Here is a 108,023-nt window from a genome sequence, read left to right on the forward strand (position 1 = left end):
ATGTTGTCCAGTCCATCAACTCAAGTTGGTATTAAATGCAGACAAACTCAACTTAAGTTGGTGTTGAATGCAGACAAACTCAACTTAAGTTGGTATTAAATGCAGACAAACTCAACTTAAGTTGGTGTTGAATGCAGACAAACTCAACTTAAGTTGGTATTAAATGCAGACAAACTCAACTTAAGTTGGTGTTAAATGCAGACAAACTCAACTTAAGTTGGTGTTAAATGCAGACAAACTCAACTTAAGTTGGTGTTAAATGCAGACAAATTCAACTTAATTTGGTGTTGAATGCAGACAAACTCAACTTAAGTTGGTGTTAAATGCAGACAAACTCAACTTAAGTTGGTGTTAAATGCAGACAAACTCAACTTAAGTTGGTGTTAAATGCAGACAAACTCAACTTAAGTTGGTATTAAATGCAGACAAACTCAACTTAAGTTGGTATTAAATGCAGACAAACTCAACTTAAGTTGGTGTTAAATGCAGACAAACTCAACTTAAGTTGGTGTTAAATGCAGACAAACTCAACTTAAGTTGGTGTTAAATCCAGACAAACTCAACTTAATTTGGTATTAAATGCAGACAAACTCAACTTAAGTTGGTGTTAAATGCAGACAAACTCAACTTAAGTTGGTGTTAAATGCAGACAAACTCAACTTAAGTTGGTGTTAAATCCAGACAAACTCAACTTAATTTGGTATTAAATGCAGACAAACTCAACTTAAGCTGGTGTTAAATGCAGACAAACTCAACTTAAGTTGGTGTTAAATGCAGACAAACTCAACTTAAGTTGGTGTTAAATGCAGACAAACTCAACTTAATTTGGTGTTAAATGCAGACAAACTCAACTTAAGTTGGTGTTGAATGCAGACAAACTCAACTTAAGTTGGTGTTAAATGCAGACAAACTCAACTTAAGTTGGTGTTAAATGCAGACAAACTCAACTTAAGTTGGTGTTAAATGCAGACAAACTAAACTTAAGTTGGTGTTGAATGCAGACAAACTCAACTTAAGTTGGTGTTAAATGCAGACAAACTCAACTTAAGTTGGTGTTAAATGCAGACAAACTCAACTTAAGTTGGTGTTGAATGCAGACCAATCCAAAGTCATGCTATTCTCAAATGGCAAACAAGCCATGTAATCTGCCTAAGATCTGAACTACTCAAGGGGTTGAAATTGAAATACACACACAGTTAGGTATTATTGTTGATCTTCTGGGTTCATACATACACAGCATCAGCATCAGCACTGCGCTACATTGTAGCACTGCCACAGCAAGACTGAGTAATTACCAGACAGAACACTTCTACTCATTGTGGTTGCTCGTTTCCCCCTTTTACTGTTGCATTTCTTATTTATTTGTTTTTCTCTTTTTTGTTTATATTGTATGCTTTGTCTGGACTACTATAAATATTTCTTTTAATTTTTGAGTTAGAGACCCAGAATTAGGGTTTCCTGTCTCTACCGGCACATTCTTTTGTTATTTTCCCTCTGTATGTGCAAATAACTAAAATAAACATAAAACTATGGCATCAATTACTGAACATACTAACCAATATACGTGTCGTTCCCACCATTTCATTCAAACACTTTATTCTGCAGTATGTACAGATCATCCTATTAAAACTCTTTATACAGTATGTACAGGTCCAAATAAATCACTTTTTATGTTACAACAGCTGCAATAAGTGGCAAAGATCTGAAGAAAGCACAGACAAAAGACGAGTGATGAGAGGGAAGGAAAAAGAGCAAAAGCAAAAGGAAAAAAATCCCATGAGGCTCCACTTTGCAGCTGGAAGCAGTCTTCCCTTCATTTCAATTCACTGGATCTGTGGCTGTCAATCCCCCATCTGAGTCACTGCCCCATCTACCAGCCATCTGTAAGCGTAAACGTTTTATGGCACACAGTTTAATGGCACCTTTTAGCTATTAGCTCACTACCAGATTAATGTGCCTCTTCATTTGGAAAGACAAAAGTCATTGTCTCACGCTTGAATAGCATCACGATTGATGCCGACTCGTTAGCCAACTATAGCTTAGCTTTGATGTTGCCATGACCATTTTATATTATTAATCAAAAGTAAAATGATGTAAATGATGTAGCAAACAAACCCATCAGGTTTCACATCACATCAGCCAAAGTGGTGATAAATATAATTCCAGAACCGGATACTACTTTGTTTCCAATCATATAATTTATGTTCACTAGAGCTAAATGATGATGAATATGATCCCATTAGTGGATACTTCGTTTACAATATATGTTCACCAAAGCTAGCTAGCAGTTAAATGTCGTGAAACGCGACTCAAATTGGGTTGACTTAGATCGGGCAGCAACAGTCAGATGGGGTAGTGACAGTGCCTTCTGTAACACAGAATATAGTCTGAAGTGTGTGAGACTGACCAAGTTAACGGTGAAGGGAAGCCGACAGTCACCTGACCGCTGAATTAATCCCTGATCAAAGTGCAGGCAAGACGTTGGCAACAGTATAACTAAAAACGCCAATCTAAACACTGTCCATCTCACTGACCAAACAACTTGTATTGGAAATGGCAATTCCTCTTCCACCTGACTAAGCTTACAAATACCTGCAGTATACTTATCGCACTAAAAGAACAAAAGGGGAAAAAAAAATCTTGCTATTGCTTTCCGACAGACCAGTCCGAAAACGGTGAGGGATCACCGCCGTTAACATCTTCCCCTGACAAACTGAGTCGGGCTGGACGCAGTGAGGAACTTGAGCCTGCTGAAGGCTAAAGCGCCATGGGGAAGAGAGGCAAAGAAGAACCCAAACGAAAAAACCTATTGCCTGATTAGCCATCGCCATAGTTCCGTTGGTCCGGAGCGATATGTGTGAGCAGGGCAGACGTGGGTCAGTTGTCGGGCGGGGGCGGCGAAGACGAAGACGTCTCCAGCTTGCGGAGGCGGCGACGCCTCAGCTCGGCGGCGTTGGGCTCTCCGACCTCCTCCGCCCCGCCTTCCTCCGCCCCCTCTTCCCTCTCCGTCTCCGTCTCCGGGGAGGCAGGGCTGGTGGAGTCAGCCGGCTGGGAGAAACCTGATGCTCCACTCGCTGTCTCGGCTGGACGAAGAGAAGAGAGTGAGAGACAAATTATCAAATCGGGTTCCAAAATTGCCGCCCGCTATGAGCCGGATGATGGTATTTGCATACCTGCCAACACTGCTGATTTTCGCGGGAGCCTCCGTATTCTTTACCCTTTCTCCTGCTGTGCTCCCGATTGGCAATTTCTCCCATTAATCTCCCGATTTCAATCAAATAGCTGTAGCGGGCTCAGTTTCAAAGTCAGAGTTTAGTATCTGCTATCACATGAAACTAGATGACCTCAGGCATCCATTGGTCCCACCCATGTCATGCTACATGGCTTGTCGGCAAGAAGGCTAAATAATGCTCCAAGTTTACACCACATTTTGGCCAGTGAAAGACTATTTTCAATGGGGTCCCTTGATCTCTCACCTCACGATATCCGAATGAAAATGGGTTCTCCAATTTACAGTTAGGGTAGCACATTTGACGATAGCCCAGAAAATCTCCCTCTTTTCAACAGCCTAATGTTGGCAGGTATGTATTTGGCAGTTAAATTAATTAGCATCACTCCACTGGCCAGTGACATTTTTCCATTAACGTTTATTATATAAATGAGCATGTCAATTAAATCTCTAAATCTGCCTTTGTCTTGTTAGTGAATGGACTGATGATAAATCATCGGTAGGGTGGTATATTTCTTGGGGGGGGGGGGGGGGGATAATTTTGGCTCATAGATCTTTTTTTTAAGAAATGCTTTTCAGATGGACAGGGTGGATGCGAGTTGTCGGTCACGTACAGCTGTGTGCGTCGTCCTGGCTACTGCCAGCCTGAGGGGAGGAATCAGAGCGGGACGTCCCATCGGCCTCTCCACCGCTGGCCTCGACCCGAGGAGGACTGTGGAGGAGACGAGAGAGAAGAACAGGGACAATGTAGAGTTTAACGGCACAGAATGGAATGGATACATATAAGCTAGCTTAAAGTCCTTATCCATGTCACACTGAGTGTAATCAGGGCTCGTTGCAAATACAGTCTTGGACCGAGTACGCTCCGATTTAGATACATACGTTCTGTGCGGCTATAAAGTGAACTGGAAAAGTACATGTGATTGTAAAAGGTAGAGAGGGCTGGCTTACGTGAGTGTGGCGACAGTGCTGAGGTAGTGGTGGATGTTGAGCATGGCAGCATCCAGCAGGGTGTGGATGTTGTGGAGACACTGCAGCCGCGCCTCCAGGCCCCGACGGCCCTCCGCCTCCATCTCCCTCAGCTCCTCCTCTGACAGCCTGGACAGAGAGGGAGGAGGGGGGGGCATCGACGACACTGAGGAGAGGAGGCAACACAGAATGATACAGGTGAGAAAAGCCTAGGTTATGCCTAATTCACATTAAGCGCACTGAGCCCTCTGCGAGCAATTTCTGAGCTCAGCGACACCCCCCCGCCCCCCCAGATCAGAGGCAAATCATGTTGGCTCGTTGCTCGCAAATCAGCGCTCGCTTGTTAAGTGTGAACTGTCCACAGGCACGAGCAGAGAGCTGTCTGCCCGCTGTCTCACAACCAAAACACAAATGTAAAAAGCATTTAAGTAGCTAGCTATGCAAATCTTAGATGTTTACTAAGATCATTCTATTATCGATTGAAACCCAAAATAATATTTGAGATAGCAGTAGGCTAAACTTAATAACTCTGACTTAGTAAATATGACTTTGAAACAATTGTGTTGAATGACTCATCAGTGTTGCCAGGTGTACGATAATTATCGTACTTGTACGATCATTTCACCCACTGTACCAAAATCCCCATAATGTACGATAATTTGATCATTTTGTGACACTTAGTTTGTTGTAATCAATCTACTAATGTGGATCCTACGTCTGTCTGTTTATACATGTCTTCTCTCTCACAACTTCTTTGTAGCCAATCTTGCTTCATGCATTCATCTCCCCTAGGACAAAGTCATTTTAGTTGGATAGACTGCTGGAATTTCCTACTCAGGTAGTATTATTTTGGTATTCATTTACCTCAATGGAAGTAAAGTACTGGTGTAAAATGCAGCTACTTTAGTCAAAGTAAAAAGCACCTAATTTCAAATGTAAAGTTATGAAAGTTACAGAGTTACTCTTTAAACTTCAAGAGAATGTTGTCTTGTGATTTTAAAATAAGTTTTAATTGGATAAACCTCATAAACAAAGTGAATCCCCCCCCCCCGTCGAGACGTCTGTTGCTCGCGTGTGATTATTTCCCTCCAGAAACAATAACTTTGACCCCCGTCTGGTACGATAATTCAACATTGCCCACCTGGCAACACTGAGACTCACATATGCTGTGCGAGCGTGTGTTTAGAAAGAATCAAACTGTAGTGGGACTGTTTGTGGACTCATCGGGGACATCTGGGATTCTCCTGGTGACATATCTTGAGGTTGAGGTTTATTCCTCCAAATAAAACTGTATAAGAAGTTATCAAGAGTGGAGATGGGAATCCTAATGATGTGAACTATGACTATCTATGGTTGTGTTGATGGACAACCAGTCCAGACCGAGTTGACACAATAAATACAAAATAAAAAAAAACTGTTTGGGAGTCAACGAGGTCTTGAGTCTTCAAATTGATGATATTATTATTTTGGTATTTGGAAAAAGTGCTGGTGCTTACCGAATGGAGGCGGCGGTGGCATAGGCAGCCATGGTGCTGTGGGGAAGGGGGGAGGGGGGAAGGAGAAGGGGAAGCCTGGGATGGCTGCCCCTGGAGCAGCAGCTCCTGTAGTGCCCTCTGCAGCAGACGAGCTGGGCTGGCTGCCACCTGCTGGACAGACAGACACTAGACTGTGAGTTCAGGCCTGCACAAACTCATTGTAATAGGCTATGCTGAGCAGTAGGCTTAGCTTTATAGGCCTTGTTATTCTATATGAATATCCGGATGAATTCAATATGAATGTTTCCAGACTGACCACATCATGTCCAAGTTAAACCTGCGCACGCGTGTGTGTCTATCTAAGGGGGATATTTTGCTCTTTGGGTTCAGTGATATGTACTGTGGAATGCCACATATGATATTTTACACTCTTGGATTCTGAAAAGTCTTGAAATCATTTTGGTCTGCACATATGTTTGTTTTTCACTGGGGAAACCTGGGATGACTAATTTGTTACAGGAGAGAATGAGATTGTCCTTACTAGCTCCCGGCACAGCCTCTGTGTTGGTCTGTGGAGCATCAGCAGCACCAGGGGCTGCTGCAGCCGCTCCTCCAGGAGGGAGCACTCCAGGGAAGGGACCCCAGAAGGGGAACATGCCAGGGGGGAAGCCAGGCAACATGCCCGGGGCCACTGGAGAGGACACAGAGCAAAATAAATCCCGTTTCAACTTGAACATTTATATGCTCTGCACAGATGTGAACAACAGGAGTGCTTGATTGCTACTGCCAGAAAACATTTCACCTTTATGACCTATGACTCTGCAGCAGGGTTTTCATTATCCGGTAATTGCCAGTCTTTTACCAGTAAAATCACTTAATTTTTTCAGGATAATCTTCACGAACGTGAATCACTTTTATGACTTTTGAAGCGTTTTCTAAAAATCACGTTTAAAAGAAACCCATTTACGTTTCAAAAGTCATAAAAGTGATTCACGTTTCTTAAGATTATCCTGCTGAACCCAAATTACCGCTCCCATAGAATTTTGTTAACCACAGACCTTATTTTATGCATTTAAGTGAAATCCCCATTTTAAAACCCCATTGACTTTTCCCCGTAGGATCCAGGAAGTCCGGGACTTCCGCCTTCCATGCTACTTCTGGACTCATTCCTGGGGTGTTCTATTGATTAGAGCCACAGGATTGGAACACCTAAATAGGTCCAGTCCCACGGCTCTAATCAATGTCTTGCTTGCATGTGTTTTAGTTCCTGCCTTTAGACACAAAATGGCTGATTTTGGGTGGCATGTGAAATAGGCATATACTTTCTATAATGGCAACTTTTTAATGTTGTGTCGTACAGTTGTGGAAACTCAGACACTGACAGGATGCGGTTCTCCATTCGTCTTTGTACATCCACACCTGCATCACATAAAGGTTTCAAGGGCCAAATGTCAACTAGGTCAAGTTTAAATCATTTAAACTTTGTTCAATGCAACTGTGGAAACAAACAGTTTGTGAGTTTTGGCGGTGATCGTGATTGCTGGCCTTGACTCTCACCGTTGGCGGGCGGGGCTGCGGGGGCGTTGGGCGGGGCTGCTGGGGCAGGGGGCGGAGCCTGGGCTGGGGCTGGAGTCTGATTGGCATTGGAAGCTCTGAGGACGTCCATCCGACAGGTGGGACATGTCTGCTGCCGCTGGAACCAGGACCGCAGGCAGCTATCGGGGGGAGGAAATGAACACAACATTATGGGGTATACTGCTAGAACAAACAAATGGCAACAAATGAAGCAAGCCACAATACAATATATCATTGTTTAATGTTGCTTTTCATATCAAATTGACTTGTGTTTGCAGTGTGGAAGCCTGTGGAGGCTGTATTGAGTCAGACTAGTGCACCACAGGACCTACCTGGAGTGGAAAATGTGATTACAGGGCAGTTTCTTGGCTCCAGTGACCATTTCCTCACGACAGATGATGCAGACGTTGTCAGAGGCCTGGAGATCTTCAGGAGTAGCATCAGGGTATCTAGATGAAGCAGAAGTGAAAAGAGGAATGAATACCTGGCTATTCCACCCACAGAACATATTAAATGTGTTTATATGGACAGTTTTCCAGATAAAATAATCCAAATCACAGCTAAGTCTTACTTGGGATTATTTAATTATTTGTAAATTATGTGTAGCTTGTCATAGCCTGCTTATAGATTATTCTGAATATTGTCATGAAAACTGAGTTTTTGACACACAAAAAACAAACATTAGCAAAGACAGGTTTATACACATTTCCCAGTTAATGGTATGGCAGGCAACTTACACAGGTTTCTTATAACCTGAATAAAAACGTATCCAGGCTACAGTGTTTTCATTTTTATTTGTTTTTGCATGTACTAATGACATCGAATAATAATTAAAATCCCAGTGTCTAACCAAATATTGAGTATACCAATAAAGGGACAATGGTTTCGCATTATAAAATAGTGCAAAGAGGGAATGCACAGGATCACTCACAGTGTATTCATGTTGCGGATGGCCCTTCGGGACATTATAGCGTCTGTTACAGCTTTCTTGAACTGCCTGAGAGGAAAAGGACCAAATACAACACTCAAAACAGCATCACATTACTGTTCTGAAACAAGTTATTCAGTCAAATTAAACAATAAATAATAATAAATGAAATGGAAAGACTGAAATTACGTATTTTACATCTTTTTTCTAACATTTGGTCCTACATCTGTATCTCACTATATAAAACAGTGGGCATGCGCTCCGCAGCACAATTGCAATTTACAGTTGAGCATGCGAGTGCACGAAGCACACTAGAAATGAGTGTGCAAAACGTGTCTTAGTAAACATAAATAAAAATTCAACTCAGTCCAATAATTAAAAGTTAAAAACACAATTTAAATATAGTATTATACTGTATTATAATGTCAAAGTGCAAATATCAGGTTTCACTTTCAAGATTATATACTATAACTTAATTATATACCTTAATTTATTGATTTGATTTAAACTAAAGATTCTAATGTTCGATTTGTGTGTACGGTATGTATTTTGCCTACTCACTGCAATATCACTCTATAGATTACGATGGGTTTTTCACATAAACAAATGTAAAACTAGAACGACCGCAACGCGGACTTATGCCTCCGCCATTAGTTCATTCTTGAGTCCAAGTGGATGTTGGAGCCAAATAGGAAGAAATTGCATCAAGGCGTTTCTGTGCAGAATTGGATATTTGAGCCAAATGTGAAGAAATTTAGTCAATGTGTTACTGAGATATGGCGTTACCGAGCTTGAAAATGGCATTTGTTAGGTCACTGTGACCTTGACCTTTGACCTTTGATAACCAAAATGGAATCAGTTCATCCTTGAGCCTAAGTGAATGTTTAAGGCGAATGTGATGAAATTCCGTCCAGGCGTTCCTCAGATATCGCGTTAACAAGCTTGAAAATGGCGTTCGAGAGGTCACAGTGACCTTGACCTTTGACCTTTGACCACCAAAATCTAATCAGATCATCCTTGAGCCTAAGTGAATGTTTAAGGCGAATCTGATGAAATTCCGTCCAGGCGTTCCTCAGATATCGCGTTAACAAGCTTGAAAATGGCGTTCGAGAGCTCACAGTGACCTTGACCTTTGACCTTTGACCACCAAAATCTAATCAGATCATCCTTGAGCCTAAGTGAATGTTTAAGGCGAATCTGATGAAATTCCGTCCATGCGTTCCTCAGATATCGCGTTAACAAGCTTGAAAATGGTGTTCGAGAGGTCACAGTGACCTTGACCTTTGACCTTTGACCACCAAAATCTAATCAGATCATCCTTGAGCCTAAGTGAATGTTTAAGGCGAATCTGATGAAATTCCGTCCATGCGTTCCTCAGATATCGCGTTAACAAGCTTGAAAATGGCGTTCGAGAGGTCACAGTGACCTTGACCTTTGACCACCAAAATCTAATCAGATCATCTTTGAGCCTAAGTGAATGTTTAAGGCGAATCTGATGAAATTCCGTCCAGGCGTTCCTCAGATATCGCGTTAACAAGCTTGAAAATGGCGTTCGAGAGGTCACAGTGACCTTGACCTTTGACCTTTGACCACCAAAATCTAATCAGATCATCCTTGAGCCTAAGTGAATGTTTAAGGTGAATCTGATGAAATTCCGTCCAGGCGTTCCTCAGATATCGCGTTAACAAGCTTGAAAATGGCGTTCGAGAGGTCATAGTGACCTTGACCTTTGACCTTTGACCACCAAAATCTAATCAGATCATCCTTGAGCCTAAGTGAATGTTTAAGGTGAATCTGATGAAATTCCGTCAAGGCGTTCCTCAGATATGGCGTTAACAAACATCCGTACGGCCGTACGTACGGACGGACAACCCGGATCCATAATGCCTTCGGCCTGGCTTCGCCGGCGGAGGCATAAAAATGTATGTACCTTTCCATAGTTTTTTGTGCAATTTCCAAATTAAACAAGACCTTGGAATGGCTAAATTCTCATTCCATAGATATTTTTTAAACTTGAGAACCACTAAGAAGACCCTGTACCTATGTAGGAAAACTGAAATACAAAACAAAAACTAGTGGAAGTCATAAACATATTATATACATAATAAGCCTTCTGAACATCACAGACACACAAACACACCTCATAGCCAGATACATGGGGCGAATGGCAAACAGGGGGAAGGTGTGGACCTTTATCATGATGGTCATGAAGGCCATGTACAGGAGAACTTTGATGAAACCTGGAGGTCAATAAAAAAAACTATATCAATATACAATAAACAATATCATTTGAATGTGGATGCTATCAGCTTGTCTTTTATGGTCAAAAGACATTTCAAAGCACAGCAGGTATGGTACCGGTGAAGAGCTCAGTGTAGAGCATGTAGACGGCCTTGTTGTCCCAGGGGTTGTCGCTCTGCAGGTCAATAGTATGAAGCAGGTACTTGATGAAGGTGGTGAGCACCATGGTCATCAGGATGGCATACTGGAGAGAACACAGAGGAGGCATGCTTTCAGGCACAATAGAATGTCCTGTGGGTGCTTTCAGGCACAATAGAATGTCCTGTGGGTGCTTTCAGACACAATAGAATGTCCTGTGGGTGCTTTCAGACACAATAGAATGTCCTGTGGGTGCTTTCAGGCACAATAGAATGTCCTGTGGGTGCTTTCAGACACAATAGAATGTCCTGTGGGTGCTTTCAGGCACAATAGAATGTCCTGTGGGTGCTTTCAGGCACAATATAATGTCCTGTGAATGCTTTCAGACACAATAGAATGTCCTGTGGGTGCTTTCAGACACAATAGAACAGCGTTTCTCAACTGGTGGGTCGCGGGGCCGTTTTGATTGGGTCGCGGACATTGGCCAAAAAAAAAAAAAAAAAAAACATATTTCATTTGAGTTAAATTCAGATTATTGAAACTGGATTAGCCTGACCAGTTTTACTTGTTTAACAAGCTGAAGCATATGCTCTGCCTGTAATTCAAGAGAAGTCTGGCTTTTCATTTCACATTTAATTTTAGTTCAATTCAGATGATTGAAACTGGATTAGCATGGCCCCAGTTTAATTAAAAGTTATGACCAGTTTAACTAAAAAGCATATAGCCTGCCTGTGATTCAAGAAAAGTCTGCCTTTTTATTTCATATTAGTTCAATTCAGACTATTGAAACTGGATTAGCATGACCAGGTTAACTTGTTTTATTATTATTATTAACTTGTTTAAAAACATATAGGCATGCAATTCAAGATAAGTCTGCCTTTTATTTCATATTTCATACAGTTCAAATAAGACTTTCTGAGCATGACCAGTTTGACTTGTTTACATTTAAAAACATATAGGCCTGTAATTCAAGTCTGCATTATTTCAATTGGTTTTTAGCCCTAGTTGCACTTCTGTTGCACTTTTTTGTTCATTTGAGGTTTATAACAGTGCATGAAGGCATTGTGTATTAAATTAATGCGCTATTTTCTGTGCAATAAATTTGAGTGGTTTAAAAAAAAATCTGAAATTTGGGTCGCGACTTCATGACAAGGAAAATAGTAGGTCCTGAGGCTACACCAGTTGAGAACCACTGCAATAGAATGTCCTGTGGGTGCTTTCAGGCACAATAGAATGTCCTGTGGGTGCTTTCAGGCACAATAGAATGTCCTGTGGGTGCTTTCAGGCATCTTGTCCCATTGTTTTTTTGCTCTATCTCCTTTAATGGAGCCAAAGGCTCAGAGTGCAGCGATACAAACCTCAAATCCAAAAACCAGCTGGACTGAGGCTCCTCGGGTGATGATGCTGTGACAGGCGTGGTTGACAAACAGGAAGTCCAAGATGCCCAGCAGCCCCATGAGAGCTAGAAGAAATAAGAAACGAGCGATTATCAATGTTTTCTTTACACTCACTCAGCAGCACTGCCCCACACACCACTGCTGTAAAACACTCATTCAGCAGCACTGCCCCACACCACTGCTGTAAAACACTCATTCAGCAGCACTGCCCCACACCACTGCTGTAAAACACTCATTCAGCAGCACTGCCCCACACCACTGCTGTAAAACACTCATTCAGCAGCACTGCCCCACACCACTGCTGTAAAACACTCATTCAGCAGCACTGCCCCACACCACTGCTGTAAAACACTCATTCAGCAGCACTGCCCCACACCACTGCTGTAAAACACTCATTCAGCAGCACTGCCCCACACCACTGCTGTAAAACACTCATTCAGCAGCACTGCCCCACACACCACTGCTGTAAAACACTCATTCAGCAGCACTGCCCCACACACCACTGCTGTAAAACACTCATTCAGCAGCACTGCCCCACACACCACTGCTGTAAAACACTCATTCAGCAGCACTGCCCCACACACCACTGCTGTAAAACACTCATTCAGCAGCACTGCCCCACACACCACTGCTGTAAAACACTCATTCAGCAGCACTGCCCCACACACCACTGCTGTAAAACACTCATTCAGCAGCACTGCCCCACACCACTGCTGTAAAACACTCATTCAGCAGCACTGCCCCACACCACTGCTGTAAAACACTCATTCAGCAGCACTGCCCCACACACCACTGCTGTAAAACACTCATTCAGCAGCACTGCCCCACACCACTGCTGTAAAACACTCATTCAGCAGCACTGCCCCACACACCACTGCTGTAAAACACTCATTCAGCAGCACTGCCCCACACACCACTGCTGTAAAACACTCATTCAGCAGCACTGCCCCACACACCACTGCTGTAAAACACTCATTCAGCAGCACTGCCCCACACCACTGCTGTAAAACACTCATTCAGCAGCACTGCCCCACACACCACTGCTGTAAAACACTCATTCAGCAGCACTGCCCCACACACCACTGCTGTAAAACACTCATTCAGCAGCACTGCCCCACACACCACTGCTGTAAAACACTCATTCAGCAGCACTGCCCCACACACCACTGCTGTAAAACACTCATTCAGCAGCACTGCCCCACACACCACTGCTGTAAAACACTCATTCAGCAGCACTGCCCCACACACCACTGCTGTAAAACACTCATTCAGCAGCACTGCCCCACACACCACTGCTGTAAAACACTCATTCAGCAGCACTGCCCCACACACCACTGCTGTAAAACACTCATTCAGCAGCACTGCCCCACACACCACTGCTGTAAAACACTCATTCAGCAGCACTGCCCTACACCACTGCTGTAAAACACTCATTCAGCAGCACTGCCCTACACCACTGCTGTAAAACACTCATTCAGCAGCACTGCCCTACACCACTGCTGTAAAACACTCATTCAGCAGCACTGCCCCACACACCACTGCTGTAAAACACTCATTCAGCAGCACTGCCCCACACACCACTGCTGTAAAACACTCATTCAGCAGCACTGCCCCACACACCACTGCTGTAAAACACTCATTCAGCAGCACTGCCCTACACCACTGCTGTAAAACACTCATTCAGCAGCACTGCCCCACACACCACTGCTGTAAAACACTCATTCAGCAGCACTGCCCCACACACCACTGCTGTAAAACACTCATTCAGCAGCACTGCCCCACACACCACTGCTGTAAAACACTCATTCAGCAGCACTGCCCCACACACCACTGCTGTAAAACACTCATTCAGCAGCACTGCCCCACACACCACTGCTGTAAAACACTCATTCAGCAGCACTGCCCCACACACCACTGCTGTAAAACACTCATTCAGCAGCACTGCCCCACACCACTGCTGTAAAACACTCATTCAGCAGCACTGCCCCACACCACTGCTGTAAAACACTCATTCAGCAGCACTGCCCCACACACCACTGCTGTAAAACACTCATTCAGCAGCACTGCCCCACACACCACTGCTGTAAAACACTCATTCAGCAGCACTGCCCCACACCACTGCTGTAAAACACTCATTCAGCAGCACTGCCCCACACCACTGCTGTAAAACACTCATTCAGCAGCACTGCCCCACACCACTGCTGTAAAACACTCATTCAGCAGCACTGCCCCACACCACTGCTGTAAAACTGCTGCCACTGCAAGACAAAACAGGGCAGAAAAGAGCCTTTTGTTTGCCCAAAATAAATATATTCAACAGTCCAGGACATCTACAGAAAGCATGGGCTAAGTAGTATCCAAATGAGAACCATTTTAAACCTGAAAAGCTGCTGGAACTGGAAATGAGCACAGGGCTCATAGGACTACAAGATTTTTTATTTATTTTTATTTAACCTTTATTTAACCAGGTAGGTCAATTGAGAACCAGTTCTCATTTACAATGACGACCTGGCCAAGAGGCAGCATAAAAGGCAAATAGAAAACAAATGAACATAAAGAAAAACATAGAAACAAATAATACAATTATACACATCATACCAATCCTAAAAGAGTTGGTATGATGCCCATTATCCAAGTAGTTTGTTCAGGTCTCTCGTTTTCAGCAGTCAATGAGACAAGTATGCTATTACAAAGTGCTGTTTATTTAAGGAGCCGAGTGTGTGCTATGATGTGACTTTGCCTACTGCTTAGCAGAGCATTTGATTTGATAAATAAAAACATCTTTTCAGAGTGGGCTACTGAAATGTTTGATTCCTTATGGCATGGCATAAAAAGGTCCCTCAGATTGCAGCTATTTACACCTGACAATCTGTTTGACTGAAGAGAAGAGCTGTTGTCGCAACACTTGGCACTACATTCCAACTTGTGTTATGGTCTGTTACTCTCACCCCTTATGCTCCGTTTTGACTCCTCCCATTAACTGTGGTGCATCTGGCGCCAGGTGCACACAGAGTGATTTGCATACAGCTTAATTTAGAGGTGCACACAGAGTGATTTGCATACAGCTGAATTTAGCTAGTCTGGGGCCAAAAACTTCGTTCTGTGTCTTCCGGCTACGGGCGGAACATGGGAACCAAAGTGCTTCAAAGATGTAATGTTATGGATCTGGCAAGTTTCTTCAAGTACTTCTTTGAATACTTTGTTTGGTATGTCCACACTTCTTATTTCTTCTCTAACTCAGAGCGACTGGCGAGGTTAGGCTGCCTACTGCTGCATTTCTATGGGGGAACGAAAACACTGTGGACAGGAACATGGGGCGGGTCATCCTGCCTGTAGTAATGGGTACCAGGTGAGTGAAGCGAGGTTAGAATTTAGCCAAAGACTTGTTTCAAACGTACCAGCTATGCAGCAGGAGAAAGAGAGAGACTACTGAAAGATGATGAAACAATGTATGATCAGCAATAACTGAGCAGCAGTCAACAGCACAGCAGTCTGAGCAGTGTAAAGACAAAGATGTAAGGAATGGCCATGGAGAGAAATGTCTATCAAACCCAGTACTCATATAGCACCCTGCATGCATAACGTGTACCCACCCAATACTCATATAGCACCCTGCATGCATAATGTGTACCCAGTACTCACATAGCACCCTGCAGTGATAATGTGTACCCAATACTCATATAGCACCCTGCATGCATAATGTGTACCCAGTACTCACATAGCACCCTGCAGTGATAATGTGTACCCAGTACTCATATAGCACCCTGCATGCATAATGTGTACCCAGTACTCACATAGCACCCTGCAGTGATAATGTGTACCCAGTACTCATATAGCACCCTGCAGTGATAATGTGTACCCAATACTCATATAGCACCCTGCATGCATAATGTGTACCCAGTACTCACATAGCACCCTGCAGTGATAATGTGTACCCAGTACTCATATAGCACCCTGCATGCATAATGTGTACCCAGTACTCATATAGCACCCTGCATGCATAACGTGTACCCAGTACTCATATAGCACCCTGCAGTGATAATGTGTACCCAATACTCATATAGCACCCTGCATGCATAATGTGTACCCAGTACTCATATAGCACCCTGCAGTGATAATGTGTACCCAATACTCATATAGCACCCTGCATGCATAACGTGTACCCAGTACTCACATAGCACCCTGAAGTGAAACACCCAGGATATGTTTGGACTCCTTTCCATCTGACATAAAAAAAAGAAGATTAAAAGACAGAAATGATCAAGACTAGCATGTTACTCATAGCATGCTCAGCGGAGCCACAATACGTATTCAAGCAGTGAACCAGCAGTCCCTTTGATGTTACTTGTTATGATGGTTACATGTATGTACAACACAAAAGAGCATTCTATGATTTTGGGTTTGCAGCTTTCTGCAATTCATGGTTGTCGTTTGGTAATGTTTGATAATATTTTCTATTGCTTGGCTATATGAGCGGTAATAATTCAATGTGTACGAAAGCAAAGTTATTTGGGCCTAATTTTCAACCTAATTACGACTTGTATAACGTACATTGTGCGTTTGGGTTTCCTTTCTGTCTCTAAACAGGCCTATATACGGATAGAGTGAGTCAAGTATAATGATGTAGTGTATGGCAAAGCAGTGGTGTCTGTGTGATGACTCACAAAGTCCACACGGTCCTCGGCCAACCAGTGGAAGCACTTGAGGAAGAGCAGCAGGGTGAAGAGAGCGACGAAGCGAGGGGAGAAATCATCCCTGAACACAGTGAAGGCTAGGCACGTCTCGGTGACCGCGTACCAGGAGCGCTCTATCAGGTGCTGAGGGAAGAGGGGGGCGAGGGGTCAATGCACAAGAAACAAACACTCCCAACAAGAGGCAGACAACTGGGACACTTTTAAGCAATATAATACGGGCTATAGTCATGCATCAAATATTAAAGGTATACTATGCAACTATTTCATTAAAAAACGTTTTTTTTATCCTATAGAAAAGTTTCCCCTCAAAAAAACAAATTCTAACCCACTAAATATTGTGGCAGTGTGTTTGTGGCCAGACGCTGCCCGCTTTTGGAGCTGTTTGTGGCAACAGCCAGCCAATTCATAGCTTTCAAGGGGCGTTACGTAGGTACAAGGAACACCCCTTCTGGCGGTCAAAACTCAAAACAACAATGGCGCTGAACACTGACCAGACGCAGCTGCAGCAAAAAGCAGTCTTTTTTCCTCCAGTTTCCAGTCAGGAATATTTAAACGCAGCACAGCTCTGTTTCATTAGTGACAAACTGACACGGTGAATCGATTCACTTTGCACCGTGACTCCAGTGTCTGCTTCATATTGGAAACGCAGCACAGCTCTGCCAGTAAAAAGCAGTTCCCTCGTAAGGGGACTGGTGTGGGTGTGTGTGTGTGAGTTTTCTTTCTCCGACGGCATTCTGTAAAAGCACAAGCCAGGCGTGTCTCCTCGTCGGTTAGTGCAACCGATAGCACAACAGGTATCCGGCATTTTGGCTGAACAAACAGCGTGAGAAACTAGTGACTCGGCAGGCACTGTGGAATGAACAAGTTTTTTTTTGACCGCCAGGTGGGCGTTCCCGGCAGAACGTAACACCCCTTGAAAGCTATGAATAGCATCGCTAAGATGTTCTGAGAGGAATCCCTCAGCAGAGCAGAGTCAGCGCCGGACTAAAACCAGGAAATAGAGCTCCTTCCCAGATCAATGCTTGAGCTGTTTGGCGCTCATCCCTCGATGGTTTGATGGTATGTGTGTGTTTGTGTTTTTATAGCATAATGGCCGTGAAACTATCAGAAAATAACGTTTAATCCCTGCATTTGAACGGTTTACCGGCGCTTTCTCTCCCCACACGACCTCACTCGACCACATCAACACAGAAAACAGCAAAACAAAGTCTCACCACCAAAGTACACACAGGGCGCACCGTCTCTCACCATAAACACACTGCCACACTATTATATGGGCCAGAATTGATCATTTTGAGCGGAAACTTTTGTATAATTATGTTTTTTTACAAAATAGTTGCATAATATACCTTTGAAATCAAAACAGCAGTGTAGAGTTAAGATGAAATTATGAATAATGTAACGGAACTCTACCTCCATTTCTGCAGCCCTCAGCTGTCCAAAGAAGACTTTCCTCATGAACTTTCCCAGCAAGAATACCAGCACAAAGGCCTGAATGTACAACACCTGACACCACACACAGAATAGAAATGAAAAGTTGCTTTTGGCTATCAAGCTTGCTTACAGTGACTGTTTCAAAGCAAGACATGTGTTATGAACAGGGCTGCCACTCTCTTTTAATGATACATTTCAAGGACTTTTCAAGTGCGTACAGACACATGCGTCGCACGCGCACACACACACACACTTACCGCCATGCTGGGGCTGCTCTTGGTGAGGTAGACCACAGTTGGGTAGAACTGGTTTTTGAGGAAGTAGGCATGTGCCACCACAGTCCCAGTCAGTGCCAGACTGGTGGCAGTCACCAAGGCCGCTCGCACCATTATGGCCTGAGCTACAGGCACTGTGGATGGGAGACGGAGACATGACAGTGAGGAGACGGAGACATGACGTGAGGGAGGGGAGACGGAGACATGACGTGAGGGAGGGGAGATGACATGACGTGAGGGAGGGGAGACGGAGACATGACGTGAGGGAGGGGAGACGGAGACATGACGTGAGGGAGGGGAGATGACATGACGTGAGGGAGGGGAGATGACATGACGTGAGATGACATGACGTGAGGAAGTGGAGACGGAGACATGACGTGAGGGAGGGGAGATGGAGACATGACGTGAGGGAGGGGAGATGGAGACATGACGTGAGGGAGGGGAGATGGAGACATGACGTGAGGGAGGGGAGACGGAGACATGACGTGAGGGAGGGGAGATGGAGACATGACGTGAGGAAGTGGAGACGGAGACATGATGGTGAGGAAGTGGAGACGGTGACATGACGTGAGGGAGGGGAGATGGAGACATGACGGTGAGGGAGTGGAGACGGAGACATGATGGTGAGGAAGTGGAGGAGACAGGGACATGACAGTGAGGGAGCGCAAAAGAGTTGGTCAATGCGTGACAATTTTGGTCAGATATGATCTCTGTGATGTGCGCTTGCATAGATGCACAGGTAAAATGAAATGAGTTTAGATATTTGCATTTAATCTACAAACGTATACAGCTTTGTGTCAGGAATTATTGCCAATCAATGATGCTGCTGATCAATTGCTGTGTTGCGTTTAGATTCTATACTGCTGCTGAAGCATGCAATTTGGCATTTCACGCATCATACACACATGAGCCAGATACACTATTATGTAATTTGAGTGGAGTTAACAATCAAGTACTGTTTCTATGTTTTGACTGGTTAAAAACGTAATGAAAAGCAGAATTGCAAACTTTTCATACAGCCAGGAAAATGACGAAAACGTCCATTTCTCTTTTCTAGAGGCATCAAAATATAGGAAAGTTCAGTTTTGCCTCCTCTATTTTGGAATGGCAGAGCCGTTTAAAAGTGATTTAATTTTGTGATTTTGGGCCCTATAATGGAATTGGACTTCTTCCATTGATGCATTAGTCTCTAGTCATGTTCAATCTCACGTCATAAATGAGAAGTAATAAAAATGTGTCAGACTATAGAGCTTACGGAGTTGCGCCATGTTTGTTGAATACCCCTATGCTGAGAACAATGCGTGACGTCAACTCTGCAAGCTCTATATTACTGAACTCTGTTGCAGATGCATTGAGTTGTGATGAGGCATCAGATTAATTCTACTACTTCATTCTACGTGTATTAGACCTCTGAAGTTTTCACGATAAAAACTTTTTGTCAGTGAATCAGCTAGGATGCAACAAAAATGTATTGTAAAATCTTAATATGAGATCATTGCACAGAGTTCTGCACACAAATTGCAAGTGGATTACAAGTGCATTACAAATTACGTGTAATCCTGACAATATGAAAATTGCAATGCCGTTTTTATCTTTCTGACTTCACATTTAATTACCCCTCCTTACAAGCTGTGTAGCGTTAGCAAAGTGTAACGATATTGTTTAACGTTAGCACCACACTTAAACTGCTCAACTGCCGCATCAATCTCACCTAGCGTTATGTGTCTCAGTCATATTCGAGGAGGGAATCTTCTTCTTCTTTTTTCTAATAGTATGGTGGTGGTCTAGCCCACTGGTCTAGCCTCAACCTGAAGAATGAATCGCGTTGAGGCTAGTGCAGTAGTGGTGGTCGAGATCTTGCTAACGCTAATTAGCTAACTTGGCTAAATCTATGTTGCAAAATGAAGTCTAACGTTAGGACAGCTTGCCAGCGAACAGAGTACCTACGCTGCTAGCGTTATCCGTAACGTTAGCTACTTAATGGTAACATAGTAAGTTCTCTGTATAGTTACTGTTGTTATTATTAGCGCTAGTAGGGTTACGTTGCTGCAAAGATTGTCAGCAGGAAGGTTAGCTATAGCTACTACTAGCTACTGGTAGCTAGCTGCTGCTACAGCTGTCACATTGTGAACTCACCGACTCGATGTCGCTTGGTCTATGGAAGACTTGCTCCTCGGCGAATGTGTTGGATGTTTCCTGGGCTGCTTTAACTATCAGTATTCGCACTGGCTATTCCATTTGGGTAATTTAACAGGGCCTTCTTTCCTGACATGTAGCTATTCTCCTCGCCCTCCACGTCTGGCTACGTGTTTATCTTTGGCTTGCTCCTGTAAGCGGCCACCTCACATCCGCCTATTCCGGTAATCGTGTGCACAAATAATTTCTAGCATAACGTTAACTAGTTGGCATGCCAGATGTTATTTTGTGTTATTTATTACAAAAGGCCGTTTGAAAGATACTTTAACCTACACGTTCGACATAATCATAACTAAACACTAGGGTTTAACGTACATTTAGTTAATTTGCTGCTGCTCTTAGAATATTTACGGTACATACCAACGTGGACCAATAGGAATTTTGTAAATAAAGGGACAAACCGGACAAACCTAGCGTGACGTCACCCATTGGTTTTGGAGTCACAGTTTGGTTTAGCCCCGACCCTAGCAACAAGTAACAAAACAACCTGTTGTCGTCGCACCTATCTGTTGGATCCACTGTGCGCACTGCCACGCCGTGGTTTATACACGTCGCTACTGATCTGGGAACAGTACTACACCTCTGACATAAACAAGAGATGACGTTCAACCCGGTGGAAACCGTAGCAAACTGTGCACACCGTTTTGCAGATTGAACAGACCCATAGGTTTTCCCCATGCTGCTCAGCGCTTAAAATCTGTGATAGTGAGGGATAATTTTCTAGGCAAACCTTATTAAATGTGAATGAATGGGATAATTGGAGTGTGGGGGGGAAATGCATTGTCTCTTCTTCCACAAACAATCTATACCAAACCATCCTGTTTTGCTATGTGAGTCAGTCAGCCAAAGATCATGTCGTCTACAATAAAACATAAAGTCTACATATTTTCCAGTAATCTCCAGTATTTATCATATTGACTACCGTAAATAATATATTTGCCCTGTCTTTCTACAGCACTGCCTTTACCATACATTTTCATATTAATATAAGACTGGCTGGGTAAAAAAGTAAGAAAAAAGTCACAATGCATGATGCTAAATCATGTTTCTTTTACATGCAATTTAACCAGAATGAAAGAAAGGGTTTAAAACATTTTGTACATGCCTCCAAATACATTTCTGTATTTTGAATACACTGCTTTTATTATGTTAAAACATTTTATGTCATATGTGAGCTTAAGCAAAATAAAAATATAGAACTAAAGTAAAGCAGAAAACTAGATTACACAAGCCACAATGCTCTCTGTAAACAACATGCTGTTAGGCATATCATCAGTTATGCCTAAACATGATTTTCTTCCATATTGTATAATGCATACAGATTTATATAGGCTCACATTTTACTCATATTATGCCTCTTATAATGTGGCATTGTGGGCCACATTACAGGAATTCAAAAGTTTATTTTGTTTGACTAGTTGAAGTAAAAACATTTTTTAGAATTCCATTCATTTTTAGTAGTTTCAAACTAATCTTTCATACTAGTCAGGCCAGTTTGAGTCTCCAATCGGCACCTCATTTGAATTAAAAGCGCTGCTGCTGTCAGCCAATCAGGGTCCAGTATTGTGAAGACTTCTCTTTGAAGTTAGTCAATAACCACCCCACCCCAAGCTAAACTACATTTTTGCCAAACATTATGAAGAACATTATGCTCACAGGAGATATATAATATAAACACAATCTTGATAATTGAATGTCAGGCCTTTGATATGCCACAGCTGAATGATTGAGCTACAATCAAGTCATATTTTGCATAATGTAAAGTGTATCGCACTCTTATGGACAGGTATTATATAGTATATCAGCATGAAGTAGATAGGCTATGCCTTCGCTGCAGTGTGCTGATTAAGCAAAATACCTTTTCTTACGCAGTGCCCCGGTGTGAACTGTAGTTTGAGATTATAGAGGGACTAGTGCACACATGGGCAAAAAGCCCGCGGGTGTGGCCCACGATGGAATTGCAAAAGAAATAAAAAAATAAAAGTGCACCTGAACGCAACATGCAAGATACCCGCTGAATAGGTGTCCAAATGTTCATGTCATTCTGGCCAATACTCCACTTCTGTTATGACATTTCAGTCTGGAATATGGAATCTTTCAATAATCTTTATGACTAAAAGGCTAAAAGTAATCTCATGTGTAAGAAATTACTGCTCTACATTGAAGTAGAAATTTAAATAATTAACTTGTTGGTTTTGGATTTATTTAGCTTCAAGAGTGCATTTTTGTTCATGTGACCCTCAACACAGGCTTTGAGAATCCCGGGCCACTTACAGATAGCCTGGGTAAACCCAGCCTCCACGTGACCTGCTCTCAGACTGTTGGAGAAAAATATAAGTTAACATGACATCTGACACATTAATCAATAAGCTATAGGCCTAATTATGCTATAAGTTCCATGCCATTTGACACATAGACTCACACTGACATTTCACCCAGAGCAGAGGACTTCTCGTTGCTGAAACCTTGGACAGTGCATCAAGTCCCATAACAACTGATACAGACAGGCAGCCCTGTAGGCTCCAAGTCAAGTCATCACCCCCTCCTCTCTGCCTTTTTCCTCTTCTCCTCCTCTGCCTATAAAGCATATGTTCACTGTTGGCCATTTGCTGAATATTTGACTCTGTATGACATATCAGAATGTGTACATTGAGATTCATGCCCTCTGTCAATATACATGTATTGCAGAGAATGTATGGTATTAAATATACTTTTATGTTAAATCTTCCTGGACTCAAGGCCTCAATTCATTTGGTTAGATAAGCTGTTAATTATCACATTTAGCGGATGTAATAGAATTTTATTCTCTATCACAGACCCTCTCGTGACTGAGTTTACCCAGGCTAACTTACTGATACTTATGCTTAAATTAACCCACTCATATTCTGGTTTATTCCAAGAAAAACATTTCGGCTAGTGGAAATTCTAATTGGCTGGCAACTTTAAAATCTAGCAGCCATATTGGCAGGTGGTCAAAAAAGTTAATTTCAAGCCTTGCAGGGAGAGCAGGTGGTACGCGGTGGGCGACATAGGAGTAAGTGAGAAAAGGATCAAATATTTGTGGTTAAGACTGAATAATGACATCACAACTGTTAATTTAAAATTAGGTATTCCTCTAAACCTGGCTTCAAATGCCCCACATTTTTTGCGCTGGCGCCGTTCGGCCCTCAGCAAAACCTGGTAGCGAGGGCATTTTTGTGTGGCCCTCTCTATCATCAAAGTTGCCCATCCATGGGTTACGGCATGACAATATTTGTTCAGCCCCCGGCAACAATCTGGGTTTCTCATGTGGCCCCCCATGGAAAATAGTTGCCCACTATTGCTGGCAAGCTGTCCTATGATCCGGGAAGGTCATGGGCACATTGTCAAGTCCTGGAACTGCTGGGAAAGTCCTGGAAACCACCATTTCCAGCCAAGCAAAAGGCAGTTGTATTGGTTTGTGCCTATTTAAGCCAGGCAACGCCGGGTACATTGCTAGTATTTTTATAATCCATAGAGAAGTTGAGTGTAATGCTTCATATATTCAACATTTCCACTGTTATAATACTACTATCCTTGTTTGCTTTGGTGCTGTTAGTCTAAGTCCATGATTACAGGGTGAATTTGTATTTTTCACAACAAAGACATAAACGAGAGATATAAACAGCTGTTAAAGCAATTTGGCAGACAAAATCTTTATTCAACATTGCATAATTGGTGGCTGAATATGCAGTTGAAAAGCCCTCGAATGAGACTCATAACTGTGAATAACTTTTGAGTTTTTACAGTTTATGTTGTAAGAAACATTTTCAGTAAAACATGAGGGTGTCCAAACAGTCACATATACACTATCAGTGACGTACCATGAGTCAGGGAAAGCCTGACTTGCAAACTGTGATCATGGTTAAATATCTTTCCTCCAAGACACTAGGAGGCGATATTAGAATAACTCATGTGTCATTGAAATGGTGCTACTGTATATGCCTCGGCTTAGTCATGGAAAAGTCCTGGAATTGCTAGTATGATAAGGAAGTGCATGGAGGCAGCAGACCTATCAGGTTAAATGTCAATCGTTTTCCCATCGTTCATGAAGTTATCTACCGTAGATCTATTCAATCCATGTACTGTACATGCCTAGTGTTATTTACTTTTAGATCATGATGCAACAAACTGTCAAGGTTCATAAGCAAAAAGTCCCGTTTACATTCTCATCTTGCCAAGTATCACTGAAATACTAAAGGCAAGAGTATTTACAGTTCTTGTTACCAAATTACCTGTTTATTTCATTGTGCTAATTAAGTCAATTATCTATCAACATAATGCCTTGGTACCCACACCAAAATGTTATATGCCTCCACAAAATGCATGAGTGCACAATATTGTTAATACAGTGAGTATGGAAAATACAGTCACTCTTTCACTGGAACTCAATGGTACAAACAAGAATCAGTAATGATGAAGTCCATTTTCTGATATCACAAATGACTACCGGTACTTCTATTGCAATAGATGTAACCTTGACAATGTTGTGAGCTTATGGCATGTTCAACTTGTTCAGTGATTGATCTCCCATATCAAAGACTTATCGGGTTGGCATACATATTTCATTAAAAGGCAGTAGCTCAGTGTTCTGTTTCTAGCAGTAGACTATAAAATAGGAAGCAATGTTATATCTGAGCCTAATAGTAAACATAAATTGGATCTATATCTTAATTGTAAATATCTGACATTTAGACAACAATGTAAGAAAAAAGTGTTCAGTAAAATTCCAAGTTGTCTGACTGATGTAAGGCAAAGTAGTGATAAACAATTCGGTTTCATTCAAAAACTACACAGAGATCAAATCATTTGAGAAAACAAAACTTGATGCAAAAAAATAATAAAACTATTTGACAGGTTCAAGCTTGACAGTCGTGCCCTCATTTGATGATGCAGATGTTGGTAGCGTTGTCAAGCGGTAGTGCGTCCATGTCATTGCTACTTGGGCTATTCCTCTCTCTCCAGGTGTTTGCTTGTAACGTTACTCTGTTTTAACAACTGGTTTCTGGCTGCTGCTGCTTTTTCTAGCCACAGTTCAATATTCCCTCCCACAGTAAGTGTAAACAGTTCAGCCATTAAGACCACCTTAAATTATAAATCACTGAGGGGTGGGGGGAAACACTTAAAAGTAACAGTAAAAAAAACAAGTAAAAAGTATCTCCCGAGCTCCCAGGGGTCGTGTCATTAGGACACAGAGGAGATGGGGTTGAGAGGCGAGCCCATTTGTGTTAGCACCTTGTCCAGCCACTGGAGGGGCCCGTGCAGGTGCACCTCTATCCAGCAGGGGGTGCTAGTGACATCCTGCCGGTGGTACTCTGCTCCCCAGCCCTGGGAAGAGGCACAGCAAATTACAGGCTGATAACACTGATAAGACTGTACGCCAAGGCTTGAGACTAACTTTACAGGCCGATAACACTAATAAGACTGTACACCAAGGCTTGAGACTAACTTTACAGGCTGATAACACTAATAAGACTGTACACCAAGGCTTGTGACTAACTTTATAGGCCAATAACACCGATAAGACTGTACGCCAAGGCTTGTGACTAACTTTATAGGCCAATAACACCGATAAGACTGTACGCCAAGGCTTGAGACTAACTTTACAGGCCGATAACACTGATAAGACTGTACGCCAAGGCTTGAGACTAACTTTACAGGCCGATAACACAGATAAGACTGTACGCCAAGGCTTGAGACTAACTTTACAGGCCGATAACACTGATAAGACTGTACGCCAAGGCTTGAGACTAACTTTACAGGCCGATAACACCGATAAGACTGTACACCAAGGCTTGAGACTAACTTTACAGGCCGATAACACCGATAAGACTGTACGCCAAGGCTTGAGACTAACTTTACAGGCCGATAACACTGATAAGACTGTACGCCAAGGCTTGAGACTAACTTTACAGGCGATAACACAGATAAGACTGTACGCCAAGGCTTGAGACTAACTTTACAGGCCGATAAGGTTTAGGTTTAGGTTTATTTCGGATCAAGAATGCATAAAAACCATTACAAATTTACAATTAATACAGTAGTAAAAAAAGTACACAATATGTAAATCGAAAGTAAAATGATCCAAGGATAGCCCAGTAAAGCAGCTTAAAGTTACAAACTAGAAGCCTGCTTATTTCCACTGGGGTCCTTCAAATATCAAAACCTTAATATTACACAATTGTACTTTATAAAAGAAAAACAGAAAAAGGAAGTCTATCGATGACACATAAAATATATAATATATACCACCGATAAGACTGTACGCCAAGGCTTGAGACTAACTTTACAGGCCGATAAGACTGATAAGACTGTACGCCAAGGCTTGAGACTAAAGGCCCTGACAGGGTTCCGCCCAGCCAAAATTTACCGCGCAAGCGTCTTGGTCTTCAAACTTCCCAATCATTGCTATAACCCGTTGTGGTTGCAACAGCTATAAATACCACCTTCCTACCATGTGTGTTACACTCAGGGTTTTGATTCATATAGTCTATTTTTATGTTTTATTTTGTCCAATATTGAAATGTTCCGGAATTGCATGTTGTGTTAAAAATTAATATTTTTCTATCTACCACTTATTTAGCCTGATTTGGTTGCTTTCTACTCAAAAGTTATATACCCCACAAGGCTTGCTGGGAAGTATGCAAATTTGTGTGTCCATGCGAGGCCCTCACCTGGTCCTCCCATGAGCTGCAGTCATAACGAGGCCCTCACCTGTCCTCCCATGAGCTGCAGTCATAACGAGGCCCTCACCTGTCCTCCCATGAGCTGCGGTCATAACGAGGCCCTCACCTGTCCTCCCATAAGCTGCGGTCATAACGAGGCCCTCACCTGGTCCTCCCATGAGCTGCAGTCATAACGAGGCCCTCACCTGTCCTCCCATAAGCTGCAGTCATTATGAGGCCCTCACCTGTCCTCCCATAAGCTGCAGTCATAACGAGGCCCTCACCTGTCCTCCCATGAGCTGCAGTCATTATGAGGCCCTCACCTGTCCTCCCATAAGCTGCAGTCATTATGAGGCCCTCACCTGTCCTCCCATAAGCTGCAGTCATAACGAGGCCCTCACCTGTCCTCCCATAAGCTGCAGTCATTATGAGGCCCTCACCTGTCCTCCCATGAGCTGCGGTCATAACGAGGCCCTCACCTGTCCTCCCATAAGCTGCGGTCATAACGAGGCCCTCACCTGTCCTCCCATGAGCTGCAGTCATAACGAGGCCCTCACCTGTCCTCCCATAAGCTGCAGTCATAACGAGGTCCTCACCTTGACAAAGCTCATCCGGATGGTGCACATCTTGGTCAGCTCGTAGACAGCCTCGAAGCCGTGGTTGACTGACTGGGCCAGGAGCTGGGCGAACTCCTGGTTGTTGAAGATCTTCAGGCTGCAGCCGCTGGGGATCTTGCAGACGGTGGTGGGGTGGAAGCCGTGGTGGTAATTACAATTACGGCTCTGGACAAAAATGCTGGTGTCGCTGAGGCACTCTGCGTATACCTCCCCGCCCACATAGTACAAGTGCACTCCTGGTTAAGAGGGAGAGACGACTGGTGATCAAAGTATTCAACCACAGTTACTTGAAGCAATGTAAAGCATTATTATCTATTTCTAACACTGTCTATGACTGTTAACAATTAGTCATACCTTTGCCAATGTGTCGGCGGGTGTTCTCGATAGTGGAGTTGCGGTTGACATTGGACAGCAGGCCGAGACAGAAGCGGTTCTTGTTGTTGGAGGGGTCAGTGAAGCCGTCCACAAGCACGCTGGTGGACGACGCGTGGTACGCCTCGCCCACGCGATTGTTGAGTTCATAGTAGACAATGGAGCACCAGTGGCTGGGCTCCTCGTACTCCACTGGCTGCACATCTAGGAAGTGGCAAAACAGGTCAAGATAACAGGTGAGTCACACACTTACTCACCAGCATCAAAACACATCAAAATCTGTTGTTTTAAGATCGTTTTAAGACGGAACCTGCACAGCAATATGCTTCAGTTACAGAGATTGGCAGTAAGCAGTCTAGGAAAATAGTTCCACATGGAGGACAGTGAGCAGTTTCACTATATCAAGTTGTCACTGCATTCCATTACTAGTGCGCACTTGTCTGCTCTTCTCAAAATCACAAAAGGCAAAACAGGCTAGATTAGTCATAAATATATCTGTACAACTGAGCACCTCTTAGACAATGTCACTTCTGACAGGCTTTCTGGCAACCATGTTAAGAGACAATTAGCCCAGAACGGTTGACTAGCAAGACTAGACTAAATATTAGTATTCCTTGTGTATTTATGTGATGAATGTGTATTCCGGATATTAGCCTCCAGTATTTACAGTATTCTTTTCTACATGCACATCCCACAGAGCAACACCACAGACTGGATATTAAGTAGGTCAAATCTACAATTCATCATAGGAACAAATCTACACACTCCGTTTACATTAATTTGCTGTAATATCAAAAGTTGTGTAGTCCATATAGAACAATTGCATCACAAATCATCTTAACTATAAGTGGAATTATTCTGAAGTGCTAATAATAAAGTCACTGAACTATTTAACCTTCAGCTGATGGCATTCCCTTTCAAGGCAAGGAAAAACACTGTGCACTACATCTTTATACACATCTTTCTAAAGCCTTAAAACTGAAAGAGGTGGAACTTACAGGGTTTTTACAATTGACTTGCGTGTTTTCATATACAGTAAAACGTTTTGCTCATTGCAAAATGTTGACAAAAAACTGATTGCGCAATTTCCAACTTTAACGGCTGGAAATGCCCATATTTATTTTTGATAGAAGTGCTGGACATGCTGGATGCTGAACTTCTCAGAACTTCAGTGAAATCATAGCGTGATCTCATGAAGTTAGTTTACTATCGTGACACACATTTCTGCTGTCTGAATTGATGACAACACATTTTACTTAAAAACTCTCATAAAATAAGGTATGGTAGGAATATAATTTGAATACTTCTGTTTTGTTTGACATCACCTAACATTACCATTAATCAACATTAATGAATGAATATTAATCTGATTATTTAACATGATTTTGCATAAATGAACCATAATATGAAATATATCAATATTGAGGAAGAAGTCCTTTTGATTATCATGATATTGATTTCGATCATATCGCCTAGCCCTAATTTGATAGATTTCCAGAGCTGCATAGGAACCGTGTGTAATCCAGAAAGTGAAAGTAGGATGAGGTGTGCAGGGTGCAGCCCATCCTCACCTCCTCTGGGCATGTTCTGAGGCACCAAACTGCTACTGGTCTCCATGGACTGGCTGTCCTGGCCCAGCTGCTCATCAGGGGGCATGTAGGCTGGGGGTGGGGTGTCAGCTGAGACATAAGAGAGCAGTTACAGAGGATGAGAACAGTTGTTCCTGCTGGCAAATGGACACACACACGTCTCCCAAGAGTCAAACAATCATCACAGGATCTGTCCCCCGGAAACGGTGTCAGATTTCACATATCCGTCACTTGCTAAACCAACCATTCCCGGCAGGGCTGCAACTTGAGCTTTCAAAAAGCCCATATTCTGGAACACAGGAAAAAGACCGTTTTCAATAATAATAATAATAAAATGCAGAAAAGCCCACCTAGACAGTAGCGAGAAAATGCAGTGAGCACAGTGCATGAGTTTAGACAATGACGATCGGGGCTATTCAGCACAATTAAGCTTAACTTGAATCCTAAGGTAAGGGCCTGAATTTTGGCGCGGGTTTGCAGGATTTCACGCATATTTTTTGGAATTCCCGCATATTTTGAATTTATAAAAAGGGGGAATAATCTCACATTGGTTTGCGCGAACCGATCGATGTTGGTGGGGAACGTTGCTGCATTCAAACGACTGCCCGGACGCGTTACACGAGCTGCGGACCAAATTTCACTTCCTTGACAACGGAGTGATAGCACGCTGACTGCCTGCAGCCACTGCATGTGTGCATCAGCAGATCTGACTGGCTGTAGCCACTGCATGTGTGCATCAGCAGATCTGACTGGCTGCAGCCACTGCATGTGTGCATCAGCAGATCTAACTGGCTGCAGCCACTGCATGTGTGCATCAGCAGATCTGACTGGCTGCAGCCACTGCATGTGTGCATCAGCAGATCTGACTGCCTGCAGCCACTGCATGTGTGCATCAGCAGATCTGGCTCAGAGCAGAATAGAGAAGCAGGAGCGGACACACACACAGCGGTATACAGTCACACCCAACCCACCCCCACACACACAGTCACACCCACCCACCACACACGCACACACACACATACTCAACAGTCCAGGTTGCTTCTCCAATGCATTGACACTGTTGGATGGGGCAGGAGGGAATGTCGGAATGAGACGTGCAGCCTGATGTGCTGAGTTACAGCCTTGACAGCAGCCAGTGGGCCCTGGCTCTTGACAGCAGCCAGCGGGCCCTGGCTCTTGTGGGTGTAACTTGATTTGGATATAATAACTTGACCTGCTTAGTATCCTGTTAACAAGCTTGAAAACACTTGTCTTTGATGGAATGCAGCTTGCATGGAGATAGACCACCACTAAGAGAAAGATGGCTCAAAGATTGTGTGACCATCATCTCTTTTCTGGAACATGTTAAGACATGTCTTAAAGTTTTGCATGCACAAGTTCAAAACACTGTTTGTATTGTAAAGTTGTTGGTGTCATTTAGTAAACTCAAAATGCCCATTAGTTAAACAGAGTATTAATTTATGTCATGAATGTCTATGTTAAGGAATTCTAATCAGTCAGATTTGACTTTCCTCATCCCTTGCAACAGTTGACTGCTGAAAATGACACTATGGTTTGGTATTTGCAAATATCAAATTTTACCAGACGAAGAACCCCCTCGAATCGAAATATTGACGCATTAAAGGAGAATTTCGTTTTTTTACACCACGGTCCTCATTTCCAGTTTAGAATATGATGTTTTACTCACCGAAATAGTTTCGCTTCATTCGGATGCCCAGGGAAGATTTTGAGCTCCGAGTACACTCTTCAAACAGGCTAGAACCGCTAGAACGGGAGCCCACGGGGCATTCTGCACGGCAGTGCACGCGCTCTCTAAATGACACTTTTTCTGTCAGATCACGGTTCATTATGGTTGTAAATATAATTATTTAGCTAATAGCTAGAAGCTAGGCTAACAACAACACCGCAGTCAGCGTTGATCTGCCCCGGATGGGGTTACAGTGCCCATCTCCCCCCTCTGTGAAACCACTTCTTCAGAGAAACCACAGAAGGGGGACGATACGCACTGTAACCCCATCCGGGGCAGATCAACGCTGACTGCGGTGTTGTTGTTAGCCTAGCTTCTAGCTGTTAGCTAAATAATTATATTTACAACCATAATGAACCGTGATCTGACAGAAAAAGTGTCATTTAGAGAGCGCGTGCACTGCCGTGCAGAATGCCCCGTGGGCTCCCGTTCTAGCGGTTCTAGCCTGTTTGAAGAGTGTACTCGGAGCTCAAAATCTTCCCTGGGCATCCGAATGAAGCGAAACTATTTCGGTGAGTAAAACATCATATTCTAAACTGGAAATGAGGACCGTGGTGTAAAAAAACGAAATTCTCCTTTAACAAGACCTCGGTGTGCGGCCTCTATCTATTTAACCATGTACTGCATCTAGCCAGCACCCACAGTCGATGTGCGTATAGTTATTTTCTACTACATGACATTTGCAAAAACAGTTATTGAGTGACATGATATGAATATGAAAGCGGATTCAGTTGGAACTTTGGTCTGTTGTCGCAACATTGTCGACTGCATTGTAAATAATTGTTTCTTCCCCTTCTAATTGTGGCCCTACTCTACACAACTTGATGGAAGGGGGGTGGGGGGGTGATAATTAAGTGTCAGTGAGCCGCTTGATTGGCTGGGCGACAGCTACTAGGGGTGTCAAAAATATTCGATTATAAGATGCATCGCGATGCGGACCTGCACGATTCTGCATCGATTCACAAATGTCAAAAATCGATTATAAAAAAATATATATATAATTAAGCAATATAGCATGAGAGCCAGTGTGTTGTGCCAAATATATCCCCCTGATCAGCTGTTATCCCACGAGGCCGCAGGCCGAGTGGGATAACTGCTGAGCAGGGGGATATATTCCACAACACACGCAGCTCGAGTGCTATATTGCTTTTATAAAACGGTTTCCAAGTATGATAATATAATAATAATAATAATACTATAAGTCCGACTCCGACTGGCATGTCATTCTGATAGAGTCAGTTGAAACACTACTGTAAGGCGGGACCGCAAGAACATGCGGGTGATTTGATTGGATCGTTCTGGAGACTGAAGTTGACATTGGCCAATCCTGGCGCTTGCTGAGTAGCTGAGAGCTTTCTGGAAACCCCGACAGGCAGCTCGAGCGCAGCGTTGCATTCTCAGCGCTACGGGGTTAAATGCGGGGTTAAATGCGGGGTTAACAGCCTTTCTTTTGCAAAGAAGACATTAGCCCGCATCTATTCTTGTACAAAACATCATTTTCTGCGAAGTATTAGTAAAGTTATAAGCGAAGATCGATTCACAAGGATCTGACAGCTGTCTCTGCCATTTTTTTTCTACGTTGTCATTTGAGGTAAGCCTTATTATTACTATCTTAGTAAGAGAGTTGCCATGGCAACCAATAACCCATGGCCATGGGTTATTGAACTCGGTTACTGGAATTATACAATGGCTGTGAACCAATCAGATTGCTTGATTTGAGAGAGCCGTTTTATAATTATAATTATATAATCAAATAAAATATAATGGAAGTACATGCAGTTGTTTATTTTAATTATGGATCATAATACAATGCAATTCTAAATGCACTTTTATTTTAAAAGTAGCCACACTGAGAAAAAAGAAAGTGAGAAAAAAAAATCATGTATTCGGGAAAAAAAGTGATGCATCGATTTAAGATGCATCGAGATGCATCGATAATCGTTATCGAATCGAAGCCCTCTGAATCGTAATCGAATCGAATCGTGAGGCCAGTGAAGATTCACAGCCCTAACAGCTACGGTGAGGGAACCTGGGTTAGGTGTGTGAGTGTACATGCTGTACCTGGGAGCTGGAATGGACTGGAGGGCCCTGAGCTGGCAGGAGAGTTGGGGTAGGTGCCGCTGCTGGCTGGAGAGGAGGGGTAAGGGGAGTTGGGAGAGATGGGGAAGGACCCACCGCCACCACCACCACCACCACCACCACCGCCACCACCGCCCCCACTGTGTGGCTGCTGGAAGGACTCGGGGAAGGTGGCGTTCAGCGGCATGTGCGGCTCGTTGTGGGTGAGGTTGCGGAACTGTACCAGCAGGCTGTGCTGAGGGTTGAACTCGCTGTGCCGCGGCACCAGGACAGGAGGGAGCACTGTATGGCAGGGAGAGAGAAGAAGAAGATGGGGGGGAGGGAGGACGTCACAGGAAGAATATGGTTGGGATGTGGAGAGAGAGACAAATGGTTTAGCAAGCTAACTGATCATTACGTGTAGCGTATGGTCTGTCCACCCGACACCCCGTTTCATGAGAAAACCCATTTGACTTGTGGCCTTATTGTACATAAATGCTTGTTTCCTTGTTAATGATGCATCCTTTCCCTTATTAACAAGGAAATGCATCCAATTCTGTAAAGTCACGTCTTTGAGCAGCAGACTTTTTACAATTAGACTTTACTGCACACAAGATAATATGGTTATCACAAATACTTAAAGCCTCCCTCCAGTCAGTTTTGTCAAAGAGATTTCATGTGTAGCTGTGTTTTTCCCTGCTCTGCTAATTAGCCAAAGTGTTCGCCACTGTATTTTGTTGACAAATAACCTTATTTTGGGCTCAGTCATAAAAATTGTCTCGCGCTAGAAACAGGTGCTGACGTCATACATTATGTTGTCTAACGATGACATGTCATAGACAAATACAATATTTAATACTACAGAATACCATCTGCTGTTAGCTTGGTGTTAGCCTACGTTTGCTAAGTAAGTGTTCACCAGGCTCAAAATGCTGCGATAGTCACTTTTGACCAGTTCGAATTACACTCTTTCCATATCTTTTCCATATACTGTAAGTCACCAGCTTTGATATCTGTTGGCTGGTTGTTAATATCATCAATATGATAAAACAATATGATGTGTAGTCTCTCTCTTCTGACTGACATGCGATTGCCGCCCTTCAAACACTCAATACAGAGCTGGCAATAACAAGTCAGGCTAGTGTCACAGCCTGGGGGAAAGTAGAAAATCGGTCCTTTGGGTCATCCGTGAGCGCATGTGATGTTGTGTGTGAGTGACAGAAGGAGAGGGGGGTGTGTGTGTGTGGTGGTGAGGAAGTGTTGGGAGTTTAGTCAGAGTGGAATATGCATCTAGCAAGCAGCTCCTCTGATGCCACACCCCATTTGGAATGCCTAAGGCATATAATCTAATAAGACTCAAAAAGAGCCAGTGCTATTGATTTTGTGTGAAATGGAGGGGGGTGGGTAGAACAGCCCTGCCTCCTGACCTTTGTGGGTTTGTTTACCAGCTCCACAGCCTGCTCAAGGCTCTAGCTAAGGGATGAGCACGACTTCACACTGCTGGAATATGTTAGCATAGCTGCTGCTACCCACTAATCAATCAAACTGTTTGGCACCGTTTTCTTTCCTATCAAACATTAGAAATTATTAGATTTGGTTACTAAATATATTTCAGGAAAAGCTTTTTTTCCCAACTAATATGTTAACATGTTTTTAAGAGTTTAGCTTCAGGGTTGAGGAAATCTGTCAATTTGAAAAATAGCTTGAAGCTGTTGATTTATTAAACATAATTTGTTTCAATGGGTCCCTTTTGTCATTTTAAGATATTTCATGTGTTGGTGACTGGTGAGTCATGACCTGGTCTGTTGATTAGCCACACTGTTCGCCCATTTTTGTTTTTTTATTGTTGTTGTTTTGACAAATAACCTCATTTTGTACTAAAGTTAAAAAAATGTGATGTTGCTACATGGTATATGCAGGGATGCTGAAGTTAAATTCAATACCTTTTAAGACCTTTTTTAAGACTTTTTCAAGACCTCAACGCCACTTTCGTCAGATCAACGATAGGCATGTAAATCATAAGTTTCATCACGATACAATATTATACAGATTCTTTGGACAACGATACGATATTTTTCGATATCACAAAGTCTGCCACGATACGATATCGATTCAATTCAGGCATCGATATGGTGATATCGTATGCTCATTTAACACCATCAGCACATTAGCTACAAAATGTAATACCTCTCAAATGACGATTAAGACTCTTTAAGACTTTTTGGTCTTAATTTTCCCTAAATTGATTTATCAACTTTGAATACTTTTCAAGACCTCGCGGATAGTGGATACCCTGTGCTAAAAGGGGGTGATGATGTTTAATTCAATGGAACACTATAGTGATACGTCATGTCATGACTGATATACAGTAAATAGCTAGCTATTAGCTGAATGACCAATTCGATATAACGTTAACCAGTTCGAGTCACGTGCTTTCCATGAAGCCCACCAGCTCTGTTAAGGCCTAAATATACTTCTGCGTCAAACCCCTCGCCGAATGCGCCGCGGCCGGCGAGCCTACCAGCACAGCCTGCGTGCAGTGAGATGTTTTATGGTCACTCACGATTCAGTAGTCGCTGGTTGGCTTGGTTCCAGCCTTAAAAAACCTTGTATAAGGATTTTTCGAGATGTCTATGGAGAAAATTAATGGGAAACTCACTTCCGGGGCAAGATATGTCATGTGACTGTTCAGCTCTATACAAGATCTATATTAGAAAGTTTTCATAGAACACCAACCATACAGGTAGGAAAGTTGACTGGAGGGGGGCTTGCTAGGCTGATGTGTAGGAGCGAATATGAATGATAGAAAAAGGAAAGCAGCCTTGCTCTGTGGAAACAGGATAGACAACAAGATGCAGTCATGTCACTCTGCGTCAGCAGAAACACCTACCAGGACTCTCCACTCTTTTGTAGTGATACGGGTTGATGCAGACCTCCTTCTGTTTGGAGCCGAATGGGTATTCACACACCTCCAGGGGCTTGAGCTCATGGTGGGACTGGAGGTCGGGCCAGCGCCACACGCGACAATAGATGACATGAGGCAGGCCTTTCCTGTGGGACACCTGCAGCCGTCCGTCCAGCGATCGGGGGATGGTCACGCACTTGCTAGCCTGCCCGGGGCTGCTGAGTGCTTTCTCAAGGTCCTCCATGGCGCCTTTCTTCTTCTTCAGCTTCTTCACCAGCGCGTCCACCGCCTTCTCCGCCCATTTCTCCTCCTCATCGCCCTGCTTCCAGCCAAGGAGGCGTTTAACCGCTGGGCTCGTGAAGGAGAAGAGACTGGACATGGAGGTCATGCCGGACGCTGTAGCGTAGAGAAAGGGGAGGAGCTATATATATATATATATAGATATATATATATAGATATATGTGATGATGGCCTACACTACAAAGACGGACTGATCTGCCCGAGGGGACTAGGGGCTGCAGAGTCACTGGTTGACGCTCTCCAACTGCCGTCAGCAACGTGTCGATGAGGGAAACTCTACTTGAGTGTGTGAATGAGTGTGTGTGTGTGTGTGTGTGTGTAGGGGTGTGTGTGTGTGTAGGAGAGGCCAGTAGAGATGAGGGGTGGGGTAGGGGAGAGGAGGCTATAGCCTTGTCTGACCAAGGTCAGGAAGCGAGGGGAGGGAGGAGAGGCAGCAAGCAGGACGCAGCTGCTGCTGCTCAGGAAGGGCCCTGCAGCAAGCTGTCCGGCCAGGTCACCAGCACTGATGGGATGGGAGGGGGGGGGGGTGGGGGAGTTGAGATCAGGGCTGCAGCCTAACAGACACGCCACAGCAGCTCTCACCAATACAAGTCAACAGGCCCAGAAATAAGGAAGGGACCACTTCTTCTCATCCACAACTCCCAGCTTCTCAGTCTTGGCTTGACTCTTCTCAGTCTTGGCTTGAGTCTTTCACCAATGCTGCACGGTCAGTGTTTCAGTCCATTGGCTTTCTGCAGAACAGATGAAAAAGATGAGATACATAGAGGTCAGCAACACATTGATTTGAAGAAAAGAAAAAGACAGGGAGTGCTGCACTGGGTGTTATAAAGAAAGTGCTCTTGAAGGATAGGCCATGAAGTTGAGTAAAGGAAGGCGTCAAAGCCCTCGCCGCGCACGCCGCAGGGCTACGGCGCGGGTGGCGAGCCTGCCGCTGTAGGCAACGTGCAGCCCCCCCAAACATGTGACGCACCGTCAGGTCGACGACGCAGCTGACCCAACCGACCAAGCTATAGAGCTTGCGGAGTTACGTCAGGGGGCAAGGGCAAAAATGCCGCAAAGAATCTCAGAATGCCCCTAAAAACCACAATCAGTGAAGGAAATATTTAAAAAATATTTTAAGGACAACTTTTGCCCCCACTGTCTAAAAACTGGGGGCATTTACAAACTTTTGAGGGCATTTAAAAAAGGTAATTGGTGCATAATGTTGCTAAAGCCTAGTGCAGTGGTTCCCAAACTTGGGTGACGCCAAGTGGGGACGCCTGGAATTCAAATGGATCGCCTGGATTTATATTTATTTTATTTTTTAACACCACACACAATTTAAAACTTCTACTTCAGGGTTGCCACTGTTTTGTAATGATACTTTTCAAGGACTTTTCAAGCAATAAAGCCGGGGGGAAAAAGATTAAAACAAAAATGTAGCCACCGCAGGTTACCTAGGCAACCAGCCGCATATTTGAGCTGAGAACGCCTATGAGAGAACACCACAGTCAATGACAGCTCAGCGATCAGCAAATGGCTGTATGCTTATGCAGAGAGAGTGATACTGTAGATAGGAAGTGTATCAAGCTTGCAGGCTAGCACTAGTGATGAGTATAACATAACAATAGTATCATAGGTGAATTTTTAGATTATGGAGTGCACAAGGCACTTTTAAGTAGAGCCCGACCGATATATCGGTCCACCGATATTATCGGCCGATAACCGATATATCGGTATCGGCCGATATGTTGGCCAATATTTTTTTATTTTGTATTTTTTAAGTCCTAGACAACATGTTGTGTATATTTGATCTTTTTTCTTAATTCAAGTTATATTTTATATTTGTTCTATTTGTGTTTTTGTATTTCTAGTTATTTATAATTATTAAATCCCCAGTTAAGTTTACTGTTTCATTGCATTGATGTCATTTTGGACAATAAAATTGATTGATAAGCTGTAAAATATCCTGCCTACATTACATATCTCAAGTCATATCTTTGTCAAGTGTTTGATATTTGAGGGATCATTGCAAAAACATTGTGTAATATAATGTGTATATATAATATAAGAATATCGGCCAATATATTGATATCGGAATTTTTTTACTCCCTAATATCGGTATCGGCCTCAAAAATCCAGTATCGGTCGGGCTCTACTTTTAAGGACCTCTTTATAATCCTTGAATCATTGACAGTGGTGGTGTAGTTAAGAATGTCATACCGAACCGACCTGGATAGCCAGGCTTAGATAGTGAGGTAATATGCAGTTGTGCAGTGGTAGCATGGAGGGGGGTGTTTCCAGGACGCTGGATTACACCGTTAAGCCTTCTTGAGGTGTCGTGGGCCTAACTTAACGAAACATCAGTGAAGGAAGGTGCCCACTTGAAAACCCCAATGCATGCTTCATACTGCTGTTGGCTAGGGTAGGTAACTGGTGATTTGTTTATTAGTTTGTTAGCCTGTTAGCTTGTTTTATTCTGGATTGGGCTTCTAAATGTGTTTTTCCTCTGATTTTGGCACAAGGGATAGTAACATCTTGTCCTGTGTATTAATTAATACCAATCACTTTCAAGTCCTTGATTATTTTTTCTGAAATCCATGCACTTTCAAGTACTTTCTAGACCCATGGCAACCCTGACCTCTATATTACTATTTTTAAATGCCCCCATTTTTTAGACAGTGGAGGCAAAAGCCCCCCCCCCCCCCTACACTGACCGTGATAATACTGATAACCGTGATAATTTTGGTCACTAAACTGAGTCGTGATATGAAATTTTCATACAGTTTCATCTCTACTGCCATATAGTAGTATATATATTAGAGCCTGACCGATATGGGATTTTTGAAACCGATACCGATACCGATTTTAGGGAATAAAAAATTACCGATACCGATAATATCGGCCGATATTTTTTTGTTTTATTTTTTATTTATTTTTATCATCAAATGTTTATCCCCCATTAGTGCTAATCCCCCATTAGTGCTAATTTTTTATTTATTTATCCTGGTTGCTGCTCCACCCTCTGCCGATCTGGGGAGAGCCGAAAACTGGCTCCATGCTTCCACACGGGCAGTTAGCCAGCCGCTTCTTTTCACCTGACAGGGGAAGCTTCACCGGTAGGACATAGCACGTGGGAGGATCACGCTATTCCAACGAGTTCCCCTCCCTCCGAACAGGCGCCCTTAACGACCAGAGGAGGCACCACATCAGCAACCCTCAAATATCAAACACTTGACAAAGATATGATTGAGTTGACATGAATTGAAATATGTGATGTAGGCAGGATATTTTACAGCTTATTAACACATTGAATGCCAGCCATGTTTTCATTCCTGTAGGTAAGTTGTGCCAGGGGTGTTTTTGACGATTCTGGCTCATTTTAGAACAGCCGAGGATTCTTTTCTGTTAAGAATTCATGAACACCAATCATCTAAAAATAACTAATAGAATGTGTGCTTTCTCTGTCTAAAAGAGTTAGTTTGCAGAGTTAGTAGTTATGTAGATATTAGCCGTTGAGTACAGCATGGTTTCAGCGTCTGGAAATTTATTCAGAGATAAATGGCTTTTTGTGAAACAGTCACTTTAACCATTCATTTTTGGCATCAGTAAGACCGTCAGACATTCTAAACAATAGTTTTGAACAGTAATTTCCTCCATAACAACAGGAAACACCCCTCTCATTCAAACTCCTCCCTCCGTGTGTCTTCTCCTCCTTCCTCCTAACAGCGGGCGTGTCAGAAGCGCGTTGTGCTGCCTGCCTGTCTGTCTGCGTGCCTGCCTGCCTGCTTGCCTGCGTGCGGGGACGAGTCTGAAATGGATTACTGTAAAATCGCCAAGCCATTTCCTTGAATGGCTTGCTCCCGCGGTGTGTGTGTGTGTGTGTGTGTGTGTGTGTGTGTGTGTGTGTGTGTGTGTGTGTGTGTTCGCGCGTTGCTCCGCGGCTCTGGGGGGAAGAGATCTCTGTCCGTTCTGTGTGTGTGTCCGGGCTTCTGACTGTAAAATCGCCAAGCCATTTCCGCGGGAGGCGGCTGCTTTTGGGTCCCGTGGCTGTGGCTTCTCTCGGTCTCTGTCGCCACTTAGTGGTCGGTAAAATAGATTACACACATGCTCTTGCTCCAAATAGTTATCTCGAAGATGTAAAAGGGGTTGATTGATGTCCCACCGTCAAAAAAAAAAAATGTTTATGTAAGACGAGTTAGCTCGTCCTTGGCACTTAAGCGCTGGATTATGTAAGACGAGTTAGGTCGTCTCTGGCACTTAATGTGTTAATAAACTCAATGCAATGAAACAGTAAACTTAACTGGGAATTTAATAATTATAAATAACTAGAAATACAAAAACACAATAGAACAAATAGTTAAGAAAAAATATCAAATATACACAACATGCTGTCCATGCTGTCTATAACTTATATATATATTAAAAAAAAAAAAAAAAAAAAAAATATTGGCGCCAAATATTACCGATACCGATATATTGGTAATCGCCAATATCGGCCGATAATATCGGCGGGCCGATTATATCGGTCGGGCTCTAATATATATTATACTGTATATATATTTTCAATTTTATGACAGCATATATTATATAGGGGTGGGGGAAAAAATCGATTCACCTAAGTATCGCGATTTTTAATGTCACGATTTTTTGGATCGATCTTTTATTCCAGAATCGATAATCGCAAATTAAAAAAAAAAAAAAAAAAAAAAAAAAAAAAAAAAAAAAAATTTTGGGTGCTTGCAGTCAGGCCACTCACTGAACAGCAGGCCAGGCGCCGCCTACTGGTTTACTAGTGGTTTTATTACTTTATTAGTTAGTCTGAAGTAATAATTACACTTCAGGGTTAAAGTGGGTGCATCTCATTGTAAAATTGGACCCAAATCTGGCTTCAAACGGCCCAAATTTCACGCGCGTTGGCCCATATCGGCCTGGCCTGCTTGGTATCTAATGCCCGGCCTGAATTATGATCCCAGTCCGCCCCTGTTTTTAACTATATCGCCCAGCCCTACTCATGATATATAATATACAGTCTCTAGTGTATGATTCAACTTTTCCCATGTTCTAATCTAGTGTAAAAAAGCAAACAAACTGAAAAAATAAAAGAAAAAAATAAACAAAAATCGCAATAAATCGTAATATCGAATCGCAATAATCGTAGAATCGCAATAATCGTGAATCGCAATATATATCGAATCGGCACCAAAGTATCGTGATAGTATCGAATCGGGAGATAAGTGAATCGGCACAGCCCTAATATTATATACTGTCAGACTGTCATAACATTGAAAATGCCATCAAACACTGAATTCATGAAAATGAGAAGTGGCTGGCAGAGATGGCTCCCTCAAGCTACCCTAGGACATACATGACATCTCAAAGAGCTACCGAAAACAAACCATGTAATAAACAGTCTTATATGTACAACTACTACACTTACTAGACTAAACAACACTAACATTTTTGCAACTTAAGTTATACTGTGATATGATACTTTGTCCACACCATGCAGCCCTAGCAAGCAGACAGCCAGACTGAGGCTAGACAGATAGAGCAGGGCAGACAGCCTGCAGCAGTAGCAGCTGTGCAGGGCTCGTGAAGCCGGCCCCAGCCAAAAAGGATGTGACCACAAAGAGCAGCTTCCTCCCTCATCCCATCTCTGCCCCCATCCCTCCCTCCCTCCCAGCACACAGCTGTCCAACACCACTGCACCCACTTCCATGGCTCATTGTTGTGCATTCACATGAAAGCAGAAGGAAACCTCCCTCGTAGGATAGCTCGGCCTATGAAGCTAAATGTTATCAGCCTGTAAATGTTATGAGTTCTTGTGACATTCACCAGACTATGTTCCAACAGTTGTTCCACTAGGCCTCTTAGACTGGCTCACCAATGATTCATCAGTTCAGCATACAGGGTGAGCAATGACAAGAAACACATTTTAAAATAAAGGCCTATCCAACTGTCTGTGATGATGAGACATATTGTTTGATGAATATATTTAACAGTTGCCTGAATGGACACCTGAAAAAGGTCACGCAGACAAAAACATGACAATGGCAGAAAACAGAGATTGGAATGATTAACCAAATTCAGATGAAGCTGATTGACTCCAAAAACGGATAAGACTCCACTGATAGCTCTCCGTTGTTCAGCATCAAGTGCTATCATTCAAATCCATCTTTCATTTTCCACATTTGCACTGTAATCTATCTTCTGAGAAAATTAATTTGTTCAATCTGTTCTCACATCAAAAACTGAAGCAGGCTAATAAACACTGCTCTTGAGGCTGTACTAGATTAACAAGGCAACCTTGGTTTCCTAAACACTTGCATAGGGCAACCCAATGCCACCCAAACAACCATTCTGCATTTATATGTTCACAGCCACAATACAAGGTTGATACCTTTAAAGCACAACAAGTGACTCTTGGCCATTTGCACCATTTTCATAGTTCAGAGGTCATACATACATGCATAGTACATACACACAGTCGCACACATATATACATACATACTGTATTATTATTTTACTTCCAACACAGCTGAGCATACCATGTCAAGAATGTTTTGGGGGGACTCTAAGCTAGGCCGGCTGATACCTAGTGAGCATCTAGCCCTCAGGCTCTTTCTATGTTCATCTCAAGACGTCACTGTAGTAAGAGCCCTCTTATGGCCCAGCCAAATTTCGTTAGGTAATCTGTATCGGGCATTAAACTCACCTTATTTCTGTACTTTGAAGTCACATCGGAAGCCTAGTTGCACCAAAAAGTGAGCGGTTATACTTTTAAAAGCCAAAGTTTGATGAGAATCGCCGAGTTGCCTGGAAACAGTCCAGTTGCATGCGCACTGGCATCATTTGGTGATTCTACTGGGAAAAATAAATTGAGGTTCTGGGCTAGTGCATGTTAAAAGTTTCCACCTATTGTACCCTTTTGGGCATTTGTTTTGAAAGGTTGTTGGCAATTTGTGCAATGTGTCTGCCATGTTTCTGACTATATTTGCTGTCACGCATTCGGGGAGAACGCGGAAAACGAAATGATGCCAGTGCGCGTGCGCCTGCACTCTGTTTCCAGGCAACTCTGCGATTCTCTTCAAACTTTGGCTCACTTTTTGGCGCAACTAGGCTTCCGATATAATAAGGTTGCCCCATGCGACCCTACCTGTGACTTCAAAGTGCAGAAATAAGGTGAGTTTAATGCCTGACACAGATTACCTAACGAAATTTGGCTGGGCCATAGGAGGGCTCTTACTACAGTGAAGTCTTGAGACGAACATAGAAAGAGCCTGATGGCTAGTGAGCATCATACTCCATTGAGGCTTCTACCAAAGCCAAAAACGAATGCATCAGATGGAAACTAATGCATCATACACATTCAAGAGAAGAGAGATGGGAATTAGATGTGGCCAGGCAAACGACAGATAGATGTACTGTATCTCCAAAACACCGCTACACTGGTGTGCAAAACCGCATCAGTGTTCATCACAGTTTGGTCACTTTGAAGTCTTTGATGTTACACTAAAGCAATTCTGATGTTTGGGCATTAAAATGTTTTGCTAAAACATAAAGCATCAGCAAGTCCAGAAATATGATGTCATTGAAGTGTTCACATTCACAAAACTAGTGGTCTATCCACTTCTGAAATGCTTGACAAGCACAGAGTACAGGAAGCAGACAATATGGAAGGATGATTGGATGATTAGTAAGCATACCCCCCCACACACACACCTAAAATGCAAGGGGGAGAGAGAGAGAGAAAGGAAACAGAAGATGATCGCCAAACTGTTGTTACAAAAACAGCTTTAGCTAAATTAAAATGTGCTGATCTGCTCCAAACAGGCGTTACACAAAAATATAGTTACATTAAGTAACGGGAGCTACCTAATGTAGGTAGCGAACTTGCTAACTAGCTTAGCTAACATAACAGGCTACGATTTGCTTAGCTTAACTTTAAATTGTATGACACCTCAACCACAAACGTTGCTTAACAGTTCAATAGTCTTACATTAACCAATTAGACTGCTTTTGAATCACCATTTAACTTCATGTGAATTATATCTGAGCAAGTTACAGTTTTCTACCTCTGTGGCTAACTTTACCCTTCCTCCTCCATTCCACACAAACTTTTTCAACCACTTCTCTCGGCTAAAGCTAAGTTATGCTAGCTAGCTAGCTGTTAGCCCTGCCGTCCGAGCCTCTATCCAGCGTAGCCTGCTGATGTATCGGCACGGCAGTTGATTTATCTTCCTCCTCTACCCTGGATCCAGCCATCATTTAATCACATACCTTTAAGAATGGATGCTAGCCTCCTTAACCCCCTGTCTGTCTCTCGGCTGCGCAGGCTACAGTTCCTTCTTAAAGGTTCTCTGTGGTCTTTCCACTGCTTTCCACATGCCATGTCCTCCTGCTCCTCCTGACGAACAGACTGGAGAGGCGGAGTGCATATCCCTCCGCGTCACTGACAAACTAGTACTCCTGCTAGATTTTGTACTAGTAGGCTACTAGTACAACGGCCAAAATGTTGCCGTATGTATACCAAATGTCAATTACAGTTTTTGCAAGTTGTTCAAAAAAAGTATGTAGCTAATTAGATAGTTGTATACAAAAAATATGTGGCCTACCGTGTTTTTCAAGGCATGGAGCAGCTTTACGCTAGAGAACGTTTCAGTGAAAAGACGAACTTTCCCTTCCTGCATAGATCATGGACGTCAAAACGTCAACGCAGCAATTGACCTTGCAACAAAATTAAAACGTTCCGAGTCTTTTACACGCGTTCCTAGTGTTTCGGGTTGGAGTTCTTACAGACTGTGCTGCGGCTCTGGAACGTCTCACAAGTTGTTGGCTCCACTCTGTCTGGAGCACTGCGGCGTTGTTATATTGTTAGGCAGTTGTTGTCCCTTGTTGTAGTCAATTGTCCGAAGCTTCAACAGTCCTCCACGTTGACCATCTACTAAAGTTTAATCATTCGGACTCATAAGTGTTATTCCACCTCCATTCGCGGGAGAGAAGACGCTATATATTCCAACAGGAGAGTGTTGGAGTGGATTCTTCTATCAATCTGATTCCATGTGAAATTCACATGACATATCCAACCACTAGTGGGCAACCTACCTTCATGTTAGAGCTGCTGCAATGTAGTGTACTGTATTTGAGATGCATTTTTGACGTTTTACTTAAGCATAAGACAAACGCCAAGCATAAAAAAATATCTTATGCTTTCACAAACACATTAATATTATATTATTATAACACTGTAGTGTACACAGGCTACTCGTGGTTCCCATGCAGTTTTGATTGAAATATCCCACTTTTCCAAGATCTTAATTTCTTGACTGGATCTGAAGTGGAATACCATTCATGTCATTTACAATTTCTTTAGTCAACCCTCAAATATTTGCATATTGTAGTAAAACATCAGGTAGTCATGAGTACATTGGCAGGGGCATTTCAGCTAGTTAATTCAATTTATTATTTTTTCATTTCATCAGTTTGCTTTTTGAATTTCCTTGACAGTGATACATTAGTTCCTCTAATGAGATAACATGTCATTTCCCAAAAGCTAAAATGTCATAGTGCAGTATGCCATTAAAATATATTTTCTTAATACATTCTAGTAGTAGTTTATCCTCAAGTTGTACTATGCTGTGAACCATACAAATAAGAAAAGGATCAGAGTGATTTACCAGTACTAAAGTCTACAATATCCATACACTTTGTTGGATGTTCTTAGTGATATAAACTGTGCCCATTTGTAGTATGATACCAAACCCCTGACCTGTAGTGCCATGCTCTATAAAGGACCACAACCCACCAAGAAATACATAGTATAATAAATAGCGGTGTAAAAAGTAGAGGTAGCTCCATCTTCCAAAGTGTATTACCTGTCATACAATATGGCCTTTACCTCCTAAAGTACCTTATAGTTATATTTCACTTTTGCAGAACATTGTCAGAGCCTTCAGCATGGATACCGGTAACTGCAACCAGGTTACTGTTGGAAAGTAGAATCCAGATCACAGAATTAAATGGTGGCACAGATGTGCACGCACGGCGAGTGCGCGCAGACACACACACACACCAAAGTGAAATATCACTTTATGATGACAAATACGCAGGTGACCAACTGCTTCCTTTGCCCAACAGGTTCCAAGACCAGCTAAGGTAGGCTTGGGACGATTTTCGATTATATTGAATATCACGATATTTGCCCCCATATTGATATTTTTCCTAATATCGAATATTGCTTTTTTTTGTCCCGGATTTATACGTTTTCAGATATCAACCTCCAGTCCTTTCAGTGTTTCCCCTAGGTTTGCAGCTTTGGGGGAGCGGAATGTGCCGCACGGGATGGGGTGTATTTGATGTATTTATTTGCAATCTTTTGCACATTTTTACACAGTCTGCCCTGCTGTCGATTCCGACCCCGATTACACTGCTTTGTACAGCCAAATGAGCTTGTCCATAGCATGTGCTGGGGATGGGGAATTAGCATTTGAGATGTGGGGATAACCCCAAACCAAACCTTGTTGACTGAACAATGGAGGTAATGACTAGCTAATGACCATACAATTGAAAATTAAATCATTGATATGCCGCACCCCAGTTCACTCCCATGTCAGCTGACAATGCTATGATGAAAAATACGGGCAACAATGCTTTACTTAGCCTACTCAATTATTTTATTGTCATTGTTTACTTTGATTTCATGACATGCTTTCTGTGTTTCTCCCCTAACCCCATTCAAAAATAATATAGTGTAGTGTGATATTTGGGTGGGACTACATTGCAATATTCAATTTTGGATATCGTCCAAGCCGTTAAGGTGATGATGTTCCAGTTAAACAATGACACTTAAAATTGTTACTAATGTTACTTAAAATGTACAAAATCCCAGCAGCACTTCATACCATGTGCTCGACTAAACTATTACCATTATCAGGAAATATGATGCCCAAGAGATTTGACTATACTTTATTCTTCCTCAGTCTCACTTGTGACAAGGAATGTTCAGTTTACAGTTTTTACAGAAAACTACAGTGATTAATCAGAGATCATGAAATCACAGCAAAACTGTGTCAAAACATAATGTTTCCAGGTGTTAAAAACAACACTCTTTAAATTAGAATATACACTCAAATTACTAAAATGCCATTGGGAATTGATTGGGAATTGATCAGTTGAAAGTACAATGCGTAAAATGGTAGCAAACAAAGGCACTGAAAAATGGAGTACTTGTTTGTCAAAACATCACTACACTGTAGTGTCTGTAGATGAAGTACACAACATATTCCTGCAGCATCAGAGTCCAAATGTACAGTAGAAGAAGAGCAATGAAGAACCTGCCATTGGATCAGGCAAAAAGCTGGTTTGCTTTGACATGAAGAGGGCTGGAGAAAAAGCGGTTCCTTTGGTGGCGGACACTATCTGTCCTGGGCGTCAGACCTGAGGCCGCTGTCCAGCGCGCCCTCAGAGGGAGTGTCTATGACGGGATTGACAAAACCATCAAACTCAGTGTCGGCATTGTCCTCTGCGTGGGTACTCACAAAGTCATTCTCCCACTCCAGAGCAGTGGAGTCCTCGGAGGCTGAAGGCGGGCCGCTGTTGCCCTGCTTGCCGCCGGGTCTCAGGGCCGCGCGGAGGATGTCCTCCTCCGTCCGGGACCTCTCCCAGGCTGGGACCGCACGGTTGATCCCTGCAACACAAGTGTGGCAGCTTTCACTGTGACAGCAGAGAGGTGTCAACGTCTCTATATGAGCTTGTGTCAAAGTCAAACACTGCAACAAGGGAACTGAATCATCATAATTAGGTTACGGCAAAATATAAATACAAATACAAACCAGATTTGACTTACAAGTTGAGTGTTTGAGTAAATATTTATCTTGTGGTCGTTTTTCTCTATTCTGACTATGTTTATTTTGAGTCACATACTGTATAATGTGCAATTTGTATTTATATGTTTCTGTATTTTCTTTTGCTCTATTTCTCTATTTATTTTGTCGGCTTATATTGCCATGACCTAATGATGATGATTGACTTCAATGTGCAACCTGATTGGTCCACGTAGGTCTACCACCCTATTTAACATGGTCTCTCTTGTCCTGTAGAATAATTTGATGATGGTCTGCACACCAAAACTGCATTCTCATTCAAACCTTTTAATTGCAAGTGAAGAAGACAGTTTTCTGTTCTCCTATGCACCTGTGGTTTTAGGTGTGCAAAAGCAATGCCTATCAACATTGCCACTCAGGAGGTCCACTAATCAGAAGGTCAGTGGTTCGATCCCCGGCTCCTCCAGTCCGCATGTCGAAGTGTCCTTGTGTAATACTGAACCCCAAATTGTTCCTGATGGTTGCGCCAGCACCCTGCGTGGTAGCTTGCCACCATTGGTGTATGAATGTGTGTGTGAATGTGTGGATGTAGGCATGTGTTGTAAAGCACTTTTAAGTGGTCGCTAGAAAAGCGCTATATAAATGCAGTCAATTTACCATCATTTCCACTTGACCACTTTCCAAACACTCAAGGTGAGTGGGCAAGCCAGTGAGGTCAACACCCACCCTCCTCATCCTCCCACTCTAGATCCAGTGAGGTCAACACCCACCCTCCTCATCCTCCCACTCTAGATCCAGTGAGGTCAACACCCACCGTCCTCATCCTCCCACTCTAGATCCAGTGAGGAATCACCCACCCTCCTCATCCTCCCACTCTAGATCCAGTGAGGAAACCCCTACCCTCCTCATCCTCCCACTCTAGATCCAGTGAGGTCAACACCCACCCTCCTCATCCTCCCACTCTAGATCCAGTGAGGTCAACACCCACCCTCCTCATCCTCCCACTCTAGATCCAGTGAGGTCAACACCCACCGTCCTCATCCTCCCACTCTAGATCCAGTGAGGAATCACCCACCCTCCTCATCCTCCCACTCTAGATCCAGTGAGGAAACCCCTACCCTCCTCATCCTCCCACTCTAGATCCAGTGAGGAAACACCCACCCTCCTCATCCTCCCACTCTAGATCCAGTGAGGAAACACCCACCCTCCTCATCCTCCCACTCTAGATCCAGTGAGGAAACACCCACCCTCCTCATCCTCCCACTCTAGATCCAGTGAGGTCCCGTCGTCGTTGGTGGAGCGGGTCTTGGTGGTGAAGTCCCAGCTGTACTCTGTGTTGGGAGTCACCACGTTTGTCTCGGAGGGAAGCCCTGACAGCAAACACAACAATTATTAAAACTGAATGTTACAATTGCACTTATCAGTCAGTTTAGTTAAACCCGTGGAAACGCAAATCCACAATAAACTTCTAAAGATGTAATTTAGGGTCTTATCCTGTGCATAATAGTAAGCATCTTAAATTATTAGACATTAGTTTCAATCCAAATCCTAAATATTTACCTTTTTAGTTTGTGTAATGTTCCTGATGTTGGGTTTGAAGTGGGTGTGGTTATGCTTGAGACTTATCTATTATACTATCAATGCTTATCACACAATAAGCTCCACGACACAAATCAGGCTGAAGTGCCTGATTTGGGGAGAGGGGGGAGAAAGCACTGGAGGAGGGAGGGGAGGGGGGAGAGAGCACTGGAGGAGGGAGGGGAGGGGGGAGAAAGCACTGGAGGAGGGAGGGGAGGGGGGAGGGGGAAGAGAGCACTGGGAGCACTTCAGCAGACATGCCCCCACACTTTCAGAGCAGAGAATACTGTGTCGTTTTTCATGATTTTGCAACCTAATTTTCTATACATTGCGACATTTTAATCAGTCAAATTTGGCTGGGTCGTTAATAACATATTTTTCTGTGTTATTGTGGAAAGCTCACTCACTGTTGCTCCTGAAGGCTTCTGACTGGGCTTTTACATTCTGGAGGTACACGTCAAAATCTTCCCCAGGGGTTTGTCTGCAACGAACAACAGGCCAGGATGACATCAATACACCAGGTATAGTCCATTCACTAGGTCACAACATAATGACACTAAACCTAATATACTGCACAACACAGGCTAGTGGCTCGGCAGACAGAATTGCATGTACAATATAAGCTATTACAAAACTCAATCGGCAGGGGGTGGGGCTGGGGTTCATTGAACAAAATCCCTAACGAAATTAAACCTGCTAATTCTCTGAATAGTTTTAAAAACCTAAAAAATCATGCTGCATAAGCTGCAGTGATATAGTAGAAAACCTTTCTTGGACTGGACTGGTTTTGAACTTGTGTTGGTTTGTATCTCCTTTTTATTCTTGATTGTTCTTTACTGATGTTTTCCATGTGTAGTATTGTATTGTATTATTGTGTATTGTAGTGTCATTCCCTTTTCTGTTTGCCTCCCCGCCAAGACTGCAGGACCACAATGGAAATAAGTTTAACGACTTTATTGTGATGAGTTATTTTATACTGCATGCCTGTTGTTGTATTGTATTTTTTAATTTGTCAAATAAATTCAATCAATCAATTAAGTTGATAAAGGTAATAGATTACTTAATGTCCCTTTAAGTGCATATTATGTCATCTAAAAGCCATGCATGACAGCCAGCCTGACAGCAATATGTCCTCAGCTCCAGAGCTATGAGGCATTGAACTTATTATATGTTACTCACTTTCTCTGCTGACTTTCACCTCCAGCACCATCTGCTCTACCCCGTGTCCTTTGGGTGGCCAGCTGCTTGCAAGGAGAACACAAACCAAGTAAGTAAATATAAATATATATACACTGTATATCTCATAGGTTCCAGCTAGTGTGTGTGTGTGTGTACGGTATATAATATATATATATACAGTATATATATCATAGGTTCCAGCTATCATACAGTTTATTCATAAGAGCCCACATATAAACAGCTTTGTTGTTGAAACATGCAAGGCAAGCAAATATGTTTAACAAAACAAAGCAACGACGACAGCCAGGAAAACAGTGGAATATGGCATGAAAAGCAATAATCTCAATCCCAGCAGTCTTTGAATCATTTCCACCTACTAAAAACCAATACACAAAAATAAGAAATCACTATTACTATGGCACTGAGTGTACATTAACAGGGACAGTGGTGCTAGTCACAGCCTTCATCATTGGGTATGGCCGTATGGTACTAGTGGTGCAGTTAAGAATGTCATACGGAACCGACCAGGGATGGCTAGGATAATTCCAGGTGAAGGCTAGGTTCAAGGCTAAGGCTAGGTTAATGCTAGGTGGATGGAAGGTATTAGATGGTGAGAAAAATGTTTTGTTGTGTGGTGGTAGCATGGGGGGGAAGGGGGGTGTCCAGAACGATGGATTACACCGTTAAACCTTCTTGAGGTGTCGTGGGCCTAACTTAACCAAAAATCGGTGAAGGAAGGTGCCCACCTGAGAACCCCAGTGACATGCTGCATAGTGCTGTTGGTTAGGGTAGGTAACTGGTGATTGGTCCATCTGAGGAATGACTCCGTCGATCTATGATGGAGTGGCCTGATGTCTCCTATGGTGTTGCATCTGATGGTGGTTATATCACTCGTTCACTTGTTTTTCATCTGGATTGGGCTTCTACATGTGTTTTACCTTGGATCTTGGCACAAGGAATAGTAATATCTTGTCCTATATATTAATGAATATTAACTGACAAATTATACTGAGACCTTTTCTTTCTTTCTTCTTTTTGTAGAATGTTGTAACTGTCATATGAACTGCAATACATGTGGACAGAGCTACTTGGTTTTCAGCACAAAATTGCCAGCCAAAATATGAAGGACAGAATCAGGCGCTGTTTATTGTTTCAATTTAATTTAAGTACTGTATGTCTCAAACGTGTTAGAAATATTCCAAAGCGCATCAGAATATCTGAATTATCTCCCATATGAAAATTGTAGTCAGTATTACTTTTTATTTAATTTTTTTGGTGGGTGGGGGGGCATTATGTCTATCACACCCCTGATGTGTTAGCCATGCTACAGCTCAGAAAGAAGCAAGCAAGAGAGAATCAGAGACGGATAATTGAGCCAAGTATTAGTAATTATTATCTAAGTATACTATCATAACTATCTGGGCAGCCGTCATCCAAATAACTAGCCAGCCTACCAAATAACAGCTTGTGTTGTGATAGCGTGAATCATATGCTGACTATTGTATGTCCTGTGTGTTTTTCTGAGGGATTTAGATGTATGAATGGCATGGGTTTTGGAGACGTGATTCAGAATTACAAGATGACTCATTCAATCTGGGATGTCATATTGTCATATTATTGTGGTAAAACAAAATAAGCTTTGTCTGGCAATATTATACAACTGTTTTTCAAAGCTAATATTTAAATGTGCTGCTTGTATTCCATAATGATTGATGTCTTGCTGTTGTATGTAGAGTGTCATGGTATAAGGCTCAGTGCATCCCACATACATTCCCTTATCTGTCGGTTGACTTGAGACACACCTTGACTTGTGCAATGTAGTCATTTATCTTTCATCTACAACTCTAGCCATATTTGGGAAAGCCTGTTCAAGCAAGCAAAGTACCATGTGTGCTGGTACGTAGTGATGTCACTTTATGAGCCATCCATATTCTTGCAACAACAAACAAGGTTGCCACTTTCTTGTAATGATAGATTTTCAAGCACTTCAAGCATAAATTATTTCAAAATTACTGGCCAAAAATTCACAGAGATGTTCACATACATACCAGTCTCGTAAATCCTCTAATGCAAATGTGTTTCCAGTCATGTTTACACATCGGAATTAATCATGAACACTTAACATAACCTCGAAGAAAACTTGAAATGAAATCATCAGCATTTCTTAAATGCTCTAAAGACCTAGGTGACCAGCAATGACACAGCACAGTGCAGTGATAAGTGTAGATAGGAAAAAACTAAGTGTATCAAGCTTGGCCCAGCAATTTTGAGATGACAGAGTGCTCAAACTCAGAAATTCCGGTACGCTAAATTCAAGCACTTTTAATGACCTCTTGTCTTTATAAATGCAAACACTTTCAAGTACTTTTGTTATTTCACTTTCCAGACCTGTGGCCAACCCTGCACATTTGTACCTGGCAAATTAAGTCATTCGGATTCTGTTAGCATTCCTCAATGAAACCAATAGGTTTAGATTGCAGCTATTGTGTGCCAATGCTGGGTAGCCTCTGCACAGGGCCAATAGGTCAGAGGAGCAGTGGCTTAGCCAAGCAAAGCAGTAAGGTCAACTGGCCGTGTCAGGCCTAGCAGAAGGGAGCGCTCAGTGCCGCCTCACCTCCTTCAACTTTCGCTCACGTGCCAACCTGGCAGCCTCGCGCTGGATGGCATTTCTAGCCTCCTCTTCTAGCCTTAACTTCTCCTCTTGTTCCTCTAACTGAGCAAAAATAACACAAATGAAACAAACACAAACAGAACAAAAAAAAAGATTAACAAACAGAAGGGGAGAAAACAAAACAATGCAGCAACTTAAAAGCAAAAGAAAATAGGTCTAAAACACAAAACACAATTATGGAGGCTAGTTCCTTAGGACATACTCTACATTAAGCGAACAACAATGACTTTCAAACTACAAAGACAAACATAAATGCTTGTTTATACATTTGAGCGCTCAGCTCCTTCTTAGATTGTGTCTTACCTCCACTTGAATCTTCTGGTCTATCAGGGTCTGCTTGTCGGAGATTGCAGCATAGCAGTGTTCCTTGAGGTGGTTGATCTCATCTTCATTGATTGGCCTATCGAAATAACAACAAAACCATACTTAAAACCAAATGTTGGTAAGTAGAATATTGCATCTTACTTGTGAATTAAAACGTCACACTAGTTTACATACTGTACCTCGGGCAGGGCAGCGGGCTGTCAGCCTGCAATGAAACAAACATAATACAGAAATGAAATGGGGGTTTGCACTTATGATGATGGTCATCAGTGGAATATCTGATGGGAGCTTTAGGGCTGGAGAATATATTGATACTATATCAATATCATGATATGAGAATAGATATTGTCTTAGATTTTGGATATCGTAATATCATGATATGGTATAAGTCTTGTCTTTTCCTGGTTTTAAAGGCTGCAGTACAGTAAAGTGATGTCATTTTCTGAACTTACTGTACCAGACTGTTCTAGCTGTTCTATTATTTGCCTTTACCGACTTAATCATTATATCCACATTACTGATGATTATTTATCAAAAATGTCAGTTTAAATATTTTGTGAAGGCACCAATAGTCTGGGAAAGAAACGCCGTCTTTGAATTTAATTTTGATCACAGTCTTATAAATAAAAGTGCTTGTGACATCTCACGTGTGGCTTTGACTTACAACTGTACATTTAGCCCACTTCGTAGAAAATACAGAAATATGTATTGTGTATCGCCATTCAGCATAAAAATAAAAATACAGAGATATGATTCTTGGTCCATATCGCCCAGCCCTACTTGGAAGTATATGGATCCTATGAGGAGCACCAGTATAATGCAGCTTTTAATTAGGGCTATATACCTAAGAAATCCCATTATATAGTGAATGTAAGGTCATAAATAGTGCAACATTAATAAAGATGAGAAAATTCACTACATACTGATCTATTGGTTGTGACATCATATAACAAGGATGGTCATTGGTCACACTTACCTCATCACTTTCTACAAGGTTTTCAAACTGCAAAATCAAAGAGTACAATGAGCCAAATGAAATTATGGTCAATCATTCAGCAAGAAAACAATTGCTTGATCATGTTCAATTCATACCTCTATTGTGTAATGCTCCCCAGTGGTACTGCTTCTGAAATATTTTGACCTGTATAAATAATTAAGAGAACATTAGCACAGTGACAATCATCTGAACATGTTCTTTTCAAGACACTTTCCTTTCAGACAGACATTTAAATGCACTTAAGGGGAAACATGCCCATGTACTTTTTAAAATTGGACATCTAACGTTACTGTAGAAATGAATGAGAGTTGTTTCCAAATAGCTAACTTAAAACGAAAACACCTGAAAGCAGTGTAGAACTTCTTGTGGCATTAACTGAATAAGAGTTGGGTAATCATTTGCATAGGCAGCCTTCCCTGGGTAAATAATGTAAAAAGGCAAAGGATCCTATAAACCAAGAGAAGCTAAAATGCAGCATTCAATCTAAGCTTGGCTGAATAACCCAATGCAAATGACACCAGAAACAAGACAGCTGAAACCCTCTGCATGATCAAATATCAGGATCGAGGCTCTACATGGTGTAAATATTAATGTACATACAATCAATGTCAAAGACCTGATCAATATGGTAGCTAAGCTGCTACAAAAACGCCCCAGTTCATTCTGTACTTCACACTTGTACTGTGTCAAGATTATTGACAATAGGGGTGGGGTCTTTAATTCCCCGAAGGCACTAACTGGTTGCAATGCTTCTTCGTGTGTTTGTTTGACACCAAAAACACTATGGGAGCACAACCAGTAGCTGGCCGACTGGCCATTAACGTTACCCCCTAGCTAGATGTTGTATGATGCTTATTAGCTAACATACCGAGCTGTCAATAACTTGGCACAACATTCCAAGCTGTTGGCTAGCTAGCAGCAACTGGATACGATGGTTCGGATGATGCTGGCTGGCTAGTTCACTTTACACAGCAGCTAGCAGTGAGCTAATCCGCTGGTTCAGATTATGCTGGCTGGCTAGCTCACCTTACACAGTAGCTAGCATTGAGCTAATGAGAGGTTTCTCTTACCCGCCTCCCCTCTGGATCCTGTTGGCTTCCCTTCTGAAGATCCCAGCACAGTATCCCCAGCAGTTACCCATCGCATTGTCAAATACTACTATTACCTAGCTGCCCAGCTAGTGTTCTACTGAAAGCTGACGGTGCAGTAAAATAGCTACATCACCCAAGACCAAAATATTAACCAGTCTCCTACTTCCTCATCCTCCTTCCTCTACGGACAGGGCAGGCCAGCCAAAGAGGAATACCCCAAAGGGAAAGAGGTTGATAGGCAACAGCGGCCTCTGGTGTTTCATCATATTGCAGCCCGAGTACACCATCTAATGATTTAATAGTGATATGTAGTAGTACATGTATGGAACATTTTGTGCGACAATCCAACAATAAATCATATCTAACGATCAAAATATATAATCTTTGCACAAACACTCAACACAATAAATGGCTTCAAACGCAGGATGCAGCAATGTCATTTTATTCCATTTATTTTGTAAAGTTTACATTGCATCATATCTATCGAGTCCCAACTGGTGTCCAACATGGTGTCTGTGGTATTCAACATACCAGGGGACATTTACAGGCAACACTGATGGGTAAGCTCACCTGCAAGAGGAATTTGGATTCCCACTTGGGGCAAAGTCAATACAGATACCATAGTGGGCTGTAAAGAACAAAGGTGTAATGGAAAAATACTACTGGGTATTGTAACTGATATTGATGATTATCTCAATGGTGGCTTATGTAACAGTTCCACCAGTGAGACTGACAGATGCAGAGTGCTTATCCCTGCATACACCTGTTATTGACTGGAACTGTATACAGTAATAATTTCTATTAATAAAGGGTAATACCATTCACCTTTCTAATGCATCTTTTAAGCCACTTTTGGATCTCGACCCATCAGCTGAGAAACATGGCACCAAATTGACACAAATATCTTTGTTGCGTTGCACTGCGGCTTGTTTTATCCTTTTCTTCAAAACGCTCTTATTTTTCAAAATAGATTTTTACTATCACTTCTTAATACATAAAGCTGCTTTTATCCTCGTAATTGCTGTAATCTGTAACTTTATACAGGAGAGAGAGAAAACTAGTAGTATACAGAAGAGTATCAGAAAGTAAAGCAGGTTTTTAGGCCAGTAACCGCAGCGGTTTATAGTGTTACAGTTGAGAATGTGGGGGAGGGGTTTCTTACAGGGCAGATAGAAAAAAGAAAGAAAAGAAAAGAGAAATTGAGAGCGATACACACAAACGCACAAACCAGTTTGCCCATTGTAGCAACTCTGAAACCATGACAGCTGACAAGCCCCCAACTCAGCCTTCAGCTCCATTCCCACAAGCTTTCTTTGAGGAATTGGTGCTTTGTCGTCTTTAAAACAGAGAAACATTCAGACATGTTTCTAAACGGTGTATTCATGACTCCTTTTAGATGCACATGTCCTCAAAAGAAACCAGTTGGATTTTAGCGCCAAAAACTCATGGCAGCCAAAGCTGCCAGCAGCCATATACATGTAGACAGAAAGAGCAATGTGCCTTTTCTTTTTCCACGAAGGGGAATAAAAACATTGAAAAAATATTAATTTAAACTAAGCTCATGTCTTTCTTTTAACCACATACAAAGAAAAAAACACAGATGAAACAAAACAAAGTAAAAGGGACTTCTGATAAGACTTGAGATGAAGCCATGTTCTAAATGCTTCGAACTGGTCATGGTTGTCAATCATTCACAAACCATCACAAAAATATTCTTCTGCAAATCAACAAATGATGCAGAATTGAATAAGAGTGTGATCTGATCTGAGCCAGTCTCAGGTAGAAATATTGTACGACTGCTAGCACAAAAACATCCAAAGATTAGACAAACAAGGTCAGAAGTCAGCAATTTACAGCACTTTTTGTAAGCAACACATTTTGAAAGCTTTGACGACCAATTTGTTCACTTCCCCTTCATGATAATATTTACAGATCTGGGGAGGGGTTACTTTAAATCTGAATCTCACTTTTATAACTAAGGACAATTTAGAAGCAATTTTAATGTTATTTACTATTTATTTACAACATGGATTAGCCACATTTAAATAGGTGTGCGAAGGATGCAAGTTGTTAGTTAATTGAGCACAGTGTCTCCATGTGTATGGATGATGGTTTGAACATGCAGTGATTCAGTGCTCCCTCTAAGCCTGAAGAGTGAAATGGAAGAGCAACACTCAGCAGATGAGACAGAAAGAGCCAGCAGCTGGCTTCTAAAGAGCCAGCAGCTGGCTTCTAAAGAGCCAGCAGCAGCGGCCTTCTTGTCGCTTCAGTTTCCACATCAGAAGCTTCCTAATGTTGGATCAAGTTGTCACATTCCTTCCTTCAATTGATTCCTCTGAGGATTAATTCATGAGTATCAAGTGCGTTTTGCCTGAAGAGTCCTAAACTTTGAATTAAGATTGAGGCATTCAACATTAAGAGAAGATACACATCATTATATGATGTTCTATGTTTCTATTTCACGGTTTTGTGTTGATTTTCACAGCCGTGTGTCACTGGGTGCACATATTTTTATGAATCTACTGCCATATTAAAACTGCATGCCTCCCAGTTTTGTTTACTTGGAATACTGTAGTTCACAAAAAGTTTGTGGATGTGACCTAACCTGAAATCAATTAAACTAGAGTCACAGATGAAAAGAGTTTGGCCAATGCAGCTTCAGCCCTGTAGTCTGAAAGTCAGTGTAACTTTGCAGGTGGAGCGGTGAAAACGATTGCCAGACTGCCGAAAGATGTTGGTACAGGTTTAGCAGACATGACAGGATAACCAGTGTCTTCTGCGTAAACACAAAAATAAATAAAACGGAAGAGTCGAAAATTGAAATGAAGCCTGTGAAGTGCGTGCATGGATGTCTGTGTGTCATTGACGCACTGCCGGGTTACTAGCCATTTGTTCATTTCTCTCACTGACGGTGAGGTAACTGCAACAGCGACTGCACAATTTGGCCAAACTCTCTCCATGACTCTGGTGCCTGATCTATCCCATCAGTGGTGGCTGGTTAGTAGTAACAGTGGATATAAGCTGTTACAGCATCTATAAGCAATGCTCAGCATGGTTGGAGCGAGCTGCGCAAGGTGTTATTATGCCAGCAGTGTCCATTTGTGTCTAGGAAGCTAGATGGAAGGCAATATCTATAAGCATTAGCATTGTAGCTTTAGCACCACGAGCATTAGCATTAATAGCTAGCTTAGTGGTGATTATGGCTGCTATCGGTCTTCGCACTAGCAATGTTATAGTTGTATTAATATTAGCGAGCAAGCTACGTTATGGGCTATTGATGACTTCCGAATGGTCCGTGTGTGGTGTTAATGGCTGTGATGATCGTGCATAAGCGGTTACAGACTACTGGAGACTACTAGTGGCCATTAGACAGTCATTTGTCTCAGCATTTGCATCAGGAAGAGGTCGGCCTATTCAAAGTGCTATCGCATGCAGTGATGTGTCTCAGTCTAGGGATTAGCGTGGTCTATAAGCGAGCCGCATGGCGGTGGCTGGGCGATGAGAGCAGGCGTAGAGGGAGCACTGATTGGTTCACTGGTGTCACATGAGCACATCCAGGTGGTGGGCATGGTCGCTGTCCTCAGTCGCCCGCAGCGACACCACCTCCTCATTCACAAACAGCCCGCTCACACGCTCCTTGCGGGCCTGTCGCTGCTCTTTCAGCTGCCGCTTGCGGAGGGCTTTCTGCTGGAGCTTGCGCTGCTTCCAACGTTTCTGTAAGTAGGTATGGAAAGAGAGAACTTGTCAAATGTCAAATGATGTTAGACCTTAGATAGGGCCTAAAAAAAACAAGCCTGAACCTACCCGAGCCCATTCTGGCCCATCCCAATGGCCCAAACCCGAACTTTTCTTAGTAAATTGGCTGTTTATCTAAACTACATCCATGTTGTCTGTTCAGTTTTATGAATACATAAGGTTTTAATGTTACAATGTCATAACATTCTGTTTATCAGACCCAATTATATAAAATAAGGTATTATATCTGACCACGATCCCCGCCCGTGGGTCGGGCTGGTTTTGGGCAGAGAATTTAACCTCTAAATTATGTCACTACAAGAGACAGAAACACCATCTTGACGGAATAGACATTTCAGTCCAACACCACAGGGGGTATGTGGAAAATGGTCAATAGATGATTTCCCCTTGTAACTCTTTCCACAGTCCTTACTTTGGACTCTCGTATGCGTTCTGCAGCACTGGAAAGGTTGCCATCGCTGTGAGCTCTGCTGATGTTGGCCACACTGCCTCCACTACAGGCTGAAGCTGCATCACCTGGAACACAGGTTCAATGAACAATTAGCATGCATGTACTAGGATAACAGAAAACCTGAACAACAATTGATAGTTTGAATTGGATTTTCTTTTCAGTATTAAAACTAGGCAGACCTTAAACAAATTGTGCTATTACAGTACTACCAACTACTAGACAACCAGTAGCATCTTACCAGCTATAGAGTTAGAGGCGGTAGATCCAGTAGACGAGCTACCGGAGCTGACCATGCTAGCGTTGCTGCTGCTGGCTCCACTGACCCCGCTGGTACTGGCGCTGCTGTGGCTGCTCCTCTTCCAGCCCTCTCTGGTGCTACTGGTCCTCTGCCTGGGATTGTGCTCTCTGATGTAGCTACGCACCTGACAACAGCAAAACAGGTTCCAAACGTAAAGCTTCAGACGAATAATGACTAATAAGGATGAAAATCACCAGAGAGAGCTCTGGACATGATATCACCACAACACTCGCCCTCCGTTAGGCGAGTTAACTATCCAGGCAGCGGAGCAACAGAAGTTTTAATTTAGTGACAAGGCAAATTTGACCAGTATCTGGTGCTCGCCGGGTGTTATTTTGACCAGTATCTGGTGCTCGCCGGGTGTTATTTTGACCAGTATCTGGTGCTCGCCGGGTGTTATTTTGACCAGTATCTGGTGCTTGCCGGGTGTTATTTTGACCAGTATCTGGTGCTCGCCGGGTGTTATTTTGACCAGTATCTGGTGCTTGCCAGGTGTTATTTTGACCAGTATCTGGTGCTCGCCAGGTGTTATTTTGACCAGTATCTGGTGCTCGCCGGGTATATTTTGACCAGTATCTGGTGCTTGCCAGGTGTTATTTTGACCAGTATCTGGTGCTTGCCAGGTGTTATTTTGACCAGTATCTGGTGCTTGCCAGGTGTTATTTTGACCAGTATCTGGTGCTCGCCAGGTGTTATTTTGACCAGTATCTAGTGCTTGCCAGGTGTTATTTTGACCAGTATCTAGTGCTTGCCAAGTGTTATTTTGACCAGTATCTGGTGCTTGCCAGGTGTTATTTTGACCAGTATCTGGTGCTTGCCGGGTGTTATTTTTTGACTCTGTGACCCATCATTTCTTTGTCTTTTTTGTCATTCTCTAAAGTACAATAAGAAAACACAGCGTACATGCTATACCCACCAATGTAAAGTAATAGCTCCCAGTACTAAGTCCCTAAATACATTTCCAGAATATTTTGCTCTATTAATTGTTAATTAATGTGCATCTGTTGAAACTGTTGACAGGTGCCGATAGTGCTTTGCCCATTTTTAGCTAGCTCAGAGGGTGATCAAAATGTAACCATTGAAAATGTGTTAGTTTTCTGTGAGTGCATAATAAAATCAATCGTTTTCTGGTGCAGTGGCCCTGTAAAAAGTGTAAAGATGGTGTGTCACTGTTAACTACCCACCTGTTTGAGTTTCTCATCGGTGAGACAGTTGAGCTCTATGATGAACTCGCTGTCGGTGGGAGAGATTTGAGCGCAGGGGTCGATGATCTTGATGATGTCGAGTTGCTCCCTCAGTCCCATCTCTGTGCTGACCTTCCGACTCAGGTACTCAATGTACTCCACCTGGTAGTGGAAAGACATGTAAAATCATGTTGAATTTAGTCAATTCTGTCCAAATATCTCTGACCTCACCGGAAGACTGACGCACTAGCCTAGCCATTGTGCCGCTGTGGCAGGTGGATGAGAAAACTCCTTGACTGCAGGCCTCCTTGTGTGACCTTAGTTTCCTTATAGATTAAACCAAGTTGGCCCAAGGACAAGGTTTCAAGGCTTGTTACTGCATGAAGAAAAGCTGATATTCTGTCTACTGTTCCCTGAGCCACGCTACGCTAATGCTAACGGCTAACATAGGTCTGGCTGCCTATTGACAATAAGAGTGCAAAAGTGACCCCCTCTCCCTGTCCATGGGATTTCATCCGCCATTCATTTTTCCATATACATTGCGTAAAATGCTTATAAAAAAGCAATTAAACCATACTAAGAATCAGGGGAGACCATGTAACCACCCCAAAAAAAAAAAAAAAAATTTGGGGTGGGCGAATTTCGACGAAAAGTCGACCTTGGTCCAGCGAATTTTAACTAGTGTTTTTGCTAGAAATGCTCATCAGTAATATAATCTCCCTTGCTCAGATTTGAAAGCCAAAATTTGTCATATAAACCTGAAGCCCTCTACCCAAACTAAAATCATGCGACCTGTGACTAGAAGTCTAATCAGCTTGATCACACCTTGGCAATCAATCATCACATCATAAAATCAGTTTTCTGCAACATTCAGGAATATTTAGCTCCTATTTGACAGCCATTCATGGCCCCCAGGGGCCAAATTTGCATCGGCCCGATAGCTATATCTTTTTGTAACATATAAACCTACATCTGTGCCAAATGTGTTGCTTTTATCGTAAAGTGCACAATTGTTATACTTAGCTGCGCCACTAAACAGACATTTTCCCCTCTTGTCCCAAAGGTGCCTCAAAAAATAATTCTGAGCATCTCAAATGCAATCATCCAACTACGGGACGCTTGGACGTACTCATGCCCATGAGTGACAGTACAGAAGGTACGTCGGCTTTGTGTACCTGTTCGTCGTTGGTCATGGCACTCCAGGGCAGTTCATCCAGGTTGCGGTGCGGGTGGGGCTTGGCCTTCCTCTTGGAGAACAGACAGGGTGAACTGGGAACGCTCGGGATGATGTCAGAGAGCACATCACTGCCGCTGGCAATGTCACTTCCTGGCAACTGGGAGGACAACAGAGAGACAGACAAAGATTGAGATGACGGGAAGACAAGACATATGATTTAGCCTAACTTTACTTCCTGCGACCAGAAATTAAATGCCTTTAAAGTCCCTGGAAACCAGAAATATTATTTTACTATTTAGCATTTTGAGTTCATCACATCACAGGAACCTATTTTAATAAGCCACCAGCCAAATTTGAACGATGATGAACGTCGCAAAGTATATAAATTTAGGTTTGACAGTCATGGCAAAAGTCATGAGAATCAATTCGATTTTAGAGTGTATTTTCTCCCGCGGACTGTGTGTCTGCAGCAGGTCTCCGAGAGAGAGAGAGAGGTAAACGGAGACTCACCATTCCCCTCTCCGTCAGAGAGAGAGAAGGAAAGAGAGATGGAGTGTGTGTGTGTGTGTGTGTGTGTTCGCGCATTGCTCGGCGAGAGGAAGACATCTCTGCCGCTGCGAGTGCACAGCGCTACTGTGTGTGTGTCAGTGCGTGTGTGCGTAGATTTTTGGGGTTAGGGTTGAAAGTAATGTAAACCACTTTCTGAGGCACACAATTACTCACATAAGACCCTAAATTTAATAGTTAGAAGGTTTTTGTGGATTTTGGTTTCCAGGGACTTTAAGGGAGCAAACCAGTAACAGTCTTTGTATGGCTCTTTTAAAATTGTGATAACAGGCCTTCACATACCGTTAAACTTTTTTTATTGGTCTTATTGCTGTAAACAACCAACAACAGTAAGCAACAGGCTTTGTAGTTTAATAAGAACATAATTTCTGCTATCCTCAAGCAAGCCTTTTCCAAGTCTAGGCTAAAGACGTGCGAGGTGACCAGGCCCCTAGGTATTATTTAGAATACATTGCCCTAATGAAGCATAGGCCGGGCCCCTAGGTATTATTTAGAATACATTGCCCTAATGAAGCATAGGCCGGGCCCCTAGGTATTATTTAGAATACATTGCCCTAATGAAGCATAGGCCGGGCCCGGGGCCTAGGTATTATTTTGAACAGTGGTTCTCAACTGGTCTAGCCTCACGACCCACATTTTTCCTTAGTCATTAAGTCACGACCCAACGTTCAGAATTTAGCCTATCTTTGTAGCGTCATTTAGCCTCCTTCGCAACAAGGTAGCATGGCATGTTGGTACCAATGGATGCCTTAGGTCTTCCAGTTTTATATGGTACCAGTATATATCTTCACTCTAGTTTGGATATAAAAAATTTGCCCGCTACAGCCTCTGAAAGACAGTAATGTTGTCTGTGGACGCCAGCATCCTCAATGAGTAGAATAACTTTTTTCTCTTGCTTAAGGCACGCTCAACCGATCGTTCAGGATTCAGTCCTATTTTCCAAGCGTGACGCATGAAGCTGCCAGGCATGAAGTCAATGGGAGTTGTGGGCGGGTTCAAAGCGCGCCGGGCAAAAGGCACTGAGGAAAAGAGAAGGCTTCTTGTGTGACCGGTTAAGCGTCAGCTCAGCTTGAGCCTGCCTCAAGCTTCAGTTCTGCGTATGTTAAGCGCCAGATGTGAACAAAGTAGGGATGTAACGGTTACCGGTTTAATGATAAACCGTGATAAAATTGTCTACGGTTAGTAGTACCGTTTCAAATTTTAATTATCATTAAAACCGCGATGGTTTGATTACTGTGCATTCTCTCTGTAAATGCTGTGAGCCACAACAAGCAAAGCATGAAGCACGTCTCCCTGAGTCCCTCAGACTTGCAGGCATGCGCAGTTGTCATCGTTTTGGAATGTGCAATGAAAACATGGCGGACGAAGCTGCTCTGAAGTTTTCTCTCCAAGAGAACTATTTCAGCTATTATAAGAATGCCGAGGGACAACTGAAGGAAGACGGCAACCCTGTCTGCAGAACCTGCAAAAACAAAATCGCTGCAAAGGGGAGCAATACTTCAAACCTCATGAGCCATCTTCGTGACCATCATCCAATACTGTATAGTGAATGCAAGGAAAGCTAATGCTAGCCTAACTTTTAGCTTCTATTTTAACGTTACGTTACTTGTTAATATGGACAAAGGGGCTGACACACAGCCCCTTTGTCTGCAAGTTAACATTATGTACAAAGACATGTCTGCAAACTAACGTTATTTACCCAGGACATTACACACATGACACCATGTTAGGTATGTAGTTTGATCACCCCGACCCAATTAACCAACTTTATTTTGTTCAACATCAGACAGTCGTCTGTCGGACAGTGGTTGCAAAATTGTCCAAACAGGAGAAACACTTGCAATTACCATCAATGGCGTTGTGACTGTGCATGTGGTCATTGCATATACTCAAATCCAACACAGAAGATAGACTGTGTCTGTGTGTGTGTGTGTGTGTGTGTGTGTATGTGTGTGTGAGAGAGAGAGAGAGAGAGAGACAGACGAGCCAGGATGATGATGATGATGATGATGATGATGATGATAATGATACGAATACTAAGAACAACAATAACAATAATAATAATAAATAATACATTTGCTATTCCCTTGTTTACAGAGTGGACGGCGTGCAGCAGGCAAACCCAGTGATGCTACAGCTTCGTCCTCAGCTATCAGGCTGCTTCGGCACCAACATAAAAAAAGGTCAAGATCTCAAAGCCCTTTCATATTGAATCGCAAAGGACATGATATCATTCCAGCATGTTGAGAGGCCTGGCTTTCTGAGGCTGATGAAGGTTGCCGTACCTCACTACAAAGTGTAATTGTGTACGGTTTTCTCCATGACTGAAATCCCTGTACAACAAGGTTAAAGCTTGATGAAACATGATCATCTACATAGGAGAGAAACAATTTAATTGCTCAGGCTGTGGTAAAGGTTTTGGACTAAAAGGAGACTTGTGTTTATGCAATGTGCATTGTCGCTTATTGCTGTTACCGGTAATTGTAATTGTGTTTTTCAATATAAAACGTTGTAAAATGATTTCAGTGAGTCTCTCAGTACTTTTTGAACATTTTCAGCAATTTTTTACAAATACCATGATAATACGATAACAGTGATAATTTTGGTCGCGATAATCGTGATGTGAAATTTTCATACAGTTACATTTCTAGAACAAAGGCTAACCCTATGAAGCTTAGGCCGGGCCCCTAGGTATTAGAATACATTGCCTATTAAGCTTAGGCTAGCAAAACTTGTGATATCCTTCATATTGCTTCTTATTGGGATAACCGATTGGCTATCATCCTACCTGCCACTCAAACTCGCTATCAGACCAGTCCCAGTAGGTGCTGATGGAGGAGGAGACATCGCTGCACACACTGCCCTCTGGAAACAGGTCCAGGGATGTTAGCTCCTGGTCATCCAGAAGGGAGTAGCAGTCATCCTGGTCCCCCACAGACACTGAGGAGAACAGCTCCTCACTGCACTCTGAGCTGGCAACACTGGTCCCACATGAAGTAAGGTTCCACCTGGGCAGAAGAATGAGTGGACAATAAGGTATGTGAAACAAGTCTTTTCTGAAGTGCCTGTAGCCCCAAATCACTAAACCCTCCCCCCTGCTCTGAGTTTTCTGAAACTGAATTTGTGAACAACCGCTCAGATGCTGCTCTGCCGCTGACATTTAATCATTAATCCATGTTTGTGTAGTTTTTAGCTAACGTTAACTCCACGGCTGCATGCATATCATGCATACATGCATATAGTTACCCTGACAACACATAGTAAAATGTTTATTTAAACGTAAACTGTGGTGTGTTCAAACATGCAGACCCCGAAACCCGTAGCAAAAGTTGAAGGTGCACAGTGCACACCGTTTCTTTCCTTCACAGATTGAACACACCCCAGTGAACCTAGGCATTCAGGAAGAACTGTTTCTCCTCCTGTATTTTCATGCACTTCGCTAAGTGTTGTAAAAACACTTTTGAACGCTACTTCTCTCCACCATATCTCTTGGTGTCTCTCTCTGTCTGCTGCAGAGCGAGTTGCCCACTCCCCCTGCAGGCTGAGAGATGCAGGCTCTCTGTCGCTTGAGCTAGAGAGAGAGATATTTCTCCTGGATCGAATGGTGAAAAAATATGAGACAAACGTCTTCTCAATCTTATTGCAAATTCAAATGGAGTTGGCTGTGCTGCAGTACTGAGAGTAGGTATTGTAAAACAATGAAGTCGGAGCCCGGTCTGCTGGTCCCCAAGCACTTTTCCTGCATTATATATTCTGTAAAAAAATCATATCGGTGCATCTCACGCCGATACCATCTGTGAATTTGGCCCGATATATTGGCCAACTGATAAATCAGTCGGGCTCTAAATCCATAAGTAATACAATGACAGAAACACAGAATGTATGATTTTGGTCATGTGTTTCATACACTTTCTGTAATAAAACATCTAAAATGAAAGCTTTTATCAGATGGGGGAACGTGGGACAAAATATTATGAAATGGGGGTCTGTGGTCTAAATTGTGCCAGTTTAGGTGTCCTTGATGTGAAAAGGTTTGAGAACCACTGTTCTAAGCCTTCTCATTAGGAAAATAGCATGTCCACCTAACAAAGAATAATGTATATTGCGATGCTGTTCTCAAATACAGCTCCAATAGCCTGCATCGTCAATGTTGTCACCGAGTACCAGACACGAGGTTGCAGTGCGAGGCAAAGTGAAACTCACCAGGGCGCTCACAACTGACTGTTTAGAAGAAGCTGCTGATTGTGCGTGCAGCAGAGACAATAACTCAGAGGATTTCCTTTATGGGGGAAAAGGACATGATGCAGATAAACGTGCTGAACTGTGAGACATTTAAAGGACATGAAGCAGATAAACGTGCTGAACTGTGAGACATTTAAAGGACATGAAGCAGATAAACGTGCTGGACTGAGATTTAAAGGACATGAAGCAGATAAACGTGCTGAACTGTGAGACATTTAAAAGACATGAAGCAGATAAACGTGCTGGACTGTGAGACATTTAAAGGACATGAAGCAGATAAACGTGCTGGACTGTGAGACATTTAAAGGACATGAAGCAGATAAACGTGCTGGACTGTGAGACATTTAAAGGACATGAAGCAGATAAACGTGCTGGACTGTGAGACATTTAAAAGACATGAAGCAGATAAACGTGCTGGACTGTGAGACATTTAAAAGACATGAAGCAGATAAACGTGCTGGACTGTGAGACATTTAAAAGACATGAAGCAGATAAACGTGCTGGACTGTGAGACATTTAAAAGACATGAAGCAGATAAACGTGCTGGACTGTGAGACATTTAAAGGACATGAAGCAGATAAACGTGCTGGACTGTGAGACATTTAAAAGACATGAAGCAGATTAACGTGCTGGACTGTGAGACATTTAAAAGACATGAAGCAGATAAACGTGCTGGACTGTGAGACATTTAAAGGACATGAAGCAGATAAACGTGCTGGACTGTGAGACATTTAAAGCACATGATGCAGATAAACGTGTTGGACTGTGAGACATTTAAAGCACATGATGCAGATAAACGTGCAGGACTGTGAGAGATTTCGTGAGCTACTGAACTTTGAGAACAAGGCTGTCGTGTCCCCCCAAAGCACAAGCTGCGCTGATTTTTTTATCATTTTAATTTTTTGCATTTAGCATGAATGATTAACTGATTGTGATTGACCGTTAAGGTAACTGATTGACCGTTAAGGTGTTCAACTAACGGTTAAGGAAAACGCATGAAATTCCCATCCCTAACACACACCTTACCTATTACTGTGGAAACGGTGTAGGGGATCTGTCCTGTGACATGAGGACAGCTGACAGCCAAAGTCACTGACATCCAGGGTTCCCACGTCACTGAGGTTGGCCCTTTGGGAGAGGAGGGGGAAAGGCTCCTCAGGGGCCAAAAACTTCTCATACAGAGACTCAGACATGACTAGATGTACCTGAGACAGAGGGAGAGAGATGAAATGCAAGACGGTTTGATTCTGATTGGAACTCGCCGCTTCAGTCAAAAATGTTATATGCAGAGACTAAGACATAGGTTAGTTGTGTGGCGAAGAAATACTGTATAGGGAATAAAGAAAATGTAACAAAAAAAAAAATCTCACACAACATAAAACAGACATGGACCAGGCTTTCCACTACCATATAATTTGCAGCGGCGCCCCGCTGCTGCTGAATCCTGGCCACCGCTCTTTCAAAATATTATAAAATGTTATGAAAAATGTCATGTCACAATTACACGACACGAGTCTGCAATGTTGATGCATGAAATGCATCGTGATTCGCTGAGATACACGTGGAGTTTGGCTACAGCTTCATAAGAGCTTTCCGACCAGCCGTGAGGGTCAAATATGTCCTTTGGGTAGTTGGATCCCAGTTCATTGATACCGCAGAACTGAACAAGCTTCTCATAAGTACTTGGGTTTTTATATTCTTTATTTTTCTGGATGTGGCTGTTTATGTCAAAATCTCTGTGGAACTTAATCTCGTACAGCTTGTCCATCTTCTCCTGTAGATAACTAGGACAGCGCCCCGGGGGCTCAGGTGGGAGCCTGATCTTATCAGGTGACATGTTCCTCAGCTTCTCTGTGAAGAGAGCAACTAGCTCATTGGGGTCCGCTTCTGGGATCTCCTTAACATCACCTGTGTCCCTCCCCTCGTCAGATTCGTCCATTTCCGAGATCCGGGAGCTCTCTCAGCTGTCTTCATATCCATACCTCTTCTCAAGTAGTGATGGGAATTACGGCTCTTTGAAGGGAGCCGGATCTTATGGCTCCGTTCCTTTCCGAGAGCCGTTCAAAATAGCGGATCCTCGTTCTTTTTTTTTTCTTCTTCTTTTTAGGGGGCGTGCACTACTGTTTATCTGCGAAATCACTAGGATAATGATATGGTACGATTTTAATCAGATTTGATCTTAGAGCCACCACTATTTAATTTTGGTGAACTGCAGCAGCACTAAATTACTCATATTCCAGACCTCATGTCAATGATCTGCATTGTAAACATGACACAAGGTGACGCCATATTATCTGCTTAGTCAGTGAATTTACTTCTTCTATGAAATGTGTTGTGTAAATAAAGTTGGTTTTCCTTGAATGCAATTCATGCAACACTTCGCTGCCCAGAAAGTCGGCAGATAGCCCGTTTTGATATTAAGCTGAGTCCGCCCACCCAGGCCACCCAGTTACAGCATGCGCCCGTAACGATTGCACCTATCCTCCCTGCTCAGTGGACTAGCAGAGGGAGGGAGGGAGGTCTACACTGTGTGTGTGGTGGGGGAGCGGCAGGCAGTGACATTTGGGCACAACATTAAAACGAACGGCTCTCAAGTAGGACTCGGTTCCCTTCGTTCATAGCAAAGAGCCGTTCAATAGATTCGGGTCGTTCGCGAACGTCACATCACTATTCTCAAGTCGTCGTCGCCATATCTGGCTGACACCGACTGCACGACTGTCTGTCTCTTCTATTTCAGTCTCAGAATCGTCCCCATAATCTGCCATAGAGCAAAGAGCGGCACTCTTTTTACCGCTCGCACGCATCGCAGGCCTACTGTCACTACTCTAGTGAGCCAGGCGCCATATGTATGAGGCCGTTAATCGCGTTTGTGCTAGTGGCGTTGATAAAAGTGACTAGTTTGCATCCCTGTGATGAGCAGCAAACTGTAGCTAGCTAACGTTAGCTAAACCACTACTAGCCCTAGGGCCAAACCACTACGTAAACTAGCTAGTACGCAGCGTTACGCTGCGTACTAGCTAGTTTACGTAGTGGTTTGGCGTACTGTACGCTAATGTTAGCTGTTAATTCAAAACACTAGATCTCGTCCGCGTTCAGCAAACAATTCATCACACATTTGTTGTTGTCCAAATGGTGTAAGAGACAAGCGAGACCAGCGGCAGACAGGCTAGTCTACTGCTAGGCAACAGGCTTAATTACAGTCTGGCCCCTGCTGGTGAGAAGTCAAGTGAACGAACGCCAAAATTAGCGTTAGCTGCTTGCTAATGTTCCAAATCCACGTAGCGCTTACAGCCACAAAACAAGTCTGTTAACTAACGTCCTCCGCAGAATATAAACTATATTATAATCCCTGGACGGCTTACAAAACAGCTACAGCGCAGGGAAATGGATACTTTCAAGGTTAGTATGTGAAGAATTCCAAACCTTATTGTTGTTCAAAGCGCGACCATTTCTGCCACCTCCATTTGCAAATCCTTTCTTTTCCGATGATCTACCACGTGACGCCAGCTGTCACCGCGAGACTCCGAAGGAGCATGTGACATGAAGGCGGAAGTTGTCAAATAAACAGGGAGGGAGACAGATTCATGATTGTATTATCTGTTTTCCGTGCAAAACGCATAGATTTGCATGATTAGTCATGTCTTCGAGCCATGCGAAAGACTCCAGTTTTCTGGGAGGCAGGATACCACCAGAAATCGAATCAATGTCAAAAAATCTAAAGGATGTGGACCAAGAGATGTTCCGAAAAATACTCAAAGGTAAATGCGTTAATTTCATGCAAAGCTGGTTGTCTCTCTTAAAAAGCTATTATCAGTTTTGGATTTATGTACCGTAGTTCATTCTATCTAACTTTAATGGTACATGGAATTGTCTATCTAAATGCATTTGAGAGTTGTCTATGACTGATGTAGCGTACGTCCCCTTGAGCAAGGCACTTAGCTCCTCCTATATGTGGATTATATAGATAAAATAAACATACTGTATCTCAGAGTTTAGTGGCCAACAGAACAAGACTGAGGTGGATGGATAGCCCCCCATCTGTGATTGTGTATTTGACTGTTAAATGTAACATGTTAACATCATTTTACATGGCCACATTCATTTCAAGTCATTCACAAGCATGTCTCAGAGGGCTTTACAGAGAATATGTCTAGCTAAGTATAGCTAAGCACTGTCAACAAACAGCTCAATCCTGTTTATTGACAGTGCTAGCTATACTTAGCTAGAAGAGGGAGAGAGTGGGGGAGAGGGAGTGAGAGAAGGGAGAGAACAGTGGAGGGAGGGGAGAAGAGAGAGAGCTGAACAGAGTACGCTGGGGCTGGGCGAGACGGTTGAAATCAATATCACAATAATCACAGCGGTCAGTTTCAATACCAATGTATATCACAATATGGTGCATGTAAGCAAAGTCACGTTTAGTCATCCAATTATCATATTATTATATATTACAATTACAAAATACTTGAATCCAGGGGTTTATAAAGTGTGGCAGAGTGAGCCTCCCCTGAGAGAACATGTAGACAGCCCCCCTCCCCCATTCTTGTCATTGCTATCATTACTATTCTTGTTGTAGCCTATCTGTTCCACTCAGGCATAAAAATGAGTTGCAAAAATGTTGTAAACATCTTTATCTTAATTTTTTAAGATAGATTTTAAAACATCTTTATCTAGAAACGCACACAAAAAACTGCCACCTACCCCAGGGACTGCACCCGACCCCTGGGGTTGCCTCAGACCTTAAAACCCATTAAGGAGACAGTAGTGATTATTACCATAATAAACAAAGAACCAATAATGCCTGTGAATGATTCTCTCCCCAGCTGTGGTCAGCGCCCTAGAAGGGAAGGACTGCAGAGAGGTGATGAGGTCAATAGCAGAGAGCAGTGTGGTGCCAGAGGAGAGGCTCAGTCACATTGTAGCTGGGATGTACAGAGTGCTGACTGAGGCCATCCACATCCCAGTGTCATCCCTTAAACAGGAGGTAAGCTGCTGCTCAATCATGTGACTAAGGTAGCAAAAATCCATTGACTGATGTGAAAACTCGAACCTTTTCCCGAAAACTTTAATGACTGCCGAAGGTTTCGGAGTCAGTGTGTAATCGTGAGTGACACAACATGCGGTCGTATTTATTTTTAAACCTGCGACAATTTCAGACGGAAAATACTTGGTGTGCAAAAGCCTATGGAACATTCATGGGTGCTGCAGAATGTGGTGTTTCTCACACTGTGGGTCCAGACTCAAGTCACTGTTTGTTCCTAAATAATTATTCGTGATTAGGTTGGGCTGTAGGTTGCTTTGCAATTCTTATTGATTTTATTTGTCTTTGTCTTATTGTCTTATTTGGTTTGGGCAACTGTGAAGCACTTTGTAACTGCTGTTTTGAGAAACCGGGTCTGGGATGCTTCTAGCTAACAAACTGGTGTCGGAATCCTGGCCAGTGAATGATTGGTGGGTTCGGAATCCTGAACCCACCAATCAGTAACAACTTTGGTGATCAGGCGTGCCCACCCAACATGGCTCTGTTGACTTTTGAAAATGAACCACTCTCTCATTGGTGCTACAACCTGTCAGTCATTCAATTGTTCCCCCTCACAACAGCAGTGAGGGCTGTGAAGTGGCACAGACTCATTTATGTATTATGTGGAGCGCAGTGATTCAACATCATATTTGAGTCTGGGGAGAGACTACAGTAGGCAAGGCAAGATGATTTAAAAATTGGTTACTTCTGTCAGTGTCACTAAAAGTCCAAGTCAATCCAATCCAACATGAGGTGGTCAAATTATGCCTGAACCAATTTTTTTGTATCAATCAGTAGTCAAAGTATCGACATTAATCAAATTCACCTCCTAAATTCTATAGCTTACAATTTGAAGGACCAAGAGACCCTGAAGGTGTATACTATAAAGATGTGCTCAGGGCTGATAGCTTGATTGAGAGAAAGTTAGGAATATAGCGTTTTTTGATCAGTAAGACGGTCATGTAAGACAACGCACTAGACTTGTTGGTTTAACTGGCGACTAGGGCTGTGTGATATGACGGTAAGTGGCGACCATACCATGATGCACATAGGTTGTATGGTGGAAGTATGACTTTTTCATGGATATCCAGGGCAACAAATATTGATGGTTGGTTCATGAACATGGACATGTACATGTACAAATTTAACACTATAAAGTAAAATAATACTTGACATTTGGTTTTGTCTCCCTCTTTAGGCCTTCAAAGAAGATCTCAGAGAACTGAGGCAAGGGCCATCTTATTATCCCGCCATTCACTGTTTTAATTAATTAATACTGCTACTTATACCTAGGCTGTACAGTGGGTACACACACACACACACACACACACACATATATTAAGTTTGCTGTTTTTGTTCTCTCATTAGGATACCTGAAGACTTCATCACAGATTTGGCCAGTGTGGTTTTTGGAAATCGGTATGTTGTCATAACCTATAAATTAACTTATTTTGTGTCTACATATTTTCCCTCTAGTGATTTATCTCACATTGCCATGAATAGAGAAAAAGCATAGCAGTTGTAGAGTATATTGGATTTGGAACTCAAGCTGGTTTGATCAGTAGTGTGGCTGGTTATCATGCCAGCAGTTACAGCACGGAGTCATAGGGTTGAAGGCAGAGCTGTGGTCCTGTTACAGACAGCTTTCAGGTGTATTCTCATTGCAGCGGTCCATCTCTCTTTCTATCTTCAGTCGTGCGGCTCTAGAGACAGTGGCCTCCCAGCAGGATCCTCACTTGCCCACGATGGAAGACTTTAGATGGAGAGTGGATGTCACCATTTCTACCAGGTAATACTGAGGGAGAAGAAGTGAGACCATGGACGAATGAACGCATACAAATGTAATTGCCGTCACACACACTTTCCATTGCCGTTTCTGTGGAGTTTGTGATGGGAATGACTGGGTTGGTGAAGGGACAAGTGTTATGTGTGTGTTATGTGTCTGACTCACTGCCCACGTAACTGTCATGTCCAGTGTGTGTTAGAGCTCTTACATGTGTGTGTGTGTGTGTGTGTGTGTGTGTGTGTGTGTGTGTGTGTGTGTGTGTGTGTGTGTGTGTGTGTGTGTGTGTGTGTGTGTGTGTGTGTGTGCGTGTGCGTGTGCTTGTGTAAAAAAAAAAAAATTGACATGGGCAAGATTAAGTCGGTTCAAGGTTCTAAATGCCAGTTTCAATATATTTTCGGTTAATTGCCCAGCCCCTACACTAAGGGCAAACATATATTCTGATGCGATCATACCTTTTGATGAAAAATCCCATTGTCATTGCCTTAAAGTAATAATCAGCGAATAGAAAAAAGGGGAGCTTCTTGATGCTTATAAAGAATTTAATTAATAAAGAAGTAATGTACAGGTATACTTAGATAGTTAATACACAATACATCTTCAGGAAAGGACAAGGGCCCTTGTCCTTTCCTGAAGATGTATTGTGTATTAACTATCTAAGTATACCTGTACATTACTTCTTTATTAATTAAATTCTTTATAAGCATCAAGAAGCTCCCCTCTTTTCTATTCACTGTTTATATTGGCCTGCTGAGCTCTTTTGTTGCCACTTTTTGATTTTTCTTAAGTAATAATCAGCAAAATATTGAAAGTGTTGCCCATGTTTTATTTCATAAGTCTAGGTCTGTCCTCAGTCTAGGAGTCTCACCTGGTGTCTGTCTCTCATCTCTCCCTAGCTCCTTAGCCAGAGCCCTTCAGCCCTCTGTCCTGATGCACATGAAACTATCGGACGGGACTTTTCAACGCTTTGAGGTACTCCTTTCATAAACTATGGGCTCATTTCAGATTTGACATACAGTTTGACATACTACACAGGAGATGCTGTTTTGGTACTGTGATTCACACTTTTAAACACAAGACTTACTGTACATTAATAACACTGATACTGATTTTAAAAAATCCTGTAGGTGTGTTACAAAATAATTGTTCTATTCTTTTCAATAACTATTATTGTTTTTGGGTTTGTTTGTTTTTTCTTTTTTTTCTTTGCTTTTTTAAGTGCTCCGAAAGTAATACAATTGTGGGCATCATCCTCTCAATATAATATACTATTTTGTGTGAAAAGCTTGTGATATTATGCTATATGGCTGAATTCCCCACCCCCTAATACAGCTTTCTCTGAGAAACCCACTCTGTATTGAATCATTGTTGCGGTTTTCCTCTCCAGGTGCCCGTGTCTAAATTCCAGGAGCTCCGCTACAATGTGGCTCTGATCCTCAAAGAGATGAACGACCTGGAGAAGAGGAGCATCCTCAAAATCCAAGACTGACGCATCATTTAGGCCCGTCACTAAACCAAGTGGTCCTGTTTCACTGTCCTTAGCTTTCACTGCACACTCAATACTTTAAAGGAGAACACCGCTCATTTTGGGAATTCAAATAAATGATGACACTTGTATGCACTAGGATAGAATAATGAGTAGTTATCTATATAGGTCAATCTGAGCACCCAGAGTCTATGACTAATTAGACACACGAAATTAAAACAGAGTGTGGAGAGAAGGCTTTGTCTGTCTCCATCTTCTTTTTTTCAATATTTTATTTTTCAATTTCCAGAACAACAAAATCAAACAAACTCAGAGACAGGAAAAGAAAAGAAAGAAAAAGCATACATATATATCGACATTCAAATATTATTACAATGTGGTGCTACATGGGCTGCATGAGGCACTTATGTGCTGTTAAGAGATGTTATGCATGGGATCCCACACAAGGGGTCCATGAGAAACCAGCTGGGCGAGAAACCCGTCGCCCCTAAACCTCACCAAGGTAGGCCAGAAACGGGTCCCAGATAATTAAAAACAAAAAATTAAGTGAGTTGGTCCTCAGGAACCAAGTCTCTCCATCCATATAATAGAGATAATGTCTGCCAACCACAGTTGAAAAGAAGATGGGGAGGGGGACTTCCATTCCTGCAGAATGAGTTTCTTGGCGACAGTTGTCCCCTGTGTCAGAGACTGTTGCACAGCTGTAGGTAAGGTCAGAGAGGACTCCGAGCAGCCGAAGATGGCTGCCTTCGGCTGGAGGGTTATTTTGTAGGCCTAGAGCAGTGGTTCTCAAATGGGGGTCCGCGGACCCCCAGGGGTCCGTGGCACTTTGCCAGGGGGTCCGCGAAAAGTTTTCAAGTAATTTTTTAAATTTTTTTATTTTTTTTTATTAAAAAATAAAATGTGTTAGGATGATGTCATCATTCCTACTGTGATGTCATCATGCCTACTATGATGTCATCATTCCTACTATGATGTCATCGATCACTGATGATGTCGCAGTCACTGGTGATGTCATAACACAGGTGATGTCATATTCGGGATCTATAAAGGCCCATTTCTGCAGGCCCTCAGCATTGGTTCATAAACTAAGATCACGTCAACCTCTGCAACCGTTCCCAACCTCGAACCGTGCAGACCCAGCTATCAAGTTCCACAACTTCCCTACTCATCGAGACTTCAGTTACCAAGAGTGTCTTGACCATCAACTACCCGCGAATAGATCCACATGTCTTCCGACACCAACCCTGACAAAAATGCTACATGTTACTTATTCCTTCTCAAACTACTTCCTACATGGTGCTAGTCTATCAAAATATCTTGGCTGTCATTGATTGTGTTGCATAGTGGTTTTCTGTACTGTTGACAAATTATGATATTGTAAGTCGCTTTGGACAAAACAAAAGTGTCTGCTAAATGACGTAATGTAAATGTAATGTAATAAAAAAAAAATATATATATATATATATTTTGCAAAATCTTCATAGTTCAACGAAAATAGTTTATGCTTTAAATCTAAAATGGTTCATGGATTACATTCTAATAACAAACCTATCAAATTAAAAGTCAAGCACGTTACCGTGGAAACAATTAAGCTTAGCCCAAAATCACAAATCAGAATGAGGGGGTCCCCGGTATATTTTCTATCTTGTAAGGGGTCCTTGGCTGAAAAACATTTGAGAACCTCTGGCCTAGAGTACCAATCAAATATTTTGGCCCAGAATCCCGTTAGTGAAGGGCAGAACCAGAAGGCATGAAACAGAGTGCCATCTGACACCTGTCACACAGTGGTGAGACAGAAGGGCAAATCTTGTGCAACTTATGCTTAGAATAGTGAAGACAGTGAGCGACTTTAAATTGGATCAGCTACTATTAACTGAGCAGAGTTGTCGTCTCCGTCTTTAAAGTAGACTAGAGTATAATTGGTCCTAAAGTCGTCAGACTGATAGACTGGGTTCCCAGATTGCACTCATATAGGAGATCATATTTGAATCCTGAAAAACAGTGGTGCTGGTCACATAGTATAATTCATTTAGGAGATGGATTTTCACCTTGGTATTCTCAATGTGGAACTTAGCCAGATTTCACCTTAATTTGACTGTTCCACCCGGTTTTAAAGGACCTAAGTGAAAATCACATCAGACTTTTAGAGTTCTTTGATGTAGAAAAATGCTGCAGTGCTAGCTTTGTCTGTTAAATCGGTAACACTTTATTTTCCTGGGTCTGCAATTTCCTAATAATAATTTTCTAGAAAGGAACTGTTAATTTCTTAGGAAGTTTCATAGAAAGAACAATGAAATTATATACCCTACTAATTATAGGGAACATAGAGGAAGAGTCGAATGGTCATGCCTCCAATTTCTTCTGGTTCCAAGACAGAACCATGAAATGATGTAGTAGCTATAGAGAAAATTATCAATTAACTAGAATTAATTTGGATTTCAATCTATAACAATATTACATAATTATATGAATAATGACTTTACTTTTGAAGTTCTTTCCAAATTGACTATCATTTCATGGTTATTTCTAGGAAACTTCCTAAGAAATTAACCATTCCTTTCTAGGAAATTGTGGACTCAGAAAATAAAGCATTACCAACAAATCTGATGTGCATCCACCTAAAGATGGCCTGAAGCTGAGGTCTGCCTTACAGATACAAAGATTGGACCATAACTTGTATATTGAATGAATACAAAACACTTTAATTGCATTTACAATTTCTGTGTGCATCCCAAATGCTGGGAGCAAGCCCATGTGCACGTGTTGGAAAGTCTGCTGTCTCTAATCTCAACTGAGCCAAAATACAGTTAATTGGCCATTTCCAAATCCAGAGTTGTATATAAAGAATGAATGGGGTGTGTAACATGGCATTGCAGGCCCAGGGTGTGTAACATGGCATTGCAGGGTGGAAATGACTGATTTTCTATTCTGCTTATGTTTTTATGCCTATAATTCAAGCAGTGGTAAATCCATTACAGTAATTGATTTGCCCCTTAGTGTTTGAGGAGTATAGATTAACCCTGCATATAATAAGTAGTTAGGATTTGTTTCCTGTCATTTTGTATGTGTTATCCATAACAAGGAGTTTTTACTGGATGCACATTGCTCCATATAAAATAAAACGTATAATATTTTCCAACTAAGTGATTTGTTCAAATTCATGTGGGTCCACAACCTACAGTATTGTGTATCTATCTCTTTGGCCTCAACATGAAGACACCTGGAAACCTTTCATTCATAGTTGGAGCTCCAATCTACAATTTGGCATATACATTTTTATATTAACATTTATTTATATTAATTAAAGTGATTTATAAAGAGACAATATGCTTTTTGTAACTTTCATATTTTTTGCAGTTTGAACTACAAAATGCAGGTTAATGTTTTTGCCTCAGTGCCTACAAACATTACAAATTACATTCAGCCTCAAAATACACGTTCAATCTTATGCTTATCACATACTTTGAATAAAAAGCTCTGTCCGTAAACAATGTCTACAGTTATAATTATAAAACATCAACAAATCCAGTAGCACAGGTTTTTCAGCGGGGGGCGCCATGCTGCATTTCTCGAATGAAGGTACGAGTAGTAGCTAGTTGTGTGTACTGTGTACACTGGCGCCGGAACAAGGGGGACATGGGGACATTTTGTTCCCCTTAAAATTTGGTCCCCCTAAAAAAATCTTTTTTTTTTTTTTTATCTGAGGGGGCAACTGCCCCTGATGCTTAGAGCCCACTTTACACTGTTTACACAGCCTGTGATGCTTGTTAAATGGTAAATGGCCTGCATTTATATAGCGCTTTTATCCAAAGCGCTTTACAATCAGTAGGTAGTCTACATTCACCCATTCATACACCGATGGCGGCAGGCTGCCACGCAGGGTGCCTACACACCATCGGGAGCAATTTGGGGTTCAGTATCTTGCCTAAGGACACTTCGACATGCAGACTGGAGGAGGTGGGAATCGAACCACCAAACCAACCACCAACACCAACCACCTTTGATCCAAAGCGATTAGTGGACAACCCGCTCTACCTCCTGAGCTACAGCCGCCCAGTGAGCCACTTGTTAAAGCCGTGATCGTTGTGGGATTATTACACCTGAGACAGACAGACCCAGGGATCAAGTTACAGAGAGCCCACTTTACACTGTTTACACAGCCTGTGACACTTGTTAAAGCCGTGATCATTGTGGGATTATTACACCTGAGAGACAGACAGACCTGGACTCTGTACTGCACTCACTGTCATTGGCTGCTGCTATAATCGTATACGGTTATTGTTATTTTATTTTTGTGTTGAGATGACAGGTTTTGCACTGTGTTTCGAAGTGATAATAATAATAATAATAAGTTCAGTGTTTCTGCCTGTGTTGCTGTCTGTTGTAGTGTAATTGTAAAATGACCTAAAGGGAGAGCAGGTCACCAAGTGAGTGAGAAAAGGAGAAAATACTGAATAATGACACCACTACAGTATAATCCTAATGTTAATTTAAAATTAGATATTCCTCTAAATATGGCTAAAAATCATCCAGACGTTCAAAAAAACGTAAATTTTTCTTGCCGGGCGCCGGCAAAAAAAGATTGGAAAAAAAATTGACAAAAAAAAAAATTGACAAAAAAAAAAAATTTGCAAACTCGTTCCAGCGCCACTGACTGTGTACAGCACATCCAACCTGTTTTAGGCCAGGTGCCAGATACAAGTAGTGCCTCAAAAAGCACATTAATGCATGGTGCATTGATGCGGTGGTGGGGGTGTGTGTGTGCGTTGGGCCACCGACCTCTTTTATCTGGGGCGATTGGTGGACGACCTGCTCTACCTCTTGAGCTAAAGCCGCCCCAAGGGCTAAGGTAATAATGAAATACTGTTTTTTATTTTTTCATTGGTAATTGGAAATAGCCTATTCGTTTTCTCATAACCAATTGGCATGTAGCTAAATTTGATCTGAATTCCTTCTTATCTTGATGATCTATGATGAAAGACAAACAAAGAAAAAATCCATAGCATTGTTTCCTAACGCCTTAAGGCAAGCTATTGAATATTTGCAAGTCAAGCTCTATCTATCTATCTATCTATCTATCTATCTATCTATCTATCTATCTATCTATCTATCTATATCTATATATATATATATATCTATATATATATATATATATATATATATATATACTGTATATAGATATATATAGATATAGATATAGATATATATAATTAGCCTATATTGCCTATTGCCTATATCCAAGACCATGTGCACTTTTAGTTATTCTTCCTATTTCTTTACCTCTGAATATTGACATGACCGCTACGCTGCATACTGACAAGACAAATTATTCGTATGTAACCTTGCATATTGTGGCAATAAAAGTGATTCTGATTCTGATTCTCAAAGTGATTCTGATTGAAGCTGTAAAAATGGGATATCACAGCAGGTATGAATTAGACCCATTATAGTTGAGGTATTTTACCACAAAAATGTGGGTCAACCTCTCACCTATTGCAACAAAACCAAACTCAATGGATTGTGTGTCCTCAATATGTTCTAAATGGGAGAAGAAAGGCTTAAAGAATCCTATGAGGGGAAAGATTTGAAAATCACACTGCACACTACAGGTGAATACAGGTCATATTTTTAATTAATAGCACCATGAAACTTCCCCAGTTGATAATTATTTTTTGTATTACAAGTTTTCTGAAATTGTATGCAAATGAGGCATTATCTACTTAAATATGTGCTAATTCGCATACATTTCCAGAACAGACATCTGAACGTTGGATAAAGCCAGGCTCAAAATTCTTCAAAAAACTTGTAATACAAAAAATAATTGTCTTAATTAAAGAGGACATGAAACATTTGATCATGTGACTGCAGTTCATTTGCATTTAACCTCAGACAAGACAGCACACTGCTTTCAAGCATTCAAGTCTGAAATGTACATAGATTTGCTAGAAAGAGGAACAACATTTCAGCTTTTCGTCAACTAGGGTGCTTCTAGATGGTGTCACTAGGTTGACTGTACAGTTACAGTAGTGAGGATTTTGAACGTTTTGATGAATCAAAACAGCCACAATCCAAGTCAGAAACACAACATGCTGTGAGTTATAGAATTCAAAATCCTTACTACCAACACTTAACTAGCCTGTACTACATTATTATACTCTACTGTACAGCACAGTCAACCTAGTGTCATCTAGCAGCGCTCTATTTGGTGAACAGCTGAAATGTTGTTCATCTTTCTAGCAAATATAGGTAAATTACACTTCTTATCTATTCATCCAACGAAGATATTGTTGTACAATAGTCTTGGCGACATTGAGGATACCTGTTGGTCATGACCCAGTAGGACACCGTCCAGGGCAGACCTTCTGCTGAGCTGGCTCGACTGCATTGCTGGCCTATTTAGACACACAAACACACACCGCAGTTTCAAGGTGTGAAGGGACAAGTGTTATGTGTGACGTGTGTGTTATGTGTCTGACTCACTGCCCACGTAACTCTTATGTCCAGTGTGTGTTAGAGCTCTTACATATCCATGTGTGTGTGACGTGTGTGTGTGACGTGTGTGTGTGTGTGTGTGTGTGTGTGTGTGTGTGTGTGTGTATGTGTGTGTTAGTTAATGCTTATTTGCATGGATGTCGGTCAGTGTCTGTCTTTCTACATGTGCATGTATGTCAGTGACAGTGTGTCTCTGTCTGCAAGAGTGTGACGGTTAGTCAGCATAAGTGTCTGTGTGTGGGATTGAGTTCACAGACTAGCCGACCTATATTACCACCACCACTAGTAGTAACATGGGCACTAGCCTATAATCCATACACACACAGAGGGAACTCCTTTAGCCAACACTTATTAACATGTTATGTATGGTATGTTATGTTATGTTATGTTATGTTATGTTATGTTATGTTGTTATGTTATGAATGGAGGCAATACTGTTAAATGAATGCTAATAAGATGTACAGCGTATTATCAGAAGACTTGTTGGGACTATCCATGGACAGTTCTAACCGCCACTTAAACCTAACTCCAATTCTATAACTCTGAACATAAATAATGTTCTTTTTAAAGTGAGCACTGCCCAAAATGTCCTCACACCGAAGTCCTCACTTCTACCTTCCAAATAATAATACAAAATATATTATATCTCGTAAGTACTAATAATATTTGAGCTAGGTTACTAAATCTAATAATTATTGGAATGCACTGATAATAATGTGACTAAGACTAATAATAATCCAATCTAATGAAGTGATAGAATACCACAAGATTCAAGGTTCAAGGTTCAAGGTTCAAGGTTTTTATTAGTCACATGCAGCATCACAGACATGTCAAGAGCAGTGAAAATTAAGGCCGCGGCCGCTCCCATATTGTGCAGACAGGATAAAAAGACAAACACGAAAAACATAGCTAAAAAGTCTGATAAGCGCTACGAGCACATAATCAAAAGTACGGTCAAAAATACACAGCAGTGAACATGGTGCACTGCATAAGGCAAAGAGAAAAAAGAAAAGAAAACAGTAAGCAAGATAAAAACGCCAGTGAACACAGTGCACTGGGTACCAACTATTTATGAATCAAGGGCCCTGATGGCCTGAGGGAAGAAGCTATTCTTCAATCTCTCGGTCCTCGCCGCTAGGTGTTTCATTCTCCTCCCAGAGCGCAACCTCTGAAACAAGTGGTGGCCTGGGTGAGAGCTGTCCTTCATTATTTTCGTCGCCTTGGATCTGCAGCGTTTGCTATAGATGTCCTCCAGGCGGGGCAAGGTGGAGCGGGTGACGCGTTCCGCGGCCTTTATGACCCGCGTCAGTCTCTTCCTGTCCTTGCCGTTGCAGTTTCCATACCAGGCAGAGATGCTGCTCGTCAGCACAGACTCAATCGTGGCAGAATAGAAGGCCTTCAATAAGGCTGGGGATTTGGTGTGCTTCCTCAGCCTCCTGAGGTAGTACAGCTTACCCGCTGTCTTCTTCACCAAGGCGGTGACATGGGCACTCCATGTCAGGTCCCCACTGATGTTTACTCCCAGGTATTTGTAGGTATCTACCACCTCCACTGGGGTCCCGTCGATGTTGATCGGCAGATGCGGGGTCCTCTTACTCCGCCTGAAATCCATAACCATCTCCTTCGTCTTGGTGACATTCAGGAGAAGATTGTTCTCCTTACACCAGTACGCCAGGAGTTCCACCTCCTCTCGATAGGCTGTCTCGTCGTTGTTTGAGATCAGCCCCACCACCACCGTGTCGTCCGCGAACTTGCCTATGATGGTCGAGGGGTGTGTCGCCACACAGTCGTGGGTGTAGAGGGGGTAATACAGTGGGCTCAGCCCACAGCCCTGGGGGGCGCCGATGTTCAGGATCCGGGGGCCTGTGGTGGTATTGTTGCCCCACCTAACCCTCTGAGGCCTGTCAGTCAGGAAGTTGAGATGCCATGGGAGAAGAGATGGAGTAATCTCCAGGTCACTCATCTTCTTGATAAGCCTCTGAGGGACAATAGTGTTGAAGGCGGAACTGAAGTCCACACACAGCCATCGTACGTAGTTCCCCTTTCCTGCATCCAGATGAGAGTAGGTGGCATGCAGCAGGTGGGAGATTGCATCCTCAGGGCTTCTCTTTTTCCTATAGGCGAATTGGGTGGGGTCGAAGGTGTCTGGCAGTTGTTTCATAATCATATTTTTGTGATTACTGATGATGGTGGTGATTATACGGTATAGTCGCATTAACATATTGCTAACCATTGCTGCTAAAGTGCCCTTGAGCAAGGTGGTGAATCCCACATTGCAGGATTGTTGCACTCTGGGAAGCTTCTCTGACTGACCTGAAGTGGGACTGCCTGTTTACATTTGTTCAAATTGTTTTCAGTGTTTTCTTTACTGCATGCAAATGGCACGGTGGTGCAGTGCCTGGCCTGCACTGCTGCCTCATCACAACAAGAAGGTCCTGGTTTGTTTCCCGCCTGGGTCGCTGTTGGCACTGGGACGTGTTCTTCCCATGCCTGTCGCTGCCCAGTGCTCAGGTGGGTAATCTCGTTAGGGGCCTTTCTATGTGGAGTTAGCATGACTCTCCCTGTGCTCACATGGGGTTTCCTTCATATAACATGAGAAATAACCCCCATTAAAAACATGCAAACACTCCTGTCCTGTCTCCTGGACATTTGGAATTGGTTCCCGGGCACCACAAAACAATGGCTGCCCCCTGGAGGAAGGTCAACCATGGATGACAGAGTACAATTTTGTGTTGCCGCACCACTGCATGTGTGCATGTGTTGTGTGTGGATGTGCTGATGACCAAATAAAGCTTCTTAAGATTCGTCTTCATCTTAAATTCAACTTGTTCCATAAACGTACTGTAATAATCCGCTCCCGGGATCATTAAGTGAGGAGGAGAAGAGGCAATACTTGGTACAGTCTTTATTCCTGGTTCACACTCATAGCTTCTAGCTACACACACAGCTCCTAGCTACACACACGTCCTGTCCGCTTCCTCGTATTCCCAGACTCGCTCACCCACCCGAGACCGGAAGTCCCCTACACACTGGCTGGTCCGCTGCCTTCACGTAACGTCGTAATCGCCACCGACATGTCAAACTCTGGGTCGCCACATTACCCCCTCCCTTCTTAGGCCCGCTCCCACGCGGGCACCCACAACCCACACATATCCCCCTGTACCAAAACACACCAACACATCAACACTTTTTCCCAATATCTTTTTTTCCATCCCCACATTAAATTCTAATTCCCCACAACAGTCTTTTCTTTTCTTTTTTTTTCACACACCATCATCTACATCATTGACATTTTCCCCCTTTCCTTTTACACTCATTTTCACTCACATTTCAATTATTTAAACCGCCATTTCCATCCCCCCTTTCAAAGCTTCTGTCCCATCTGAAGCACTCTAGTCCCTCCCAACCCCCAGTGGGGTTAGTCCTTCGCAGGGTGACTCTCTTCGGTCCCCCCTCTGTGCCCTACAGTCATCACACGCCCTGCAGTAGCTCCGCACATTCTCCCTGAGTTCGCCCCAGTAGAATTCCAGACTAACACGGCGGAGTGTGTCCTCCACCCCCCGATGACCGGCCCCGACTCCCCTGTGTCCCCATCGTAGCACCCCCCCCCCCCCCGCAGGTAGCTGGGCACAACCCTCTGGAACCCCCCCGTGTTCAACAGCCCACTCTCCAGACGCAGGTCCGAAAACATATTCCACAGTAGCTTCGTGGCACCGGAACATGTGCGAATCTTCTCCACAGGGGGCCGGCGTCCGGCCGCTACCCACGCATACACCGGACTGATATCCGCGTCCTCCGCCTGCCTGCGCCTCCACTCATCTTCCCCGATATACCAGATGGCGTCCACGTTGTCCGTCCGGTCCACGTCTACACAGTACTCCTCTTCCTCCGCCTCTTGCACGCGCTCGTCCTCCCGTCCCCCTCCCCCAGGGGGCAGCGTGTTCAGGTCAGTGGGGGGAACACAACCGTCAGCGATCTCCACCTCGGCTTCCTGCACCGCAATTGTGGGGGGTGTGGAGCAGTCAGGTTGGGCTGGTTCCTCCGGCGTTGACCCCTCTCGCTCACCCGGAGACAGGAGCGTTGCTCTCCCGACTGTAACAGCGTTCTCTTCCCCCCGGCTGCACTCATTCTCCTCTGGAGACACAATCGTCAGTCCCCTGACTCTAATAACGTTCTCTTCAGCCTGTGTCCCTCCTTCGTCCTCCACAGACTCAGTGCAGTTCCTGGCCAAATGTCCAGGCTTCTTACACGACCAACAGAGTCTCACCTGCCAGCCGCCTGCGCATCTCTCCTCTCCCGCTGTCCTCTGTCCTCTGACAGCCTCCGGACACTCCCTGGCCAGATGTCCAGACGTCCCGCACGACCAACAGACACCCGGGCGCCCCCAGTACCGTTGCTCCACGTACCTGGTTTGCCCCGAATGACTGCTGTGACACCACCTCGCCAGATGACCCTGTGCTCCACAAGTCCAACACAGTCTCTGCGGCCCCTCCGTCCGCTTTTCTCCGTGCTGCGTGACCTCCTGCAGCCGTTTCATAAGATCCTCTGCCCAGACAGGCGTCGCTTCCAACAGCCGTCTGATCTCCTGCATCAAGCGGGCCTCCACGCCGGCAAGCACCGCACTGAACTCCTGCTTCAGGCGTGTCTCCATGCCAGCCAGTACCGCGCTGAACTCCGGAGTCGGTAGCTCCTCCCTCCCCCCGTCCAACGACGAGGGTCCACCAACGTGTGCCATTCCACGTGGTGTTTGTAGCAGTTAGCACACCAGCTAACCCCCAGCTAGCCTCCAGCTAGCACGCACAGCTAGCCTTGCAGCAGTTTAGCAGACACAGCTAACCTTTCAGCAGCTAGCAGACACAGCTAGCCGCCCACGCCTGGCCGATCCTCCAAGGCGTTAATTTTCACTTCTTCTCCGCTCCTCCTTGCCCCTTCTCACACGCCAACTGTAGCACTCAAGCCGGCCTACTTGAGGGAAATCCAGCCCGATTAGCTTGCAGCTGGTTGGAATCTCCGCGACGAGCAGCAACAGTCCGTGTCTCCGTTCCACTTTTTTTATTTTTTCTCTTTGTTCTTTCGATGCTACCGCACGAGGCGAGCGGCAAAGTTCGTAGTTAACACTTCTGTACACCAATGTAATAATCCGCTCCCGGGATCATTAAGTGAGGAGGAGAAGAGGCAATACTTGGTACAGTCTTTATTCCTGGTTCACACTCATAGCTTCTAGCTACACACACAGCTCCTAGCTACACACACGTCCTGTCCGCTTCCTCGTATTCCCAGACTCGCTCACCCACCCGAGACCGGAAGTCCCCTACACACTGGCTGGTCCGCTGCCTTCACGTAACGTCGTAATCGCCACCGACATGTCAAACTCTGGGTCGCCACAGTACTAATGTAATGCCCAATTGTCTATAGACGGTTTTCACAGAATTGTCAGTCCTGCTCTGCTTCTCTTTTTTTTCTTTTCATGTCCATAGCAAACACTGTAACAGGAAGTGAGCTGGGGTTCAATTTAGTTTCAATTTATGTTTTTGTTGTCAAGTTAAAACCGTCTATATGGAAAAATTGAAAGTGTTAATTTAATTGTGAAATAGTAAAAAAAACAAAAAACAGGCCAATGTTTATGTAACTTCACACACCCATTAGAGTTTTGAACAGCCGCCACAGAGCCATATCAGCTCTGAGTGAACAAACAACTCCCCAATCAACTAACTCTTGTCATCTCATAATATTGTGACTGAAAATTAACACAACACTGCAAAGCTTGCTGGAGTCAGTTGAATTCCATCTAATCTAAACTAATAATAGCCTGATCATACTCTGGGTTTATAGGTTTTAGTTAGCCACAACAATCTGCATCATATTGGGATTGAGCAGAGAATGTAGCTCTCCAGACAAAGCTTGAACACAACTGACCTATATTGATCTAATCAGGCATTCCCAAACTATTTTATATCTAGGTGGGGTCCTAAAATAGATATGCATGCAAGCACAGACCCCGCCTTGATGAAATCACATTCCAAGAAATCAGATTTGAGAAGACATCTATTGTTAGATATGACTTGTTACAGCATCATCCTGCACTGTCTCTACTGTGGGTGGTGTGATAGCAACAGTGCAGAGTGAGACCTCTGAACAAATCATCCACCCTTACACATTCCTTCCCACTGAGGTCACTTCTAGGATGGTAATTATGATACCAACTTATATAGGAAGGCCATTAGTGACAGCTCCCCATGTCCCTGATGGTCCCCGCAGTGCACCCCCACCTTTGCCACCACTGATCAGTGCAAATGACAGTCTCAGCAGCCTTCATGCTTTCTTCAAATGTTCAAATGTTATCTTTATTCTGTATATTCTTGTTACTGTGTGTTAGCTAGAATCAGCTAGACATACTTTCTGTGAAGCCCTCTGAGACATGCTTGTGAATTAGGGCTATATAAATAAACTTGACTTGACTTGACTTCATAAGTTGTCAGATAGCCAGGTCAGCTCCATAGACCTACTTGTAGGTCAGATGGGCTTTTGCCCCCCCTGCCTCGACACTGAACCTGTTAACGGCAAGACTGTTTCGTAACAGTGTTACTAAACTCGCCCAATGAGGATGGTTGGTCGCCGTCACGTGACTCAACTTTTACATAAGCGTTTTTCCCCTCCCCCTCCTCCTCTGCTTCCCCATTGAGAATAGCAGTGCTTCCTGGGCAAGACCATGAACCTGCAGCGCAGTCATCACTTCCCAGCAGACCCAAACATGACTGGCCATGGGTTTCTTGACCACACGCCCCAAAGTGACTACAGACAGACAGACAAGTTTTATTGGGGTATGGGGACAGAGAGTGAGAGCATGCTGCAGCTGGCAGCGGAGGCTTTCCAGTCCAAAAACTTCGACCTAGCCGCGGATATCTACGAGTGCCAGCTAGCGGCTCTCGGAGACCCCACTAGCCGGCTGGAGCTGATGGTGAAGCGGGCGGACGCACTCGCCTTCGGGGGCAAATTCACCGAAGCTTTCGGCGTCTATCGGCAAGCCTCTGAGATAGAGAGACTGCGACCCGCACATCTGGACAACCTTTTAGAGTACCTGGCGAGCAGTATTAAGAGGCAGGACGGGGGTGACAGTCAACACCGGAGGAGACGAGAGGAGACTGGGGTGACACCTTGTGGACCATGCCCGGGTGTTGTTGGCTCAGGTGGCGGGTACGATGCCTTCTCCTGCCGCATGTGTCTGGGCTTTCTGTCCGAGCCTGTGACTCTGCCGTGTGGACACTGCTTCTGCAAAAAGTGCCTGGAGAGGGAGAAGGAAAGGCCCGTCTGCTGTAAAGAGTGCACCGACAGCTCCGCGCTAGCCGACGTGCAGACCTACAGGGTGAACGTGGTGCTCAGCAACCTGCTGGCCAAGTACTTCCCTGCCCGGTCCCAGGCCGTGCTGCTCAGGCGGGAGGGCAATGCACTGTACGCCGACAAGAAGATGGAAGCGGCTCTGGAGAAATATAACCAAGCAATACTGATAGGTAGGCTCAATTTATCACTTATGATCATAGCTTATTATTCTATCTCACACTTGTCACTGAAGAATATGACCCGCCGTCTAAATATTTAGTTATGTCTATTCTATTCTATTCTATTCTATTCTATTATATTCTAGCGTTGTTGCGAGTGAGGCATTACTATCGTCATGTTTGCTACATTGTAACTACTACAGGGTTCGATTCTGGTGTTATTCTTGAGCGCAGTAGCGTTGTTTGATACATTATAACCAACATGCCAGGAAAACTTGTCATGAAACTGTCATGGTGCACTGTGACAGTCCCATATTTCGCAGTAGCGTCTCTGAGGCATGCCCCCATGTGTTGGATAACACTTTATGTAGGCTGGGCTACGGGACCAAACATTGCGTAAGCACCCCGCCTCGCTGCTCCCTCCTTGTGTAACGTCAACAATGAATCAAGCGAATGTGGGTCAAGGGTATTATTACAGGTCACCACTAGGCACACTGCTGCACAGCGGGAGCCTCGTTTGGTTATTATATGGGCAGCCAGTGGCATAATGGTCAATTATAAAGTTGGTAAACTATGACCTCCAGTCAGTGATCAGCAATAAGGGGAAATAACCACAATAACCAGAATCTAACCTACATACGTTTCAGGCTGTTTATGAGAGCAGGATAAAGCCAGCAACAATTTTAGGGTGCGGTTGTTTCAGGTTGTTTTAGGGTTAGGTTTAGGGTCTGGGTTAGGTTTAGGGTCTGGGTTAGGGTTAGGGTCAGGGTTATTGTGAATTTATGTCAGCGTACAAAGCGGGGTAAACTTTTGTACTTTATCATACTGTTGCAGATCAGTTTTAGGATTACTTCTGCAGGTGGTAGAGTAAGTTGCTTGTTTAGATGACACTCAAAAACCACAAGTTAATGTCCCCTGGCCGGTGGTACACTGTAGTTTCACTGGTTTGAGTCTGGTTGACATTTACTGTAACATGATAAATGATAGAAACACTACTTTACTTAGCAATTGCTTAAGGACGTATCAAATAGGCCTATAACGGTATCAAATAGGCCTATAACGATGATAGGGTGCCACTGAGCAAGGCATTTTCTGTTCCAGTGGAGCAACTCAGAGGCCAGCTGCAGATGGTGGTTGTACTGGGCAGCTCCCAGTAGCTAACAGTGAAAGACTGGGATTGTAGTGGACAGCTGCCACATCTGTCCGTCGCAGGGCGTTGCTCAAAAAGATTCTACATGCACAGCAAACCTTCTCCGGTCAAATAAAGATTAAAAGAGAATGACATAATATACCGTAGTCGTGGTCCTTGGTAGGAAAGTGGAAAAACAAACCACTATGACTTGCAGTGTTGGCATAGCCTACAGCGGGTGTCGATCTTTGGTCATGATGATCAATACAAGCGGGCAGGAATGGTAGGTGGGTAGCATCCATATTAATTGCAACAAACATTAAATCGTCATCATCATCTTCAACCACTTATCTGGGATTGGGTCGTGGAGGTAGCAGTTCCAGTTGAGTAGGGAACCCCAAACTTCCCTTTCCCTGGCCACATTAGCCAGCACTGACTGGGGGATCCCCGAGGCATTCTCACATGCCAGTGTGGAGATATTATCTCTCCATCTAGCCCTCGGTCTGCACCGTGGTCTCCTCCCAACTGGATGTGCCTGCAACACCTCCCTAGGGATGCGACCATGCGACCAGGTGGCATCATAAATATATTTTAGGGAAAATCATGGTGAAAACAAACAATTTACTTTTACATTCCCTTTCTAAATACTTGCAGTATGTCAAATGGCTAAATGTTTTCATAACATTATGATTAAATACCAGTAGTAGAAGGTTTATGCCAAATTACAGATTGTTTATGGGCACAGTATATGTATTTTATGACCAGAGGGTCAGCAGTTCAAATGCCACCCAAGCACTAGAGATCTGGGCAGGGAGAGGGGATGAAACATACGCTTGTCTGTCTGTTCAGATGCCTTTAAGCAACAGACTTGTTCTAGTGAATCTGTTGCTCTGCAGTCAACAATAGACTGTTACTTTGTACTCAGCAATTTGTATGTGAGTGTGCACAGGTGTGTGTGTGTGTGTGTGTGTGTGTGTGTGTGTGTGTGTGTGTGTGTGTGTGTGTGTGTGTGTGTGTGTGTGTGTGTGTGTGTGTGTGTGTGTAAAGCTAGGCTGCTTGGTTGAAAATAGGTTTATACAGGCACCCTACTTTTGATAAATGATAGTGTTTGTATTGTTTTATGAATATTGTGACATATATGTGCATTTTCAACCAACATACCTTTAGCACACCGTACTATTTTGTCTAACCACCTATAATCATGCAAAATATTCATATTTTTTCTTTGCATGTTTTTCCTTCCGTCAGTACTTTACTCCCCGGCTGTGCCTGTGCAGAAGCCGGGGAAGTGTGTGTTCCCCTCTGATGCCCATAGGGCTAACTGTGACATTTACATAAGTTTTCATAGTTATGAAAGCTGAAATGTGGGTGACCTTGATAGTGCTGCATCGTTTTGTAAGCCAGCAATTTTTCCCATAAGACGTTTTGTAATGTAGAAATGACATTCTATTATTATTGCTGCTTTCAGATGAAAACCTCTTATCTCCACTAAAATCAGTTTGTCGGGACATACTTGTAAGAAATAGCCTTATTTTTAGATTAGAGGCCATGCAGATTTTCTATTCTATTCTATTCTATTCTATTCTATTCTATTCTATTCTATTCTATTCTAACCCAGCAGCAAGCAGTGTGAGGATAACAGACCATCTCAAAACTATCTATCTATCTATCTATCTATCTATCTATCTATCTAATAAATAAATGTTTCTCCTGTCTTCCGCAGCTCCCATGGACCACATACTGTTCAGTAACCGCTCCCAGATCCACTCCAGTCTGAAACATTATCAAAAGGCTCTGAGAGACGCTGAGGTGGCCTGCAGACTCATGCCTCACTGGTCTAAGGTATGGCACATTGATTGATTGATTGATTGATTGATTGATTGATTGATTGATTGATTGATTGATTGATTGATTGATTGATTGATTGATGGACAGATAGGCAGGGAGATGACTGACAGGCAGGCAGGCAGGCTGGCAGACAAACACTGTCTTCGTCTTCCATGGTAAATTTGAACAAATAGCCTAGAAGCTCCCCGGCTGGATGGCGCATTAATCTGAGGTAATATATCTCCCCGCTGACAGGCTCATATTCGTAAGGCCCAGGCCCTGCTGTCATTGGGCAGAACAGAGGAAGCTCTGAGAGAATACCTGGTCTGTCTCTCCATAGAGCCCGACTGTAGACTGGCCAGGACTGAGGCTCACAAGGTAAACTAAATTATGACGGCTCGCACTCGCCAAAGTCCTCCAATCTATCCAGCATTAACACCCTACTGCAGTTTCCTCAGTAGCTTATTGTAAGTTATGGTAAGGCAGTGATCATCATAGGGCAAGCAACCAATACTATAATAAAAATAAATTCTATTTTTAGAATGGCATACATTTATACCCCCCCCCTTCCCTCAGAAGACTCTACAGTTTCTCCATATATCAGTTTGATATGTTGTGTACTATGAGTTTACATCATTCAGATTTACTCTATGTCAGTCTAAATACATGGCTAGACTATTCAGCAAATAAGGCTGTGGCGTAATAGTAACATCTGTATATACATGTAGGCAAGGCTCAGAAGTCAGTTGTGATGTACAATATTAAGGCAATAATACTCAAGAGAACATTCTATAGTATATGATTATGGGTATGAGGGTGACGAAATAGGCACAGCCAGGTGTTTGTCTGGCTGACACATTACACCGAAACAGGAGGTTGTGATCACTACGTGGCTGATGGAGTAACATTTCAGTGAATGTTACAATCTCAATCTAGTTACCGATGTGTCTTGTTTTCGCCTTTTTTCCCCTTCAGGTATATCGACTATTTTGAAGGAAAAGCTTGAGACAGTATGCATGTACTGGCAATCTTAATGCGCTCAACATTATGAGAATACTGTGACTAACCGAATCATCTCCTCGTGTCTCCTCCCAGCTCCTCAGTGACCTGCTGGCTCCGCTCACAGACCAGGTGCCTGAGCGAGTCTACTCCAATCTACTGTCTTCCAGAGCACACATCAAAAGCAGCATCACACACGCAGACACACAGACACGCAGAGACACTGTCACACCTGTGCACACACCCTCTCTCGCCACCACAGCGCCCCCTAAGGCTTCCCAGGTAAGAGACGCCCCCCCCCAACCCTCAGAACAGCTGTGACAGTGACTATGTTTACATGGACTGCAATCTTCCGAATATCGACCTTAATCTAAATAAGACAATATTAATAATAATGTAACCCAAAAACCCTTTATGTCCCATTTCTCTACTGTTACTGTACTATTGTGAGATCATGTGCAAAATAAATCATCATTGATTTTTGGGGAAGACTATTGCTTACATGACCTTATTCGGGTTAAGCTAATCAGAAAATGTGGTTTACTAGCAGAATATTGCTGTGTAAATATAGTCAGTGAGGGGTGTATAAGGTTCTGAAGGAGCTCTCTTTTTCCTTTCTGTCTCTCCTTCGTCCCTCAGCCCCTCGGCCCCGCCCAGCTATCCTCGGAGTCCAACCTCATCTCCCCTCTCCCTGCGCGTGAGCGCTCACAGCGCCCCAGTGAGAGGTCAGAGGGCGGTGAGGCGGACGGCAAGAGATTGGACCGAGGTCTCCTCCTCAAACGGAAACGAAGGAGCGGAGAGGAGGGGAGCAAGGATCACAAGAAATCCAAGTCTGGTGAGTTTTAGCAGGCTTTTTACTCAAGCAGCCACACATACAGATTCTACAGGAGATACTTCAGTATGCATGTAATCAAGCAGACACACATACAGATTCTACAGGAGATACTTCAGTATGCATGTAATCAAGCAGACACACATACAGATTCTACAGGAGATACTTCAGTATGCATGTAATCAAGCAGACACACATACAGATTCTACAGGAGATACTTCAGTATGCATGTAATCAAGCAGACACACATACAGATTCTACAGAAGATACTTCAGTATGCATGTAATCAAGCAGACACACATACAGATTCTACAGAAGATACTTCAGATAACTTGTCCAAAGTATGGCCCTGGAGCACACAGATCAAGTGTACAATAAACCTTTACTAACTAAGACTAACGCTTCAACACCAAGTGCATCTTCATCAGAGTCATCATATTCTACAACTTTGCAGTTAAGGTATGAAGAGGCATTGTTAAGTGCTGTAAACTGTGACAAAGTCTGATGGCACTATTGTTTGATAGAGGAAGGAAGTGTCTTTGACTGACTCAAACCTTCCTCTTGATGACTGGTCATAGGCTCATCATTTGTCCATTCTTTTTAATTTAGCGTGAAATATACGCCTCTAAGTTTGTGAACATGTCCAAGGCTCAACAAATATCAGTACCACCAGCATGCAAACACCCAAGACCTGGGATGAGGTCAGCGAGTTTATCTGAGATCCTAAATTTATCTCAAAGAAAAATGCTTGTGTCTGCTCATCTTTGGAAAAAAACAACACACAGGACTCCCATGTTGTAATAGTATACCCTAAAACTGTAGCAGGCACACACACACATACACACACACACACACACACACACACACACACACACACACACAAAACACTCTGTACCAGCAGCTTTCCTGACTAATCTTCTGTCCAATCGTCTCTCTGCCTTTAGAGCCAACAGAGGTGATTGGTTCCAAGGTTGGTGACTTCATCGACCCCACAGATCTGGAATGTTCTCTCTGTATGAGGTGAGATTGACTTCAATTTACTCGAATTCAGACATGGAAATGTGTGTCTGAAACCAGCATACCACAATTGTATTTTTGGGCTAAGTAGGACATACAAAGGAGTCATGTTTGTTTTCTATTATGGGTGTAACGTTCACAATATTCATGCTTCGGTTCGATATGACATTGGTGTCACGGATAGGTACACTTTTGATACAGCAAGAAAGTAGAAATGCCAGAGAAATGTCCTTGATTTAAAAAAAAATTAATTAATTTTACTATTTTCAGAGTCTAGTTTAAATAAACAGGTTGCTGACATTGATTGACACCAACAGATATTTGCTAATACACAACCTACACTGATATCTCATATTACAATTAAATATGTGTGTTTGCCAGTAGTGCGTGTACTTCTCGCTCCTGTACCACTGGTTTGGTATGCACGTATGTGTCTGTGTGTTGGCATGTGCCTTCACATGTGTGTTGATGTCACTGATGTGTGTGTCTCTCTCACACCAGGCTGTTCTACGAGCCGGTGACCACGCCATGTGGCCACACCTTCTGTCTTCAGTGTCTGGAGCGCTGTCTAGACCACAACCCAAAGTGTCCGCTCTGTAAGGAAGAACTGTCTGAGGTAACTGACGCAATACAAGGACCACACTAGACCGCAGCTAAAACTGTCTCAAGCTTATGACATTAGCCCATATTATGCTGCTATACTGGCAACATCACAAATCAAAGAATGACACAAGAGCATAGCAGAACATTTCCCACCTGGAAAGGATAAATGCTATTCTGTACCACGATACCTTAGAACAGGTATGTCCAAAGTCTGGCCATGGACTGATTTTAAGTGGCCCTTAGCTAGTCTCGCAAAATATAGTATATGTGGGGAGAGCGCTGCCTCCCAACTATGCGACAGCGCTACCCTGGGCATCGTGCACCGCTCGAATTTGCCACCGTGCTGCGCTGCACTCAAAGTTAAAATTGTTTCAACTTTGACCTACTTACCGCTGACCTTTCTTACCTCGCGGTGAGAGAAGAGAAGCTTACTTATCATGTGAAGGCAGCTTAACAACAATTGTCTTCACTCATGGAGGACCCTGTACTCGTTCAGTTCTAGTGAAGATTGACCAGAATTATTGGGTTGTGAGGCTTTCACCTAATACCAGAAACAGAAACACCACATAGCAGACCCCAAATTCAAAGTGTCCCCTCTATAAGGAAGAACCCCCTAAATAAAGTAAATCTCTATTCGGGTCAGGTCATTGCAGCTCAATTCAGTTTAGATTAAACGCTAACTCTTGTGGATTTCATATCAAGGTCTTCACACTGCCACTGGGGTACATGGAGCTACTACAGGGGGTACTTGAGAAAAATGGGGAAATGGACAAATTTAAGAATAAATAATGAAAAATAAATCTGCTCAGGAGGCACTGATTGCAACTCCATTTCTTATTTTGTAATGTTATCCTCTGCAAAAGGTGGGTTATCACTTATTCATTGCATCATATGCTAAAGTTTTCTCTTGCCATTTTCTAAGCAAAGTGTTGTAGACTGGTAAAGGGGGTACTTGAAAGAAGTCAGGGAAAGGGGGTACTGAAGCCAAATGCTCTAGTGTATTAGAAAAGTATCAGGTGACAGTTTCCTCACATACTAAATGACTTCTCTGTCTGTCTCTATCTCCAGTACCTAGCACAGAGGCAGTACTGTAAGACGGCATTGATGGAGAACCTGATATCCCAGTATCTTCCCTCTGAGCTCATGGAAAGACAGAAGATCAATCAGGAGGAGATGGCTGAGCTCTCCAAGTAAGTGTGTACAGTAGGCCATATACTGTAGAGTTCCTATGTGGAACGTGCCCTTCTGAGGGTTGACCTACTGACCTACTGCAGCTGACGCCCTGGTCATGTGTCTGTCACACTGACACACTGACCTCTTAGCACATGCGTCAGTCGTTCAGTATCAGGTTCCTACAGGTACCTGCTTGCATCTCCCATAGGTACCCTCCCATAGCAGATTCCTTTTCACACAGTAATCATACCTTTTTGGCAGTTGGTCCAAGGTTCAGTTACAATAGTTACATATATATAATATATATATAATATATAATATATATATAATATAATAGAAGTTACATATATAGCCCAAGAACCAAATTTCAGTCATACTGTATATCCTGATCCATATGTTAAGAAGTCTGATGTGGGCCTACAAGTTGATTATGATTTAAATCGATGAAGTAATACAATTACTTAATATTTGTGGGGAATTTGCCATATAAGAAATAGAGATTCATGGCGTCACTTTTATTGATAAATGAATTAAAAGGTATTAAGAACAACTTTTTACTTCCATGCTTGACATCATGCATAGGGATTATCACAAAGGACCACGGGTTATATGGAATAAATGCATGAAGGAAAAATACTGCTAATCATAATCGTTATGTTTGTCCTGCATTGCTGCTGTGAAATTATATAGTTTAGAGGCTGTACTTAGAGGGGCAGGTTTAACCCACTTGATTATATTTCAATGCAATTTAAGAAGAATATATCTATCTTTCCTTAGATCACGGTCTTCCTATTTGCTCCATGAAATAATGTTGTTTTTCCATTCTTCTTTCTTTTCAGTCTCAACAAGAATGTGCCTATCTTTGTGTGTACCATGGCCTTCCCCACTGTGCCCTGTCCTCTGCATATCTTTGAGCCGTGCTACAGACTGATGATCCGCCGAGCTAAGGAGACGGGCACCAACTGCTTTGGCATGTGCCTGGGAGACAACCTCAATGGGTTAGTACATGATGATGATGATGATGATGATGATGATGTGTGTGTGCATGCGTGCGTGCATGCATGTGTGTGTGTGTGTGTGTGTGTGTGTGTGTGTGTGTGTGTGTGTGTGTGTGTGTGTGTTCTCGTGTGTGTTTGGGGCAACGAGTTGACTGGGAGGTTATGTTTGTCCGTTTGTCGGCAGGACATTTCAAAAAGTTTTGAATGGATTTACACGAAACTTGGGCCAACTTAGAACTGATTAACTTTCCACGCCCACTGGCCAAAAGGTGACGTGGTAATGGGTGTCGCCGATCACAAAAAAGGCAGCTAACTTCCAAACGGATTCATGTAACAAGACAAAACTTTGTAGATAGCTTGGCCTTGGTATGCACTCTACCGAGTGCCCTCTAGTTTCTCAACCACTAGGCTGTGGCCCACTGGTGGCCCTCGGAGAGCCATCTAGTGGGCCGCAGAGGACCTCTCACATCAAGATACTGTATCAGGATCATTCTGATACAGTCTATTCTGATACAGTCTACAGTATACATTCTGACACAATGACAGCCTATTAACCATCAGAAGTGGGCCTTGAATAACAAAAGGTTGCTATAATGGGAATGACTGAGAAATGGCATCTCATCTTTCTAACAACCTCCTCTCTTCTTCACCCTCTCCCTGCCCCTCCCCCACCTCTAGCTTTGCAGACTACGGGTGCCTGTTGGAGATCCGCAATGTGGAGTTCTTCTCTGACGGCCGGTCCGTCGTGGACACCATCGGCAGACGCAGGTTTAAAGTCATTGAGCACAGACAGAGAGACGGTTACAACACGGCCGACATCGAATACCTGGAGGACGTGAGGGTCTCTGGCGAGGCCGAGCGCGAGCTGCAGTCGCTGCACGACGCGGTGTACGACCAGGCCTTGCTTTGGGTCGACTCCCTCAAAGCCGAGCAGAAGGAGCGCATTTTAGGACACTTTGGAGCCATGCCTGAAAAAGACTCTGAACCACAGGTACACACACTACACACGTTCTTTACTTTTTACTCCCTTCTTAAAGACCTGTCTAATATACCATATATTGACACTCAAGAGTGACTTGAAAAGGCTGTCTAGCTCAATAACGTATGACTTCCTATTGATTTCCTGATTGACTTTGAATTGCCATTTGCCACAAGGGGGAGCCCGCATCTTTCCAGTCAATCGTCACCATGGCTGAAGCCAACAAATTTGAATAATAAAAATAATAGCAACCAATGGGTGATGTCACGGTGGCCACATTTTGATAATTATCGGGATAATATGGTTAATCGCAATTATTTTGGACAGGATAATCGTGACATGAACGTAACTGAATTGATATAGTTCAGGTTTCCATCTCGGATCGCAAAACATTGACACATGCATCTCTCTCTCTGCTCCCCTCCAGGCGAGTCCGAACGGTCCGTCATGGTGCTGGTGGCTGTTAGCTGTTCTTCCGTTAGAAGGCCGAGCCCAGCTACCCTTCCTGGCCCTCACCTCCCTGAAGGATCGTCTCAGTGGCATCCGCAGGGTTCTGCTGTTCATGGCCCATAGCAGGCACCGGTGACCATCCGCAACGTGCTGCTGTTCATGGCCCATAGCAGGCACCGGTGACCATCCGCAACGTGCTGCTGTTCATGGCCCACAGCAGACACTGGTGACCATCCGCAACGTGCTGCTGTTCATGGCCCATAGCAGGCACCGGTGACCATCCGCAACGTGCTGCTGTTCATGGCCCACAGCAGACACCGGTGACCATCTGCAACGTGCTGCTGTTCATGGCCCACAGCAGGCACCGGTGACCATCTGCAACGTGCTGCTGTTCATGGCCCACAGCAGACACCGGTGACCATCTGCAACGTGCTGCTGTTCATGGCCCACAGCAGGCACCGGTGACCATCTGCAACGTGCTGCTGTTCATGGCCCACAGCAGACACTGGTGACCATCTGCAACGTGCTGCTGTTCATGGCCCACAGCAGACACTGGTGACCATCTGCAACGTGCTGCTGTTCATGGCCCACAGCAGACACTGGTGACCATCTGCAACGTGCTGCTGTTCATGGCCCACAGCAGACACCGGTGACCATCTGCAACGTGCTGCTGTTCATGGCCCACAGCAGGCACCGGTGACCATCTGCAACGTGCTGCTGTTCATGGCCCACAGCAGACACTGGTGACCATCTGCAACGTGCTGCTGTTCATGGCCCACAGCAGGCACCGGTGACCATCTGCAACGTGCTGCTGTTCATGGCCCACAGCAGACACTGGTGACCATCTGCAACGTGCTGCTGTTCATGGCCCACAGCAGGCACCGGTGACCATCTGCAACGTGCTGCTGTTCATGGCCCACAGCAGACACCGGTGACCATCTGCAACGTGCTGCTGTTCATGGCCCACAGCAGGCACCGGTGACCATCTGCAACGTGCTGCTGTTCATGGCCCACAGCAGACACTGGTGACCATCTGCAACGTGCTGCTGTTCATGGCCCACAGCAGGCACCGGTGACCATCCGCAACGTGCTGCTGTTCATGGCCCACAGCAGACACTGGTGACCATCCGCAGGGTGCTCTGTTCATGGTTTCACAGCAGGCACTGGGATTCACACACCTGGAACATGCAGTACCCCCCCCCCCCAAAGCAGCAGTTGACCTGTTGATAATTGAACTCTAATGCACAGTATTCACTTTGCACCATACAGCAAGAAACCCTGCTGATTTCCCTTCTCATTCAAATAGCAACTATGTTCAGACAGCAGGAACATCTGGTTTGAAGCTGATTTGAGCTGCCTGCCTGAATGCTGCTTTAAAGCAAAGACATAGCAAATGTCCCACTTCACGCATAACAACCCACTCTATTAATAACTGGAGGACAAGGCAACAAAGCAAACACATTTCAGCATCCCTGAGCAGCATCAGGGACAACTGGCAACTAGCATCCCTGAGCAGCAGCAAGTGCAACTGGCAACTAGCATGGAAATCAACACCTTTGGCCCTCTCCAGACGCATCACATGCTGTGACTGTTTCATCTTACCCCATAGTGTGACTCCATCTCACACACAAACACACACACACACACTCTGCAGTCTTCTGTCTGTCTGCCTGTCACATGTCTGGCAGTGTACATGTACATTTCTGCAATAGACCAAACTCTGGAGTTGCCTTTGCGTGTGAATGCACTCGCTATAGTTGCGTGAACGATAATGATTGGATACAGTTAGCTAACACTAAGTTACAGTTGAATCTGAGAAAATGGTAATTGTTCACACATTTACCAGAGTTGGTAACAGTGTGCATTTACCACTTTGCCTCTTTGACCATAACAAGAAAATAATTACCTATTATTTTTGACAAAATTCTGTCTTCCTTCCATTTTGTTCATCCGAGCACTACAGTTGAATAACAATGGACTGAATCTTTACACGGGCGTGCTTTAAGCCTCTTGATCTTTGTGTTTTATTCATATTCTTTTTGATTTTGTCTATTTTCTGTCATTATTTATGACCGTGTGTGCATGCAGTGACGTTGTTTACATTTGGTCGAAAGAGATGTTGAGCTGCTCGATTTCTAAAGGCTTTTTTTTTTGTTACCTCAGAGAATCATAGCAATAGACCCCGTTCACACTGTTCAATCAGAGCCACTAACACAAAGCGTTTGTCCACGTTGTTGCCTGGGCTTTAGGGAGCCCACCCAGCTCAAAATGCCGGTATGAAGACGGGTTAAGCAGAAGCAGCTGCAACACCCATACACACTGACAGTCTTTCATTTCCTCTTACATCGCATTTCAAAAATATCTCCAATATATCTCTGATAATTAATCAGAATGAGCTGTAACAGCTGTTGGTCTTAAGCTAGGTTTTTACAAATTGCTGCTTACAGTTGTCTGCCAAGATGCTGCTATATTTTGCAGTTTTACATACACTTTATTTCTGTGGATTAACTGGATGTTTTTTTCTTTTGTTATTAATTTTGAAAGGCGACTCAGAGCTTCCTTCTACCGGCATTTTGTCCCAGTTTCCCAGTGAAAGTAATGGCTATAAATAGGTAATGATTTAGCATTTTATTTAAACATCATGTCTGCCACTGAAAAGCGCCTGGACAAACTCAAGCTTGCTCCGGACAGTTCCAAGCCCAGATGCGGAGCAGATACTGCTAGAGTCCCACCCAGACCCCTTATTTTTAGAACACCGGTGACCCAAACAGTGGAATTAATTCAACCGAATTTACTTGGTTTTCTATTTTTTTTGCTAACGTTATCTCCCATGCCTATGGCCGAGTATTTATTTCAGTATTTATTTTAATCTTTTTTGCACTTCCACGTTGAGTGAGTAAGGGAAAGAATGGGGTGGAGAGGTGAAGTACTAGTCAAATGTTTTTGATACGCTTTCTCGTTGGTACTGTATGTGTATGTTCATTCAGACCGGACCTGTCTGAACTGGTAGTACTATAGAAAATCGTTGGCAAGTGTGGCCCACCTATTTGTAGCTCCTAGCAGGCAAAAACAATTACTTAAGATTTTCAGTCTTTTGAGTTTGATTGATGTCTGCTACTAATAAAGGCCAATGCCTTCTATCAACCATAAAAAAAAAGTTTGCATTAACTATTAGGGGTCATTTCCCCATTTTTATGGCAAAACATTATTTCCTCAAAAAGTGTAAATACAATGTGAAAAAATGTGAAAACCTATAAACAAATATTTAACACACAAGAAACACCTACAATATATCATGCAAACTTTTTTTTAACAAAAATCTGTTTTGAAAACGGAAAAACTCTCTTGAGGCCTTGCTGATATCAGCTGATACCTGCTTTACGTCTCAAAGGCTAATCTCCATGGTCAGTATGAGAGACTGTTGATTGATTAATTGATTGATTTTATTTATGGATAGAGCAGAACAAAATCCAAGGGATAGACATGTAAAAGTGTGAACACTTTCCAACATGGTCCCTGGCCTCTGTTGAGTCCTCTTTTATTTTATATATTTTGGATTTTACACATGTCTATGTCCATCAGGTTCTTTGTATTTTATATTTTTCTTCTGTTATATTTATCTCATGGTGATCTCCTTATTTTATATGCAATATTACAATGTGTTATAATGTTAAAGGGCCAAAGCCATGCGATCCTGTACAGGAAGTAGTGGAGATATCATAGAAAAATAAGGTGATACTTTCCCCACAGCATGGTGTCAAAACTTTTCAGCTTTTAACCACAGTCAAATTGTTCCAATATGTCACACAATGAATTTGCTAGAATCACATTAACTAGTAAGAAAAAAATCACTAAATTATTGTTCCATGCCCCAAGTATTAAATTGTACTAGGCTTTGATGATGAGTGTAGGGGCAAGTTGCTCTTGAAAGTTGATCTGGAGTCAGATTTGCAGTTTTGTATTTGGGTTAATAAATAATATAATATACCAATAATGTTTGCTAATATTATAACTGGTAATTGGCAAGATGCAATGTTAAGGGAAATGCCAAGTGTAACACGTCATCACAACTCCGATGTAAATGCAAAAGACAGAAATTTGATTTGTGAACAAATTTTCCAAAAGTCACAAACAAAAATAGCAACGACTCCCCCTAATGAATGAGTTTGTCTTTGACAACAGAGCAGCTTAAGCTTTTTATCTGTTGACACCATCGTAGAGAGGAGCCAATTCCTTGCTTTGGGAGAGTTGTGCACTTCCATGTTTTAAGGTTGGAGTTCGGCTTGGGTAAAATATCTGTGAATTAGTGTGTTCATCTGCTGCAGTAGTTCTTAGTGCCTTAGGTTGGATTTCTTCCATTTTCACATGTGTTTTTTACTCTTTTTAAATGCAGCAGCAACTAGAGTGAGGCAGCGTGTCACAACCTGGGGTTTCCTAATTAAATAACATCTTCCCATAACGATCATATTAGTCCCATTGATTAGATCCTGCCCTTACAAAAGTGCTTTGACCATATTCATTTCCAGTATAGGCCGGTACCAAGTGGTTATAGAAAGTCTCAAACAAATTATACCTGCAAGAAGCTATTTTAACTGCTGATATGCTATAGACTGACTGAATGCATGGAATCACTTGGAACCAGCCTGTAAAAATGATTGGTCTCACTTTTTTTTAATAAGCGCTAATTCTATTTTGATCAAACGCCTTCATCAAATTTTTCACTATCTAACAAAGCGGCACCCCCTACAATTCTGGTTGGTTGCATAATGAGAGCAATCATTACAGAGACTCCATTGCATAGTAACTTTAAATTTTGTGCTTGGAAAACTATGGGTGCGGTCTTTTCATAGGTGAGCTGTCAGCAGCACAAAGATGATGAAGGTGCTAATTAGGAAACACTACCCAGGTTTTAAGCTATGATGCAGTCGGGCTAGGAGTCTTTACTGCGATGGCATTTCTCTTGGCCTCAAGTGTCGAATCCAAAAAAGGTCAGGATGCCAAGTTGCTTTTGCAGCTCGGATCAGCCGTTGATGTTTTTGTAGTGCTACACATTTTGCGATAGAGAGCCGATCAATCACACACACTTCCTCCACGTTTTCAGTGTTGCCGTAGCAGAAATTGGCTGTCGTCTGGGCCTTTTGGTCATTCAGCTATGCAAAAAAACAAAACAGTAGGGTGTCAGCTGCTGCCTGTGTTGACATATTGTCCTTCCCGAATTCAATTGAAACTTGGACCCTGTGAGCTGAACAAGTGTAGGCCTATCTACCTCGAGCTTCCCCCCAGAGCGCTTCCAAGAAACAAAGAAAAAAAAAAGCTGTGTAAAGCTTTGTGGCTTGGTCGTGTTCTCGTCGTCATCGTCTTTCCTCCGTTTTCAAAGTCTGGGCGAAGCCGAAGATCTCACCAAACCTCGCCCCTCCAGAACAATGAGGAAAAACCTGGGTTATTTCCTCATTGGTGCCCAAAGTTTTTTTTATATATATATATTTTACAATGGTTTGTTTTGGATCTGAAACACTAAGAGAAATACTGTCACTTACCCACTAAAGTTTGACAAAGTTGCCATTGATTACAAAGGTTTCTGTACTGTGACACCAGTGATATATGTGAAAGAGGTTTCCAAATATTGGAACTATTTGAAGGAGCTAGCGCTTCATTTACATTCCCAGCCAATTGAACAGCTTAAGTTTAAGACTTCTTTAAACCTCTATTTAAGCAGGTTCAATAGAAACAAAATCATTATCAAATATTTGAAATGACTTCAGTCGCTGCATCACCTGAGGCTGATGCTCGCGGCAGACTGTTAGGAAAAACTATGGCCTCTAAAAGTGTCTGTGTGCATCTTACACAACATGAATGTATGTCTTGACTCTCGACTCTATGTTTTCGACAGGAAACATTTTAGTAGTTTGCAAATGTGTATTCCATACAACGACAACTTGTGAATAAATCAAAAGTTGTGCTCTCCGGAGCACATGCCGGACTGGACCTGAGCCTCAAGTCTCTTTTGTTTGTGTTGTTCATGGTGGGCTGGGTTACTGTGTGGAATCAGTTCAGATTGATGATTACTGCCTTTAATTGCTTTCCAGTCATTCACAAGTTCAATCAGTATCAGCAATCTCATTACTGGCAAAACCTGATATTGCACCAACAGCAATATCATGTAGCCTACTGTACAACTATGACGTCACCAGTGTTGTAGTCAAGTCACTATCTCGAGTCCAAGTCGAGTCGAACCAGACTCAACCACAACACTGGACATCACTGTCTATAAAGTGACCTGTTGCGTTTTTTGTGCACTTGCAACACCAACTTTGGTGATTTTTATGGTTTGACTTCAAGTGAATGGTCACATGCTTCTCTATGGGTGGAGAAAATTCTACAGCTCAAGATTCAAGATTTTTATTGTCACTCCGTTGTAAAGCAATCAATATTGTGACTAAGATTGCTTGTAAAAACGTGATGTTAACAAGTCGAAAAGAGATACAAGTTACCCTGTAAAAAACTATCCAAATGGTTCGAGAGGTTTTTGAGTAATCAAAGCTTTTCTTTTCTTTCTTTCTTTCTTTCTTTCTTTCTTTCTTTCTTTCTTTCTTTCTTTCTTTCTTTCTTTCTGTCTTTCTTTTTTACAATTGCCCCTGGTCTCCCCTACACCTTACAGAAAGAGGGAGAGGGAGGAGAGAGAAGGAGGGATGAATGTTTGTGCGAGTGATCAGGAAGGTAGAGTATTCAAGAGAGAGAGATCAGGGTTGATCTGTGTGGTTTTCAGATTTTAGGGGCAAAACAAGGCAGAATTGAGTGACAGCTTGTCTCCACCACACATACGCTTTAATAAGTCTGAAGTGCACACTGGAAGAAGAAAAAATACATTGGCCACTACATGCACATCTTTGAAGTATATCTATCTGCACATCTTTGAAGTATTTATGGAGGAAATAAGTGAATTGGAACAAGTTTAACAAAAAGTAAAGGTTCTAATTAAATTAATTGATTCTAATTGTCAGTTATGTTGTGTGAAGCGTCTTCATGAATAGGATGGTGTCTCGACACTGAACACCATCCTCCCCCCCACCGGCTGAGCTGTCCAGAGAAGAGAAGGCCGACACCACACCAGATGAGCCACACTTCCAGCCTCTAATGACAGCCATATTGTTTCATGTTGTGGGATTTGGTGATGTCTGTTGCCCCTAGACCGAGCTTGCTAGAACTATCTTACTGAACCTGTAACACTGTACTTACCCTGTAAGTTACAGGCTCTGTTATAAAGCATTACCCCCAGGTTTAATATGTTCTCTTTAGTATGGGGAGGAGTAACAGGAGTTGAAGAGATCAGCCATCGTTGTTCAGCTTTTATCTGGACGAGCCTTACTCAGCCCTATTTAGGAGTAAGTTTGGATTTGACTGGCCACACTGGCTCTTATGTAAGTTTGGATTTGACTGGCCACACTGGCTCTTATGTAAGTTTGGATTTGACTGGCCACACTGGCTCTTGTGTAAGTAGTTTGAAAACTGCATTAGTTTAAGGGAATAAAAAGACAGGACTGAATGGTATGGCTCTCTGCTCTGTCTTTTCTCATTGGTTTTAAAAGAAAATACAACAT

At 43.0% G+C, this 108,023-nt stretch overlaps 6 protein-coding genes across 11 annotated transcripts; 2 read left to right on the forward strand and 4 right to left on the reverse strand.

The window, feature by feature from the left end:
- Nucleotides 1-1,603: 1,603 nt before the first annotated feature.
- On the reverse strand, nucleotides 1,604-20,648 carry syvn1 (synovial apoptosis inhibitor 1, synoviolin). Of its 2 annotated transcripts, none has more exons than XM_083651316.1 (16): nucleotides 20,492-20,648; nucleotides 18,338-18,489; nucleotides 18,060-18,152; nucleotides 16,617-16,769; nucleotides 16,127-16,175; nucleotides 11,914-12,017; nucleotides 10,535-10,661; nucleotides 10,317-10,416; nucleotides 8,180-8,245; nucleotides 7,581-7,697; nucleotides 7,231-7,388; nucleotides 6,215-6,364; nucleotides 5,695-5,841; nucleotides 4,181-4,364; nucleotides 3,844-3,941; nucleotides 1,604-3,083 (listed from the first exon to the last, which is right to left on the reverse strand). In XM_083651316.1, exons 2-16 carry the CDS (start codon nucleotides 18,467-18,469, stop codon nucleotides 2,878-2,880), a joined length of 1,884 nt encoding a protein of 627 aa, XP_083507442.1. In that variant the 5' UTR covers nucleotides 18,470-18,489; nucleotides 20,492-20,648; the 3' UTR covers nucleotides 1,604-2,877. The 2 variants fall into 2 exon arrangements, with proteins under 2 accessions (XP_083507442.1, XP_083507441.1); XM_083651315.1 differs by having other exon boundaries at nucleotides 5,695-5,844.
- Nucleotides 20,649-24,217: 3,569 nt separating this feature from the next.
- Nucleotides 24,218-45,768, reverse strand: smad5 (SMAD family member 5). 3 transcript variants are annotated; one of them, XM_083652001.1, is made up of 8 exons: nucleotides 45,085-45,222; nucleotides 37,405-37,553; nucleotides 36,508-36,918; nucleotides 33,621-33,920; nucleotides 29,795-29,902; nucleotides 28,206-28,427; nucleotides 27,831-28,087; nucleotides 24,218-25,897 (listed from the first exon to the last, which is right to left on the reverse strand). In XM_083652001.1, the coding sequence occupies exons 3-8, from the start codon at nucleotides 36,908-36,910 to the stop codon at nucleotides 25,754-25,756; spliced, it is 1,434 nt and encodes a 477-aa protein (XP_083508127.1). In that variant the 5' UTR covers nucleotides 36,911-36,918; nucleotides 37,405-37,553; nucleotides 45,085-45,222; the 3' UTR covers nucleotides 24,218-25,753. The 3 variants fall into 3 exon arrangements, with proteins under 3 accessions (XP_083508127.1, XP_083508128.1, XP_083508126.1); XM_083652002.1 differs by lacking the exon at nucleotides 45,085-45,222 and adding an exon at nucleotides 45,601-45,768 and having other exon boundaries at nucleotides 36,508-37,553; XM_083652000.1 differs by lacking the exon at nucleotides 45,085-45,222 and adding an exon at nucleotides 45,420-45,584 and having other exon boundaries at nucleotides 36,508-37,553.
- A 585-nt stretch (nucleotides 45,769-46,353) lies between these two features.
- ap1ar (adaptor related protein complex 1 associated regulatory protein) lies at nucleotides 46,354-56,633 on the reverse strand. Of its 3 annotated transcripts, XM_083651498.1 has the most exons (11): nucleotides 56,446-56,633; nucleotides 55,471-55,519; nucleotides 55,355-55,381; nucleotides 54,558-54,583; nucleotides 54,358-54,454; nucleotides 53,998-54,096; nucleotides 51,384-51,448; nucleotides 50,612-50,685; nucleotides 49,874-49,996; nucleotides 48,342-48,490; nucleotides 46,354-46,789 (listed from the first exon to the last, which is right to left on the reverse strand). In XM_083651498.1, the coding sequence occupies exons 1-11, from the start codon at nucleotides 56,514-56,516 to the stop codon at nucleotides 46,787-46,789; spliced, it is 783 nt and encodes a 260-aa protein (XP_083507624.1). In that variant the 5' UTR covers nucleotides 56,517-56,633; the 3' UTR covers nucleotides 46,354-46,786. The 3 variants fall into 3 exon arrangements, with proteins under 3 accessions (XP_083507624.1, XP_083507623.1, XP_083507622.1); XM_083651497.1 differs by lacking the exon at nucleotides 46,354-46,789 and having other exon boundaries at nucleotides 47,763-48,490; nucleotides 51,384-51,445; XM_083651496.1 differs by lacking the exon at nucleotides 46,354-46,789 and having other exon boundaries at nucleotides 47,763-48,490.
- Nucleotides 56,634-56,919: 286 nt separating this feature from the next.
- On the reverse strand, nucleotides 56,920-71,621 carry fam199x (family with sequence similarity 199, X-linked). The gene is made up of 8 exons (XM_083651403.1): nucleotides 71,565-71,621; nucleotides 69,168-69,346; nucleotides 66,688-66,907; nucleotides 63,331-63,489; nucleotides 62,156-62,317; nucleotides 60,912-61,095; nucleotides 60,635-60,738; nucleotides 56,920-60,180 (listed from the first exon to the last, which is right to left on the reverse strand). Exons 2-8 carry the CDS (start codon nucleotides 69,332-69,334, stop codon nucleotides 60,007-60,009), a joined length of 1,170 nt encoding a protein of 389 aa, XP_083507529.1. The 5' UTR covers nucleotides 69,335-69,346; nucleotides 71,565-71,621; the 3' UTR covers nucleotides 56,920-60,006.
- Nucleotides 71,622-71,709: 88 nt separating this feature from the next.
- Nucleotides 71,710-79,675, forward strand: commd5 (COMM domain containing 5). Its single transcript, XM_083652079.1, has 7 exons — nucleotides 71,710-71,899; nucleotides 72,962-73,122; nucleotides 74,357-74,385; nucleotides 74,527-74,577; nucleotides 74,852-74,947; nucleotides 75,838-75,913; nucleotides 76,329-79,675. The coding sequence occupies exons 1-7, from the start codon at nucleotides 71,779-71,781 to the stop codon at nucleotides 76,428-76,430; spliced, it is 636 nt and encodes a 211-aa protein (XP_083508205.1). The 5' UTR covers nucleotides 71,710-71,778; the 3' UTR covers nucleotides 76,431-79,675.
- Nucleotides 79,676-89,745: 10,070 nt separating this feature from the next.
- LOC310789893 (LON peptidase N-terminal domain and RING finger protein 3-like) lies at nucleotides 89,746-100,634 on the forward strand (the record flags this gene model as incomplete). The annotated part of the gene is made up of 10 exons (XM_083651601.1): nucleotides 89,746-90,430; nucleotides 93,271-93,389; nucleotides 94,470-94,655; nucleotides 95,013-95,208; nucleotides 96,150-96,225; nucleotides 96,724-96,838; nucleotides 97,894-98,015; nucleotides 98,838-98,996; nucleotides 99,675-99,987; nucleotides 100,403-100,634. 10 exons carry the CDS (start codon nucleotides 89,746-89,748, stop codon nucleotides 100,559-100,561), a joined length of 2,130 nt encoding a protein of 709 aa, XP_083507727.1. The 3' UTR covers nucleotides 100,562-100,634.
- Between the last annotated feature and the right edge of the window lie 7,389 nt (nucleotides 100,635-108,023).

This window comes from Poromitra crassiceps, assembly GCF_964638095.1.
Source record: "Poromitra crassiceps genome assembly, chromosome: 15".
In the NCBI taxonomy this organism is placed as follows: Eukaryota; Metazoa; Chordata; class Actinopteri; order Beryciformes; family Melamphaidae; genus Poromitra; species Poromitra crassiceps.

Bases quoted from the DNA above. Each gene is read 5' to 3' on its own strand.
- syvn1 (XM_083651315.1), bottom strand. From the start codon at position 18,469: ATGGTGCGAGCGGCCTTGGTGACTGCCACCAGTCTGGCACTGACTGGG. The intron at 16,770-18,059 runs GTAGAGTTCCGT...CTCTTCCCTCAG, and splicing joins TGAGGGCTGCAGAAATGGAG to CACCTGATAGAGCGCTCCTG. The intron at 3,084-3,843 runs GTACGTGACCGA...CTCTTCGTCCAG, and splicing joins CCAGGACGACGCACACAGCT to CCGAGACAGCGAGTGGAGCA.
- smad5 (XM_083652002.1), bottom strand. From the start codon at position 36,910: ATGACCTCCATGTCCAGTCTCTTCTCCTTCACGAGCCCAGCGGTTAAA. The intron at 29,903-33,620 runs GTACAGCATGTA...CTTATGTCTCAG, and splicing joins CAGTCCATTCCAGCTCCCAG to CTGACACCCCACCCCCAGCC. The intron at 28,428-29,794 runs GTGAGGATGGGC...GCCACTTCCTAG, and splicing joins TCAGAACATGCCCAGAGGAG to ATGTGCAGCCAGTGGAGTAC.
- ap1ar (XM_083651496.1), bottom strand. From the start codon at position 56,516: ATGGGTAACTGCTGGGGATACTGTGCTGGGATCTTCAGAAGGGAAGCC. The intron at 54,584-55,354 runs GTAAGTGTGACC...GTTTCATTGCAG, and splicing joins ACCTTGTAGAAAGTGATGAG to GCTGACAGCCCGCTGCCCTG. The intron at 54,455-54,557 runs GTACAGTATGTA...TTATTTCGATAG, and splicing joins AGCCCGCTGCCCTGCCCGAG to GCCAATCAATGAAGATGAGA.
- fam199x (XM_083651403.1), bottom strand. From the start codon at position 69,334: ATGTCTGAGTCTCTGTATGAGAAGTTTTTGGCCCCTGAGGAGCCTTTC. The intron at 66,908-69,167 runs GTAAGGTGTGTG...TCTTCTGCCCAG, and splicing joins CACCGTTTCCACAGTAATAG to GTGGAACCTTACTTCATGTG. The intron at 63,490-66,687 runs GTAGGATGATAG...TTGTCCTCCCAG, and splicing joins ATAGCGAGTTTGAGTGGCAG to TTGCCAGGAAGTGACATTGC.
- commd5 (XM_083652079.1), top strand. From the start codon at position 71,779: ATGTCTTCGAGCCATGCGAAAGACTCCAGTTTTCTGGGAGGCAGGATA. The intron at 71,900-72,961 runs GTAAATGCGTTA...TTCTCTCCCCAG, and splicing joins GTTCCGAAAAATACTCAAAG to CTGTGGTCAGCGCCCTAGAA. The intron at 73,123-74,356 runs GTAAGCTGCTGC...CTCCCTCTTTAG, and splicing joins TGTCATCCCTTAAACAGGAG to GCCTTCAAAGAAGATCTCAG.